The sequence below is a fragment of the Nerophis ophidion genome, linkage group LG04, assembly GCF_033978795.1.
Source record: "Nerophis ophidion isolate RoL-2023_Sa linkage group LG04, RoL_Noph_v1.0, whole genome shotgun sequence".
Classification (NCBI taxonomy): domain Eukaryota; kingdom Metazoa; phylum Chordata; class Actinopteri; order Syngnathiformes; family Syngnathidae; genus Nerophis; species Nerophis ophidion.
This window is the reverse complement of record NC_084614.1, coordinates 41,450,231-41,574,502: the sequence shown is the minus strand read 5'-3', so window position 1 is coordinate 41,574,502 and position 124,272 is coordinate 41,450,231. Positions and strand designations below refer to the sequence as shown.

Here is a 124,272-nt window from a genome sequence, read left to right as displayed (position 1 = left end):
ATCCAATATAAATTATTCAAACATATTTATTCATTATGTATAATCAATGTAGCTATTCATTTATATGTAATTGTGTAAATGTTATTGTTAATTAATTGTATTTATCTATTATTTAATAATACCATTTTTGTATGCGGGCCATTCCATTGAATCGATGCCAGGAAATAAAATGTATCAATGCTTGGTAAAATAAACTTTAAAATGCATGTCTATATCAAGCAACGTACCCTGCATATTTAATAAATACAATTATATCAGTTCCATATAGACTACCTTGAACACTACTAAAATGGCATTTGTTGCCTGTCCCATGCTTCCTTTTACATATATGTGTTACTTCTAAATGTATGTTCTTATACATATTTGTGTGTATATATATATGTATATATATATGTATGTATGTATATATATATGTATGTATGTATATATATGTGTATGTATATATATGTATGTATGTATATATATATGTATGTATATATATATGTATGTATATATGTATGTATGTATATATATATGTATGTATATATGTATGTATGTATATATATGTATGTATATATGTATGTATATATATGTATGTATGTATATATATGTATGTATGTATGTATGTATATATGTAAATGTATATCTATCTATATATGTATGTATATGTAAAAAAAAAAAACATGACATTACATCATTAGATCATCTGTAGACCACAGAAGTAAGGGATTAAAATTTCAGCACAGTCTTGTCATTTGTGTTATTTATAATGTTGAATAAATCACTTAACTGTGCTTTATCAACATTCCACTAACAAAAATATCATGTGGCATTTCATATATTTGCTAAAAACTTAATCCTGTTACTTTCAGTCTTGTTACTTAAAGGAGCCATATGTAATAATTTCTTGTCAAGTCATTAAATGGCCCTGATACGTCACAAGGCATTAATAAATCATGTTCTTTTTGAATACCTCTATAACAGCCAGATAATGCTAACTTCAAAATTTGATTTTCAGCCCTGAAATCTTGTTATTGTTTTAATTTCGATGTCTCGTCCTCTACCAATTAGAAAGTCTGTGAGTATGTCACATCCAGGTTGCTAGTTACGCACCGCCACCTTCATTTGGTTACTGCCACCGGTAAAGTTACTAGACATGTTAGACCCTAATGAATCTAAAAGGCGTCCAATTTCCTTTTTGATAGGTAGGTCAAGTGTTTACGTTTTCTTTTTGTTGTAATAAATGGAGATTGAAATTTTGTATATAAACTACATTGTTCAATCCAGTCTATGAGCTTGTCTTACAAAGTTAATATGTTCATGCAATGAATGCATAGTGTGACGTTGCTCAGCTCCTAGTGTAATCCTTGGCATGCTAGCCCGGTCAATGACACATCAACATATAGGCTAACGGGGGAAATATATGCCTGTATGTGGATGTGTATTTGAACTGACAGGGCAAACATCTTTTTGACAAATAAAACCTATTTTGTTTTTCCAATATGCTGATAAGCTGAGGAAATGGGTTTCAACATTAGCACGGCGGTCATCATGGCTATGTGAAACGTATGGGGACAGCCAAATCACATGATAAAATAGTTTCTCATTTATGTAGCCTATAACCATACCTTGGTAAAATGTCTCCTCTTCAGTTTTGGGCGTACAATAGGCTGCTAAGTAAGCTCTACTTATTTTCACCAGTTTAACCATTGCTAGCGTTGGTTGTAGATTGTTTTAGTCTTTGTTTTCTGATAGTACTGACAATAATCATATGATTGCCATTGATTATATTGTATGCAGGCATGACATACTTCTTCCTGAAAATACCCTAATTTCTGTGTAAAATGTGTTCGTTAGAGATTTGTTATTGACAAAACGCTTGTCTATTCAGCTATTATGATCTCTGCACCTCAACCCATAGTAAGTGGCAGTGGAATTTGAAGTTCCTTGGAGTAGCCCAGTCGCTCGAGCTGGATTCAGCTGCGTATGTGGCAACCTCAGTCAGGGAGAGAGGGAGGGGACTACAGAATTTTGACAATTATCGTACCATTTCTGGTCACAGTATTACATATGGCACCTTTTAAAGGACAGTCAGAGAGCAGTTGGAAGATGATCTGTAAACAATGGTCAATGCAGAATTTTGACCAAAGAACCACCATTACATGTTATGTAAATCTAAAAAACTATCATAACATGACCCCATAAATGAGCCATCGTCTGCTTCCGAACGACTTCAAAGGTTCGATAAAACTGTTTTGGGTAAATTTTCAGAGTTGAAAAATCCCAGAAATTCACACTTGTTTTGAGACCGTTATAACAAGCTAATGGCACCGATTCGGTGAAATGGCCTACTTACTTATTTGTAGATGTATTTATCCCACATTCACGGCCTCTGCATAAACAGTCTATCAGTAAATTGCTGAGGTATGGAAAATTGGGTAGGATTAAATCAGCTCTGCTCCTTCCAACTCCTTTTCGAAAAAATTGAGAAGGCTATAAATAGATTTTTTTGTAACTTGTACCACTAATGATAAAAGCGTATACTATTTAACACATGGCTGCCAATTTTTCTCTGTCGTTTTCAGCTAAACGACATCCATTCAACAAAAACAAGTCCGCGGCCAGAGTTCGAATATTTCAAGCTTTTGTGTTCCTTTAAAGGTGGATATGAACTTATGCACGTAACGCATTGTGATATGTCCTACAATAAACTGCACTCACACCACCCTTTTGGGTACGTTTCATGTATTTTCTACATGGACCAATCGGCTAAAGAGCACACGCCAGCTCGTTAAGCCGAAGACGTCACAGACTCATTTAGTGTTAGTTAGTCTTTGACCGGTCAACCCTGCTCCCATTGACCTTAATCCAGTGCAGTCGTCACTGACGTACAGAGCGATGTAGACTAACTCAACAAAACAATGCAACCCTGATCCATACATTTCACATCTACCGTAAAAGTGAATGAAAAATTGAATGGTGTATATATAAAGATGGACAGACATGAATATTTTAACCCATAAGAGCCCATGTCACCAACACTTTAAATGTCCTTAAATGCACTCTACACAGCATTGTGCTCGACTAAGCTCACTCTGCTAGCTTATTTCCAAAAACCTACTTTTTGCCATTAAAGATCACTTTAAAGCCAATTAACAACACTTTAATAGGGTGTCAAATTTTACACAATTCAACTTTTCTTCCAACATTTATCCAATAAATTCTTATAAAACAAGCTAGGAAAATATGTAATGGAAAGCAAAAATGCTAATAAGACAGTCGATACATTTTGCTGTTCAAATTATTTTGTACAGTGGCACCCGATTATGTTGACGCTCCGCAGACTGACTGAAACCAAAACGAGCAATCGCGTTCACATTTACGTGTGACTTTGTCCAGAGACGTAATAAGAGGGGCAATAATAAGGGATTTTTAAACCTCTCTTTACATGGTTTTCTTCCCTATGTGCATATTTTTTTATTAATATTCTTGCATTTTCAGATAGTTTAACAAAAGTGCTGTAATAATTTTATGTACTCTTTGACTACAATGAGAATAACGCTTTTGTACGTGTGCAAATACTTATTTTGGTAGCTAACAATATGAAATAATTATTAGAACCGTATTTTTTGGACTATAAGTTTAAGTGCGACTTATACTCAGTAGCGACTTATGTGTGAAATTATTACCACATTACCGTAAAATATCAAATAATATTATTTAGCTCATTCACGTAAGAGAAAAGACGTATAAGATTTCATGGGATTTAGCGATTAGGAGTGACAGATTGTTTGGTAAACGTATAGCATGTTATAGTTATTTGAATGACTCTTACCATAATATGTTACGTTAACATACCAGGCACCTTCTCAGTTAGTTATTTATGCGTCATATAACGTACACTTATTCAGCCTGTTGTTCACTATTCTTTATTTATTTTAAATTGCCTTTCAAATGTCTATTCTTGGTGTTGGGTTTTATCAAAGAAATTTCCCCCCAAAATGCGACTTATACTCCAGTGCGACTTACGTGTTTTTTTCTTTCTTTATTATGCATTTTCGGCAGGTGCGACTTATACTCCGAAAAATACGGTAATTATAGGAAGTCACTGTGTGCACATTTTAGCGCTGTGTAAACTACAGAGTAGTTATTTCACACTGCTTAATGATGGCGTCAATACTACCACACATAGCGACAATAAATGACTAATTTATTTAAAAAAAATTAACCCTTTACAGCTAAAATTTGATGTTGACAAAAAGCTGTCAAACCATGTACAGTGTTCCCTTGATTATAGCGGGAGTTACGTTCCAGACCTCCATGTGGTAGGTCAATTTATGCAAAGTAGAAGATGCTATGATCGATATTAATACTGTTTGCATTTTAGGCCTTCATAAACCCTTAAAACCCTCTTCTAAATCATTCCCACACTGTTAATCCCCTTTGCCACACCATTTCTACCACTTTTAAACCGACACGATTTTAACATAGACATTCTCTATGGAAGTCACCGGTAAAGGTCAATGACAGTTAGCTGATGATGAATGAATAATGGCCTTAATTTAACACCCTCTTTGCAGTCTTGCTATAAGACAGACTGACTGCTGTCGCCCTTGCGTGTCTTTTTTTCTCCTTTATGTAAGGAATTGAATATCGAACCATTAAACCTAATTTAGGCCAATGGCAGCCAAACTTGGGTGACATCGAAGGGAAACAAAAAACATTTTTTTCATTGAAATTTCACGAAAGCACGACGAAGCAACACTGCTAACGGAGGAGATTGATGCAACAGTTACTGAGCCAATCAGAATCCAACACAGTGCTATGGTTGGTCGCCATCAGCCTGTAGTGTGAGAATATACAGAACACAGTGCTGTGGTCGGTCTCCATCAGACAATAATGTGCCCTGTACGATTTCACGTCGATAAGATAGCTTGAGCTGTTGCCGTCAAATAATACAATACAAATATAAAAATACCTATTTACAATTTTATAATCAGCAATGCTCTGAGACCGTAGTAAGTCAACCACAGCGTGGTGAGGGAACACTGTATGTGACCTTTTTGATAAGAAAACCATGGTGGCCAAGGACTTGATGAGTTAGTCATCTTATGCTGTAAATGTTATTTGCTTTAACACAAAGTACAAAAATGTGTCATGTTCCACTTGGTATGTGGCATAGTTTAAATATACTTTTACTTGAAGCACAAATGGGTCTTGGTTCTTATGGGTTAAAAAAAAAAAAGAGTTAATGGTATAGTCAGGTCAACACAAGAAATTAATGATTTTCTTCACTATTAAAAATAACAGCGGATAAAAACAACCATCAGAGCAATACATTAAAAAATCAAAATATTATTATTATGGCTAGAGTAGTAGTAAAAAATATTTAACTAGATTCAGTCAGATCCAGGTCCAGTGGGTGAAAGCGTCTCAGCGAGGATGGCTGAGCTTTGTAGGGTGACTGGGAGATGAAGGGGGTGGTGCAGGGGCGAATAGGGTTGGAGGGGCGCCTCAGTGTGTGTTTTTGTGTGTCATTAAGGGTCTGGTCTGTGTGCGCGTCTGTGTGTGGGTTCGTGGTGAACGAGACAGTAAGTCTTTTCTTTTGGGTCCAGCCCCTTGCCCTGTTTGCGCCACTATTTCAAAATTGTCCAACCCACTTGCCTTTTCACAAAAACACAGACACAAACACTCACGCACGCACACACACACCCTCCGTTCAAAGTTCAAGATCCTTGGATATTTGAGTGGCGACGTCCCGAAAAGCTAGAGGTGCCCCCCAGAGTCGCGTGTAGCGCACACCGTTAGAAGTCCCGGAGGCGCCCGTGGAAAGGTGGCACACCTCCGCCTCGAAAGCCACGCAGCCCCCCGCCGCGCCATGGGTGCAGGACAGCAGAAAAGGGCCGGCGTGGTGTACCTGGCAGCCACATCTGAGCGCTGCCTCCCGCAGAGCAAGTACCACCTCCGCAGGGTCCCGTCGCCCACTTCCTCTCAGATCCCAGCCACGTCCGACGGCCCGGGACTCGGGCGCTTTTTGATACCCAGGTAGATGGCAACTGGGGAGGTAGACAAATGGAAACTGTTGAAAAATCTGGTTGCGACTGTGTTGTACGGTCACAAGACCTCCAGCTGTGGCATGCACTGACCTTGTGACCGCAAATCTCCTGATTCCCTCAGATTCATTTGTGACCCTGAAAGACAGAGACGATCTTAGCAGTATTCCAAAAAGCAGCAAGTTGTTTAGATTATATAACATACCAAACAAGCAACAACACCCACAACAAGCAGGATATACAGTATGCACAACAGTCACCTTCAAGCCTACCTCACTTCAATCTAAAGCATGCATTGATGGCTCTGTGTTGTACACCGTGCACATTGCAATTGCAATAGATAATACACATTTATTGTCTGTAAAGCCATTGACCACATGAAAACTCTCTGGCAACAGTGAACACAAGGTAGACCAGGGCTGTGCCTCAATTGTGGTCCAGCTAGCTTTTTATTGGCCTGTGGTACATTGGAAAAAAAAACGTAACTCATTTATACTGATATGTTTTTTGATAGTGCACTAATTTACTTCGTCTTCTAAAAACAAATGCCAAGCTGTCTGTTTTGTTCAAATGTATTCGTAATCAGCTGAAGAAGTAGGCCTATTGGGTCTTTTTAGCCCATTAGACTCCGGAGACAGCTGACAGGTATCGACAGGCCAAGCAGTGTGAGGCGTTGGTAGAGTTTGGAGAAGCCATGGAACAACTTCAGTAGACTTTCAAAAAGACTCAGCAACACCATCCGCCGTCTCAGGAGGGGGAAACCGAGCAATGTCAACAATGTGGAGATGGGAATAGTGTGCTGCTGACCTCGACTTGGGATGTTGTGGAGCGGTGGAAGAAATACTTTGAATACCTCCCACCTCTAGAGTGGGTTCTCCGAGGTGGTGAAAAAGCTTATTGGTGGCAGAGGCCCTGAGTAGATGAGAACCGCCTGGAATTTCTTAAGATTCTAGATACTGTTGGGCTATCATGGTTGACAACATCGAGTGAACATCGGGAGAGGTGCTTTTGGACTGGCAGACCAAGGTGTTGGTTTCCCTTTTTAAAAAGGGGGACCGGAAGATTGTGTTTCAACTATTAGGGATTACACTATTCAGCCTTCCTATCGACAGAAGTACTACAAAGGGGGGATCCGCGGGATACCTTGAGTTTAGGAGGAGCAGTGAGGTTTTTATCCCGGTTGTCGAACTGTAGACAAGCTCTATGTATACTCTCGGGTAAGGTCCTTGTGGGTGCATGGGGGTTTGCACAACCAGTCTACATGTGTTTTGTGGACTCAAAGGCATTTTGTCCCCTCTGATTTTCCCTGTATTGCCAGCGTCAGACCATTGCTAGCAGCAAGTTGGATCCGTTTCTAGTGACTTCGAGTGGACTTTGCCAGAGCTGCCTTTTGTCACAATGCTGTTCACAACTTTTATGGGCAGAATTTCTCGGCACAGTCAGGATATTGAGGGAATCCGGTTTGGTGGCTGCAGGATTGGGGCTCTGCAGATGATGTGGTCCTGCTTGCCTCATCGGGCCCTGATCCTCAGCTCTCACTGGATCGGTTCGCAGTCGAGTGTGACGAAATTAAAATCAGCACTTCCAAGTCCGAGTCCATGGTACTCACCCGGAAAAGGGATGCCTTCCCTTGGTTGGGGGTGAAACCCTGCCTCGGATGGAGTAGTTGAAGTAACTTGGAGTCTTGTTCATGAATGAGGGAAGATTTGATTGTCTATAGTGATCCTCTGTATTAGTCCATTATTTGGAATCTAGATCAGATCAGAGATATTAAACAGATGGCCAATAAAGAATTGCAAAGGATTTGGTGTGATGAGATATGGGTGGGGCCTTGGTCGACTCGGCTAAGCAACATGAAACTCGAATGACGGAATTCTGCTTAGTTTCTTTTAAACTCAAGATACTGGTGTTATAACAAATTTGCATTAATTTTCAGGATGCTTCCAGCTTTAATATTTATTATCATTAAGCTTGGTTTCCTTTTGTAGCCTTTTCTTTCCATTTGTTCTACTTTATTCTTAGAGATCGACCTTTCTGTTGTAGCCTTGAGTATTTTTTAAATTTATCTTGTACATTTTTGCACCACACAACTCTTGTCCGTGTCGGAGTCCAAAAACCAAGCCAAGGCCATCACAGGTTTTCTTTTTGCACAGCACTATGTTAAAGGGGAACTCCAGCTTTTTTGGAATTTTGCTTATCGTTTACAATCATTATGAAATACATGACAACGAATTGATTTTTTTTCTTCACTCTAACTATTAAATAAACGTTAAAAAGGGTCCCCTTGAAACGGAACCAACGGGTTTCCCAGATAAATAACCATTCAAATCTTGCCAACAATACTACATTTACATTTTGAGACATGAATATTGATCATGTATTAGTGATATTGTTATTGTAAGCATTAATGCAGACAAACTATTTTTAACGGCGACATGATCACTACCGTTTGTCCCTATGTTTACATCATCGAGTGGTCTGCTGTTTCCTCGCTTCCCTGCTCCTTGGAAGTTTATTGTAGTTCGTAAATCACCTGGAAAGTAGATGACTGAGGACATACTCCGACAAGTTGGTAAACTTTGACAGCTATTTAGGACCCGTAACTGGCGAGAACGACACCAAAAGAAGCTTGTTCCCCCCTGTCCCCTCTGTTTTTTGTTTTTTTTACAAAGATTGGGTTATTCTTCATCTAAATAGGAGTACACGATCATCCTAGCAGTAGACATCCTTATAACAGCAGACTTTGTACAATAAGTGATGTTTAGTTATGTTTGTTGACTCTCATGAAGTCTCCAGTGAGTAATAATTAGTGATGAAGAAAAAAAAGCAAACTTTGTGATGCCTTTTTTAAATTTATGCGCCACATATGCTTAATATGATACAAGTACCCAAAAATAAATGTTATTATAAATTTGTCCGTTACTATATTACTACATTACATTGTTTTATATACATCATGTATATAAAACCTTAATGGACACATTTGGATGTTTTCTAGGGGCATATAGGAAGAATTGAGTGGCTCCCCTAGGCTCTGTTCTAAGCGGACTTTTGATCGCATTTATTCAATATTTATATATCTATTGTCATGTCTTTCATAATGATTGTTATAGGCAAAATTCCCCAAAAAGTACAGTTTCACTTTAAGTGTTCAGTGATACCAGAGTAGACATGTACAAATTGATTGATAAAGGTGTGAAAACTCATATTGCCATCGTCTTGACAGTCAACAACAATACACAAAAGGAACCCAAAACATGCTTGAAACCAAAAGTGTGCAAAAAAGGACAGAAATAATATAATAAAATCATAAAGAGGAGCAAAAATTAGTAGACAGACGGATGAAAAGAAGTCAAGTATTCACAGACTGACGTAACTCCTGTGTGACCAAGCAGATGATGAAGCATCGCAGGCACACAAGAAATAAGACACACTGGAACTTACTAACGGTTTTTGATCCTTGGGGTAGAGTGCAACCCGACACTGATTTGTTTGAGCCCTGGCGCTTGGACGGGTCAAGGTTGACCCTGGTGCCATGACAGTAGGACAGCAGAATAAGATACAATGGAGAATAAAGAAAGGGAATATGGGGTAAGAGTGGTGGTTGGGCGTGGGGGCATGGGGGTGGGTGTCAGGAGATACAAGAGCAATAATTGAATTGCCGGAGAGCAAGTGGTGGAAGAGAGCGTAGCACAGGAGCTGAGTGGCAAGGATAAAGCTGAGGTTTGATTAGATTAGTCATATGTGATTATGACGACTGCGAGGAAGAGGGCAACAGACAATAATCCCAGGCCACAGACGCACTTACAATATGAATAAACATTCTAATAAGCATTGAGAACGCTTGAACTCAAGTTGAACAGAAGACCCTTTCACACTGTTGCATGGTATTATTACAAGTTACATTTGAAAAAACCCTCCAAATTCACTTTAAAAAACTGACAAATGTGTTATTTTTCCGTGAAAGATTCAGGAACTCGGAAATTGTTAACACAGAGGTCAAGTCTGGACTTGTCGGCAAAAATGGGTATACAACAAAATTATTATGAAAGTCACACGTAATTTAAATAAACAATAGGAAATATCACCATTTCTTAGTTATTCATTTTAATATATTTAATTGTTAGTGATTGTATTTATTTTAAAATGTATTAATTTCAAATTTGAAACACAGTAAACCCCTGTTTCATCCGTTTTATTGGTTCTGGGCCAGACCGTGGTAAAATAATTTCTGCGAAGTAGGAACTATCAAAATAGAAAAATCTAATCTTTTAATTGCTATAGTATAAAAAACACCCTTCTAAATCCAGTTTTTAACATTATGAGAGCACTCAAGACATAAAATAACAATCACACCTTTTATACCCAAAAAGTCGGGACTTGATGCTGCCTTTGGTTTAGCCAATCAGTGACCACAATACATGAACAGCGCACTCTGATTGGTTTGGGCTCATCTAATGGCCAATGCCACTGTAGTATTGATATTCTTAGTTCATTTATTTAATTTAACTTGAAAATGCTTAATTTAGGCCAAAAATACACAGAATATGCTTTTAAAAATTGTGATAGAGTGAAGCCGCAAATTACAAAGCTTGATGTGGCGATGGATGACTATATCTTCAAATAATAATTTTTTACTATTATTTCCTAATAATGATCTTTTATCTAATGTATGTATATTGTGTGTATGTCCAGACTTTAGGCACACCCTGTGTGTCAGACTATGTTTCTGTCAGTTTTTACTTCAGTTTTTTTTTATTTGATGTACTTTCTTTATTAATTGATTTGTATTTATTTATGTAATTACATACCTTTTATTTAATTAAAATGATAAAACCAATTTCTTTCGATTATAATTTATTTAAACCCCTTTTCCTTAATTCATCACTGCATAATCAAAGTAGTTCAACACAAAAGAAAATTCATTACTGTTCCAGAGAGCAGAGAATTAGATGAGAAAATAGACCTGGTTTCTCTTTGGTTAAAAATATTTAGCTTACTAAATTAGAACCAGATTTTTGTAGGTTTTGTGTTGCTTAACAGGAACACGTGACCTTCGTAAAACAGAACTTCACTGATTTTAAATATCTCGATGTAATATTTCCTGATGTGAAAATATATCAACACTAGACATTAAATACAGTATTGGTTTTTGGAAGATAAAATCATGTCAAACACGTCAAGAGTCTATGTCGTCATGATGTCACCACGCAAGCTACCTGCGAGTGAGTTTGGAGGTCAGCTTGGTGAAGAGGTTGGACGTCGCCCTGGTGCGAACATGGGGCAACGGGCTGGCATCATGGTGGGACAGGGTGGGTGAAGTGGGCGGCGCCGAGTAGATGGGAGGGCCACGGTCCCTCAGCTGCCCCCCGTGAAAGGTGCTGCGGATTGTGGAACCCCGGGTCAGGCGGCACCGGTCTGAAGAAGAGGAGGAAGATGCAGCTCCGGCCCCGGAAATGCTGAGTGTGGAGGGAGAGGCTGCAGGCAAGCGGTGGCTCAAAGAGCTGCGGTTAATTAAGAGAAAGCACAAATTGTGGGATTTAGCTGTGTTCGTACATGATTAATATGCTTATTTTTGTTATTAATCACCTGCGCTAACGCGAGGGCTGTCTTCAACTGAGGATTTTCACAGTTGAATCAGTGAATTATATTTCTATAGCACTTTTTTCTAGTGACTCAAAGCACTTTATATAGTGAAACCCAATATCTAAGTTACATTTAAACCAGTGTGGGTGGCACTGGGAGCAGGTGGGTAAAGTGTCCGTGGGGACACAACGGCAGTGACTAGGATGGCGGAAGCGGGCATTGAACCTGGAACCCTTAATTTGCTGGCACAGCATCTACCAACCGAGCTATACCGGTTGGTATAGCTCTGAATCAGATTTGTGTAATATTTTAATTTCCCCTTGGGGATTATTAAAATATTTCTGATTCGAATATTTTGTTTTTGATTAGTTATTATGTACTATTGACTTTGTTTTGATCGAACAATTGTGTGTAATAAAAGAAAAAAGAAACTAGTTTAAATTTTTTGTCTATATTGTTATACTGTCAATAGCACTAACCATATGTATGTATATATATTAGGGGTGTTGGAAGAAATCGATTCGAATAAGAATCGAATCGAATGCGATGTGCGATTCAGAATCAATTCTCATTTTTTTAAAAATCGATTTTTAAAGAAAAACATTTTTTTTTTTTTATCACTCCAACAAAACAATACACAGCAATACCATAACAATGCAATCCAATTCCAAAACCAAACCTGACCCAGCAACACTCAGAACTGCAATAAACAGAGCAATTGAGGAGACACAAACACGACACAAAACAAACCAAAAGTAGTGAAACAAAAATGAATATTATCAACAACAGTATCAATATTAGTTATAATTTCAGCATAGCAGTGATTAAAAATCCCTCATTGACATTATCATTAGACATTTATAAAAAATCAAAAAAAGAACAATAGTGTCACAGTGGCTTACACTTGCATCGCATCTCATAAGCTTGACTACACACTGTGTCCAATGTTTTCACAAAGATAAAATAAGTAATGTTTTTGATTTGTTTAATAGTTTAAAAAAACACATTGTTGCAATCAGTTGATAAAACATTGTCCTTTACAATTATAAAAGTTTTTAAAAAAAAATCAACAACTCTGCTAGCATGTCAGCAGACTGGGGTGGATCCTGCTGAAATCCTATGTATTGAATGAATACAGAATCGTTTTGAGTCGGAAAAATATCGTTTTTGAATCGAGAATCGAATCGAATCTAAAAAAATCGATATATTATCGAATCGTGATCTCAAGAATCGATATTGAATCGAATCGTGGGACAACCAAAGATTCACAGCCCTAATATATATATATATATATATATATATATATATATATATATATATATATATATATATATATATATATATATATGTATATGTATATATATACATATATATATATATATGTATATGTATATATATACATATATATATATATATATATATATATGTATATGTATATATATACATATATATATATATATATATATATATGTATATGTATATATATACATATATATATATATATATATATATATATATATATATATATATATGTATATGTATATATATACATATATATATATATATATATATATATATATATATATATATATGTATATATATACATATATATATATATATATATATATATATGTATATATATACATATATATATATATATATATATATATATATACATATATATATATATATATATATATATATATATATATATATATATATATATATATATATATATATATATATATATATATATATATATATATGGTTTCGTGCTGGTATATATAATAGTAATCCATCCATTTTCTACCGCTTGTCCCTTTTGGGGTCGCGAGAGATCGCTGGAGCCTATCTCAGCTGCATTCGGGCGGTAGGCGGGGTACACCCTGGACAAGTGGCCACCTCTTCGCAGGGCCAAATAATAGTAACATTTATGTTATATAATATATATTGAAATTTACAGTTCATACATGTGATCGATATTGGCCAATTTCATTCAGGGATGATCGGAATTCGCAGCATAAAACCCTGATGGGAACGTCTTTAACACTAACACAAACAACAGGATATTTTTAAATGTTTTATGATGTTTTCACAAATAAGCAAAACTTTGTGAACGTGTACGCCTGTGGAAAGAAACTTCTTAACAGATATTCAAGTTGAAAGGATTGATATTTGTATACTGGTTAAAAATAGCCCTATGAACATAGTACATGTTTTAACTTGTCTCTCAAACAAATCAGAATCGAGAATCAATAATTGTTGGGAACCAGAATTAAAAGGAGGAACCGGAATCGCCTAAATCCCCCCAAAATGCCCAGCCCCTACTTATTACACAGAAGCTGCTGTAACGTACATCCTAGTTACAGTTTGGATTACCACAGTTAGAAATGTTGAAATTTCCTAAACATGCTTGTAGTTAGCATGTGTATGGCATATCCAATTTTATTAACATCGAGCTAACACATTTTAATAAATGTAGCCTTACTCTCAAGCACCGTCTTGCTTTGTTGGCATGTAAAATTTTAACATTAGGCTAGGGGAGGAGATCTTGCCCCAAGTGGAGGAGTTCAAGTAACTCGGAGTCTTGTTGACGAATGAGGGAAGAGTGGATCGTGAAATCGACAGGCTGATCGGTTCGCCGTCTTTAGTAATGCGGACGCTGTATCGATCTGTTGTGGTGAAGAAGGAGCTGAGCCGGAAAGCAAAGTTCTCAATATACCGGTCGATCTACGTTCCCATCCTCACCTATGGTCATGAGCTTTTGGTCATGACTGAAAGGACAAGATCACGGGTACAAGCGGCCGAAATTAGTTTCCTCTGCCGGGTGGCGGTGCTTTCCCTTAGAGATAGGGTGAGAAGCTCTGTCATCCGGGAGGAGCTCAAAGTAAAGCCGCTGTTCCTCCACATCGAGAGGAGCCAGATGAGGTGGTTCGGGCATCTGGTCAGGATGCCACCCGAACGCCTCCCTAGGGAGGTGTTTCGGGCACGTCCGACCGGTAAGAGGCCACAGGGAAGACCCAGGACACGTTGGGGAGACTATCTCTACCGGCTGGCCTGGGAATGCCTCGGAATCCCCCGGAAGGAGCTCCACAAAGTGGCTGGGGAGAGGGAAGTCTGGGCTTCCCTGCTTAGGCTGCTGCTACCGCGACCCGACCTCGGATAAGCGGAGGTAGATGGATGGATGGATGGATGGACATTTTGACCTAGTCCGCTCGGAGATCCTGATTGCCTATTTCCCCCATAGATATAACTATGGTTTTCACGCCAAGTGCTTGAACCGATGTCTAATCTGCAACCGGACGTGAAGCCACGTGCAAGGAAGGTACAAAACTATGGTACCTTTTAGATTTTAGGTGAATCGGCACTCTATTGTACCAATGAAATTTAGTCAGTACCTATAAAGGTACCGAATTCGGTACCCATCCCTAATGACAGTGCAAACTAAGATTAAGATCGAAAGACCACCAACGAAGTGTTACCTGTTGTCTTTGCCATTCTGCAGGAGAGAGTGTCTGTCAGCACCTGTACGATCCGTGCAAACGTATGTATTCCGGCGGGTCATGGCGCTTCCAGGGATGTTGTTCTTTAAAGTGAGAAGCAAATACTCGGTCACACGTGTCAAGTATTGATACACATTGCACATTTTCTGTAGTGGACTTTATTTTATCCTATTATAGCATATGTTCCTAACGCGCAATACTCGGATATAATTTAGAGTAGTCAGTGTGTCGCTTGTACGAATTTTGTTATCTATTTGGGAATCTAATAAAATAAGATAACCATAAACTTATGAACTGTTTATACCCTTGCATGGGGGCACACACTTATCTTATCCTATGGTATAAAATTTGCTGTGTTTAATTAAAAAAGAAACAAAAAAAATACTTACGGTGGTGGCGGTCATGTCTTTGCGGCGGTCTGGGATCTCTGACTTGTTGGGGTTGTTGGCGCTGCTGACCATCGGGCTGGACGGAGGAAGGCTGTGGCTTCCCATCACGCTGCAACTAGCTTTACGCGAAGGCATTCGTCCCTCTCGCAGCTCCCTCTCACCTGTGCTCGTGGGGCTCCGTTTGGGGTGCATGACGGGCATGGAGGGGCCGCCTTTGTTGTGGAGGACAGCAGTGCACAGACATACAGGGATGCATATAAGGAGTATTCTGCATCAGCAGCCTACGGTTGCTTATAAAAGGAGTCCAGGAACCATGAAATAAAACAATGTTGTTATATTGATACATCTCAAAGTAACGAAAATTACTAGGGATTGACTTCTGATATGATAGTGGGGCCTTGACATTTGACCAATACTGATATTGATTCAATACAATATCCACAGGAATCAGAGATATTTGTTTTATTTTGTAGTGTTGAATGTTAGAAAGTCAATCAATCACAATCACAATTTATTCATATAGCTCTTAAAGACAACTGCCTCAAATGGTTTTATAAACCATAACATCTCAATGGCTTAATCAAGAGAAATTAGTCAAACAAAGAGCAATGTTAGGTATGAATAGCACTAACCTATTTATTATAAACAGTCTGGAACTCATTTGATCCCTAATTAAGTTGAAGAGGAGTGGTAATAAGTTTTTTTTGGCAACACTTCGTGGCCACAATAATTCATTTAGCATATAGTAAGTTGAATGATGCGAACACGTTTGTTAGCAGTGGTTCTCAACCTTTTTTCAGTGATGTGCCCCCTGTGAACATTTTTTTAATTCAAGTACCCCCTAATCAGAGCAAAGCATTTTTGGTTGAAAAAAAGAGATAAAGAAGTAAAATACAGCACTATGTCATCAGTTTCTGATTTATTAAAATGTATAACAGCGCAAAATATTGCTCATTTGTAGTGGTCTTTTTTGAACTACTTGGAAAAAAAGATATAAAAATAACTAAAAACTTGTTGAAAAATAAACAAGTGATTCAATTATAAGTAAAGATTTCTACACATAGAAGTTATCATCAACTTAAAGTGTCCTCTTTGGGGATTGTAATAGAGATCCATCTGGATTCATGAACTTAATTCTAAACATTTCTTCACAAAAAAAGAAATCTTTAATATCAATATTTATGGAACGTGTCCACAAAAAATTTAGCTGTCAACACTGAATATTGCATTGTTGCAATTCTTTTCACAGTTTATGAACTAACATTTATATTTTGTTGAAATATTATTCAATAGATTTATTTATAGAGGATTTTTGAATTGTTGCTATTTTTAGAATATTTTTGAAAAATGTCACGTACCCCCAGGGGTACGCGTACCCCCATTTGAGAACCACTGTGTTACTGGATACTTTGTGATAAGATTCTGCCTTGGAGGCTTTTTATGTACAAGTAATATGCAACTCTAAATATTTGATGCGTGTTTGTACTGAAACATGTTGTGTTTGAGGCTGCGATATCGTTCAATTTAGGACACTTATTTTATTTGTGTAGCTTGTGTGGAATTGTCTGCTTAGCTGTTGTGTAGTTGCTAGCTCTTACCATGTTTACATTTTCTAAACTACAAGAAAAGACCAACCTTGTGTGTTTATTGGATGCCATTTAGATGTTAACTGGCTGTCCAGCTGCAGGCCTGCTTGGATCAGAGTGCTTATATTTGTCACGGCTGGTTATAACAGGCGTTATTTTGCGTTTGTTGGTGTTAGTGTTTTAGTTCCTGTTTTGGAATATGCCAGTAATTGCCGTCCTGCGACTCGAAGATTTTATAATATAGATGTAAGCCGATATATTTTGATACTTGTTTTATTGATATATTAAGCCACCTCTAAAAATGTTGATAGTAAGGCTAGTTCGGGGGTCAGCAACTCGCGGCTCTCGAGCGCTGCACTAATGGCTCCCTACAGCATTTATAAAACAGGACTGAAAATGGAAAAAGATGGGGGGAAATATTTTTTGTTTTAGTATGTTTTTTGTTTGAGGACAGTGATGACACAAACTTTCCCGTTGTGAGAAATTCCTGTTTAATACGTTTGTGTGTATGCTTCACTGGTGAGAATATTTGGTTTTTTGTCCTACTAATTTCAGCGGCTCTTGAACTCACCATAGTGTGGACTGTGACGCAACAGTTTGTTTACATGTAAAATCTTCCACTCCTTCTTTGTCTCATTTTGTCCACCAAAAGTTTCATGTTGTGTGTGAATGCCCAAAAGTGCGCTTTGTTGATGTTATTGACTTGTTGGAGTGCTAATCAGGCATAATTGGTCAGGTATGTTTAGACTGCAAACTATTCAATGCTAACATGCTATTCAGGCTAGCTGTATGTACATATTGCATCATTATGCCTCATTTGTGGGTATATTTGAGCTCATTTAATTTCCTTTACTTATGTCCTATTTGTATTTAATTTATGTTTGCATGTCTCATGACACATTATCTGTAAGTAATATTGGCTGCATTTCAGATTGTTGTGTGCCATGTTGTTCCAGACCACAGCAAACATTACCTAGCTTGCCAAAGATTATAATAAATATATGAAAAGAAGACAGTTTCCTTAAACTAAGACACACACATCTATACTTTTGACCATTAAAAGCCAGACATTTCCAGAAGTTATCTCACCTTCTGAGTAGCCTCTGATTTACTAATGGTTTCTAAGGTTGTATAAATCCATCCATCCATCCTTTTTCTACCGCTTATTCCCTTTTGGGGTTGCGGGGGGCGCTGGCGCCTATCTCAGCTACAATCGGGCGGAAGGCAGGGTACACCCTGGACAAGTCGCCAACTCATCGCAGGGCCAACACAGATAGACAGACAACATTCACACTCACATTCAAACACTAGGGCCAATTTAGTGTTGCCAATAAACCTATCCCCAGGTGCATGTTTTTTGGAAGTGGGAGGAAGCCGGAGTACCCGGAGGGAACCCACGCATTCACGGGGAGAACATGCAAACTCCACACAGAAAGATCCCGAGCCTGGATTTGAACCCAGGACTGCAGGAACTTCGTATTGTGAGGCAGACGCACTAACCCCTCTGCCACCGTGAAGCCCAGTTGTATAAATGTGGAGAATAAATATTAAATTTCAACATTTCTGTATGTGGAGAATAAATATTAAATTTCAACATTTCTGTCTATGAAGATTTGCTTCACCCTGCGACACATTTTGATAGTAGGCTATTATAGCTAATATAGACACTTACATCATGTGTTGCCTTTATTATAACACTTATATACGGCTTTTAATTTTTTGCGGCTCCAGACGGATTTGTTTTTTGTATTTTTGTCTCTTTCAACGTTTTTGGTTGTTGACCCCAGGGCTAGTTAAATCTTTGGGAGGGGAATAGTTACAGAGGAACCAATTAATGCTGATGACCCTTGGACTGGATGATGGACATAATGTGATACTTTTATATTCTTATCTAACAGAGCTGCTGTAAAAATGTTGTGATATGTGTTGCACGTCTTGACCACAGTGACAGTAAAACTTTCTTCCAGTAGCTAAAAATCTATTAAAAAGAAAAAAATTGATACATTTTTGTGATAGAATTTAGGTTAATACTGCCATACCGGTTATTAAGTTTATTTTGGACTGAACAGAAAGTCCTTACTGAATTTGCAGGGTTTAATGCTGTGTAACTAACGAGCGGTTATGTCACTGTTGTCAACGATGATGATAAAGTAACAATACAACAACATATGCTGACATAAAATGACACATTTTTCATACAAAATAACGCCATTGGTCTCGAATTTGGTGTCGACAAATGTGGCCAACCATGTATGTTGACATGAACTTAAACAGGAATTTTTCATCAATCAACTCACATAGCCACATAGATTGGTTGTCAACATAAGTAGGTTCTATTGTATCATAAATCAGTGATTTTGTGTTTGGTAGACCATTTTGTCTCACAGGGATGCTATTAATTCAATTGTTGATGACTGAAGTGCTGATATCAACCTAACCCCCGGATTATAAATAATGGAAATAATTCAATGTATATACTCTGATTATTAACCTGTGTGATGACTGTAGTATGCTGATAGTATATATTTGCACCATGAATTGATTAACGTGGACCCCCACTTAAACAAGTTGAAAAACTTATTTGGGTGCTAACATTTAGTGGTCAATTGTACGAAATATGTACTAAACTGTGCAATCTACTAATAAAAGTTTCAATCAATCAATAAATCAATTAAAGCAATAAGCACAACAACAAAAAAGCAATAGTGTATGTGAACAGCGTTAGATTTGTACCTTGATTTTTGTTGGTATTCTGTTCCAAAATGTCCAAAATCATAATGTGCGGAAAAATAGCAATTTTTCCCCATAAGAAAATATGTAAATTCTATTTATCTATTCCGTGCACCAAAAATATGAACACCAAACACATTTATAGAGAACAATTATATTTTCACATGCAGAAAACAATGTGAAATACATATAAATGACACAATTTTGAAGAAAATTTTAGTTGAAAACCAAATCATTCAAAAAGTGGGCCGAGGAACCACTGGAACTGTAAGACCTTTAAAAGTCGGACGTTAAGAGTAGATACTCACAGAAGTCGCTATGTCGTCGCTGCCGGTGGTAAGTGGAGGCACTGCGCTGTGTCTTGCTATGTGAGGAGGAGGTGGAAGAGGATGAGGAGCCAGTTGTTGAAGAGTGTTTGTTGGTTCCGTTGGTAATAGGACTGGGTCTCACTCTTGCCAAGGACAGCGTACTGGCTGAACGGGCCTCGCTGCCCTCCTTAAATGATGTGAAATACATACATTTGAAAGAAAGGTCCTTGAACAACCAAAATCAAACCTTGAGATTTTAGTGTGGGATCTCATGATATTAATAAAAACAAAAATAGTTGGCAAGAAAACAATTTGGAAGGAAAACAGTTTACTTGTGTAATGCTTGGACACAACTTCTCAACCTACAGTAACAAAATAATGATAGTTCTTGGTTTCTTTGTAAGGTGGCATCAGCAAGGGATTAAATGTTTATTTCAGTCACTGTAACCTAACCAGCTAAACGGCTGTATGACCACCGGCGGCATCTGTGATGCAGACTGACTTGACTCGTGGAAAAGATGACAGCCTTGCCTTGCAGAACGACTTCATTTTATTTTTTGCAACCAACAAGATAGCAGTAACAACCCCTCTGCCAAGCTATGCACGCACACATTTAATCCATTACATTTACTTAACCCTTGAGTATACCTAATTTAAAACTATGTTGATCCTCCCAAGAGATGAAAAACGGACGCGCTACAAAAAGTGCTATACATATTTTTAAATTTTGTTGCTTTAAATTTTACAACTTTAGACCTATCATATACATAACGATTTAAGATAAGTACAGTATTTTTTTTTAAAAAACCCCCCCAAAAAAACAACTAACTTTTATAATTAATTCATAAGTGTTATAAATAAGTATTATAAATATATACATTTTTTTAACTTTAAGAGCTTCAAATCTTTCCGTAGCAGCAGACTTATCCATAGATATTATGTTTTAAAAATGTTTTATTTTTAATGTCTTTAATTCTTATCCTCTTCTTGTAAAACAAAAAAAACCCCAACATAAACATATTCTTATCACAGGAAAAACAACAAATATACAATATTTTCTGATGATTTGTTATAAAGTGGAGTATTTGACATTAGGTATCGGCTTGATGGCGCAGTGGTTAGCACTCTTGCCTCACCGCGAGAAGGTCTTGGGTTCAACTTGCAGGCTTGGGGGTTTTCTGTTTGGAGTTTGCATGTTCTCCCTGGAACTGGTACTACGGCTTCCTCCCACCTCCAAAGACATGCACTTGGGGATTGGCATCATTAAATTGTCCCTAGTGTGTGAATGTGAATGCTTGTCTGTCTATTTGTGTTGGTCCTGCGATGAGGTGGCAACTTGTCAACGGCAAAGACGTGATTTTTGCTCGTTTTAGAGATCTCTTCCAGTGGGCATTGTCACATGACTCTGTTTCACCAATCCAACATAAGAATCAGTGATGTTTGACTCCTTTTCACCAATCAAACAGAGCCTGGCAGTAACATGACCACACTTATACTGCACGCTGCAAATAGTGACATGAATTCCACTTCCAACTAAACATAACATGTTGTCACAAGTTGTAAATGTTTTTATTGTATTAGCTGACATTAGCCCTGTTATCTATAGATTTATATTATATAGATGTATATCATGATGCTTTAGTTATTCCTTTAATAAGTGTAACTAATAAAAATGTATTAAACAAACTTTAAATACACAGACATAGTTTCCACACAGTCGCTGTAATAGAGCTCACATGAGTGGTGAGCCGTTATTTGTGTCGTGGAAAACAGCACATATATTTTTATTAATGCACATATGTTAAAAAGTGAATTCATCAGAAATAAAACATAAAGGTTATGGTAGGAATAACATTCGTTGTTAATTTTAACGAGTTTTCCTAAAATACTCATTGAATATATAGAGTGTTTACTACTATTACTAGATTAATCAAACCAATTAATTAATAGATTACTCGATTATTCAAATAATCAATAGCTGCAGCCCTTGTTATGACCCACCCCTGCAGATGATCAGACCACCTGAAAAACTGATATGAATCATTCCCCAGTACCCTTTTAGTGGACATTTGTGGTTTGCATAACAGGGCTATTTTTTCCAAAATGGTAACTCTGACAGGAGAAAAGAAAATTGTCCACTGGAGAGGACATATATAGTATAAGAATAATTTTTGGGGTGTAAATGTATATAACTCACGTCGCCTTTGCGGCCCAGTAGTAAGTATGTGGCTGTGACTTCATTGTATTTCTGATTGAGCAGAGAGTCTTTGATTTCCTCAGGGGTGAAGCCCATGCCGACCATCACCTCTAAGGCACACAAACAGTACAAAGACATATAAATCATCTTGGGTGGAGACAACATTGATTATGTTCTGTCAGCAATACAATCCCCGGTACAGCCGCCATAGAAGCCACATTGACACTGGCCCGGTTGACTCACCGATGCGGGCGGCGTCGCTGTAGTCCTCAACGGGTTCTATATGGGGCTTTAGGTCCTCACCCTCATACCCTGAATTTATCCATTTGTCCTTCATGACTTGCTGTAAAGACGTAGAGTAGATTGGATTTGATTAGATAGAACGGAATTGATCCCTTAAGCGTTCTCTCAGGGTAGTTAATACTCAAGTAGCAGCACAGTGTAAAGGACAATAATAATTGAAGCTCAGCTAAAAAAAAGAAAGAAAATAATAATAAAGCAAAATACAGTGAGCTGTCACCTTATCGTGGTAGAGGAGTTTGAGTGTCCCAGTGATCCTAAGAGCTATGTTGTCCTTGGGGCTTCTATGCCCTCCCAAGACAAATAGATCCTAAGTGGGGGACCAGACAAAGAGCACCTCAAAGACTTCTATGAAAAAACACAAACAAGGAACCAGAATTCCCTTGCCCGGATAAGGGCCAGCAGTGCTCCCCTCTGGTACCAGGCCTTGAGGTGGAGCCGAATGACCAGGTCCCCCCTCTAATGGGCTCATCACTGATAGGAGGGGTTAGAGAGGTTGGGTGCAAATGTGAGCTGGGCGGCAGCCGTTGGCAGGGCCCTTGGCAGTCTGATCTGAAGCTTTCAAACTCACTTTGTGATGAGTTGGCTCTGATGGTGGAGGTGGATTCCGGTCAAATCTGGCAGACCCAAACGCATTGTGAGGGTTTGCTGTGAGTGTCTAGGACAGTCAGAGAGAGTTTCAATTCCCACCTCAATAAGAACTTCAAACATGTCACGAGGGAGGCGCAGGACATTGAGTCCGAGTGGACCGTGTTCCGTGCCTCTATTGTCAAGCCAGCCGATCGGAGCTGTGGTCACAAGGTGGTTGGTGCCTGTTGTGGCGGTAATCCCAGAACCTGCTAGTGTTCAATGCCATCAAGCTGAAGAAGGAGTCCTATAGGGTTATTTTAGCTCATGGTACTCCGAAGGCAGTGGAAAGGTATTGAGAGACGAAGCGGCGTGTGGCTTTGGCGGCCGTAGAGGCAAAAACCTGAACATGAGAGGAGTTTGGTAAAGCCATGGAAACCAACTTCCGGACGGCTTCGAAACGATTCTGGACCACCATCCACGTCAACAACACTGTCAACACCATGTATGGTGGGTATAATGTGCTGCTGACCTCAATTAGGGATGTTGGGGATCGGTGGGGGAAATACTTTGAGGACCTCCTCAATCCCACCTACACGTCTTCCTATGAAGAAGCAGTGCCTGGAGAATCTGTTGTGGGCTCTACCATTTCTGAGGCAGAAGTTGCCAAGGTATTTTAAGAGCTCCTCTGTGGTTTTGCCCCGAGGGGTGCATGAGATCGACCCGGAGTTCCTTTGGATGTTGTTGGGCTGTTTTGGTTAATGAAACATTGGGGGAAGTGCCTCTGGTTTTGCAGACCGGGGTGGTGGTTCCTCTCTTTATGAAGGGGAACCTGTGCATGTGCTTCAACTATCATGGGATCACAATCCTTAGCCCTACCGTTAAGGTTTATTCAGGTGTACTAAAGAAGAGGCTTTGCCGGCTAGTCAAACCATGGATTCAGGAGCAACAGTGTTGTTTTCTTCTTGGCCGTGGAACTGTAGACCACCTCTTTACTCTCGGCAGGGTCCTCGAAGTTGCATGGGAGTTTTCCAAACCGGTCTACATGTGCATTGTAGACTTGGAGAAGGCATTAGACTGTGTCCCCCGGGAATTCCTGTGGGGAGTGCTCAGAGAGTATGGGGTTCCTAACCACCTGATTGTGGCAGTCCGCTAAAAATATGATCAGTGTCAGAGCTTGGTCCGCTTTGTCGGCAGTAAGTCTGACCCCTTTCCAGGGACGGATGGACTTTGCCAAGGCTGCCCTTTTTCCACTGATTCCGCTTATAACTTTTGGACAGAATTTTTAGGCGCAGTGAGGGTGTTGCGGTGATTCGGTTAGACCCCGACTCAAACAAGTTTAAAAACTTATTCGGGTGTAACCATTTAGTGGTCAATTGTACGGAATATGTACTGAACTGTGCAATCTTCTAATGAGAGTTTCAATCAATCAATCAATCAGGTGGCTGCAGGAATCAAGAGTAAAGCCACTGCTCTTCCACATCGAGAGGGGCCAGATTAGTTGGTTCGGGCATCTGGTCAGGATGCCCCGCTGACGCCTCTTTGTGGAGGTGTTTAGGGCACGTCAGGCTGGTACGAGGCTACGGGGAAGACTCAGGAGACGCTGGGCAGACTATGTCTCCCAGCTGGCCTGTGAACGCCTTGGGATCCCCAGGGATGACCTCAACAAAGGGGCTGGGAAGAAGGAAGTCTGGCCTCCTCTGCTTATGCTGCTGCCCCCGCGACACAACCTCAGATAAGCGTCAGAAGACGGATGGATAGACAATGAAAAAAGACATTTAAAAATGTACACTTTGATAAACAGTATACACTCGGCAAGAATACTAAGTAGAATAATGTCAGCTTGGTTTGAATCATACTGTCTATTTGTGGTCTTCCTCACCTCTAGGGTGCAGCGTTTGGAGGGATTGAGCACCAGGAATCGGCGAAGGATGCCTTCACAGTCTGTGGACATGTAAAAGGGCACACGGTACTTTCCCCTCAGCACACGCTCCCTCAGCTCCTGTTGGCCAAGTTACAAATGCTGAACATTTTCAAGCTTCAGTGGGACATATACAAATGGACCTTTACATTGATTTTTTTTTTACCAGGTAATAACATTTATAAATGCACGATAAATTTTACTGTAAATAACAACAAAATATTAAGCAAAATCTCCGTAATGTTGATCTAAATGCACATTTATTTAAAAAAACATATAAACAATTAATATGAACTACCTTGAACAATGGACAAATTGCATCTTTTGGCTATCTCTGTTTTCTAATATTTGATTTTACCAAGAAATATAATATCTAAATTTTTTAGAAATGTTATATATTTTTCCATATTTGTTACCTACAGTTTTTAATAACAAAAACACAAACATTAGTTAAAATTCCTCTTCAGTCATGTTCTTGGGTTGTCACTCAGTCCTGTTACCCAAACACATTACCCCCTCAGAAAAATGTGCAATATTCCACAAGTCACATAGTCCACGGGATCATAGAAAGGCGAGTTACTTTTGGCCTTTCAATGATTTAGTTTCTCATTTAGTTTTCTGTATATTTGATGATATTTCAACTATGACAAGTGTGTGGGGCTGAATTATCATCACAGTCAGATTTCCTAAACTAATATATGATATATTTTGTTTTATTTATAATATAATTTTCTTGATCACTTAAAAGTGCTCAATATCAACATGCTATAAGCATAAATGTCATGTGGCTATATTTCATGTTTTTGCTAATTCTATGCTAAACACTCATTCCTGTTACTTTCAGTGCTGTTACTTATTTGAGTCATCTTTCAGTCCCCCCAGGAAATCACAATGTTATAATTCTGCCAATTCATGCAAATTCAACTAATACCTGCAAATTATGCACAGCCTCGCAACTATGCCCACATATTTTGGTAAATCAAGTGAATTTTCGCCGATCAAATTTGTTTCTGAGTGGTGCTCAAATGCACAGGTTAACTGTCTAACCAAAACGTAAGTGTTTCTTGTGTAGATGAAGCATGAACAACAACATGTAACAATATATCAACTCTTTACTGCTCAAAGGGCATAACTGTTGACCTCTCGCACAGCTCAGATCTGGTTCTTATTCCTGTGTAAAGCGCTAAGCCATGTAGTATGTAAACATTTGGCAATACACCGGCGTCGTGAATACCTAGTTTACATACAATCATATACTGTATTTATTTGGACTTTATTTAACAAGTGAAGGCAATTAAGAACATATTCTCATTTGTAAGGATGACCTAGCAGAGAGGCCGCATTTACATGTTTGAGATGTTGAAGTACAATGAAAGTCTGTCATCGTTTCTCAATTACCAACAAAAATTAGCGCAATATATATTTTTCAATGCAATATATTGTTTTCAAACACTCTTTACATGCGAGGGTGAATGTGTTGGTACATAAATTAATGTTAATGATGGACAAACACTTTTCAAATATAAAATAAACTTAATCATGTCTTAAAAATATTTGTACTAAGAAGCCTTGGGTTGGGTTTCTGTAATTATAATGAATTACTACTATTATTATTTATAAATTAAAACAGTACAGTACATTGACAACGAGCTCTGAGTATATGTTTTTACTGCCATCTAGTGTCTACTTTTATATCTTTGCAGTAAACGAGTAAAACATCCATACAGTATTTGTTTTTAATTTTTTGTTGAAATGGTATGCTTTTTTTAGGTTAAGCTTACAAAGAACACCTAAAACATTGATTAAAAAAATTCATAAAATCACAATTTCAATCAATGTTAATGAAAAAATTATGCCCCCCCCAAAAAAATTTTCAACTTTTTCCACACCTTTCTAATTTAGCTACCGCAAATTCAAGAATCACAAAAAAAGCCCATGTATCTGTCCTGGAGACGATGATCTTTGGTTTAGTCTTTATTCAATAGTGTGAGCGTATTATTAGATTTAGAGTTTAGAAAAACAAAATAAAATAATGACAATAAAATGTAAATAAATTAACAAATTAATAAAAAATATTAAAAATAAATAAAATAAATATGTATATATACATATACATATTATATATATGTATGGTTGCGCATTTGTGTGCGTGCGTTTATATATACATATATATGTATATATATATATATATATATATATATATATACATATACACTGTGTATATATATACACATATATATTATATTAAATATATATTATATATACATATATATGTATATATACATGTATATATGTATATATATATATATATATATATTATATATATGTATGGTTGCGCATTTGTGTGCGTGCATTTATATATACATATATATGTATGTATATATATATATATATATATATATACATATACACTGTGTATATATAAATATACACATATATATTATATTAAATATATATTATACATACATAAAAATGTATATATACATGTATATATATATATATATATATATATATATATATATATATATATATATATATATGCACAAAAACACACGCAACCATTCAGGAACATCAAAATAAAATACTGAGCAACAAAGTAAAAGGGCTGAGAAAAGGAGAGTTTTTCCACATTTTTTCCCCCCTATAGCGCTATGTGAATTATTGCCTGGGAAGATGAGGGCTTGAAGCCAAGAGTTTTAGGGATTATTTAAAGATTTGTTGCTGAAAACCTAAGACTAACAGCAAACTTTTTATTAGGAAGTTTTTACTGTGCATCTAGCAGAGGAGTGGATAGACATTGTGTCTGGTTGCTAGTGCAACCAAAACTGGTGACAACGCACCGTAAGGAACTCTCAGGCAGTATGGGGCCTGAATTGCAGCCTGAGGAAATCACCTTGATGTGTATAGCTGTTTTAAAGAAATGAGGGCTTTTCTGGTAAACTAACTGACATCCTTATTGGTTCATTGCTGTCTAATCATTCCACTCTCACTTCAATTGGCTGTTTTTCCAACTTAAAATGTGCGTTTATCTCTCATCATACCAGTAGCAGAAACGCGCATGTGTGAGTATATCAGTGTTTTTGCAAGTCTTATGCAAGTCTCAGGTCTTTAATCCCAAGTTTAAAGTCAAGTAAAGTTGAGTGAGGTCTCAATATTTTCGAATCGTTTCAAGTCATAGTCAATACAGCTGTGTTTATATGTGCAACATTTCTCCACTCTGATCTAAACCTTGGTTGATCGAAATTACAAATCCATTGTTTACATGGACACATTATTTGTGTTTTTTAATTCATATTTCTCTCTCACAGTTTGGTTAGAAGGTCGTATTTTTCTACTTTCCCCTCAACCCTAACCCTAATCAATTAGATTTTCGAATTATCTACGAGGTCTGAAGTGGCCCTAATGACAAATGGGGTTGCGTGAATGCACCCAAAGGTGCCCTGGCTCGGGTGTCAGACTCTTTGTGTACATTAGGGACCTTTTAGGGTACCGTGACTTCTTAGAGTAAGTCCTTTCCTGAGTGCATGGCATTTTTTCAGCAAAAAGAGATAGGCCTTAATTCCTTTGTAATATACTTTTGGGAAGAAAGTGCCCCTAAAAGGTTCCAGACCCATTTTATGAGTACCCCAACCAGTCTATCCCTAACTCTGTGTAGCACAAAAACCTACCACAAAAATAATGCATTACTCTTATCTTGTGTATTATATTTATCCATGAGAGCATTTAGTTGTAAACTGTGAGGTGTGTCTGTTAAAATAATGGTTGTTTTACAAATGATGACAGATGTGAACAAGAGCATGTACTGTCTGTGTTATGATGTGAGGTGTGGTTGCATTGTATAATAAGTATGTGTCAATAAAAGGGCATTTTATGATTTTTCTTAGTGTGATTACATGCTGTAGTATGATTTTATTGTTATAATTATATTGCATGATTTTTGACCCCCTTTAATTTAGGTAGCCAGGGATTGCAGATGGAAATTTGATATTTAGCTACAATCTGGTACAGAACATAAGTCTTTGAGCTTAATGTTTCTGTGCATTGTCCTTTCGAATAAAGACTAAACTAAAAACTAAAAGGGGGTAAACTTATAAAATCCTTACTGTAGTTACCGCTTTTGCTTTACACCCATAATTTTACACCTTGTCTATACAGATCGACCCACAGTCGCCCCTCCCCATCCACTTGCCTTTAGGTTTTGGCCATCAAAAGGGAGGGAGCCGCTGACCAGCGTGTACAGGATAACTCCGAGGCTCCACACATCCACCTCCGGTCCGTCATACTTCTTCCCCTGAAAAAGCTCGGGGGCAGCGTAGGGCGGTGAGCCACAGAACGTGTCCAGCTTGTTGCCCAGAGTGAACTCATTGCTGAAACCGAAATCGGCAATCTTGATATTGGCGTCGGCATCCAGCAGGAGGTTCTCCGCCTGTGTAAATTGATGCAGAGGAAGAGGAGTTAGGAGTGGGAGAGGAGAAAGGCTCGAGAATGTCAATGTTCAGGGAAAAACAAAGAGAATATAATAGGATGAGGGAGGGGAAAGTGGAATCAGATTAAGAGAGAAGACAGAACGGGAATTGTAATAGAGGAAAAAAAGCAAGCACGTTGAGCCATATGGAAAGGAGGAGGAGTTAGCTAAAACAGATACAGTGGAACCCGTTTAAGTCGACATTCCTTGAATAGCCGGAATCACCTCGACATAAGGGGTTGTTGACATTGCAGAAATGACTTATTCCTGGCACATTTACTTATGATTCTGACAACACATAAGAAGAATGGACAATGATTAAGAATTTGTTAACATACGACTGGTTTTGTGAAACACTGAACCATCATGTAGCACTAGAGAACAAAATTCCAACAAAACAGTCACAAGTTCCACTCTCACTGGGATGTGGACTGATAGGATGGTTGTATCTTTCGGTACTGGATATATGCTTCCCGTTTAGCTGGTAAATTTAGCATAATCCCCACTCCTCAGATGAGAGTTGGGGAAAATGCAAACATCTTCCTAGCATTGTCAGCGAGTTGAGAGTCAGTGTGCCCATTGATTAAGTTGCCCCTGATTTGTAGCGAGTAGCGTGTGCAATTCATTAGTTTCAAACTTTTCCAAACTCAAAGTTGATTTAGCAGCAGCAGCAATTCCAGTAGCGAGCATACCTCTTGGCTCTTAGTAATAGGCTGAAGCCCTGTTAGCAAGGCCTTGTATCACAATGCAAGAGTTCCTCTGTGTTAGCTTCTACAATAATAATTTCGCTATACCTTATAATTTGCAGGTCACAGCATGTAAATGTAAAGATGTCGTACATCACGATCAGGCTTTGTCAGAGATGTTTTGTAATGTTATTCTGTGATATTTGCACCTATATAAATACTACTACATCAGTTGATGAATAAGAGGACAGGTAGGGTGCGAGGGATTTTTCTGGCTGACTGATACATTGTGTAAATTCTTTTAGAAGATGTTTTGGTGGAGTCCTCAATTACAGAATGATTGGCAAGCTAAATATTACATTTTATTAATTACTAGAAAAGGTTAAAACATTTTCATGCAGCAATATGAAGGCCATTAACTTGTACAACTTGTAATGTACACAATATCAGAAGCATTTATTCAGGTACAAATATCACAGACTGCGATGAGGTGGCGACTTGTCCGGGGTGTACCCCGCCTTCCGCCGGTTGTAGCTAAGATAGGCGCCAGCGCCCCCCGCAACCCCTAAAGGGAATAAGCAGTAGAAAATGGATGGATGGAAATATCACAGATTACAGCTGGTATAGCAGACCCCCCTCACCACACCACCCCCCAAAAATTATCTGTCTAGGGTACACTTATTAATGGTGAAAAAATATACCTATCTGTGATTAATTGGAATTAATTTACTATTAACTATTAATTAACTATGAACAAAATGCGATTAATCGCGATTAAATATTTGAATTGTTTGACAGCCCTAATACATAATTTTTTACACACCTGCCCCAGAACACTTTTTTTTTTTTCTCTCAATGCGGCCCCCAAAATAATCACCCAGGTCTGCTCTGGTGTAATGATGATCCAACAGAATGTGATTTATGTTAAAATGTGTTACGATTTGTACATTGGATACTGTTTTTCAAGTGGAGGAACACACAAAAATATATAGATCTGCACATAGATGAGCTCTGACTTATTTGTGTACCTACAACATCCATCCATTTTCTACCGCTTATTCCCTTTTGGGGTCGCGAGGGGCGCTGGTGCCTATCTCAGCTGCATTCGGGCGGAAGGCGGCGTACACCTTGGACAAGTCGACACCTCATCACAGGGCCAACACAGATACACAGACAACATTCCCACTCACATTCACACACTAGGGCCAATTTAGTGTTGCCAATCAACCTATCCCCAGGTGCATGTCTTTGAAAGTGGGAGGAAGCCGGAGTACCCGGAGGGAACCCACGCATTCACGGGGAGAACATGCAAACTCCACACAGAAAGATCCCGAGCCTGGGATTGAACCCTGACTACTAAGGACCTTCGTATTGAGAGGCAGACGCACTAATTCCTCTGCCACCGTGCTGTACTTACAACATATTTTGTTTTAACGAGGTCATCCATTACAAAATGTCCTATTTTTCTTGTGTATATATAATTGCTCTTTAACCAAACAAAAATATGTTTTATCGGTAACTTGCTTAATCAAAATAATTTTTACTAGAATATCCGATTACTATAATATTCAATAGTTGCAGCCCTTCTAGAGATGTTTAATGCTGGCTTTTTAAACAATATAGTTCAGCTGTCTCTCAGCTAATTGTTATGCTTTAGGTTGTGAGCAAAGATTTACGTTACAGGCAGGGCTGCCTTATCCTAAGGGGGGGCCCCGGGGTTGAGGGGGATTCCACTTCAATGTATAGGTCACTTTTTTTCCATTATATTGGTACCGTATTTTTCGGACTATAAGTCACATTTTTTTTTCAAAGTTTGGCCGGGGGTGCGACTTATACTCAGGAGCGAATTATGTGTGAAATTATTAACACGTTACCATAATCAATCAAATAATATTATTTAGCTCATTCACGTAATAGACTAGACGTAAAAGATTTAATCGGATTTATAGATTAGGAGTGAAAGATTGTTTGGTAAACATATAGTATGTTCTATATATTATAGTTATTTGAATGACTCTTACCATAATATGTTACGTTAACATACCAGGCACTTTCTAAGTTGGTTATTTATGCATCATATAACGTACACTTATTCAGCCTGTTGTTCACTATTCTTTATTTATTTTAAACTGCCTTTCAAATGTCTATTCTTGGTGTTGGGTTTTATCAAATAAATTTCCCCCAAAAATGCGACTTATACTCCAGTGTGACTTATATATGTTTATTTCCTTCTTTATTATGCATTTTCGGCAGGTGCGGTTTATACTCCGGAGCGACTTATACTCCGAAAAATACGGTACTTTAAAATGGTCCTGTCTCTGAGGGGTTGAGCAAACATTAAATTGATTTAAATTCATATCGACAGGCGACACTTTTTTCTAATAACAAACCTTTAAGGTACAAGCCTGGAACTCATCAATTATCCCTGTATTTGATGAGTTGGTCTTCATAAACGGGTTCTATTTGGATAGGTTCCACTGTACATTCACACATGACTAATGCATGTGCTACATCCTAACTAATCTTTTAAAAACACATGCGAGGATTTGCCTGTTTTTGAGTTCTCCATACTGTATGATTAAGAAGCCATGCGGTTCTTTCCACACACACACACACACACACACACACACACACACACACACACACACACACACACACACACACACACACACACACACACACACACACACACACACACACACACACACACACACACACACAGAGATTAAGAGTAGTCTGAGATTATAATTTGAACTAGCCTTAATCTTCTCTTTCTGAAAGAAGCCCAAAACTTCTTCTTATCTTTCTTACCTTCAAATCTCTGTGGACAATATTCTTTGTGTGGCAATAGTGGACAGCGGAAACTATCTGTGAACACAAAGAGACAGAACAAGGCTAAATAATTCTATGTAAAAAAAAAAAAAAAAAAATGACAAAAAATATTAAGATTTCGTTTTAATACCTGTCGAAATTTGGCTCTGGCTTCAACCTCCTTCATTCTTCCATGCGAAACGAGGTAGTCAAACACTTCACCTGCGATTGTGAAAAACAGGACAGTTTTAAAAAGGCCATTCATTTGAGGGAGCCATTTTTCGAAGAAAAGAAATATGATAAATGTTTGTTGACAGAGAATTATGACTGGAATTACTGCATTTTCACGCAAACCAGAATACAACAAACATTTCCGAAGCGGCAATGGGGCTGATTACGAATACAGTTATTAAAAACCGATTAGGGACCCTAAGCATGTATTCGGGATGTAACAATATACAGGGGCAATTAAGCAGTATAGTGTATTGTTAACAGCACTAAGACAAAATATAGAAATTATTGTTTTAAATAGAAGAACATTCTAATTATCGTTTTATGAGACGTTAAGGGACCCTAGAAATCTTGTGGCCGCGGGTAGTTTCCATTTGGCCTGGAGGCCCCTGGGTCTGATCACCGTTTTACGTGAGTTGTTTTAGTGCTGCAAACGGCACTTGTGGCACGCGTGCAGTCTCTGAGATGCATAAAGAGAGCCATTACATATTTTTGCTGAAGAAAATTATAAAAAAAAAGGAACGCACAGTGACTTTGGATGAGTAATGTTAATCTGATTACTGGTTTGGAATCAGTAAAGTGTTAGATTACTTGTTAGTTGTTACTGAAACACATGGTAATATTAGAGAAACGCGTTGCTGGCATTGCTGATTATATGCTATTATTACTATTATTATGGAATGTGCTCAATGAGAATGAGAATGAGAATGATAATCAGCACCTCCAAGTCCGAGTCCTTGGTTCTCGCCCGGTAAAGGGTGGAGTGCCATCTCCGGGTTGGGGAGGAGACCCTGCCCCAAGTGGAGGAGTTCAAGTACCTAGGAGTCTTGTTCACGAGTGGGGGAAGAGTGGATCGTGAGACCGACAGGCGGATCGGTGCGGCGTCTTCAGTAATGCGGACGTTGTATCGATCCGTTGTGGTGAAGAAGGAGCTGAGCCGGAAGGCAAAGCTCTCAATTTACCGGTCGATCTACGTTCCCATCCTCACCTATGGTCATGAGCTTTGGGTCATGACTGAAAGGACAAAATCACGGGCCGAAATGAGTTTCCTCCGCCGGGTGGCAGGGCTCTCCCTTTAGAGATAGGGTGAGAAGCTCTGTCATCCGGGAGGAACTCCAAGTAAAGCCGCTGCTCCTCCACATAGAGAGGAGCCAGATGAGGTGGTTCGGGCATCTGGTTAGGATGCCACCTGAACGCCTCCCTAGGGAGGTGTTTAGGGCACGTCCAACCGGTAGGAGGCCACGGGGAAGACCCAGGACACGTTGGGAAGACTATGTCTCCTGGCTGGCCTGGGAACGCCTCGGGATCCCCCGAAAAGAGCTAGACGAAGTGGTTGGGGAGAGGGAAGTCTGGGCTTCCCTGCTTAGGCTGCTGCCCCCGCGACCCGACCTCGGATAAGCGGAAGATGATGGATGGATGGATGGATGGATGGATGGATGGGTGCTCAAAAATAACTTACACACAAGTTGAAATATTTTAACCAAGTTTACAAATATATATAAATAAATAAGTACGCAACAGACTTGGTAGAAAAAAAACATTTAATATTATTCTAGCTTCTTAAAACCACATTCCTGTCACTTGGTTTGGTTTGGTTTAAGTTTTTTTCGAACATGAATGCAGTTTGAACATGATACATCACAAGTTTTCTATTTCTCTTTCCAACATGCTCGAAAAGGAGTAAGAAGAAGCAGAGCATACTTAACCCTACCTCTTTTCCACTTCATTGCAGTTTCTTAAACATACATGTTCACTTTCTGTTTTCAACTTGTAGCACAGTTATCCATCCATCCATCCATTTTCTACTGCTTGTCCCTTTCGGGGTCGTGGGGGGGTCCTGAAGACTATCTATTTTTTGAAATACAACAGTTCTCTTAAGTCAGGTACGATTCACATAAAGAGATGAATTATATCTTATTCTTTTTCATTATACATTATAACATTTTGTGTTTAATCAACCTCTAAACTGCATCAAATTAGCACAGTGTTTGACTTCTTTGCCTAATCCATTCCAAAATTTTATTCCACAAACTGATATGCTAAAGGTCTTAAGTGTTGCATGTGCATACACATTTTTTAAATTACATTTTTCTCTGAGGTTATATTTCTCCTCTGTTGTTAAGAACTGCTGTACATTCTTGGGTAGAAGGTTATAGTTTGCTTTGTACATCATTTTAGCTGTTTGCAAATTCACTGTATTGTTAAATTTCAATATTTTTGATTTAATAAATAAAGGGTTTGGATTTTTTTTTGATTGCCAATATTGAGTAGTATTCTAACTGATCTTTTTGTCACATGGTTAGTAAATGTAGTGTACTTTTGTAGTTATTTCCCCATATTTCTACACAATAACTCAAATATGGTAACACTAGCGAGCAGTAGATAATATGGAGTGATTTTTGTTCTTGAACATATTTTGCTTTGTTCATTTTGGAAATTTTACTTGTCACCTTATATTTTTTATATCATATTTCCAGTTCATATTCAAATCTATTATTACACTTACAAATTTGATTTACCGTATTTTTTGGAGTATAAGTCCCTCCGGAGTATAAGTCGCACCTGCCGAAAATGCATAATAAAGAAGGAAAAAAACATAATTAAGTCGAACTGGAGTATAAGTAGCATTTTTGGGGGAAATTTATTTGATAAAACCCAACACCAAGAATAGACATTTTAAATGCAATTTAAAATAAATAAAAAATAGTGAACAACAGGCTGAATAAGTGTACGTTATATGACGCATATGTTACCGTAACATATTATGGTAAGAGTCATTCAAATAACTATAACATATAGAACATGCTATACGTTTACCAAACAATCTGTCACTCCTAATTGATAAATCCTATGAAATCGTATACGTCTAGTCCCTTACGTGAATGAGCTAAACAATATTATTTGATATTTTACGGTAATGTGTTGATATTTTCACACATAAATCGCTCCTGAGTATAAGTCGCAACCCTGGCCAAACTATGAAAAAAACTGCGACTTATAGTCCGAAAAATACGGTAATTTACTCTTTCAATGTCTGCTCTGTCTATTTATATGTGTGTTTGACTTTCTCTTCTGCTGTTACCAAATAGCATTACTAAAAATAACTGTGATTCAAAAATAGTCTGTTTTTGTCAAACCATCTTTTTAATTTGTTAATTTCTTCTGTTATTTGTATTAGCTTCTATGGGCTTTCCTCTGAACAAAAATTTGTCATGTCGTCGGCAAATACTACTAACTTTATACAAATGTCGTTTGTATAAAGATTGAACAATCTTTGTCCCGGTATTGATCTATGGTGTAGGAGGCTGCAAGATATCTCCAGTGCTGTTTACATATTTTCCCTTACTTTCACAAATTGTTTCCTGTTGGTTAAGTAACTTCTTTTCCAGTTCAAAACCAATCCTCTGATTCCATAATGTTCTAAGGCATTAATTAGGATAGTAATATTAATTTTTACAAATACTTTTGCTAGATCCATAAATACTGCTGCTGCAAACGGTTTATCATCTATTTAATTGTTCATTTCCTCTGTTATTTAGATTAAAGCCATTAATGTTGAAATGTTAGATCTGTATCCGTATTGGTTCTCTGCAAGTGCTCCACATCTATAAATTAATTTGTCCAATCTGTTGTTGAATAATTTTTCGATGATTTTAGAAAATTGTGGCAGTAAAGAAACAGATGTATAATTCATAAATAGTTTTTTGTCTCCAGTCTTATCATTTGAAACAACTTTTGCCATTTTATTTTGTTTGGGAATTTGCCTGTTTGAAATTATAAATTGCTAATATACGTTTGGGAATTTGCCTGTTTGAAATTATAAATTGCTAATATACGTTAAAGGCTGGGCTTCACGGTGGCAGAGGGGTTAGTGCGTCTGCCTCACAATACGAAGGTCCTGCAATCCTGGGTTCAAATCCAGGCTCGGGATCTTTCTGTGTGGAGTTTGCATGTTCTCCCCGTGAATGCGTGGGTTCCCTCCGGGTACTCCGGCTTCCTCCCACCTCCAAAGACATGCACCTGGGGATAGGCCCCTCCCACCTCCTAAGACATGCACCTGGGGATAGGTTGATTGGCATCACTAAATTGGCCCTAGTGTTTGAATGTGAGTGTGAATGTTGTCTGTCTATGTGTTGGCCCTGCGATGAGGTGGCGACTTGTCCAGGAGGTACCCCGCCTTCCGCCCGATTGTAGCTGAGATAGGCCCCAGCGCCCCCCACGACCCCAAAAGGGAATAAGCGGTAGAAAATGGATGGATGGATGGATGGACGTTAAAGGCTCTGAAATGTCTTAAACAATTTAATTATTTGAGTAATGTGAGTATTAAAATGTGTTTATCTTCTTCCGTTTTAGTTTTTAATGGTTTTATAGTGTTTTTTACAAATAAAAGCAGGTGTTGTTTGTAGTGGAAAAATACATTAATGTGTCTTGTTTTCATGTTAGCATCAAAGCCAACTAAGCAATTAGCATGCTAGCTGCCTCTCCAAGTGCGGTAATTATTTGGGATTTTACAATATTTCTAATTTTACACAGTTGTACCAATCACGTTGTATCATTATAACAGCAATCGTTATATCCTTGTCTTATCTTGTATCACCTCCAAAATGAGCTCACACGAAGACGTGACCGTGAAAGCGGGTATTGTTCGTACAGCAAAAGATAGTGAGGTTTATTTGGGTCTGGCGCGGCATTGAACGGAGACGGTTAAGTTACATTTCATCATACGTTTAACAGTCATCATCCAAACTTCGAAGGTGTTTATTTTTTGGGTTGGTTAGGAACAGGTTGATATAACAAAATGTCTATGAAATCATAGTACTGTAGTTGGACAACACATGGGAGGATAAAGATACACCTCTTGATGTCACAAGAAGACTGTACCATTTATGGCTAAGGCCTGTGCATATACCCAAGAGAGGAGTTCACAAATTACCCAGACCCCGGAAGGGTGATGCGGTAGAAAATAAAGGATGGATGGAATTTTAAAATCGCTTGTTATACGAGCGACCTATGGCAGCTGTAGCTAGTAAACGACTGTCAGGCTAGCAGATTTCCCTACACTTTACTACATTTCTTGAATAATTAGACAACAAACCTACTTTCAGAATTAACATTAGTCATGTTTAGAATGTTGTTTATTAGTAATGTGATGTTCGCTCATTAAAGCGTATTATGTGTAATAACAACATTACAACAATAATAACAGCCACCAAGCAGCTCGGGGTGATTACGTAGCGGTAAAACAAGTAGCGTCTCTTTTTTTTTTTCATTTTCACCACTTTTAGTCAAGGCCTACAATACATGCTGTCCTAGCCCAACCCCCGAGGAGCGCCGCAAACACACAGTATCTAAAATTCACCTCACCATGCAGTGTAATTATTATAAAATTTCACCAAAAAGTGTGGGTCGATAGATTAGAACGGTGGCAATCACATGGGACATTTTTCTGGAATTCTCTATTTTGAATGATCATCCAAACATTTAGCAGCATTTGTGGACATGATGGTTGAGGTGCTCACCTCCGCTAGCGTATTCCATGATAAGGTAAAGAGTTTTATCCGTCTCAATCACCTCGAACAGCTGCACTGTAGGCCAAAAAGAAGCACATTCAAATGAATAGGCAAATATAGATTATGGGCACATTACCAACAGTCTGTAGTATGAATGGACTGTTTGATTCTTACCTATGTTGGGGTGATTCAAGCCTTTCATTATACGTACCTCTCGAAAGAGCTGTGAACAAGAAACAAAATGTTAATAATGCTGATTTGATCCACAATACTTAATGCAACCATTGTTTGCAATTGTCAACACTGCCACAGGTGGTGGAACAGGGTAATACATCTGAGTACCGTTGCAGCTCATACAGATATTTTCTGGCGGCCCTCTAGGGGGCATACTTCTTCTTCATCTTTTAGTTTCATGGCAGGGCACTCAACGTTAAAGGTGCATTACTGGCACCCATACTTGCCAACCCTCTCGATTTTCCAGGGAGACTCCTGAATTTCAGTGCCCCTCCCGAAAATCTCCCGGGGCAACCATTCTCCCGAATTTCTCCCGATTTCCACCCGGACAACAATATTGAGGGCGTGCCTTAAAGGCACTGCCTTTAACGTCCTCTACAACCTATCGTCATGTCTGCTTTTCCTCCATATAAACAGCGTGTAAGCCCAATCACATAAAATGTGCGACTTCTAGGCACAAGTAGGTGAATGCAAGAAATACTTGATCAACTGCCATACAGATCACACTGAAGTTGGCCGTATAAATAACTTTAAAACTGGTACAAATATGCGCCACACTGTGAACCAACACCAAACAAGAATGACAAACACATTTCGGGAGAACATCCGCACTGTAACACAACATAAACACAACAGAACAAATACCCAGAACCCCTTGCAGCACTAACTCTTCTGATACACCCCAGCTATCACCAAACCCCGCCTACCACCCCCGCCTCAACCCCCATCTCTCGAATTCGGAAGTCTCAAGGTCGGCAAGTATGCTGGCACCTTTGGAGTGTGAACCAGACTTCCCTCCCTTTTCCCTCCCCCACATACATATACACAAACATATATATACCTCCCAATACTAAATTATATTCCATAAGCCGTCTCTTTTAGAAACTTCACTAAAATGCTTTTTTAGCTGCTTAGTACCACTTTGAGAGTAACTCCTTATGCTAATGTCTTCTAACGTCCTCTCCTAGTTTTCCCCCTTCTGTAATGTATTTCCAACAATGAATGATTGCATGTCTCACTGTCTCTACCTCATTGCAGCTGTCACATAATCCTATCGGGGGTTCACATATAAGGTGCAATGTCTTATTTAGTCTGGTTTGTCCTAATCAAATACGTGACATGATTCCTTGCTCTTTTTTATTCCCCCTTACAGTTCTTCCCGCTTCTACTGAATTATGTATTGCATGTAAGTGTCTTCCTGTTGTACTCATGTCCCAATGACCCCAGCCAAACAATGGTTAAAAAACACTGCATAACCGAATTTGACTTGAGGTACACATCCTGTTATCAACCAGTAAAGCTGATTAGAGTGCAGTAGAAAAATATCAACATTTAAAGGAAGAACAAGGAAAAATAAAACAGCTGAGTTGTTAGATTATGAATTGTGGTTAAACAAGAAAATCTCCTCATTTAAAAAAGGAACATCATTACACAGATAAAAAATGGTAAAATGGGTTAGACTTGTATAGCGCTTTTCTACCTTCAAGGTACACAAAGTGCTTCGGCACTCTTTCCAAATTCACCCATTCACATGCACATTCACACACTGATGGCAGGAGCTGCCATGCAAGGCCCTAACCACGACCCATCAGGAGCAAGGGTGAAGTGTCTTGCTCAAAGACACAACAGACGTGACGGGGTTGGTAGAAGGTGGGGATCGAACCAGGAACCCTCAGGTTGCTGGCACGGCCACTCTCCCAACCGCGCCACGCCGTCCCAGATGTAATGAATCGACAGCTAAACGGGGAGGGAAAAAAATTCTTCACTGTGTGTGATATTCCTGCTCCAGTACTATTTCTAATTTTCTTAGAATACACTAAATGATTAAAATAATGTTTCGTTCTTTTACATTCTTTTCACAGTTCTCCCCTTATCTTGTTTTCCCTCTCGTGTGCCCCTCCATTCTTCCTCCTTCATCGCTAGCCGTCTTCTCTTCCAGCAAAGGCCAACTTCACTGTTGCCATAGCAACCTGGGTATTAAGCTCATGATCTTTCTCAGCCTCAACCAGCTGTGCACAGAGTGAATCTTGGGACATGTAGTGCTGAAACATCACCCGCACTGTATTTCCAGGACACTATTGAGAACCAATACACTATGTGGCACTGTATGTACGAGGACGAACAGGAAAAGATGTGCATTATGCAATCCCTGGCTATAATTAAAATGGGACACATGTACAGTCTCTTCTGACATAAGTGGAGAACGATGTAACCTGCTCCTGCCATTTATAAGAAATCCTTCTCGTGATAATAGAGCTTGACTTAGCCATCTGTAGCTTTTGCTTACCCCTGTACAAAATATCAATCAATCAATCAATCAATGTTTACTTATATAGCCCTAAATCACTAGTGTCTCAAAGGGCTGCACAAACCACCACGACATCCTCGGTAGGCCCAGATAAGGGCAAGGAAAACTCACACCCAGTGGGACATCGGTGACAATAATGACCCAGTGGGACGTCGGTGACAATAATGACTATGAGAACCTTAGAGAGGAGGAAAGCAATGGATGTCGAGCGGGTCTAACATGATACTGTGAAAGTTCAATCCACAATGGATCCAACACAGTCGCGAGAGTCCAGTCCAAAGCGGATCCAAAACAGCAGCGAGAGTCCCGTTCACAGCGGAGCCAGCAGGAAACCATCCCAAGCGGAGGCGGATCAGCAGCGCAGAGATGTCCCCAGCCGATACACAGGCAAGCAGTACATGGCCACCGGATCGGACCGGACCCCCTCCACAGGGGAGAGTGGGACATAGAAGAAAAACAAAAGAAACAGCAGATCAACTGGTCTAAAAAGGGAGTCTATTTAAAGGCTAGAGTATACAAATGAGTTTTAAGGTGAGACTTAAATGCTTCTACTGAGGTGGCATCTCGAACTGTTACCGGGAGGGCATTCCAGAGTACTGGAGCCCGAACGGAAAACGCTCTATAGCCCGCAGACTTTTTTTGGGCTTTGGGAATCACTAATAAGCCGGAGTCCTTTGAACGCAGATTTCTTGCCGGGACATATGGTACAATACAATCGGCAAGATAGGATGGAGCTAGACCGTGTAGTATTTTATACGTAAGTAGTAAAACCTTAAAGTCACATCTTAAGTGCACAGGAAGCCAGTGCAGGTGAGCCAGTACAGGCGTAATGTGATCAAACTTTCTTGTTCTTGTCAAAAGTCTAGCAGCCGCATTTTGTACCAACTGTAATCTTTTAATGCTAGACATGGGGAGACCCGAAAATAATACGTTACAGTAGTCGAGGCGAGACGTAACAAACGCATGGATAATGATCTCAGCGTCTTTAGTGGACAGAATGGAGCGAATTTTTGCGATATTACGGAGATGAAAGAAGGCCGTTTTAGTAACGCTTTTAATGTGTGCCTCAAAGGAGAGAGTTGGGTCGAAGATAATACCCAGATTCTTTACCGTGTCGCCTTGTTTAATTGTTTGGTTGTCAAATGTTAGAGTTGTATTATTAAATAGAGTTCGGTGTCTAGCAGGACTGATAATCAGCATTTCCGTTTTTTTGGCGTTGAGTTGCAAAAAGTTAGCGGACATCCATTGTTTAATTTCATTAAGACACGCCTCCAGCTGACTACAATCCGGCATGTTGGTCAGCTTTAGGGGCATGTAAAGTTGGGTGTCATCAGCATAACAGTGAAAGCTAACACCGTATTTGCGTATGATGTCACCTAGCGGCAGCATGTAGATGCTGAAGAGTGCAGGGCCAAGGACCGAACCCTGAGGAACTCCACACGTTACCTTAACGTAGTCCGAGGTCACATTGTTATGGGAGACACACTGCATCCTATCAGTAAGATAAGAGTTAAACCAAGACAGGGCTAAGTCTGACATACCAATTCGTGTTTTGATACGTTCTAATAAAATATTATGATCGACGGTATCGAAAGCAGCGCTAAGATCGAGGAGCAGCAACATAGATGACTCATCAGAATCCATCGTTAGCAATAGATCATTAGTCATTTTTGCGAGGGCTGTCTCCGTGGAGTGATTTGCTCTGAAACCGGATTGAAAGGTTTCACATAGATTGTTAGACGCTAAGTGTTCATTTAACTGTTCCGCAACAATTTTTTCGAGGATTTTTGAAATAAAGGGAAGGTGAGACACCGGTCGGTAGTTTACCATGAGGTCAGGATCGAGGTTAGGTCTTTTAAGAAGAGGATGAATAACCGCTTTTTTGAATGCTAGGGGAACAGTGCCCGAGGAGAGTGATAAGTTTATAATATTTAGCACTGATGGATCTAATAATACAAAGAGCTCCTTGATCAGTTTCCCAGGAAGAGGGTCAAGTAAGCATGTTGTCTGTTTTATTCCATTTACACGTTGTAACAATTCCTCTAATGTTATTTCCTCAAAACGAGAGAAACTATTTTGGAGGGCAGTATCCGCCGTATATACCATCGTATCTGTGTTAATAGAACCCCGTTGTAGCTGGGACGCATTGTCTTTAATCTCCTTTCTAATGACTTCAATTTTCTTACTAAAGAATTGCATAAAGTCATCAGCTGAGTGGGTTGAGCTACTGGAAGGGGTCCCTTGTTGGGTTAGCGATGCTACCGTACTAAACAAAAATTTAGGATCGTTTTTATTACGGTGGATGAGATTTGAGTAATATTTAGCTTTAGCTGAGGTAAGCATGCGTTTATAAGTTATTAAACCATCACTCCATGCTTGATGGTGCACCTCAAGTTTAGTCGTGCGCCATTTGCGTTCCAGCTTTCTGCATAATAATTTCTGAGCTCTAGTTTCTTCTGTAAACCACGGGGTGCGCTTTTTTGGAGCCTTTTTTAACTTTAGCGGTGCTATGTTATCAATGGTTTCGCGCAGGGTCAATACCCCCCATCTTTCCTCTTAATGAATTACTGTTCCATTTAAAAACAAAAAAAACAAACAGCATGTAAAGAAAGACGCCTGCTACAGTAGAATGCCCCTCGGACAGGCTGACTGACAGTGACGTAAAATTGTCATCTGAAATCAAAACCCAAACAACCATTGCTTACACTTTTTTTAGTCGGTAATAAAGAATTGTTGAACAAATGACAAAGGAGAACATCTGCACTGTAAAACAACATAAACACAACAGAACAAATACACAGAATCCCATGTATCCTGAACTATTCCGGGCTGCATTATACACACCCGCTACAACCCAACCCCGCCCACCTCAACCGACGCACAGAGAGGGGGGGAGTGGTAGTGGGGGTGTATAATGTAGTCCAGAAGAGTTAGGGATCCATGGCATTCTGGGTATTTGTTCTGTTGTGTTTATGTTGTGTTACAGTGCGAATGTTCTCCCGAAATGTGTTTGTCATTCTTGTTTGGTGTGGGTTCACAGTGTGGCGCATATTAGTAAGAGTGTTAAAGTTGTTTATGTCAAAACTCTCAGTGTAACCTGTATGGCTGTTGAACAATCAATCATCAATCAATCAATGTTTATTTATATAGCCCTAAATCAAAAGTGTCTCAAAGGGCTGCACAAACCACAACGACATCCTTAGTAGAGCCCACATAAGGGCAAGGAAAAACTCACCCCAGTGGGACGTCGACAATGATGACTATGAGAAACCTTGGAGAGGACCGCATATGTATAAGTATGCCTTGCAGCTGCTGGCGTGTTTAGTCAGCAGCCGCACACTAGATGTGGCCGGCCAGCACTCAGATAGCATAGTATTAAAGCGGTCGAGAGGTTTAAGGCATTGCCATCACGGCACGCCCTCAATATTGTTGTCCGGGTGAAAATCTGAGAATGTTATCCTGTGGAGACTTCTGGGAGAGGCACTGAAATCCCGAAAACCTCCCGGAAAAATGGGGGGGTCGGCAAGTATGCAGCTGAGCCACATCAGAGTGATCCAACAGCCGCATGCGGCTCCGGAGCCGTGGGTTGCCGACCCCTGGCGTAGAGCGATCACTAAAGCACACCGCCAAGATGTGTGAATGGAAAAACACTATGTTTAATCACTTACTGAAACAAACTATAGTCCTCTCAAAGTTTTCCTTATTCATTTGCATGCAATTTGCAATGCTACATTTTTTCAACAGAAGTATTTTATTCAATACTGAATTATTACTTCCCAGAGGAAGCTCTTAATTTAGTTTTATAAAAATTATTCCATAAAAAGTGATTTTTATCTGGTCTAAAAAGAACAACAATATTCAAATTAGAATTTTGCTAAGATAATGATGCATTGATCAAATAAACCAAAAACTTGAGTTAAATTATCTCTGTAATTTGTATTCAATGGTTTCTTTAAAAAAGTAGGGGAAAAAATCTGAAAAAATCAGAAATGTACATTTTAGGCCATATTGCCCAGGCTTACAGTGAAACACAAAACATGCAAAACAGTAGGTTTTCTAACTATTGATTTATTTTTGTTAGAGATGTCAGATAATGGCTTTTTTTGGCCAATATCCGATATTCCGATTTTGTCCAACTCTTAATTAACGATTCCGATATCAACCGATAGCGATATATACAGTTGTGGAATTAACATATTTTGATGCCTAATTTTCTTGTGATGCCCTGCTTGATGCGTTAAACAATGTAACAAGGTTTTCCAAAATAAATCAACTCAAGTTATAGAAAAAAATGCCAACATGGCACTGCCATATTTATTATTGAAGTCACAAAGTGCATTGTTTTTATTAACATGCCTCAAAACAGCAGCTTGGAATTTGGGACATGCTCTCCCTGAGAGACCATGAGGAGGTTGAGGTGGGCGGGGTTATGTATAGCGGAGGGTGTATTTTGTAGTGTCCCTGAAGAGTTAGTGCTACAAGGGGTTCTGGGTGTTTGTTCCGTTGTGTTTATGTTGTGTTACGGTGTGGATGTTCTCCCAAAACCTGTTTGTCAAATCTTGTTTGGTGTGGGTTCACAGTGTGGCGCATATTTGTAACAGTGTTAAAGTTGTTTATACTGCCACCTTCAGTGGGACCTGTATGGATGTTGACCAAGTAAGCTTTGCATTTACTTATGTGTGTGAAAAACTGTAGATATTATGTTATTGGGCCAGCACGCAAAGGCAGTGTCTTTACGGTCAATTGACGCTCTGTACTCCTCCCTACGTCCGTGTACCACGGCGTACAGTGGCGTTTTAAAAAGTCATAAATTTTACTTTTTGAAACCGATATCACATTTCAAAGCATTTATCGGCCGATAATATTGGCAGTACGATATTATCGGGCATCTCTAATTTTTGTTATTTGAAAGAAAAAACTTGGTCAATTGATTTCAGTTGGTGTAAAACCCCTGATTTTCACAAGATGTGGAATGGCAGCAAAAAGTAGCTGCCACGGAACCACAAAAATATTTGCCGTCTGGCAATCCCCACCACCATTCAGTTGCGGCTTCGCCGTGCAGCATTATAGCGCAGGCTTTTATGAGGTCTCGTGAATTCGCGCATCATCACATGATAAATTTAACATTAAAGTAAACACAGCAGCACGTCTCGAGGTTTGCTGTCCATCAATAGCCACACGCGGGTGAGTCTGTGACGGCACTGACTCGACTCTAAAAACCTTCGACAAGTTGACTTCATGTCCGTCCCCGCCCATTAGGACGTTTCAAAGTGTAAAATACAATCTACCTTGAATCTCTATTTTGGAAGTAAACCGGATGATTAAAATTTTTGTGCATGATTTCCTGTCCAACACAAGAAGATTTCAGCTAAATTGAACGGATTTGTTGCGGCGACAGCCAAATATAGAAGCTCTGCGTATGTTTAGCGCAGGGATGTTGAACGTTGCATTGACTTGAATAAAAACGAAATAGTACGCCGCCGTGGCAATAACATTCTGCTGCCATTTTGCATTCTGTAGAAATTAAGGGTTAGTACTTTTTGAGCACATTCAACAATACAGCGTATTATGTTATATTGTATTTGTGTTAGGACCCCCTTGAAAACGAGATGCTGCATCTCAGGAGGATACCCTCAATAAATTGAATTGAAGTGAATAATGATAACCAGGGTAATTTTTGTTATAATAAACTTGATATGAAATTTTCACATTGTTACATCCCTAATACCAACACAGTATTTCAATAGAAGTATTACTTATAATAGTAGTATAATATCATTACAAACAATGGATCGATACTAACACCATTATTAAAGGCCTACTGAAACCCACTACTACCGACCACGCAGTCTGATAGTTTATATATCAATGATGAAATATTACCTTAGCAACACATGCCAATACAGTCGGTTTAGTTTACTAAATTGTAATTTTAAATTTTGTGCGGAAGTATCATGCTAAAATGTTGCGGTATGATGATGCGTGCACGTGACGTCATTTTGTTCAAGCACCGTTCACAGCTATAAGTCGTCTCTTTTCATCGCATAATTCCACAGTATTATGGACATCTGTGTTGCTGAATCTTTTGCAATTTGTTCAATGAATATTCGAGACGTCAAAGAAGAAATCTGTAGGTGGGAAGCGATGAATTGCGGCCGCCTTTAGTAACACAAACACAGCCGGTGTTTCATTGTTTACATTCCCGAAAGATGACGGTGAAACTTTACTATGAAAAAGAGCGGTCAAGCGAACACGTTTGGATTGGACCACACACACAAAGTACAGTGTACGAGGCGGCATGGCGTAGTGGTTAGAGCGGCCGGCCAGAAACCTGAAGATTGCAGGTAAGCTTCCCACCTATTGACATCTAAAAAATTGCTGCCGTTGTGTCCTTGGGCAGGACACTTCACCCTTTGCCCCCGGTGCCGCTCACACTGGTGATTGAATGATGAATGAATGATAGGTGGTGGTCGGAGGGGCCGTAGGCACAAACGCTTCCGTCAGTCTACCCCAGGGTAGCTGTGGCTACTGATGTAGCTTACCACCACCAGGTGTGAATGATAGTTGAGTCCCACTTCTCTTGAGTGTCGTGAAAAGCGCCATATAAATCTAAGTTTATATATATATATATATATATCTATATATATATATATATATATATATATATATATATATTATGCAGCGATCATTTCGAAAGATCGTGTTTGGAAGAGGGTCCCTTGCGAAGGGCAGAGATGGGCATTGCCACCACCCGTCGACTGGTGCTGAAGAAAGGTGCGGGGCCGACATTCAGGTTGTACAGGTACGACCATATAATCTCACTAAAACACTAGTAACACAATAAGCAGATAAGGGATTTTCCAAAATTATCCTAGTAAATTTGTCTAATAACATTTGAATCAATTTTGTTTTTCTAGTCCTTCACTCTCACTTTCCTCATCCAAGAATCTTTCATCCTCGCTCAAATTAATGGAGAAATCGTCGCTTTCTCGGTCCGAATCGCTCTCGCTGCTGGTGGCCATGATTGTAAACAATGTTCAAATGTGAAGATCTCCACAACCCGTGACGTCACACGCATATCGTCTGCTACTTCCGGTACAGGCAAGGCTTTTTTATTAGCAACCAAAAGTTGCGAGCTTTATCGTGGATGTTCTCTACTAAATCCTTTCAGCAAAAATATGGCAATATCGCGAAATGATCAAGTATAACACATAGAATGGACCTGCTATCCCTGCTAAATAAGAAAGTCTCATTTCAGTAGGCCTTTAATATAAAAAAATAAAATCCAACCTACCTAATATAATAAAAGGGAAATATTACATTTAAAATGGTATGTTAAAACAACTTACACAAATACAAATGTGACCTTTCATTCCTGATTGATTTCTTCTGTTGTCTATTCACTTTTTGCCCCAAGCAGAGAAGCTCATGCGGACCAAGTGGACCAAACACGAAAGTGACAGACTTACGGTTCAGCAAGTAAGACACTTTGGCCCATATGTGCATATAAGCAGCATGAAGGGCAAATATGGGTTGATTGGATGGTTTGTCTGAAAGCCTCATCTCTCTTGGAGCTTTTATTCACCACATGAGCACTTTACGGTTACCTGACTGATTCAGTCTCATGAAGCCACACATGGCCGAGCAGGGCAGCTTTTTTTTTTGACTGGATAATCTCATTTCTGTGCATGTGATCAGTTGGATGTCTCCAGATGGCAATACAGTGCACCCCGTTTGTGTAGACGCCCCTGACTGACATCTAAATAAGTGGTTGTCAACATAACAGAAACCGAAAATAGCTATTGTTTACTTGTGACGTTGGCCAGAGACATAAAGAAAATGAGTCATAAATCGGATTGCACGGTATATACGATACAAATGTTCTACATTTATTCTATGATAGAGATTTTTATACTATCGTAATGATAATGCATATTGATACAAGCAGACACTCGTGGCTAACATCCCTCCACAGTACAAAACCGCTTCCCCAAGGCAAATTAGGGTCCTTGCTAGCAAGATTGAAACTAATTAACCCTTGCCTCAGTGGCGGCAAAAAGAGTACATTTCTTATAAGTATCATTATCATCTACGGTGTGAAGTGAATGGCGCAGGCCAGTGGTCACCAAACTTTTCAAGCCCAAGATCCCCGGTCTCAGCCAAAAACCAAAGTAAGATCTACCGTTGTGTCAACTATTATGTATTTATATATATATATATATATATATATATATATATATATATATATATATATATATATATATATATAAATATATATATACAATGCACCAACTATGTTTGTGTGTACATAAATATATATATACTGTATATATAGACACAGTACTATACAATTCACAGGCTCAGATATAATGATTAAAAACAAGATAAAATGGAGACCCATACCAAACAGTAAGTTGCTGCATGACCTGAGCTCAGGATAAATCAAGAATAAAGTCACCATAAAAGTTAAAATGCATGGAAAAGTGCTGCAGTGCTAAAGTGCAAATGTGCTAAATTCTTACATATAAGTTAAAGTGCTGGTATTTTTGCATGTAGCCCTATCGCACAAGTAGTTAGTATTAAAATATGTTTACGCATAGAACATTTAAACAAAAAAAGCATATTTAAGTGTATCTATGCATGGAATTTGGCAAAAAAACAAGAGTACATAACTTTTACTATGTAAGTATGATTGTATTGACATATTTGAACATGGTAACAATTCTGATTTGTCCTGAGCCACAATTTCCAAATACCTTTCAAATTTGCAAACTGGAACATTCCTTGACAGAGTGGTTAAGTATTCCACAGTGTACTCCCTTGAAAATAAATCACATTTTGTCCATAAGAGGAACACCTAAGAGGTATCTCACAGTTCCCTACAGCAGTGGGTCTGGTTCTTATAATAGGAGACTCACTGTTTTTTTTTTGTCTGAAAAAATATTTTAGTTAGGTGGCACTAACCCATGTAAGACTCTAAATCAAACAGGACATTTTGAAGTATTGGAAATGTTTCCAAGTTAAGTTTATACTTTTGAAGGATATTACAATGGTGGTATGAAAATGGTTTCTTATCTAATATTTTTAATGCTCTTTGAGACATGAATTTAACAAGTTTCAGAAATGACAGTCCTGTGACCAGTTACTTATGCAGTAGTTCACATGTGAAACTATCATGGTATGTAAAAACATAAGAGCTGCACTTTTAGATAATGATGATCGAATTTGCTTAAAATTACTCGTTATATTTTAGCCTGTTCGATACTTTTTCAATGTGCCTCTTAAATTATAGGGAAGGGTCCAAATTAACCCCCAAGTACTGAAACACATTCATAAACTGTAATTCTTCCCGTCTGACAAAGACATTAGAACGAAAAATTGCTTCTAAATGTTGGAGAACATCATACATGCTGATTTCTTGGTATCTTATTACTTTATTCCTACTATATACATTTATGACTGCCCCTGTAACTGGGTGTTATTCCTTTCCTGCTTAAAATTGCCATTGCAACACACATTGCCACCTTATGCGCTAACTATATATCACAAAATATTCCTTGGCATTTAAATAACAATACAACCGTTTCAAAATGCTAAGGGCCTGATCTACTAAAGGTTTGCATGTATTAAAACATGTGCAAACTTGATAGCACTCAAGCTGATCTACTAAGCTTGTGCGCAGATGATTGTGTTTCTTAAATGAGGAAAATAAAGGGCGCAATTTATTTAGTGTCTGCCTTTGTGTACATGCACAATTAATGGTGATTATTAGAACACCCACAATACTGTGGAGGAGACGCAAATATAATCGATTACCACTGGCAATGTGTTTTAAAAAAACAAAACTGTTTTGCAGACACTGTTTTGAGTCTACCTGTATATTTAATGTCCTCACATGTCCAGGGACGTATTTCTTGAGTTGCTAAACATAATAAAAATGCAAAAAAGCACAAAAGATTTTGTGGTGATCAAAACATTTCGATGTTATCATTGTAGTATCGACTAGATAAGACTCTTGTACTTGATACCGTTACAACTAATATCTGTGTAGACCCACCATTTTTTTGACATTAAAGAGCGATAGCTAGCTGTTAGCAGTGAGCTATTGTATTTTCCTTCGGTGTGTAGTGAGGAATGTTTAGCTATTCCTCGTCCTGCAGGAATGATACTGATGAACTGATGAAGCCTAATCGGATGAGAGGCAAAACAGTCCAGTTGCAATCGATTGACTGCTGTTTAGATTACAATCACTTGGATGAATGAAAACCTTCATAAACATGATATTTGTAAGAATCTTTAGTTTATTTGTCCCCATGGTGGCAAGGATTATCTAAAACACAATGGAGTGACATTAGTCCCTTGCTAACAATGTTTTAAAGCAACACTTACAGAGCATATCTCCACCTCTATCGTTAAGTTTAAAGCTAAAATATGTCCATTCTTTCTTGTCTGTCTTCACATTGTTTCTGCTTGCAATTGCCTTGTGACATCAATCAATCAATCAATGTTTATTTATATAGCCCTAAATCACTAATATGCGCCATGGCTTGTGTGCCAGCATTGTCGCTGCGGCGCACATCATGTCGATGTATTTTTCAAAAGCAGTATAGTACCGTTTTTTTATCATTAATACCGCAGTACTTTATTAGTACCGTTATAGCTCACAACCCGTATGCAGACAATATCTGAGCAATCTAAGTCTATGAGCACGGACTGATGAAACCTACTCGGATGAGAGGCAAAACATCTTCCAACACAAACCAAACAGTCTAGTTGTGATCGATTGAAGGCCCTGAAATTCCAATGACCTGGATGAATGCGAACATTCATAGACAACCCTAATGCACATACACACATACTGGAAAAACACATGCAGTATGTACATAAATACACAAACACAAATACATTCATTCATATAAACATACACATATTTATTTGGGGCGGCATGGCGTAGTGGGTAGAGCGGCCGTGCCAGAATCCTGAGGGTTGCAGGTTCGCTTCCCACCTATTGACATCCAAAATCGCTGCCGTTGTGTCCTTGGGCAGGACACTTCACCCGTGCTGCTCACACTGGTGAATGAATGATTGGTGGTGGTCGGAGGGGCCGTAGGCGCAAACTGGCAGCCACGCTTCTGTCAGTCTACCCCAGGGCAGCTGTGGCTACATATGTAGCTTACCACCACCAGGTGTGAATGAATGATGGGTTCCCACTTCTCTGTGAGCGCTTTGAGTATTTAACAATAGAAAAGCGCGATATAAATCTAATCCATTATTATTATTATTATTATATACATAATTTATATGTGTATATAGATACACAGTATATACTGTATTTACATGCATGCACACATACAAATACATACACGTACACACCATATACATTTATATATGTACACACACTGAACAAAATATAAACACAACACTTGTTTTTGCTCCCATTTTGCATGAGTTGAACTCAAAGATCTAAAACTTATACTATATACACAAAAGACCTATTCGTCTCAAACATTGTTCACAGATCTGAAAAAAGTCTGTGTTAGAGAGCATTTTGTCTTTGCCAAGATAATCGATCACACCTAACAGGTGTAGCACATCAAGATGCTGATTAAACAGCATGATTATTGCAAAGGTGTGCCTTAGGCGGCCCACGATAAAAGGCCAATCTGAAATGTGCAGTTTGATCACACAGCACAATGCCACAGATGTTGCAAGTTTTGAGGGCGCATGCAGTTGGCATGTAGACAGCAGGAATGTCCACCAGCGCTTTTGCCAATTAACTAAATGTTCATTTCTCTACCATAAGCCGTCCCCAAAGGTGTTTCAGAGAATTTGGCAGTACATCTAACCGGCCTCACAACCACAGACAACGTGTAACTACATCAGCTCAGGACCTCCACATCCAGCAAGTGCACCTCCATGATTGTCTGAGACCAGCCACCCAGACAGCTGCTGCAACAATTGGTTTGTGTAACCAAATCATTTCTGCACAAACTGTGAGAAACCGTCTCAGGGAACCTCATCTGCTTGTTCGTCGTCCTCAGCGGGGTCTCGACCTGACTGCAGTTTGTTGTCGTAACTGACCTAAGAGGGCAAATGCTCAAATTCAATGCCGTCTGGCATGTTGGAGAGGTGTTCTCTTCACGGATGAATCCAGGTTTTCACTGTTTAAGGCAGATGGCAGACAGCGTGTGTGGTGTCGTGTAGGAGAGCGGTTTACTGATGTCAACATTGTGAATGGAATGGCCCATGGTGGGGGGGTCATGGTATGGGCAGACATATGTTATGGATAATTCATTTTATTGATAGCATTTGGAATGCACAGAGATACCGTGACGAGATCCTGAAGCCCGTAGTTGTGTGCCATTCACCTAAGACCATCATATGATGTTGCAGCATGACAATGCACGACCCCATGTTGCAAGGAGCTGTACAGAATTCCTGGAAGCTGAAAATATCCCAGTTCTTGAATGGCTAGCATACTCACCGGACATGTCACCCATTTAGCATGTTTGGGATGTTGTGGATCGACGTATACGACAGCATGTTCCGGTTCCTGCCAATATCCAGCAACTTTGCACAGCCATTGAAGAGGAGTGGACCAACATTCCACAGGCCACAATCAACAACCTGTTTAACTAAGTGCGGAGATGTGTTGCATTGCGTGAGGCAAATAGTGGTCACACCAGACTTGTTTTTCTGACCCTCACAGATTCCCAATAAAGAAAAACTGCACATTTCAGAGTTTTATTGTGTGCAGCCTGAGGCACACCTATGCAATAATCATGCTGAGGAATCATCATCTTGATATGCCACACCTGTGAGGTGGCATGGATTATCTTGGCAAAGAAGAAGTGCTCATTAACACAGATTTAGGAAAAATATTTGAGAGGAACAGGCCATTTGTGTATAGAGTAAACATTTTAGATCTTTGAGTTCAACTCATGAAAAATGGGAGCAAAAAAAAAAAAGTGTTGCATTTATATTTTTGTTCAGTACACACGGACGCACGCACGCACCCATACAGATAGACAAACAAAAAAACAGATCCAAAAGAGAGAGGAGTTGGGATGCACCGCCAGGGCCACCACATGGGGGTCAGGCAGCCTCCCCCAACCCCCTAGCAGCCGGGCCCCGCACAGCTGCAGCGCAGGAAGGCCAAAGCCAGACCCCGCCCCACGCCCCAGAGGAAGGAGGAAGCACAAGGAGATCCGGCACCAGAGGGGCATGGGCAGACCGTCGCCCGACAGCGACAAGTCCCCCAATCCCCCGGGCGCATACCACCACCCCCTGTGAGGGACAGCCCCCGCCGACCCTAAGGCAACCGCTTCCAGTCCCACCTTATAATTTTGATAAAGGTTTAGGGGCAGATATTTTGAAGAATTAAACAGTTGTGGGATTACTTTCACATGTTGTTTTGTTGAATACTGCACTGATTACAGATTTGATTTGTATGTATTCTAGGAATTTGTTAGGATTAATTGCATACTGTGTTATTAGGTCTTTAAAATAGGTAAAACAGTGTCCTTTGATATCTTCAAGATATCTAACTCCCTTATCATGTTGGAAAATTCAATGGTTTCTTGTTGAGCAGAAAATCAGGATTGTTCAAAATAGGCGTAGACTGGCAGTGAGTGAGCAGAAACCCAGTTATTTTCACAAATTCCCACCAAGCTGTTAAGAGAGTGTGAATATTATTATTTTCAAAGCAGTTGTGTTTTTAAAAAAAATCTTCTAATCTTCTAATAAAGGGCAAGTTTGAAATTGGGAACTCCTAGCTGAATGATTGTTCAACATCTAACCATAAAGTATCTAATTAGTTGGGATTGATATACTTTAAAATGTATTGTAGTTTATTTTGCAAGGAAGTAATGGGAAAAGCTCAGGAGTTCTGAACCCCCATATTCCTTGGATTTCTGTAACGTTTAAGGCTTATTCGGGCTGGTTTACTTTTTGAAAGAAACAGATTAATGTATGAATCAAGTGATTTAAACCAAATTTGAGAAGGTCTTGCATTCATTTCTAAAGTTAAAACTGTTCAAACACTCACCTTCTGTAGGCTGGTTGGATTCAACTGAGTTTTGTCGATGATTTTTATTGCAACCTGGAAAAAAATGAAACAGATGTTTGATTAGGACATAAGTAACATGATATAATAATCCCTCTGTCCCTGTGTGGAAACACCTGCTTGTATTGCCTGACTTTAGTTATTTCAGTCATTTGAAGGCTAGAAGCTTGTTTTACTGCATTTTTAAGTGTTATGGTCAGTTTTCTATAATTCAGTTTTAAGTTGAAACAACTATGAAAAGCATGAAACAAAACTATAATAAAATTAGAAATGTACAGGCATTTGTAATTATATATTATTTGGTACGGACCATTTGGTTTAGTATAAAGGATCTCTGATTTCTCACACAATACAAAGGAAGGCAATATGTTCACACTGCTGGTCATCCATCATCCATCCATCCATTTCCTACCGCTTATTCCCTTTCGGGGTCGCGGGGGGCGCTGGCGCCTATCTCAGCTACAATCGGGCGGAAGGCGGCGTACACCCTGGACAAGTCGCCACCTCATCGCAGGGCCAACACTGCTGGTCAACTGCTTGGATTTTACGGACGTCACGTTGGCCTCACTTTCCCGCGCATTAAATATGTTTTGTAGTCAAGCTAGCTCTGTTCTCAATGAGTACTCGGTGCCATTTAGCCTTTCTTGAAGACAAAATGCCCGATGCTTGTGTTGTTTTCGGCTGTATGATTCGTTTAAATCGTTAAAAGAACAAGCGTTTCTTCAGAGATCGTCTATAGCAGGGGTCACCAACCTTTTTAAAACCAAGAGCTACATCTTGGGTACTGATTAATGCGAAGGGCTACCAGTTTGATAAACACTTAAATAAATTGCCAGAAATAGCCAATTTGCTCAATTTACCTTTAATAAATATATCTATATATATATATATATATATATATATATAAATATATATATATATATATATATATATATATATATATATATATATATATATATAAAAATGTGTGTTTCTGTCTGTCATTCCGTCGTACATTTTTTTTCCTTTTACGGAAGGTTTTTTGTAGGGAATAAATTATGAAAAAAACACTTAATGGAACGGTTTAAGAGAGAAGAAAACACACAAAAAAAGAAAATTTAATTTTGAAACAGTTTATCTTCAATTTCGACTCTTTAAAATTCAAAATTCAACCGAAAAAAAATGAAGAGAAAAACTAGCTAATTCGAATCTTTTTGAAGAAATAAAAAATAGAATTTATGGAACGTCATTAGTAATTTTTCTTGATAAGATTAATTTTAGAATTTTGATGACATGTTTTAAATAGGATAAAATCCACTTTTGAAATAAGATTTAAATTTGATTCTACAGATTTTCTAGATTTGCCAGAATAATTTTTTTGAATTTTACTCATAATAAGTTTGAAGAAATATTTCACAAATATTCTTCGTCGAAAAAAACAGAAGCTAAAATGAAGAATTAAATTAAAATGTATTTGCTATTCTTTACAATAAATAAAAAAAAATACTTGAACATTGATTTAAATTGTCAGGAAAGAAGAGGAAGGAATTTAAAAGGTAAAAAGGTATATGTGTTAAAAAATTCTAAAATCATTTTTAAGGTTGTATTTTTTCTCTAAAATTGTCTTTCTGGAAGTTATAAGAAGCAAAGTAAAACAATAAATGAATTTAACTAAACAAGTGAAGACCAAGTCTTTAAAATATTTTCTCGGATTTTCAAATTCTATTTGAGTTTTGTCTCTCTTAGAATTAAAAATGTCGAGCAAAGCGAGACCAGCTTGCTAGTAATGAAATAAAATAAAAAAAATAGAGGCAGCTCACCGGTAAGTGCTGCTATTTGAGCTATTTTTAGAACAGGCCAGCGGGCTACTCATCTGGTCCTTAAGGGCTACCTGGTGCCCGCGGGCACCGCGTTGGTGACCCCTGCTCTAGAGGCTCTCAAAAAGGGCGGAGGACTGCAAGATTTTACGAAACAAGGATGAGAAAAGCATTCAGCTCCAAGTCTTAGAATGCAGGAAATTGCAGTTATCACTTTGTTAAAAGTTTGTTTGATATATGGTTAACATTTTTATTATTTCCCATTTAAGTATTATCTTGATATTTTTTGTATTTCTTAAACACACATGTCTGCTACAAGTGTTTCGAAAAGCACCAACTTGGCGAGTCTAAATAAAAGAAAGCAAATGTGATCCAAACCTAAAAGAGTTAAGCTTTTACTCAAGGCAGCAATCATAAATGAAGCTTTCAGCACATACACAATGTTGACATTTCTATTTATATTTTTGTAAAGATATGGAAAAACACGCCACTCATAAACGGCGCGTGGAACAGGAACAAAAATGGCAGTAGACGCAAAGTTAAATCATGAAATGCAACCTTACCTAAGCAAAAACGATCCATATTTATCCGGTAGAGTCTTGATACCAATTTCCTTGACCCAGTCATACACAAAGAAGTTGTAGACCTCCATGCTTTTCCATGTTTTCCTCTGTTTTGTTGCGTACAATGGCGCATGGAGCACAATAGTTCGATATGTCTGGGATTGCGACCTCTAATCCCTAATATCGCTTGACAAATCTTTTTTTTTTAAATATAGGGATGTATTCCATTGCAGAGTTTGATTTTTTTGCGCGTATCTGCGTTTTGCAGGAATATATAAGCCTCGTTTGTACTCGGATAATTTGCGAGCTGCTCGCTGTATACATCAGCCATCTTGGCTTGGTTGACCACCACTGATTTTCACTTCGGGGAAGAAGTCACATGACGGTATACAAGCAATTCAGATTTTTTTTTCCTGTATGTGACCTGTGTCTGTTTTTTCATGTTAACGTAAACAGAACAATTCCACATTTTTCCAGTTTGACCCAGGTCTCTTTCATATGTATATATATTATCTGATGCAATTTTCTGAACAATCAAGTCATGGTTATTCAAGATATACGTCATCTAACAGCGATAAATGTTCAAAACAGATGGCCGTAAAAAGAAATTGAACGTAGCCTTTGTGAAATATGTGTTGTAAACAGATTGTAGTACACCTTTTTTTTAAAACGATAGTGCTAAGGAGAAATCAGCACTTTAAAAAACACTTTTGTCGTTACAATCTGCTGTTTAGGAACACTTGGCCTTTCCGGTAAACTACACCGTCAAAGACAGGCGTTTAAGATAAAAGCAGTGTGCGGCCACTGTTAAGTGGAGATGGAAAATTGGGTTAGAAGTTGTAATAATTCATTCTGCACTTTAACCAATAACTCTTATTTCCAAACAATACAATAATTGTTCACACTTTTCAAACTGCGACTGTTGTACCAAATATAATCTTTGTAAACCACAGGTGTCAAAGTGCGTCCCGATTTTATTGGCCATTGGCGTTTTTTAAAACAGTTTTGACATTACTTCATTATGAATGAGATCTATTATTAAATATTACACTTGATATTACAAATCTAATATATGGATGTTTTGTTCAGAAAAAATTGCATGTATCAAAATACATGCAATTTTATTTGATTGCTTTTAGCATCGTTAATGTAGACAATGCATGAAGTTGTACACATATCTTTTAATTTTCCTGTGTGCTATATCTAGGTTTTTAGCGTTTTTACATTATTTATATTAGTTTTTATTTCATTTGAGAATGTTACATATTGGAGAATTACCTTCCATAAGTTTGCAGTAGTTATGAATACTAGGCTGTTAATATTACCTTTTTAACTTAATATTATTGTAAAGGCATGGTTAATAAACGCAAGTCGATGAACTCACAGAAAGTTGATACTTCTCATTTCCTGGAGAAAAAAGCTAACATACTGATCGATAGCTAGCAGCTAGCATCATTAATTATTAGCTAGCCGCTAGTGCCGCCAATTAGAGCTGGTGACTAGTGCCACTAATCACGAACTGGAAAATAGCGCCACTATTTGCTAGATGTATTAAGCCCAAACATGAATACAAGACACTGTAAACGTCATTCCCGATTACTTTTTTTAACACATTCAACAATACCGTGATAATAATAATAACCATATTTATTCTGGTCATATAATGTTCATAACATTACATCCTTAATAAATACTAAACACTCTGAAAGCTGTTCACACATAAGGTATGTAGTAGGATTATATTTTGAATATGTTCTCTTATTGTACCCACAATGAACTGTAAACCATACCAAACTGTGACAATGGCGTACCGTTATACCCCTAATGAAAGATGTTACATTGAGATAAGTAAAAATTCTGTTTATAAATATGTATATTTGTGCTTTTATGATAATCATATATTCCGAAAGATACATCGCTACTTTTTCTCAAGCTTTGAAAGCTGCTGTTCAGACAAAGGTGCGGCTAATCTATGGATTTTTCGCTAATGGCTTGATAATGGAATGGAATAAGCAAAGAAATAAAACAATGTACAAAAATTATCCAATTTAAAAACTGTTCAAAATGGAAGTGTTTACAAAGTACAAGGAAAAAAACTTATTTTAAAAGCGAATATCTTCTATCTCATAAAGGATGAATAATGATACCAATTACTTTTCTGTTTTGTTTGATAAGATGTTTTACTGCCGTGTTAAAGGCCCCGTTTGAAAACAATTAAGGTATGTAAATAAACATTTACAAAATCTTTCTATGTAACTACTGTATCTCATTTCACAACATACTGCGGCTCTGATGCGACTAATATATATTAAAATATATTTGTCTTCGAAAATTTTGTGGGTGATGCTTATAGTCCGGAAAATGCAGTAATTGTTACACTGACTGGAGAAAGGCTAAAGGGATTCATAATTACTTCTTGCAATACGGATTATAAAAAATGCGGACTCATGGACTTTCTTGTATCACATATTACCACTTACATGACTGCAAATAATATTTCTTCCTAAACTGTGTGTCTTACCTCTTTGCCTGTCAGGATGTGGCGTGCCAACTTGACCTTGGCAAAGTTTCCTTTGCCGATGGTCTTGAGTAAACGATAGTTGCCGATGTGCGGCTGCTCGTCAGAGCAGGAAGCGATTGAGTTCCTGCACCGGGCGCCGAGAGAACGACTGGACTGGCTCGTAGCTTTGTCTGCACGGCTGGCCCCCAGCAACACATGCTGCAAGAAAAATGAAAGAGTGGGCTTTGAAGAAAGACATGGGTCACACTTCGCCAATAACAATGTCACATAAAAGCAGCCAGTTGAACATGGACCTCCAGGGCCACCAACTCCTAAAGAGTCGTAATGATCCCTGTTATCCAGTAGTTGGTTTGGCCCATTGTTAATAAGCTGTAACCCAAATTGCAGAAATGTTTTAATTAACATTTTCAAATAGTTATATCAATTGAAGAGACAATGTAGTTTGAGTTTGAGATAGTATTACATAACACAGTGTCACAGCACAAAACTCGTTTAATGAACATTTCAGGAACATTCATCCATCCATCCATTTTCTAACGCTTGTCCCTCTCGGGGTCGCGGGGGTGCTGGAGCCTATCCCAGCTGCACTCGAGTGGAAGGCCGGGAACGCCCTGGACAAGTCGGCACCTCATCACAGAGCCAACAAAAGTAGACAACATTCACACTCACATTCACAAACTCGGGCCAATGTTTTGTAAAAACATTTTAACATGACGTCCTTATAAGGCTTTTTCATTCTGCTCCCGCTATTTAAAAAAAATATTAAAACATTTTTGGTTTGTATATGTATTTTTGCATTTGATCAACTGTATTGTTGATAATAGAGGTAAACTATTGGTATTGTTCATTATCAATAGCGCTTTTTCTATTGGTATTTGTTTTGCTCCAGTTGTAGTGTAAAAATGCTCATTGTCATTTCTATATTATTATTATTTATTTCACTAACTGTTTCTTTGCTATCACTTTTACGATCATATTTGTACATATCGTAGGTGCTGGTGTTCTATTGTTGTTGTTGTTTTTGTTGTTATTGTTGTGTTTGCTGTTGTTGTTTTTGTCTCTCTGTCTAATCTTTCTCTTATCCCCACAATTTCCCCCTCTGTCTTCCTTTTTTTACCCTTTCTATCCCCTCCTGCTACGGCCCGGCTGCACCAAATGATAATATAAATACATTTAATAAAGTCAAATTCAAAAAGGGCAACAAGAGAAGTATCCTACACTTCTCTTTTGTATAGTAAATCTGAACAGCCGATATGGGCATCTACATCAACTATATGATTTGCCTGAGAAGCTGGACAGTGTGCACGATGCATTATTCACAAGGAATCTGTGGATGCATCAAAGTGAAATCCTTAATTTGACAACACACACAGTAACATACAATAAAGATGGGAGAAAAGAAATGAAACTACTAAAAACTAAATTATGGCTGATAAAATAACATATATTGACATAGAAGCATTTCGATACAAAGCAGCAAAATATACAAAAAATTCGTCTGACAGCTGACTTTTGCAGTTCCTTTCTATCTCAGAGCCTTCACTTTGAAGAAGTACAGTAAAACTGAACTAAAGTGTGTCTATTACAACTTACATGAGATACAAAATGATTTATCCATTTGTTCAACATAAGCAAAATTTATTTAAACTAATGTGCTAGCTATATACTAATTTACATTGAAATCCCTATAAGTGTGATAGAGATTGTATATATATATATATATATATATATATATATATATATACATATACATATATATACAAGGTGGGGCAAAAAAGTATTTAGTCAGCCACCGATTGTGCATGTTCTCCCACTTAAAATGATGACAGAGGTCTGTAATTTTCAAAATAGGTACACTTCAACTGTGAGAGACAGAATGTGAAAAGAAAATCCAGGAATTCACATTGTAGGAATTTTAAAGAATTTATTTGTAAATTATGGTGGAGAATAGGTATTTGGTCACTTCAAACAAGGAAGATCTCTGGCTCTCACAGACCTGTAACTTCTTCTTTAAGAAGCGTTACCTGTATTAATGGAACCTGTTTGAACTCGCTATCTGTATAAAAGACACCTGTCCACAGCCTTAGACAGTCAGACTCCAAACTCCACTATGGCCAAGACCAAAGAGCTGTCGAAGGACACCCGAAAGACACCGGGAAAAGAATTGAAGACCAGCACCAGACTGGGAAGAGTGAATCTACAATAGGCAAGCAACTTGATATGAAAAAATCAACTGTGGGAGCAATCATCAGAAAATGGAAGTTATACAAGACCACTGATAATCTCCCTCGATCTGGGGCTCCACGCAAGATCTCATCCCGTGGGGTCAAAATGATCATGAGAACGGTGAGCAAAAATCCCAGAACCACATGGGGGGACCTGGTGAATGACCTGCATAGAGCTGGGACCAAAGTAACAAAGGTTACCATTAGTAACACACTACACCGACAGGGAATCAAATCCTGCAGTGCCAGACGTGTCCCCCTGCTTAAGCCAGTGAATATCCAGGCCTGTCTGAAGTTTGCCAGAGAGCACTTGGATTATACAGCAGAGGATTGGGAGAATGTCATGTGGTCAGATGAAACCAAAATATAACTTTTTGGTAAAAACTCAACTTGTCGTGTTTGGAAAAGAAGAATACTGAGTTCCATCCCAAGAACACCACACCTACTGTGAAGCATGGGGGTGGAAACATCATGCTTTGGGGCTGTTTTTCTGCTAAGGGGACAGGACGACTGATCCGCGTTAAGGAAAGAATGAATGGGGCCATGTATCGTGAGATTTTGAGCCAAAACCTCCTTCCATCAGTGAGAGCTTTGAAGATGAAACGTGGCTGAGTCTTCCAGTATGACAATGATCCCAAACACACCGCCCGGGCAACAAAGGAGTGGCTCCGTAAGAAGCATTTGAAAGTCCTGGAGTGGCCTAGCCAGTCTCCAGACCTCAACTACATAGAAAATCTGTGGAGGGAGTAGAAAGCCCGTGTTGCTCCGCGGCGACAGCCCCAAAACATCACTGCTCTCGAGAAGATCTGCATAGAGGAATGGGCCAAAATACCAACTACTGTGTGTGCAAACCTGGTAAAGACCTATAGTAATCGTTTGACCTCAGTTATTGCCAACAAAGGTTATATTACAAAGTGTTGAGTTGAATTTTTGCTATTGACCAAATAGTTATTTTCAACCATAATTTACAAATACATTATTTAAAATTCCTACAATGTAAATTCCTGGATTTTTTTTTTCACATTCTCTCTCTCACAGTTGAAGTGTACCTATGATGAAAATTACAGACCTCTGTCATCATTTTAAGTGGGAGAACTTGCACAATCGGTAGCTGACTAAATAATTTTTTGCCCCACTGTGTATATATATATATATATATATATATATATATATATCCATCCATCCATTTCTACCGCTTATTATATATATATAAATATACATATATATATACATATATATATATATCCATCCATCCATTTCTACCGCTTACTATATATATATATATATATATATATATATATATATATATATATATATATATATATATCTATATATAAATATACATATATATATATACATATATAAATATAAATATATATATATATATATATATATATATATATGGCCCGGCCATGGCACATTCCAATGCGCCCACATCTTTGCGTCCTGACAAGCGCACCACGGGCCACGCCCACCGGCGCTCTCCCCCCGCTGCGGGCGTACCTCCTCGCGCGTGCAGACAATCTGCAATCAGCGCACCTGTCCCAGATGATCGAGCTGCCTTCATAAGCAGGCACAACCTGCCTTGCCGCGCCGGAATGTAATCTTCTGTTGGCATACAGTAAGCCATCATCGGATGCTTGATGCAATCTTGCTCTCTTTCTGTTTTTCCCTCCGTGTTCCATTGTCGTGTTGTGTCGATCCTGCTGTAGACCTCCTTTCCGTGTTTGACGTTGCTGTGTATCTTGTCATTCTTCGTCGCCGTTCCCCCGCTTCCCGGAATGCCTCTTCAATTTCGACCTTCCACTTCGACCTAGATCCCTTGACGCCTCTCTCTCGCCCTGGATCATCTGCCTGCCCAAATGACTGTCTTCCTGCCTTGTCCCTCCTCTTGCCCACCACAACACTAAGTAACACACTACAGCTAATCACACACAGCCACACACCGCATACAATTTTAGATCTAGTTCACACTTCATATCCTTAGTTTATATTACTATTGTTTTATTATTATGTATATGGTGAACATATATAATAAAACTATAGAGCTGCATCGTACCCAGGTGTCTGTTGCCATCATCTCCCTCAGCAACCATCCATCCATCCATCCCATCCATTTCTGCCGCTTATTACCTTTGGGGTTGCGGGGAGCGCTGGTGCCTATGTCAGCTACAATCGAGCGGAAGGCAAATTTATATGTTGACAATATATCATCGTAGGTCTTTTTTCTGGACTAAAATGAACATGCGCAAGTAAGCCTCACCAGTCACCAGCCACAGTCACCATAGGAAAACAAAAATGGCTGCAGCCACTGGCAGAGCTGGCCCAAGGCATAAGCGAACTAAGGGGCTGCTTAGGGCCCCGTGGCCACTAGGGGTGTTTAGCTATTCCTTGTCCTGCAGAGATGATACTTATAAGAAAAATATTATTTGTCGCCATAAAAGGGAGGGTTAGTGATTTAGAAGTAGCTACAACACTGCGGGCTGCGGATGGACATTAGCCTCCAGCTAGCTAACCATGTTTTAAAGCACCCCTTGTACAGCCACGTTTCAATGTTTAAAGCTTCACATTTATTGTTAGTTTTTCAGCCAAAATACGTCCATGCTCCACAGTGTGAAGTGAAACTAAGTGAAGTAAAGTTGGGGCTTTGTGGCTTGGCTGGTAGAGGGGCCGTGCCAGCAACTTGAGGTTTGCAGGTTCAATCCTTGCTTCCGCCATCCTAGTCACTGCCGTTGTGTCCTTGGGCAAGATAATTCACCCACTTGCTACCAGTGCCACCCACACAGGTTTAAGATATAATTTAGACCATTGGTTTCACTATGTAAAGCGCTTTGAGTCACTAGAGAAAAGCGCTACATAAATACATTTTGCTTCACTTCAACGCCAAGTGCATGCGCCGCCATGGACCACAGAATAGGCCACCCGCCTGCACGGCCAGCACCACCATACCAAATCAAAACGGCCAAAAACTGCAACCGACAACCACATGCCGACAAAACCATGGAGCCAACTAGTGCCAGGCCCCTAACTAGCCCAAACGACAACATGAAAAGAAGAGATATTTATGCCACCTCCCACCAAGAAATGCCACTCCCCAATCCAAACCCATACAACCGAACCACAGTGCCCACACAATACAAAAATAATCGACAAGCCATTGATACAAACCCTACAGCGTCAAACTGAAATAGATGGACACGGACCCCAACCAACAGAAAGCGAACTCGCGTGACGTCACACTAACCGGAAGCGACCACCCAATACACAGCCATAAAAAAAAAAAATCTCTAAAATGTTACAAACCATTGCTTTTTGCTCTTGCCAAGAAGCCAGAACAACACCCATTGTCCCTTCCGCGCAACCACTCAACCCAGCCACCAAAAAAACAAACTAAAACCCGGCTAAAAGACCCTGACGCATGCCCAACCAACCCCCGAGTACACTAAAGAAAACTAAAACAAAAATTACCCCAGCCACAAAAGCTCCATCCAGCCATTCCACCCGATGCCCGGCCGCATATATCTGAGGGTCCCCCACCACCATTCCAAAAGAGACAGAAGCCACCCAACTTCTCCCTCGGCCGTAATATCCCTCGGGCACAAAACTCCGCCCACAGACAAAGCCTCACCCTCACACCATAAACGAGGCCCCGGCACGTGATTGGCAGGCCTCAGAAACCGACTCCCATAAACCCTACGACGGTAAAAAACGCACAAAGGCTTGCCCCTTTATTGGATACCGTATTTCCATGAATTGCCGCCGGGGCGCTAATTAATTTTAAACCTCTTCTCACTCCTGCGCTTACCAAAGGCCTGCAGTAAAAATTTGAGTGTCATGTAAGCTTGGACCTTAAATCCTACTGAATAGCTCTTAATATTCTTCCCTTAATGCGATTTCAAATTACCAGTATTGAAATCAGCCTCCTTCATTTTGAAAATGATGACAGGGGAAGTGTCACTCGTGACGTCAAAAGTTTGACCAGGCGGTAATACTAAGCATGCGCTAATTATTTTGGGAAGCGAGTTTGGCCCGGCAGTAATTCAAGGCAGGCGCATACTATATGCCCTGCGGCAATTCAAGGAAATACGGTATCTACAATGAATCATTTAAATCTGGCCGCCTCCCACAAACGCTAAATCAAGAGTAAATTTCTCTCCTCTTTAAAAAGACAAAGATCCCTCTTTGTGCACTTCATCATCCTATTATCCTGTTGAATGAGGATTATAAATTATCGTCTAAACTGCTACCTTTACGTTTTGATAGTATTCTCTCTTCTATTATTGATGCAGATCAAACCAGGCTTATTCGAAATAGGCTCGCCATTTTTAACTTTCGATGTCTTTTCCAGGCCTGCTTCCAACACTCAGTTATATAGATAAAATCGGAAAAGGCTTTTGACAGGGCGGAGTGGAACTATCTATTTTATGTCCTAAAGAGATTTACCTTCGGTAATAAATGTGTTTCATTGTTTAAGTTTCGGCCCCTGTGATGAGGTGGCGACTTGTCCAGGGTGTACCCCGCCTTCCGCCTGATTGTAACTGAGATAGGCACCAGCGCCCCCCGCGACCCCAAAGGGAATAAGCGGTAGGAATGGATGGATGGATGTGTAAGCTTCTCTAGTCGTCCCGTTGGCCTCGGTCAGGACAAATAATGTGAAATCCCAATACTTTTGCCTTAATCGTTCGATGGGGCAGGGCTGTCCTCTCAGCCCATTGCTTTTTGCTCTTGTCATTGAGCCTCTATCAATAGCGCTTTGCGCCTTACCACTTATTACAGGTATATTAGACACAATGTGCAAGTGAACATCTTTCTCTACGCATATAACCTCCGTCTAAATGTCTAGGACATCTCTTTCTCTGTCCCGTCCCGGCTGCCTTAAATACTCTCCAAGCCGTTGGACGTGTGTGGCTACAAATTGAACTCGGGAAAGAGTGAACTATTTCCTATAAATTATTTTGCTTAGAAATATCCTCAGCGCAATTTTCCTTTCAAAATTGCTTTGCAAAGTTTCACATACCTGGGCGTGCAGATCACACGTACGCTTGCAGAGCATTATCAAGCCAACTTTGTCCCACTGTTGTCCAGAATCCAGGGATATTTTGATTGCTGGTCTTTACTTAATTTATTTACAGTGGCTTGTGTCGACTCAGTTAAAATGAATGTACTTCCGCGATTTTCCTATCTGTTTCAGCGTACACCACTTGTTCTGCCTCAGTCCTTCTTTCGTAAAATAAATAGTCAGATTTTAGACTTCATTTGGAATAAAAAAGACTCACAGGTTATGTAAACAAAATTTGCAATGACCCAAAACGTCAGAAGGAGTGGCACTAACAAACTTTATGTCTTACTACTGGGCGACCAACATTAGAATTCTTAAATATTGGCTGCATTATGAATCATTTGATCTCCCTCTGATATGGTTATTTATGGAGGCTCACTCAAGTAAACCACTACCTCTTAAAGGGGAACATTATCACCAGACCTACAGTATGTAAGCGTCAATATATACCTTGATGGTGCAGAAAAAAGACCATATATTTTTTTAACCGATTTCCGAACTCTAAATGGGTGAATTTTGGCGAATTAAACGCCTTTCTGTTTATGGCTCTATTGGCGATGACGTCAGAACGTGACGTCACCGAGGTAATACAGCCGCCATTTACATTTTCAACACATTGCAAACACCGGATCTCAGCTCTGTTATTTTCCGTTTTTTCGACTATTTTTTTGGAACCTTGGAGACATCATGCCTCGTCGGTGTGTTGTCGGAGGGTGTAACATCACTAACAGGGAGGGATTCAAGTTGCACCACTGGCCCGAAGATGCGAAAGTGGCAAGAAATCTGCCGCCAGACCCCCATTGAATGTGCTGGAGTGTCTCCACATTTTACCGGCGATGACAGACATGGCACAGAGATGTATGGATAACCTGCAGATGCATTTGCAACGATAAAGTCAACGAAATCACAAAGGTGAGTTTTGTTGATGTTGTTGACTTATGTGCTAATCAGACATATTTGGTTGCGGCGTGACTGCCAGCTAATCGATGCTAACATGCTACGCTAATCGATGCTAACATGCTATTTACCGGCGGTGCTAAAGCAGACATGGCACAGAGATGTATGGATAACCTGCAGATGCATTTGCAACTATATTATGTTTCCTTCCACCCACATTTAATGCGGGAAAAACACTTACCAATCGAAGGATTTACGTTGCTCCAGTGTCACAAGATGCGAAAGTCCTGATCGTTTGGTCCGCACATTTTACCGGCGATGCTAACGCAGCTATTCGGCCATGTTACGGCTAATAATAGCATCAATAGCTATTCGCTCAATAGCTTCAGTTTCTTCTTTAATACTTTCATACTCCAACCCATCCATTTCCATTTTCTACCGCTTATTCCCCAACCATTCGTTTCAAAACATGCGTAATCTGTTCAATCGCTTAAGCCGCTGAAATCCGAGTCTATATCTTGCTGTGCTATTCGACATTGTTTGTTTACATTGGCAGCACTGTGTGACGTCACAGGAAAATGAACAGTGGCTTCGAGAGAGAGAAAATAAGGCACTTTAAAGCTTTTTTTAGGGATATTCCGGGACCGGTAAAATTTTGAAAAAAAATTCAAAAAATACAAAAAGCCACTGGGAACTGATTTTTATTGTTTTTAACCCTTTTGAAAATGTGATAATGTTTCCCTTTAAGGCTGTCATTCACTCTCCCATTCACTCTTCTACTTCTGCTTTTACAAAAGATCCAATCGTTGAAACCTCATTTAGGATTTGGGTTCAGTTTGAGGGCTAATTTGGTTTCCATATTATTTTCAGTCTGGCACCCATCACTGCTAATCATGCTTTCTTTCCCTCTCTTATAGGTAGTTATTGCTTTTTTAAGATGGTCAAGTCTGGGGATCAACAACAATAAATATTTATATATTGGCAACACTTTTGCCTCTTTTCAGCAACTTTGTAATACATTTCTCGCTCCGTTAGCAATACTTGTTTGGATATCCACAGATTTGCAGTTTTGTTCGCAATGCTTTCCCTTGGTTTCTAGAATTACTGACTGAAACAGTTTTAGATATGATTTTGATACCACATCCAATTTAAAAACAATCAATTACACCTACTTATAAGCAAATTCTTCTTTTAGGCCCTTAGGCTCTGACTTGAATAAAGTCACTTGGGGAGGGGGATTTGGGTATGAGTCTGTCTGGGGGTAGCTGGACAGAGATCTTAAGTAGAGTTCATATGTATTGTATTTGTGCCAGACAGAGCCTTATTCAATGCAAGCTGATACATCGTACTTATTATACCAAGGTCTGATTAGCAAATATATATGATGGTATATCTGTGTTATGTGATCGGTGTCAACAGGCTCCTGCTAATTTAATACATATGTTTTGGCACTGCCCATCTCTGAAGAACTATCGGACAAAAAATGTTAACACTTTGTCTGTGGTCACTGACAAAATGATTGGACCGAATCCTCTAAGTGGACTATTTGGATTCGCACCCCAATCATCTACCCTTAACAAATCCAAAAGGAATCGTGTAGTATTCACTACTCTGTTGGCTAAAAGACTCATTGTGTTAAATTGGAAGGCAACAGCACCTCCTTGCCACACCCGCTGGATTAAAGATGTTCTTTATTTTCTAAAACCGGAGAGGATTATGCTGACATTGATCGGCTGTCCCGCAAAGTTTCAAGAACTGTGGGGTGCCTTTCTGGGATATGAAGAAGAAACTGATTTCCAAAATAACCCTTATTGAAAGAAAATTGAAATGTGGGTGGTTAATTAGCTTTTTGTGTGCTTACTGGTTGCTGTATATTTCTAAGGCCAATCAGAAATGCAGCTACCCGTGGTTTTATGTGAATATCTGTAAGTGATTTATTTGTACTTTATTCTTATCTTTATCATTATTTTCATTTTTATTTATGTATTTGTATTTGTACTTTTGGGGGTGGGGGCATTTGATGTACTTTTGACAATACTTGTCAATTGTATTTGTCTAAAGAAATTAAGGGATGTACCAGCAGGGGACAAGTCAGGCGTCCTCATCCCCCTGTAAAGCATCCCCGCAGGTTGATCTTTCAAAGTCCTATAGGTGTGTGTGCTGTGAGTACAAAGAGCCAAGTACCCACAGCCCTCAGCCCATGCAGGAGGAATGCAAGAAAAAAAAAACCTTCAGAAAAAAAAGCACAATATTATCTTTGCATTTTTGTACTAAATGTGGGCTTGTGCCCCCCTGTTGAGAATAAGGATGCAACAAACCGTCGACATTGTCAACAAAAATCAACAATACAATTTGTTGTGGACAAATATATGTCGACAATATATCATGGCTCTTGTTTTTTCCGGAAAGAAATGCACATGCTTGAGTCAGCGTGACCGGTGACCCGCCAGAATAGGAAAACAAAAGTACCTGCAGCCACCGGTAACAACACCGTGGGTAAAAATATGTAAAGTATGAAAACATTTCACTGTAATCAAGGCTTAATTTTCATAGCAGTACGTCTGTGATGCGGGAGCATTTAAAGCGTAGGCCAATCAGACATCTAAGGAATGCTGTCTGAGAGTCTTTGTTAGCAAGCTAACTATCAACAGACAAAGTTGTGTAAAAAAAGTTTTATAACACATCATCATCATCCTCACATATACTCTTTTTTTTTTTTTGAGGAAGCAAGATGCTAGTATGACTGCATTTTCTTTACGTACAAAGAATGTAACAACTCAAAGCTAAACAACAAAACCGAAGGAGCTCGTTTATGACCACAAGTGATGTACAAGAAAAGCTGACACAACTCTGGCCAGTGCAAAATATGTGAAAGAAAAAGAAAAAAAAACACCATAGAGCCGCCGCTTGCCGCAGAAGCTAACAACACCATTGGCTTCACTTCGTTGCCGAGCAACCACGAGTACGACAAGAAGCCGTCAACCGTTATCAGAGGTGGAACCAGACTTAAAATAATTAGTAAGAACTCTACAAAACCATACAAATAGGACACAGCAATGTCGACAATCTCCAGGAAAAGATGATTAATGGTATGCAAAAAGATGTTGCAGACATCCAAGAACAGATTATCAAAGAATATCGTAATGACGTGATGGGATTTAGAAGGTTCAGAGAAAAACAATAAGATTATCTGCAAAGACAATAAAGCTTTAAAACAGGAGGTGGAGAAGCTGAAAGAGGAGAATGCAACATTGCGCCAACAGTCGAAGGACAAACAGAAAGACGACACCCATTGGGACAACAGCAGTGTTGTGGAGAACATAAAATGGAGATAGAAATATGGCAGCAACAGTTGCAACTAAATAACACTAATTTGAAGAACTTCAGGGAGGAAATGGCTACATTAAGACAACAACTGAATGTCGGACAACAACAAGATATTACCAATCTTGGGAATATCAGTGTTTTGGAAAACATCAAAGGGGAATGAATCCGTTTACACAACAGAATGACATCGTCATTGCCGGGCTACGCATCAATCCTTGTTCCAATGGAAGAGCAGTTGACAAGACACAGTTGAGGAGAACCAGATGACATGGACGCTGCTTCAACAAAGCAACAAGTGGTGAATTTTCTCCAATCAAAGGGAATTGAGGTCAATATTAACACCATTGAAATGTGCATTTCACTGAATTGAAGAAGCAACAACACCACGCCAGTCATCATCATTAAGCTCGCAACAGGAAATCCAAAACGGCATTGCTGACACAGGGAAAAAAGATGAAGGGCGCAAATGTATACATTAAAGAGCACCTCACTAAACGCAAGGCTGAAATTGCCAAGAAGGCATGCGATTTGAGGAAATGGGGGAAAATTCAAGGAACTTGAAGTGCCAACTGCAAAATTTACATAAAGCTGAATAGAGGTCCACAGGCGAGAGTACTAGTCGTCAACGACATCATGGATCTGGACGAATATCAGAACTCCCAGTAACAACAACAAAGACAATGGAGTCTGACGGAAAACCAATATTGACATTCAACTGCAAAATTATAATTATTGAACAGGTAGATCTTTACTCAGGTGCACATTTATCTACACATATAGACATTTATAGATCAACACAAATGATTGGTGAACAGGAATATATGGAACTGAAAACCTTCAGCAGCATAGATCACAATAGTCCTGAATTAGATACGGATATAGATCCAGATATATATTTTTTCTTTCATAACAGGAATTATTGTTTTTATTATACAGATGAACGATATAACGTAAACATTAAAATCGACAACACACTGTCAATTGTTCATTTAAACAGCAGAAGAACTACAACAACCATCCATTTTCTTTCGATTATCTGAGGTCGGGTCGAGGGGGCAGCAACCTAAGCAAGGAACCCAAGACTTCCCTCTCCCCAGCCATTTCATCCAGCTCCTTGGGGGATCCCAGGGCGTCCCCAGGCCAGTTGGGAGAAGTAGTCTTCCCAATGTGCCATAGTTCTTCCCCGTGGCCTCCTCCCGGTCGGACGTGCCCTAAACACCTCCCCAGGGAAGCGTCCGGGTGGCATCCTGACCAGATGCCCGAACCACCTCATCTGGCTCCTCTCGATGTGGAGGAGCAGCGGCTTTACTTTGAGCTCCTTCCAGATGACAGAGCTTTTCATCCTATCTCTAAGGAAGAGCCCCGCCACCCGACAAACGAAACAATTTTCGGCCGTTTGTACCCGTGATCTTGTAATTTTGGTCATAACCTAAATCTCATGACCATAGGTGATGATGGGAACGTAGATCGACTGTTAAATTGAGAGCTTTGCCCTCCGGCTCAGCTCCTTCTTCACAAAACGACAACAACGTGAAGCATTTTTTGGAACAATTCAACAAACCATTCAAAGTTATCGCTATTATTGAAAATGGTGCTAAGAAGGATTATACTAAATATTTCTCAGATAGAAATGAGAAACATGACAATATGAACAAAGTAGTTGAAAGCTTCAATAAGTACTTTGTAAACCAATCTGAGGAACAAGATTCCAGATACCGGGTCAGTTGAGGACTTGAATGACAGACGGAAATATCCACTCAATGTTCCTCGAAGGTGTGATAAAAGAGGAAATATTCAATATTGTGACAAAAATTTAAATCCAAGACCTCAACTACCGGTACTTGTACTGAGATTGATATGGAAGTGATTAAAAGTTTATTGAAGAAATTTTAAAACCTTTAACATAGAGCTGAGCGATATATCGATATACTTGATATATTGCGGGTTTGTCTCTGTGCGATATAGAAAATGACTTTTATCGTGATATTCAAGTCCATGTTCTCACACAGTTGCTTTTAGCTGCGGGCATTACACTACAGGCTCTTCTCAATCTTTTCCTGTCTCTCCTTCTCATGGACAAGCCCACCTTCTTACATATGTCATATACTGTCGTGTCATACGCCCTCGCATGAGAGGTATCAGCATGGGTAACATTAGCTGTGATGCTAGCGGAGTGGTGCGAGCGGTAATACGAGAGAAAGAAGGTGCCAATCTGGTAACAAATGAAGGAATAATTATTTCCCAAGAAAAACAGCACGGGGTCCATTGTCTGGCGGTGGTTGGGCTTCAAACGGGAATATATCGAACAAGTATGCAGCAGAAGCGTTGTTACAAAAAGTAGCACCAACTGCTAATTTGAAGCATCATTTTAAAAGTCCCCGCTAGAGAATGAAGAGTGCTTGGAACTGCATGTCAATATCTCCGTTCGGTGCCATACATACCCACAAAATGCCAAAGCAACCATTTCCAGAGCGTGTGAAAAAAATTGTCAACAACATAATTTAATAATGTCTGTAGGCGTAGTAACCTACCACATAGCAAAGGACATACACTATTTGATTTCCTATTATGCAGCTCTTTATTCAACACTTATTGAAATATCTTGTGTGACATCATGCACAAAAGTGCACTTTATTTGTTTTAAACTATTGTAGTTGCGTTCTGTACAAAAAGTGCACGTTTTTAGTGTTGTTTTGATATGTCATGTTAGTGACATCATGCACAAAAGTGCACTCATAGCTTGTTTTAAAATGCCTATGACAATCTTGCACGTTCTGTTTTGAAATGACATGAATGTTTGTGCCACTGCTTAATAACTGTGTCATAAATACACTTTTGGTAAATTGATGTAATTGTAGTTTCCCTCTCTGCAGGAAAGTTTAAAATGAGCATATATTAATGCAGTATGAAGAACAATGTTTTAAATTAGACACATAGAATCATCTTACTGCTGTGATTATATGTATCAAGTGTTCATTCAAGGCTAAGGCAAAATATCGAGATATATATCGTGTATCGTGATATGGCTTAAAAATATCAAGATATTAATAAAAGGCCCAGCCCTACTTTAACATATCAGTCACCTACCATTTCAAGAAGGCAATATTCCAATATAAAAACAAAATAGGCAAAGTCGTACCAATTTATAAGACTGGAGACAATCCCCAGTTTACAAACTACAGCCCTGTTTCTCTACTTCTACAATCTTCAAAAATTCTTGAAAACTGTTTAACAACAGATTGGACAAATTTATTTAAAACCAATGCTAACAGGAAAAAAAAAAAAAAAGCAACAACGGCTAGCTGACGACGAGGAGTGATACGAAACGGGAATATGAGTGCGGCAGCACGAGAGGAAATTGTAAATAAAAAAGGAAACGTCACGTCACCAGTTTGGCAGTATTTTGTCACGGATGTTCAGACGCAAGTTTATTCCGATGTTTACAATATTCTGTAAGACATGTTTGTTTCTGTTTGCTTAATGTGACTGTTATTTAGTTGCATATATTGTTACCAATATGGCTTTAAAGCCTGAGTTGTACACTACTAATTTCTTAATTACAATACTTTGCACATTTTGTTGGATTAAGCATTTATTTAATGTCATTATTTGCACATCGACCAGTATTTTAATTTATTTGACTGTTTTTCGTAATGCTGACCTTGTTCTAAAGGTTAAAGGTTATATTTAAAATAAAAGTATTTAAATTCAGCCTTTTTTCTCCTGGTCTTTATTTAGAATAGTTTTTTTGTTTTTTTATCAATAATTATCGATATCGACTGATATGAAACACTTATATCGTGATACATTTTTTAGTTATGTCGCCCAGCCATACCTGTTACCATACTGACGAGCTAACCTGTCCAAGTTATAACCCTGTTGTCAATAAACACACGTGGAGACGGTGCTTCAGATACTGCATTAATACTGAAAGCTAAATTGTGCACTGTCCACTGCAGCATGTGAATGGAATTAAAAGAATAAAATCTGAGCCAACCAGCTATTAAAATGTTGTCCAGGTTAAGGTTTTAGCCATTAAAGGCCCTTCATTTCAAGATTTCAACTGTGATCGGGCACAATTAATAAATATATTTCAGTGAATAACTAATTATTCACACCACCACAAATAGATGCCTGACCTGTGGGAAACACTGTAATGATTGTGAATAATAGGCAAGATTGCATAAAAAGTGCTAATGCCCTTTAATATTTGTGAAGACCAAGTGCTGCAAGATGTGATTCATGTCGCGAACTAACATCGTACAAAATAGAGTTAGTTTGTACAAAAAAGAGGTCAGTACTGTCAACCAAAAAGGTAAACAAGCTTGTTTGTGTAACAGGAGTTTCTAATTAGATGACGCCCAGCAGAAAAGACAGACAGTGACCTTCGAGCCCTCAGAAGGCACTGTATCAAAAACCGACATCAATCTCTAAAGGATATCACCACATGGGCTCAAGATCACTTCAGAAAACCACTGTCACTAAATACGGTTTGTCGCTACATCTGTAAGTGTAAGTTAAAGCTCTACTAAACAAAACGAAAGCCATTTATCAACAACATCCAGAAACGCCACCGGCTTCTCTGGGCCCGAGATCATCTAAGATGGACTGATGCAAAGTGGAAAAGTGTTCTGTGGTCTGACGAGTCCACATTTCAAATTGCTTTTTGGAAAAATTCGACATTGTGTCATCCGGACCAAAGAGGAAGCGAACCATCCAGACTGTTATCGACGCAAATTTCAAAAGCCAGCATGTGTGATGGTATGGGGTGCATTAGTGCCCAAGGCATGGGTGACTTACACATCTGTGAAGGCACCATTAATGCTGGAATGTACATACAGGTTTTGGAACAACATATGCTGGCATCTAAGCGCCATCTTTTTCATAGACACCCTTGCTTATTTCAGCAAGACAATGCCAAGCCACATTCAGCACATGTTACAACAGCGTGGCTTTGTTAAAGAAGAGTGCGGGTACTTTCCTGGCCCGCCTGCAGTCCAGACCTGTCTGCCATCGAAAATGTGTGGCGCATCATGAAGCGTAAAATACGACAGCGGAGACCCCGGACTGTTGAACGACTGAAGCTCTACATAAGACAAGAATTGGAAAGTATTCCACTTTCAAAGCTTCAACAATTAGTTTCCTCAGTTCCCAAACGTTTATTGAGGGTTGTTAAAAGAAAAGGTGATATAACAAAGTGGTGAACATGCCATGAAATTCTAAGTTAATTATTATTTGCAAAAAAAATAAAGTTTATGAGTTTGATCATCAAATATCTGTTCTTTGTAGTTTGTAGTGCATTCAATTGAATATGTGTTGAAAAGGATTTGCAAATCATTGTATTCTGTTTATATTTACATCCAACACAATTTCCCAACTCATATGGAAAGGGGGTTTGTGTATATATATATATATATATATATATATATATATATATATATATATATATATATATATATATATATATATATATATATATATATATATATAAAAATATATATATATATATATGTATATATATATATATATATATATATATATATATAAATATATATATATATATATATATGTATATATATATATATATACACACATACATATATACATATATATATATATATATATATATATATATATATATATATATATATATATATACACACATACATATATACATACATATATATATATGTCTTGATTGGATTATCCAGAGAATAGTGCTCGATACCATATTTTTTCCCACACCTACATACATATATATATATATATATATATGTATATATATATATATATATATATATATATATAATATATATATATATATATATATACACATACATATATATATATATATATATATACACACACACATACATATATACATATATATACACATACATATATATCTACTGTACATACATATATATACACATATATATACTGTATATATATATACACACATATATATATATACTGTACATACATATATACATATACATATATATACTCTAATGCCTGAGAAACAGCGATTGTTGAAGGATTGCAAATAACGTGTATGCTGTGGTGCAATTGCGTATACGTTACGTACATTGTGTAAGTTGTTTAAGTTAGTGAGCTAATGTAGAGATCCATGCTGGTGTCCGTGTCTCCTCTAATCAACACCCATAAAGAGATAAGAACCCTTTCAAATATATTACACTATATCCATACATTATATTACTTTAATGTGTTTTCCCGTAAAAACAAAAAAAACAACCTAATTTTTAAGGTGTGGCGGCTTTTCTATCTTGGCAGGACGCCACAATCAAGTATATGTAGGGGAAATCCTGAGCAGTTTTTCATTATTTATAAAGCACAAAAAGGGAAATACACGTGTGCTTTTGTCATACATTGGGAACATTTCTAAAAATGTGCAGTTTTCTTTTTTAAACAATCAGTAAGACCAAGAAGAACAGGGGAGGGGGTTGTGAATTACACACGTAAAGCCTAGTTGTGTGTTACAGTCAGACTCTGGTAAACAAAAGCTAAAACCAGGAGGCAAAGGAACCAGGATGTTAGGGAGATAAGTGCTTGAGGTGGACAGAGACTAACAAATAAAAGGAGGTTATATTGTAAAAAACGGAGCCGGTTTTAGGCCCTGAGGCATCACACTTCCACTCGCCCAGCATGCTATCTACACGTTCACACACATACAAGCATGCACACTCACATCTACAAACACAGCCGCCTTTAATGCAAACCCTCAGACAGTCCTTCCTTCGTGCATTGTCATTCCTGTTCTATAGAGCCTATTTTGGAATCATCTCCCTCTGATCACACAGTGGCAAATCCAAAGCAGAATGGGGACTTTTTACAGAGTTGGAGGCCTGAGCACTTGTATATACAAGCCTCACCTGTGTCGGGTGGGGCAACAACATTTACGCTGCTGCTTATCTGCCATCATCACGTCATCGGGGAGAGATGAAGGCAGATTATACTAAGGGAAAGACTGAATCGGAATTTATAATCAATCGTGCACCTTGTAAACACACACACATGCACAGGGATATAATGTCTTAACCAATCCTGTATGCTAAAAGCTTTGCTCACAAACAGATAGGGGCCAGTAGGACATTATGAATGATCGATAATGCGCATTAAATTATATCGATAGATAGATTTTCTATACTATATGTTTTGTACATTGCAACTCATTTTATGCATGATTTTAATCTTATGTTGGTGTATGAAAATTATGGAAAGTCAGGAAAAGTTTCCCTATCTTAAAAGTAACATTACTCACTAATAATAATGAACGGCGGATTTAAGTATTTTTTTAAAATCACAGTACATAAGACAAAAAAACTGCAAAAAGTCAGGTGTGTCCCAAATACAGCTGTGGGCCTAGTGCGGCCCGCCAGGGTCTTCAATTTGAGTCGGTACAAGTTAAAATAACAATCTGGCTGGGCAGGGTGTTTTTCATAAGAACGTCCAATCAGCATAAAAAATGAAAATCACACCCATTTAAATCCATTGCAAGACATGAAGGGAAAAATGCGAAACACTCCACAGTTATCCATGTTTGACTTCAAGCTGCATGATATTTCTGATTGATTATAAAGCTTGAAAGAGGTCGTCACAGAAGTAAACAAGGAAGGAGTTGAACTTTCACATACTCTTAATATTCATATACATACAGTGGGGCAAAAAAGTATTTAGTCAGCCACCGATTGTGCAAGTTCTCCCACTTAAAATGATGACAGAGGTCTGTAATTTTCATCATAGGTACACTTCAACTGTGAGAGACAGAATGTGAAAAAATATCCAGGAATTCACATTGTAGGAATTTTAAAGAATTTATTTGTAAATTATGGTGGAAAATAAGTATTTGGTCAACCATTCAAAGCTCTCACTGATGGAAGGAGGTTTTGGCTCAAAATCTCAAGATACATGGCCCCATTCATTCTTTCCTTAACACGGATCAATCGTCCTGTCCCCTTAGTAGAAAAACAGCCCCAAAACATGATGTGTCCACTTTCCACCCCCATGCTTCACAGTATGTATGGTGTTCGTGGGATGCAACTCAGTATTCTTCTTCCTCCAAACACGATTAGTTGAGTTTGTACCAAAATGGATACATGGATGATACAGCATAGGATTGGGAGAATGTCATGTGGTCAGATGAAACCAAAATAGAACTTGTAGAGCTTCAGTCGTTCAACAGTCCGGGATCTACGCTGTCGTATTTTATGCTTCATAATGCGCCAAACATTTTCGATGGGAGACAGGTCTGAACTACAGGAAGGCCAGTCTAGTACCAAAACTCTTTTACTACGAATTCCACGCTGTTGTAACACGTGGCTTAGCATTGTATTGCTGAAATAAGCAGGGGCGTCCATGACAACATTTGGAGCAACAAAGGTTGCTGCAAAACTTGTATGTACCTTTCAGCATTAATGGTGCCTTGACAGATGTGTAAGTTACCCATGCCTTGGCCACTAATACACCCTCATACCATCACAGATGCTGGCTTTTCAACTTTGCGCCTAGAACAATCCGGATGTTCTCTTCCTCTTTGGTCCGAGGACACCGACGTCCACAATTTCCAAAAACAATTTGAAATTTGGACTCGTCAGACCACAGAACACTTTTCCACTTTGCATCAGTCCATCTTAGATGATCTCGGGCCCAGAGAAGCCGGCGGCGTTTCTGGATGTTGTTGATGAATGGCTTTTGCTTGGCATAGTAGAGCTTTAACTTTCACTTACAGATGCAGCGACAAACTGTATTTAGTGACAGTGGTTTTCTGAAGTGTTCCTGAGCACATGTGGTGATATCCTTTAGAGATTGATGTCGGTTTTTGATACAGTGCCATCTGAGGGATCGAAATTCAGGGCAATTCAATGTTGGTTTCCGGCCATGCCGCTTACGTGGAGTGATTTCTCCAGATTCTCTGAACCTTTTAATGATATTATGGACCGTATATGTTGAAGTCCCTAAATTTTTTGCCAATTGCTCTTTGAGAAAATGTTGTTCTTAAACTGTTTGACTATTTGCTCACGCAGTTGTGGACAAAGGGGTGTACCTCGCCCCATCCTTTCTTGTGAAAGACTGAGCATTTTTTGGGAAGCTGTTTTTATACCCAATCATCGCACCCACCTTTTCCCAATTAGCCTGCACACATGATGAATGTTCCAAATAACTGTTTGATTAGCATTCCTCAACTTTATTAGTATTTATTGCCACCTTTCCGAACTTTTTTGTCATGTGTTGCTGGCATCAAATTCTAAAGTTAATGATTATTTGAAAAAAATAAAAAATGTTAATCAGTTTGAACATCAAATATGTTGTCTTTATATTCATATTCAATTGAATATGGGTTGAAAAGGATTTGCAAATCATTGTATTCCGTTTATATTTACATCTAACACAATTTCCCAACTCATATGGAAACGGGGTTTGTACATATGTATACATTATGGATATATATGTACTGTATGTGTATATATACGTGTGTGTGTGTGTGCGCGCGCGCGCGCGTGTGTGTGTGTGTGTGTGTGTGTGTGTGTGTGTTTGTGTGTGTGTATATACATACAAACATATATACACACACAGTCTGTATGTCAATGCTGCACCACAGCAGCATGCGGATAAAAAGAAAAGTTTTTTTTTTTTTTTTTTGTCCTGTCCAGCTTCTCAGGCAAATCATATAGTTGATGTAGATGCCCATATCGGCTGTTCAGATTTACTTTACAAAAGAGAAGTGTATGATCCTTTTCTTGTTGCTTTATCTGTATTTGCATCTATTAAATGTATTTATATTATCATTTGGTGCAGCAGGGCTGGAGCAGGAGGGGATAAAAAGAGTAAAAAAGGAAGACAGAGGGGGAAATTGTGGGGATAAAAGGGGGATAAGACAAAGAGACAAAAACAACAACAGCAAACACAACAATAACAACAAAAACAACAACAACAACAACAATAGAACAACACCAGCACATACGATATGTACATATATGATTGTAAAAGTGATAGCAAAGAAGCAGTTAGCGAAATAAATAATAATACAGAAATGACCATGAGTGTTATTACACTACAAACGGAGAAATACAAATACCAATAGAAATAGCGCTAGTGATAATGAACAATACCAATAGTTTACCTTTATTATCAACAATACAGTTGTTCAAATGAAACAATACATAAATATAATGATAACTAGAGAAACAAAAGAATGCAGAAAAATGGAGGGGAAGAAAGAGAAGCAACCTATACTGTTATAGCAACAATAGGTTCAGCTTTGTCAGTGTGCCATGTGTTGCTCAGTTTACCCTAGGGCAACAACATGAATATATGTTTGATGAAACGTGATTATGTGCATGAGTGTATGTATGTATATGTACTTGTATATGTACAGTATGTGTACATGTATGTTTGTACAGTGAATGTGCGTGTGAATGTACGAACGTTGAGTATGTAGGTATGTACTGTAGTTGTGTATGTATGTGGGAGCGTAGGTACCTATGTATGTATCTATGTATGCATGTATGTATGTATGTATGTATGTATGTATGTATGTATGTATGTATGTATGTATGAATAACGGTGTGTATGTGAGTACAAACCCCATATCCATATGAGTTGGGAAATTGTGTTGGATGTAAATACAAACGGAATATAATGATTTGCAAATCATTTTCAACCCATATTCAGTTAAATATGCTACAAAGACAACATATTTGAGGTTCAAACTGATAAACATTTTTTTTTTACACCTGAGATCATCTAAGATGGACTGATGCAAAGTGGAAAAGTGTTCTGTGGTCTGACGAGTCCACATTTCAAGTTGTTTTTGGAAATATTTGACATTGTGTCATCTGGACCAAAAGGAAAGCGATCCATCCAGACTGTTATTGACACAAAGTTCAAAAGCCAGCATCTGTGATGGTATGGGGGTGCATTAGTGCCCAAGACATGGGTAACTTACACATCTGTGAAGGCCCCATTAATGCTGAAAGGTACATACAGGTTTTGGAACAACATATGCTGGCATCGAAGCGCCATCTTTTTCATGGACGCCCCTGCTTATTTCAGCAAGACAATGCCAAGCCACATTCAGCACATGTTTCAACAGCTTGGCTTCATTAAAAAAAGAGTGTGGGTACTTTCCTGGCCCGCCTGCAGTCCAGAACTGTCCCCCATAGAAAATGTGTGGCGCATTATGAAGCGTAAAATACGACAGCGGAGACCCCTGACTGTTGAACGAATGAAGCTCTACATAAAACAAGAATGGGAAAGAATTCTACTTTCAAAGCTTCAACAATTAGTTTCCTCAGTTCTTAAACGTTTATTGAGTGTTGTTAAAAGAAAATGTGATGTAACAAAGTGGTGAACATGCCCTTTCTCAACTACTTTGGCACGTGTTTCAGCCATGAAATTCTAAGTTAACTATTATTTGAAACAAAAAAATAAAGTGTATGAGTTTGAACATCAAATATATTTTCTTTATAGTGCATTTAACTGAATAAGGGGTTAAAAAGGATTTGCAAATCATTGTTTTCTATTTATATTTTCATCTAACACAATTTCCCAACTCATACTGTATGGAAACGGGGTTTGTGTTTGTATGTGTATTTGTATGTGCAATATGTTTGACTTCCAGTGTGTGGGAGCCACAGTATGGCCCCAGCCACACAGAGAGCCCAACCCACAAACAGCAGGTGTGGCGCCCAGGGTACCAGGGGCCACCGGCCCAACGCAGCCAAGCCGGCCAACAACAGGAACCCCAGAGCCCGGCCCACCGTGCGGTATTTTTCAAAGGCAGTATTGTTTTTAATTCATTAGTACCACTGTACTTTATTAGTACTGGTATACTGTAGCACCCTAATATATATGTATATATATGTGTGTGTGTATATATATATATATATATATATATATATATATATGTATATATATATATATATATATATATATATATATATATATACACACATATATATACAGTATATAAACACATATATACACATATATGTATATATATATATATATATACATATATATACAAACCCTGTTTCCAAAAGAGTTAGGAAATTGTGTTAGATGTAAATATAAACGGAATACAATGATTTGCAAATCCTTTTCAACCCATATTCAGTTGAAAATGCTACAAAGACATCATATTTGATGTTCAAACTGAAAAACATTTTTTTTTTTGCAAATAATCATTAACTTTAGAATTTTAATGCCAGCAACACGTGACAAAGAAGTTGGGAAGGTGGCAATAAATACTAATAAAGTTGAGGAATGCTCATCCAACACTTATTTGGAACATCCCACAGGTGTGCAGGCTAATTGGGAACAGGTGGGTGCCATGATTGGGTATAAAATCAGCTTCCATGAAATGCTAAGTAATTCACAAACAAGGATGGAGTAAGGGTCACCAATTTGTAAGCAAATTGTCGAACAGTTTTAGAACAACATTTCTCCACGAGCTATTGCAAGGAATTTAGGGATTTTACCATCTACAGTCCGTAAAATCATCAAAAGGTTCAGAAAATCTGGAGAAATCACTGCACGTAAACGATGATATTACGGACCTTTGATCCCTCAGGCGGTACTGCATCAAAAACCGACATCAATGTGTAAAGGATATCACCAAATGGGCTCAGGAACACTTTATAAAACCACTGTCAGTAACTACAGTTGGTTGCTACGTCTGTAAGTGCAAGTTAAAACTCTACTATGCAAAGCGAAAGTCATTTATCAACAACACCAAGGAACGCCGCCGGCTTCGCTGGGCCCGAGCTCACCTAAGATGGACTGATGCAAAGTGGAAAAATTTTCTGTGGTCTGACGAGTCCACATTTCAAATTATATTTGGAAACTGTGGAGGTGGTGTCCTCCGGAACAAAGAGGAAAATAACCATCCGGATTGTTATAGGCGCAAAGATCAAATACCAGCATCTGTGATGGTATGGGGGTGCATTAGTGCCGAAGGCATGGGTAACTTACACATCTGTGACGGCACCATTAATGCTGAATGGTCCATACAGGTTTTGGAGCAACATATGTTGTCATCCAAGTAATGTTATCATGGACGCCCCTGCTTATTTTAGCAAAACAACACCAAGCCACGTGTTACAACAGCGTGGCTTCATAGTAAAAGAGTGCAGGTACTTTCCTGGCCCGTCTGCAGTCCAGACATGTCTCCCATCGAAAATGTGTGGCGCATTATGAAGCCTAAAATACGACTACAAGACCCCAGATTGTTGAACAACTTAAGCTGTACATCAAGCAAGAATGGTAAATAATTCCTCTTTCAAAGCTTCAACAATTAGTTTCCTCAGTTCCCAAACGTTTATTGAGTGTTGTTGAAACAAAATTATTTTTCCGATTCAAAACGATTCTGTATTCATTCAATACATAGAATTTCAGCAGAATCTACCCTAGTCTGCTGACATGCTAGCAGAGTAGTAGATTTTTTTTAAAAGCTTTTATATTTGTAAAGTACAATGTTTTATCAACTGATTGCAATAATGTAAATTTATTTTAACTATCAAACGAACCAAAAATATGACTTATTTTATTTTTGTGAAAACATTGGACACAGTGTGTTGTCAAGCTTATGAGATGCGATGCAAGTGTAAGCCACTATTGTTCTTTTTTTTCATTTTTATAAATGTCTACTGATAATGTCAATGAGGGATTTTTAATCACTGCGATGCTGAAATTATAACTAATATTGATACTGTTGTTGATAATATTAATTTCTGTTTCCCTACTTTTGGTTTGTTCTGTGTCGTGTTTGTGTCTCCTCTCAATTGCTCTGTTTATTGCAGTTCTGAGTGTTGCTGGGTCAGGTTTGGTTTTGGAAATGGATTGCATTGTTATAGTATTGCTGTGTATTGGTTTGTTGGATTGATAAAAAAATAAAAAACAAATTAAAAAATCAATTAAAAAAAATGAGATTCAATTCTGAATCGCACAGCGTAAGAATCGTGATTCGTATTCGAATCGATTTTTCCCACACCCCTTATATATATATATATATATATATATATATATATATATATATATATATATATATATATATATATATATATATATATATAGGTGTGGGAAAAATCACAAGACTACTTCATCTCTACAGAACTGTTTCATGGGGGGTTCCCTCAATCATCAGGAAATCTCCTGATGATTGAGGCACCCCCTCATGAAACAGTTCTGTAGAGATGAAGTAGTCTTGTGATTTTTCCCACACCTATATATCGCGCTCTACCACGGTATCGAGCACTATTCTTTGGATAATAGAATCAAGACATCATGTCTCTTATCTGAATATTATGAGGATTTGGCCATGAATCTAGAAGTTCTTCATCTATGACAGTCAATGTATGGATATTGAGACAAAACACACACAACTGAAGACAGTGTCTGCAGGGAGACTTTTCCTTGTTAATCATTTGTGTGCAACTTGATTAATTCTTAACGGAAATATATAAAAAGATAGATACTTTATAGATTTAGGTTTATAGCAAAATTCCGTTCAATATTAGACAAACATTGAACAGGGAAACAGAACAGGAACGCTGACATAGCAGCCAAGTTACGGACAATATGGACATCCTATCAGTCGTCATCGAAGTAATAGCAGACATTGTACAGTAAACTATTGTTTTATTTTGTTCGTAGTTTGTATTTCTTGTTTAGCACTTAGCAATACTGCAACATGATGCTTAGTGTTTCACTAAAGCTGGATCTGTTTAGCAGAGCTTTTAAAATTAGTAGATCATCCTCCTTATATTCAGCATCAAAAATATACGTTTCTGGATCATAATTTTTCCAAAGTAATCGTTGGCTCTCACAAATTCTGCATGATGTGCATTGTTGTTGGTTGGGTAGGGATCTGCAGTCCCTACCTCTACGCGACGCGATCACGTGACTAGCTAGCTCATTATCTCTAATCTACGTGAGATTGGTACTATTTCGATCATATCTACAAAACCCAAAACCAATGAAGTTGGCACAATTTTTTAAGCTTTTCAGGTAGAATTATTTCCCATTCTTGCTTGATGTACAACTTAAGTTGTTCAACAGTCCGGGGTCTCCGTTGACGTATTTTTACGCACCATAATGCACCACACATTTTCAAAGGGAGACAGGTGTGGACTACAGGCAGGCCAGTCTAATACCCGCACACTTTTACTACGAAGCCACGCTCTTGTAACACTTACAGAATGTGGCTCTGCATTGTCTTGCTGGAATAAGCATGAAAAAGACGTTGCTTGGATGGCAACATATGTTACTCCAAAACCTGTATGTACCTTTCAGCATTAATGGTGCCTTCACAGATGTGTAAGTTACCCATGCCTTAGGCACTGATACACCCTTATACCATCATAGATGCTGGCTTTGGAACTCTGCGCCTTTACCAGTCCGGATGGTTCTTTTCCTCTTTGGTCCAGAGGATACGGCGTCCACAGTTTCCAAAAACAATTTGAAATGTGGACTCGTCAGACCACGGAACACTTTTACACTTTGCATCAGTCCATCTGAGATGAGCTCGAGCCCAGCAAAGTCGACAGCGTTTCTGGGTGTTGTTGATAAATGGCTTTCGCTTTTCTTAGTAGTTTTAACTTGCACTTACAGATGTAGCGACGAACTGTAGTTACTGACAGTAGTTTTCTAAAGTGTTCCTGAGCCCATGTGGTGATATCCTTTACACACTTATGTTGGTTTTTCATGCAGTACCACCTGAGGGATCGCCGGTCACCGGCATTCAATGTTGGTTTTCGGCCTTGCCGTTTACGTGTAGTGATTTCTCCAGAGTCTCTGAACCTTTTGATGATATTACGAACCGTAGATAGTGAAATCCCTAAATTCTGTCCAATAGGTCGTTGAGAGATGTTGTTCTTAAACTGTTCAACAATTTGCTCAGGTATTTGTTCACAAAGTGGTGACCCTCGCCCCATCCTTGTTTGTGAATGACTGAGCATTAAATGGACGCTGCTTTTATACCCAACCATGGCACCCACCTGTTCCCAATTAGCCTGTTCACCAGTGGAATATTCCAATTAAAAGTTTGATGAGCATTCCTCAACTTTCTCAGTATTTTTTTGCCACTGGTGCCAGCTTTTTTAAAACATATTGCAGATATCAAATTCCAAATGAGCTAATATTGACGAAAAATAACAAAATAATATTGACAAAAAATAACCAGTTTGGACGTTAAGTATCTTGTCTTTGCAGTCTATTCAATTGAACATAAGTTGAAAAGGATTTGCAAATCATTGTATTCTGTTTTTATTTACAATATACACAACCTGCCAACTTCACTGATTTTGGGTTTTGTATTTACTTGCAACCGGTGTCATGCATCAGATATACATGATAAAAGCTTCAATGTAGAGGCAACTTGTGTTGACACTCTACTGGTACTTTAAGCAAAGCAAAGATTATTTTTAGTTTTTAATTCTTGTGGTTTGAATTTTCTTAAAATTGTTTTTTCAAAATAATATTTCAAAATAATATAAAATCGTGTGAAACAGGTCAAACTAAATAACACATTTCAACAAAAATGATGCATGCTTCAATAGCCATATTTCTAGACCGCCATGACTTGGGGTTGTAAATAGGGAGCCTGGGAAGCTATGCTGACAGAAATGGAGTGCTTCTGCTGCAGTGAGTGGGACACAATGTTATTACCAATGGAAAAGATTATTGCATCTGACGAGGATGACACTGTTCAAGGAAACAGAATCACAATGAGCGACAAACTGCTTGTTCTAAAACACCCTACAGTGGTAAAAACTTTTTCCACCAACCCAAAATCAACTGGAACAAAATGTCCCCGACCAGCTAGACCACCAGTGGTTCTCAACCCTTTTTTCAGTGATGTACCCCCTGTGAACATTTTTTTAATTCAAGTACCCCCTAATCAGAGCAAAGCATTTTTGGTTGAAAAAAAAGAGATAAAGAAGTACAATACAGCACTATTTCATCAGTTTCTGATTTAATAAATTGTGTAACAGTGCAAAATATTGCTCATTTGTAGTGGTCTTTCTTGAACTATTTGGGAAAAAAGATATAAAAATATCTAAAAACTTGTTGAAATATAAACAAGTGATTCAATTATAAATAAAGATTTCTACACATAGAAGTAATCATTAAATTAAAGTGCTCTCTTTGTGGATTGTAATAGAGATCCATCTGGATTCATCAACTTAATTCTAAACATTTCTTCACAAAAAAAAGAAATCTTTAACATCAATATTTATGGAACATGTCCACAAAAAAATCTAGCTGTCAACATTGAATACTGCATAGTTGCATTTCTTTTCACAGCTTGTGAACTTACGTTCATATTTTGTTGAAGTATTATTCAATTAATATATTTATAAAGGATTTTTGAATTGTTGCTTTTTTTAAAATATTTTTTAAAAATCTTACGTACTACTTGGCATACCTTTAAGTACCCCCAGGAGTACGCGTACCTCCCTTTGAGAACCACTGAGCTAGACCAAACAGACAACTGTCCATTGAGTGAATAACTATAATATTGATCTTGATACATGCTGTACAAGATGCTTGTTAGTACAACTACAACTACAAACACTGTCAAACTAGCTGTGTACAAACAACACAAGAAATGTGGGCTGTTCATGTTTTTCAATCAGTATAGATTGATGTCCTATCGCATTGTGTTGTGCATTACAAAGTCGTAAGCAAATCAGGTGCTGACGCAGAAGCCAGCTTTCCTCTTGCTGATGCACCAATGTGAGACTGCCAATGTCTCTGTTAGCAAGGCGATGTGTTACTAAGCTAGAAAAACAGTTCCTCAGAGTTACAATAACAATATCACTACAGCGCGGTAACAACGCAGGTTACAAAACGTAAATTAAGTATAACAGCCCTTAAAGGACATTTGTGATTAAGGCCTATATATGTAAACTTTGATTGATTGCATTACTAGCCACCAAGAAATAGCCTAGTGTTAGAAATTTGAATGCATAAAAACTCATAAAAATGTGTTCTGGTTTTCCATAGGGATTGTGAGCGATAGGCAAAATTGCAACAACAAAAAAATGCGCCGTGCCCCTTAATGGGGGTTATATTATGATATTTTTCTACATTTAAAACATTTCCTTGTGGTATCAATCAGTGTTTCGTAACGTTAGTGCCAGGGCACTTTGTTGGGCGGCGATCGCCACTTTGTGGTCCGTATATAGTTGTAATACACTTTTCAACCATTCGTGGGAGTAATGACAATATCAAAGAAAAAGAAGTCTGGAGCTGAAGTTAAGATGAGCAAAAAAATTACGAGTTAAGTGGTAAAGATGTATTTTCACATGCACTTTCATTTTATTGACTGTGTAGTTTGAAAACATATTCATTAATATTTGTGTTTATTTATTTGAGCTCAACATCTATGTCCATTTATTTTTCATGAGTCTCTTCCTATGCAGTACATTTGGTTAGTACTTATTTTCTAATCAGCCTGACTTAAGCCTAAAGTTAAAGTTAAAGTTAAGGTTAAAGTACCAATGATTGTCACACACACACTAGGTGTGGCAAAATTTGTCCTCTGCATTCGACACTAAGGTTTATGTCTTGAATAAATACATTTACAAAAAAATAAAAGGAAAGGTTGAGAACCCCTGGTTTACATAACATGTAATGGTGGTTCTTTGGTCAAAATTTTCCATAGATTATGTTTTACAGACCATCTTCAAGCCTTGTGCCGTTTTGTGGTAGTCATTACATTCTCCACTTGTACGAGCCGAGAGGATAGAGAAAAAGAAGGGACTTATTGACGTCGGACTGCAATGGCGGACTCACGCAAAGCTCTTTGGGTAAACCTTTACCATATATGGAGATATCCGATGACATTACTCATGGCAAAAACATCACAAATGGGACAAATTCCAAACGGCTTGTTTGGACGAAGTATGAAGGACGGCAAGATTGTTTTGTAAATATCTCTGCAATGCCTCCATGGTTTGATTTCACATTTCGGGTACTTGTGCACATCCTAAATACAGAAAAACAGGTAACAATAGGTAATAAAGGTTGGTTTTGAATAACAGGTTCCCTTCAAGCCAGGCAATGTTTAGTTTTAGTTTTAGGTGCCTGTGGTTTGAATGTTCGTAAAATTGGTTTTCAAAATTAGATTTATCATCATATCTTAAAATAATATAGTATAGGAGTAGGGGTGTAACGGTACATGTATTTGTAATGAACCGTTTCGGTACGGGGGTTTCGGTTCTGTACGGGGGTGTACCGAACGAGTTTCTAAGCTAAAGTCTTAACAAGCTGCTTTGCGTCTTCTGCCTCTGTCCAAGCACCCAGCATTGTCCCACACACACAACTATCTGATTGGTTACATACAAAGTGATAACAGCCAATCAGCAGTGCGTATTCAGAGCGATAACAGCCAATCAGCAGTGCATATTCAGAGCGCATGTAGTAAATGCTTCAGCGTCGAGCAGATAGGTGTGTTTAGCCAGTGAGCATACGGCGGCGTACTCTCCCCAAATTATAAAAAACACCTACCAGTCAACTACTACTAACATCACTATGAGCCCGTTGACCTTCTAGAAACTTAAACTGCAGCTCAGCTCGCTCACAGTCCTGGCTTGAGGTGAAGGCTAATAAGCTTTTAGCGTAACGTCAGCTCATTTTGCTGTGTGTGTGTGTGTGTGTGTGTGTGTGTGTGTGTGTGCGTGCGTGTGTGTGTGTGTGTGTGTGTGTGTGCGTGCGTGCGTGTGTGCGTGCGTGTGTTAGGGGCAGCAAAGCCCTGTCTGTCTGTTATTTCACTTGAACTCCAAGGTGTTCAGGGATGAATAGTCTCTCCTATTGCCATTTTACTATTTTTTCAGCTATAGTTACATGAATCATTAGTAGTATAGCAGCCTAGTTTTGAATGGCAGGGTCCCTGCTATCACATGTTGACAAAAATATAACATTTACATATTAAAAATCAACTACAGGCTTCCCAAATGCTGTAATAAGTTAAGCATGATGAATTGACTTGAAACTGTCAATGTTGCACTTTTTATATGTAGAAGAAAGGTTTTGTCATTTTATTTAATCTGAGCAACAATTTGAGGCAGTTTAATGTGGATTAACGTGGGCAGAATCATTATAGTGTTCCCAATGTTAAAAGGATAAAGCCATTGTTTAGATATTTGGTAAATAAATGACCCAAAAATTTATATTTTGTTGTTTTCTTACTGTACCGAAAATGAACCGAACCGTGACCTCTAAACCGAGGTATGTACCGAAACGAAATTTTTGTGTACTGTTACACCCCTAAATAGAGTAAAAAGTATCGCTATATACAAAATAAAGAATAGCAAATTTGCCTATAGATATAATTTATTTGTATATAATTTACTTACTTTATTTTGTGTGAGTGTGACTAATGTTTGACAAAGATAACTTAATTTAATAATTTTGTCACAAATGATCAACCGTATGGGTCGATCATATACAGGCGAGCGTCATCGTTTCTGGTGGAAATCACTTTCGTGTGACACCAAGTGGCGCTTCATTTATATGGCTCACGATTCATTACCATGAACTCTCATTGGCATAAAAAGTGACACTAACACCAAGCAATGGTCTAGAATAAAAAGTGGCACTAACATATTTTTAAAAAATAGAGAGATTAATGAACAAATGAATCTGAGGGAGCCATTCGGGGAGCCGCTCTTTTTTTAAGTGAGCCGAGTTATAGGTCAGTGGTTCTCAACCTTTTTTCAGTGATGTACCCCCTGTGAACATATTTTTAATTCAAGTACCCCCTAATCAGAGCAAAGCATTTTTGGTTGGAAAAAAGAGATAAAGAAGTAAAATACAGCACTATGTCATCAGTTTCTGATTTATTAAATTGTATAACAGTGCAAAATATTGCTCATTTGTAGTGGTCTTTTTTTAACTATTTGGAAAAAAAGATATAAAAATAACTAAAAATGTGTTGAAAAATAAACAAGTGATTCAATTATAAATAAAGATTTCTACACATAGAAGAAATCATCAACTTAAAGTGTCCTCTTTGGGGATTGTAATAGAGAGCCATCTGGATTCATGAACTTAATTCTAAACATTTCTTCACAAAAATGAAATCTTTAACATCAATATTTATGGAACATGTCCACAAAAAAATCTAGCTGTCAACACTGAATATTGCAATGTTGCATTTCTTTTCACAGTTTATGAACTTACATTCACATTTTTTTAAGTATTATTCAATAAATATATTTATAAAGGATTTTTGAACTGTGGCTATTTTTACAATATTTGAAAAAAAATCTCACATACCCCTTGGCATACCTTCAAGTGCCCCCAGGGGTACGCGTACCCCCATTTGAGAAACACTGTTATAGGTCATGAGACAAGAAATGATAGATAGATAGATAGATAGATAGATAGATAGATAGATAGATAGATAGATAGATAGATAGATAGATAGATAGATAGATTAGATAGATAGATAGATAGATAGATAGATAGATAGATAGATAGATAGATAGATAGATAGATAGATAGATAGATAGATAGATATTCATATGCATGAATGTATGGCGCTGTCTGACACCCACTGGCTGTGGGGTTGGGCGCGAAGCAGAATGCGCAGCAATGGCCTGCACTCATCATTTCATGCAGTAATCCCCCCCACCCTGATTCAGAGTACGAACACGCCACATATTCTACATACGTTTGTTTTTTTGGCCTGTGCACTTGTCCCACACCCATCCGATTAGAGCAGAAGGCACACATGCACACAGAGGAAGAAGCAGCAGCAAATAAAAGGGGGAGGGGGAGGGGGGTGATTAGGACATCACACATGTGCATCCAGCCTTCTAAATAAGACGTGACGGTTGCTTTTAAGACTTTCTTTCTGCGCATATAAACCTTTTTTTTTTGTATGCACACACGCCATCTCCTGCACGGACTCTCAAGGTTAGCCGGTTTTGTGCATGCACGCCAAAAAAAAAAAAAATGCCCAGCAGATATAATATGATGACATGCAGGCTGCAGCCGCACTTACGTGGTCTCCAGTGCTCCTGTCGTTACCAGACGGTAATGCAGATCGAGAGGACATGTTGGCGTTCTTCCCTGAGTGACAATCGCGGTGGCCGAGCAACGTTTTCTCACGTTTGAGATCCACCGGCCCCGAATCAATCCGCCTCTTCTCCGGCCGGCCGAGCCGCGGTGGGGAGCAGACCTCCGCCTGTCATGGCAGCGATGGATGCACGGAGGAGGAGGAGGAGGAGGGGGAGGAGGGGGGAAAGGAGGGGGCTTGTCCTCAAAGCAGCTGCATCTTCCATCCACCGTGCACTTTGCACACAGAAACAAAACAAAAAAAAGATAGGAATATAACGACTAGAGAAGATGATGCAAATCGTACGCTAACATGCAGAAATGTTTGGCCGGAGCTCAGCGTCTCTCTGGCGACTGTCCGCCCCCTGCCTCATTTCACCGCACTGAACAAACACGGTGTCATCTCGGACAGAAAAAAAAAAATATTGTTTTACGTTTGTTTTTGGTCGCCACTTAATCGACGCCCATGCAAGCAGCTGACGAGGAACGCAGCCCAGAGAAAGAAAAGAAGAAAAAAAAGGCCCAAATGGAGAGAAATCTGGATTCTCCTGTCGCTGTGTTGCGCAGCACCGTTAAGTCACCGATGACAGCCACAAGCTGAACATCCGGTTGGGTATTTAGACTTAAAAGCCTATTAAGTCGACCACATCCGCCCCTCCGTCAACGGTAACCTTGAAGTTGAACATCTCGACAGGGAACACAATTGTTCCATTGTTACTGGACAGTTTTGTAGTAATTGCCATTAGAATAGAATATAATAGAATAGAAAGTACTTTATTGATCCCTGGGGGGAATTCAGCACCACAGTTCACTCACAATAAACAATAATAATAATAAATAATATATGACATATATATAATATATGAATAGTATAAATATAGTCTACATATATTCTACATTTAAGTACAGTCTGATGGCTGTCGGTATGAAAGATCCCTGTGTCGTTCCGTGTTGCATTTTGGGAGTCTGAGCCTTCCACTGAACGTGCTCATTCTCTCCGCAAGGTCCGAGTGTAGTGGGTGGGAGGTGTTGTCCATAATGACTAGGAGTTTTGCTAGACTTCTCCTCTCTGACACCACCGCCAGAGAGTCCAGCTCCACTCCCACCATGTTACTGGCCTTCCCTAACAAACTTGTCTGTTTGTGTCCCTCACTTTCAGCCCGCTGCCCCAGCAAACCACAGCGTACAAGAAAGCGCCCGCCACCACCGACTCGTAGAACATCTTCAACATCTTTGTATAGACGTTGAAGGATCCTAGCCTCCTGAGGAAGTCTGCCCCTTCTTGTAGAGGGCCTCAGCGTGTTTTGACCCATTCAGCTTGTTGTCCATGTGTACTCCGAGGTATTTATGATCCTCAACCATGTCCACATCCACCCCCCTGATGGAAACAGGGGTCGCTAAAGAAGCTTTTAAATGACTTTTATTGTTCAAAATTGTTGAATGATTTTGTGACTTTCCTTTAATTTCATCAAAATAAAACACGTTACAGTTTTTAGGCAAAAGAAAGGTCAACAAATATTTGAGTAACACAGTTGTTCTCAATCTTTTTTCAGTGATTTACCCCCTTTGAACATTTTTTTAATTCAAGTACCCCCCAATCAAAGCATTTTTGGTTGAAAAATAGAGAAAAAGAAGTACAATTCAGCACTATATCATCATCCTTCCATCCATTTTCTACCGCGTATTCCCTTTTTGGGGTTGCGGGGGGCGCTGGCGCCTATATCAGCTACAATCGGGTGGAAGGCGGGATACACCCTGGACAAGTCGCCATCTCATCACAGGGCCAACACAGATAGACAGATAACATTCACACTCACATTCCCACACTAGGGCCAAATTAGTGTTTCCAATCAACCTATCCCCAGGTGCATGTCTTTGGAAGTGGGAGGAAGCCGGAGTACCCGGAGGGAACCCACGCAGTCACGGGGAAGACACGCAAGGACCTTCGTATTGTGAGGCAGGCGCACTAACCCCTCTGCCACCGTGAAGCCCACTATATCATCAGTTTCTGATTCATTAAATTGTACAACAGTGCAAAATATTGCTAATTCGTCGTAGTCTTTCTTGAAGGATTTGGAAAAAAAGATATACAAATAACTAAAAACTTTTTGAAAAATAAATAAGTGTATCAATTATAAATCAATATATCAATCAATCAATGTTTACTTATATAGCCCTAAATCACTAGTGTCTCAAAGGGCTGCACAAACCACCACGACATCCTCGGTAGGAAAACTCACACCCAGTGGGACATTGGTGACAATAATGACCCAGTGGGACGTCGGTGACAATGATGACTATGAGAACCTTAGAGAGGAGGAGAGCAATGGATGTCGAGCGGATCTAACATGATACTGTGATAGTTCAATCCACAATGGATACAACACAGTCGCGAGAGTCCAGTCCAAAGAGGATCCAAGACACAGCAGCGAGAGTCCCGTTCACAGCGGAGCCAGCAGGAAACCATCCCAAGCGTAGGCGGACCAGCACATAAAAGTAATCATCAACTTAAAGTGCCCTCTTTGGGGATTGTAATAGAGATCCATCTGGATTCATGAACTTAATTCTAAAGATTTCTTCACGATAAAAGAAATCTTTGACATCAATATTTATGGAACATGTCCACAAAAAATCTAGCTGTCAACACTGAATATTGCATTGTTGCAATTCTTTTCACAGTTTATGAACTTACATTCATATTTTGTTGAAGTATTATTCAATAAAAATATTTATCAAGGATTTTTGAATTGTTGCTATTTTTAGAATATTAAAAAAAAATCTCACGTACCCCTTGGCGTACCTTCAAGTACCCCCAGGGGTACGCGTACCCCCATTTGAGAACCACTGGAGTAACCCATCCATCCATCCATCCATCCATTTTCTACCGCTTGTCTCTTTCGGGGTCGCGAGGGGGTGCTGGAGCCTATTTCAGCTGCATTTGGGCCGAAGGTGGAGTACACCCAGGACAAGTCGCCATCTCATCGCAGGGCCAACACAGATAGACAGACAACATTCACACCCACATTCACACATTAGGGCCAATTTAGTAACATTTAGCAATAGTGAACAATGCTAAGAAGGACAGCTCCAGACCTGAGAAACTAATCAGGCGGAAGGCTCTACGATCGGAATAAAACTGGACTCACTGGTGACGGTGGCAGAGAAGAGGACTGTGGAAAAACTATACTGAGCATCATGGATGATGCCAGTCACCCTCTCCGTAGCGTTATCAGTAGCCAGAGGAGCCTATTCAGTGCTAGACTGCTTCATACCAAGTGAAGGATTAGTAGACTAAAAAACTCCTTTGTCCCACACGCCATCAGACTGTACAACTCCTCTCTGGGGGGATGGGATAAAAGCAATAGTAATACTGAAATAAACTGCAACAAAAAAATAGTGCAATTAACAGTACAATAAACAGCAATACAAGTGCAATGCATTTTAAAAGTGCAATATACACATCTTTCTTATAATCGACAGTATTACAGTCTTTTTAATTTTTTTTCGTTTTCATAACATGGTCACTACTGCCTAGTTTCTTTTGTTATAAGGGACAAGCGGTAGAAAATGGATGGGTGGATATTCTTATTTTCACTGTTTTACTTGTATTCTTATTGTTACTTTTTTATTGTTATTCTTATTGTTAAATTTTCTGTTTAATTGCCATCAATACCTCCATTGTTTACTTTTTAAAATTCCATCTCAATTCTGTACACTGCTGCTGGAATTTTAATTTTCCTGAGGTAACCCTCCTGAAGGTATCAATAAATTACTATCTATCTATCTATCTATCTATCTATCTATCTATCTATCTATCTATCTATCTATCTATCTATCTATCTATCTATCTATCTATCTATCTATCTATCTATCTATCTATCTATCTATCTATCTATCCATCCATCCATCCATCCATCCATCCATCCATCCATCCATCTATCTATCTATCTATCTATCTATCTATCTATCTATCTATCTATCTATCTATCTATCTATCTATCTATCCATCCATCCATCCATCCATCCATCCATCCATCCATCCATCCATCCATCCATCCATCCATCCATCCATCTATCTATCTATCTATCTATCTATCTATCTATCTATCTATCTATCTATCTATCTATCTATCTATCTATCTATCTATCTATCTATCTATCTATCTATCTATCTATTTATCCATCTATCTATCTATTTATCTATCTATCTATCTATCTATCTATCTATCTATCTATCTTTCTATCTATCTATCTATCTATCTATCTATCTATCTATCTATCTATCTATCTATCTATCTATCTATCTATCTTTCTATCTATCTATCTATCTATCTATCTATCTATCTATCTATCTATCTATCTATCTATCTATCTATCTATCTATCTATCTATCTATCTATCTATCTATCTATCTATCTATCTATCTATCTATCTATCTATCTATCTATCTATCTATCTATCTATCTATCTATCTATCCATCTATCTGTCTATCTATCTATTTATCTATCTATCTATCTATCTATCTATCTATCTATCTATCTATCTATCTATCTATCTATCTATCTATCTATCTATCTATCTATCTATCTATCTATCCATCTATCTATCTATCTATCTATCTATCTATCTATCTATCTATCTATCTATCTATCTATCTATCTATACATTTATCTATCTATCTATCCATCCATCTATCTATCTAAAAAGGGCCACCCCTCGAATTTTATTTGCTCTCCCATTAAAAAAATGTTTTCACACTTTTGTTTAATATTATATATTTTTTAATTTTTTTAACCAAACTTGATTTTAATTTGATGCATGTTTTGTACTTAAACAGATGAATTGGAAATAAGTGATTCATATATTTGGTGTGCAAAATAACCCATTTAACACAATCAAAACACGTTGACAAATGCATAACACAATGGATCTTAACACAAAAAAAAAATAAACACATCTTTGGGCCAACCAACTGTTTATATGAGTACATATTGTGGCGACCGACCCCAAATTGATTTTCTTGCTAGCATTAAGGCTAACAACTGTGTTGAACGAGTTGACTTTCCCTTCACACTTGTTGCGTTGTTATAAAGTCATTGTGTAAAAGCCAAGAAGATAAACAATGAGTACCGAAATGTTTACATTTTGACATGACAATGAGGTGGCGACTTGTCCAGTGTGTACCCCGCCTGCTGCCCGAATGGAGCTGAGCTAGGCTCCATCACCCCCCGCAACCCCGAAAGGACAAGCGGTAGAAAATGGATGGCTTGAAACACAAAAAAGCTCCATAGAGCTGCGTGGCTGACATTTCTTTAATGTTTCCCTGTTGTTTCTCATACCAAGATGGCGCCGTGGAGTTGTTGAGTTTTTGTTTATTTCTTACTTGATTAAAGAGATCACAGAAGTCTGCCTAGTCAAAATCCTTGTGTGTTAAACATACTTGGTCAATGAAGTTGATTCTGAGCTCTGATTCCAATTCAGTAAACTTCCATACCACAAATTGAAAGACAGTGCTCTCTTGTGGCGAGATATAACAAGTGTGACAACTTACTCCATTCTCCTTTACACAAAGATGTATTTGCTGTTTAGTGGTTTGCAAATCCATCCATCCATCCATCCATCCATCCATCCATGTTCTATTGCTTGTCCCTTTCAGGATCCCTGGGGTGCTGGAGCCTATCTCAGCTGAGTTCAGGCGGAAGGCAGGGGGGACCATGGACAAGTCAACAACTCATCGCAGGGCCAACACAGATAGACAGACAACATTCACACTCACATTCACAAACTAGGGCCAATTTAGTGTTGCTAATCAACCTATAATTGGCAAGCCTATGATGCCCAGGTGCATTTTTTTTTGGGAGGTGGGAGGAAGCAAACATGCAAACTACACACAGAATGATCTCGAACCCGGGATTAAACTCAAAACCTTTGTATTGTGCGGCACATGCACAAACCCTATTTCCACCGTGCTGCTTGGTTTGCAAATCCATCCATCCAACCATTTTCTTCCGCTCATCCGAGGTCAGGTTGCGGGGGAAGCAGCCTAAGCAGAGAAGCCCAGACTTCCCTCTCCCCAGCCACTTCTTCCAGCTCCTCCCGGGGGAACCCGAGACGTTCCCAGGCCAGCCAGGAGACATAGATAGATGGATAGATAGATAGATAGATAGATAGATAGATAGATAGATAGATAGATAGATAGATAGATAGATAGATAGATAGATGTATAGATAGATAGATAGATAGATAGATAGATAGATAGATAGATAGATAGATAGATAGATAGATAGATAGATAGATAGATAGATAGATGGATAGATAGATAGATACACAGATAGATAGATAGATAGATAGATAGATAGATAGATAGTCTTCCCAACGTGTCCTGGGTCTTCACCGTGGCCTCCTGCCGGTCGGACGTGCCCCAAACATTTCCCTATGGAGCCGTTCGGGTGGCATCCTTACCAGATGCCCGAACCACCTCATCTGGCTCCTCTGGATGTGGAGGAGCAGCGGTTTTACTTTGAGCTCCTCCCGGATGGCAGAGCTTCTCACCCTATCTCTAAGGGAGAGCCCCGCCACCCGGCGGTGGAAACTCATTTCGGCCGCTTGTACCCGTGATCCTGTCCCTTTCGGTCATGACCCAAAGCTCATAACCATAGGTGAGGATGGGAACGTAGATCGACCAGTAAATTGAGAGCTTTGCCTTCCGGCTCAGCTCCTTCTTCAGCACAACGGATCAATACAGCGTCCGCATTACTGAAGACGCCGTACCGATCTGCCTGTATAACTCTCGATCCACTTTCCCCCTACTTGTGAGCAAGACTCCTAGGTACTTGAACTCTTCCATTTTTGGCAAGATATCCTCCCCAACCTGGAGATGGCACTCTACCCTTTCCCCGGCAAGAACCATGGACTATGGTTTACATAACCATGTCTTGCAAATCAAGAAGTTTATTTACCTGTGGTGCAACAGGTCTGTTTTCTTAGAATTTCTATATACATAGTAAACCATTTAAGGTATCAATTCGTCTTTATAAATTCCCACCTACAACACTAAGCCTTCTGGGTAAAGTAGTGTAGAAAGATCTCATATTTAAATATTTAACTTATATTTATCCAGGGTAAGACAATTGAGAACATATTTTCATTTGCAATGCTGACCTAGCAAAGAGGCACCATTTAGATGTTCGAGATGTTGAAGCGTGATGATAATCTCTCATAGTCTTTCATTTACCCCCAAATATTACCACTAAAGATCGTGCGCAACAGTTCACAAATGCTCTTAACGTGTTGGAGTAAATGTGTTGGAACATGCATAAATGGTAATTGTGGCAAGAAACTCTTCATGCGTAAAACATACATGGAGAATGTCTGCAACTTGTGGACAACAGAGCAGACAGCACAGAATAAGGAAGCAAGTGGTGTTTTTTTTCTGTAACTGTAATTATTATTACTATTATTAGTTATGGGCTTCACGGTGGCAGAGGGGTTAGTGCGTCTGCCTCACAATACGAAGGTCCTGAGTAGTCAGGGTTCAATCCCGGGCTTGTGATCTTTCTGTGTGGAGTTTGCATGTCCTCCCCATGAATGCGTGGGTTCCCTCCGGGTACTCCGGCTTCCTCCCACCTCCAAAGACATGCACCTGGGGATAGGTTGATTGGCAACACTAAATTGGCCCTAGTGTGTGAATGTGAGTGTGAATGTTGTCTGTCTGTCTGTGTTGGTCCTGCGATGAGGTGGCGACTTGTCCAGGGTGTACACCACCTTCCGCCCGATTGTAGCTGAGAAAGGCACCAGCGCCCCCCGCGACCCCAAAGGGAATAAGCTGTAGAAAATGGATGGATATTATTAGTTAAAATAATTGAAATAGTAGTCATTTGACAATGATCCATGAGTGTGTGTTTTACTGCCATCCAGTGTCTAACATATCACGGGTAAAACGTCAATACAGTATTTGTTTTCCAATTTTTGTTGAAAGCCTGAACTTTTTGAGGTTACAAGGAACACTTAAAATATAAATTCAAATAAGTTAATTGAGGCTATTGAGAGAACAAAAATGTGTACACTTGTTCAGTAGAGCTTGTATTCTTGTAGTACAACATTGATTTGGTCAATGTGGTAAAACTGCTTGCTGGAATTTCATTTATCACTGTACTTTATGAAATGTCCTTGAAAAATGAAGCCAATTTAGCCTCCGACAAAAACAGAAGTTAGAAACGTTTGTGCCATTTGTTTACAACTGAATGGAGTGCTTACGCGGGGGATTACAATTATTTTGGAGTGGTAGTAGTCGATCCACAGTGATCGTTCTTCCACACAATACCTAAAAGCTAACAAGGGAAATCCCACTTCAACGACTGTCGTTGGCTTTGACAGTAGGATTGCTTGTTTGCATCAAAACAGTTGTTTTTCTCACTACCATAGGGCGAAACCGTCCTTGCCCAGGGACACCATCCTGGTTTTGGAGTATATATATTTTGGGTTTTGGCACCAACCACTTGACTAGATCTGACCAATCTGAAGTCTCTTAGCATAAACTGATGAAGCCTACTCGGAAGAGAGGCAAAACGTCTTGTAAAACAAAACAAACAGTCCAGTTGCAATTGATTGAACGTCCTGAGATGACAATGACCTGCATGAATGAGAACATTCAGGCAAAGATACTCAACTTCATTTTATTGCATAACGTTCCCCTCCACTTGCTAGTGAAAATAGCCTGGCTAAAACAATTCATTTCAAAATGTTGCTTTATGCCCAGCTCCTAAAGATGCTTGCTGTATTCTGAAGGTTTCGAGGCTGTCTCTTGGCAACTCCGAAGCATCTTTTTGAACCACTCCTTTGCCATGATACGGCACCAATTTTGGGGTCATAAGTGTGTGTTCAAATTTGTTAATAAATGTTAAATATTTAAAAATGTATCAATTTTTTTAATTTATTTAACATTTAACACAGAGGGCAGGGGTTAGTGCATGTGCCTCACAATACGAAGGTCCTGAGTTCAATCCCGGGCTTGGGATCTTTCTGTGTGGAGTTTGCATGTTCTCCCCGTGACTGCGTGGGTTTCCTCCGAGTACTCCGGCTTCCTCCCACCTCCAAAGACATGCACCTGGGGATAGGTTGATTGGCAACACTAAATTGGCCCTAGTGTGTGAATGTGAGTGTGAATGTTGTCTGTCTATCTGTGTTGGCCCTATGATGAAGTGGCGAATTGTCCAGGGTGTACTTCGCCAACCCCCCGAATGCAGCTGAGATAGGCTCCAGCGCCCCCAGTGACCCCGAAAGGGAGAAAATAGATGGATGGATTTAACAATGAATTTTGCTGTCCAGTCTTTGTATCTTGTTTACTTACAATTTTAAGTCTCATTTCAAAGTACTGTAGTACCCCAACTTCCAAGTTTAATTGGTCCTGTGACTGAGCTTTTAATTTAAAAGCCTTGTATCTTAAATCAACATTTCCGACTGAAATGTATTGAAATCATATAATCGGTGCTCGGCATCCCCAAAACAGCACACTTTTAACATGTTACATGCCTTTTAAAAATAAAAACACACTTTTAGATAAGAAAAATTGGATAAAACAATATAAAAGAATGTAATACAAACAGTAATTTTATGAACTAATGCAATAATAACCTACAGCATTTACCTTGGAGAGCAGACTTTTACGGTATCTACTTAAAGTTGCTTTTCCGTCAAGCACACCATCAGCAGCTTGTCCAGATTCCCGGGCGTGGCACCGCTGCTGCCCACTGCTCCCCACTGCTCACCTCACTTCCCAGGGGGTGATCAAGTGGATGGTTAAAATACAGAGGACACATTTCACCACACCTAGTGTGTGAGTGACAATCATTGGTACTTTAACTTCAACTTAATTATTTCATGGATAAATGTTCAAAGGTATATTGATCTCTTGCTATTAGCTAATGCTTGTGAGCAAGACAGGATGTAGGGTTCCCTGCGACATTTGCTTTGCCAACTAGCAGCGGGGAGGCTGATAACCAACATTTTTGCCCGCAACCTAAAGCATAACAATCCCAAATGGTTTGAATGAGAGTCAGTTGTAGTTTTTGCTTGTATGTGCCCAATTGTCCTGTATTGTTAAATTGCTAACAAATAAGTAAAAAATAATGAATATAAATCTTTTTTGTCAGCCCAGAAATATTTATGATCTTCTAATGACCTTTAAACATGTTTAACCAAAAAACCTAAACTTTATTTCTTGTTTGTGTGTGTGACAATCATTGGTACTTTAACTTTTAACCTTGGTATCGGATAGATGCCAAAATTTGCAGTGTTGCCCAACCCTAATGAATGAGATGTCATTCATAATTTTATTGTTTTTGGGGAATACATTTTTGGATTACAAAGGGTTATATTCATTAATTTAAAATGCACCTTTTCTCACTGTTGATTTGATAACATATGTTGCTACTTGCAGCATATAAGGATGATGACGTCCCACTGGGTCATTATTGTCACCGATGTCCCACTGGGTGTGAGTTTTCCTTGCCCTTATGTGGGCCTACCGAGGATGTCGTAGTGGTTTGTGCAGCCCTTTGAGACACTAGTGATTTAGGGCTATATAAGTAAACATTGATTGATTGATTGATGATGACTAATGTAAAGCCATATAGCCTCAATAGGTTGTGCCTGGAGAACGTCAAAATGATGTAATGTTTATAAAAAACACTAGATGTCAGCAAAGTTGAAATTATCATTATCAGTATGCCGCTCTTTTGCAAGATATCGAACCAAATAGGTTTTAAGGAATCCCCTGTAATTTTATAAGTATTATGGTCGATGTACTGTAACAAAGAGAGACGGATTATAAAAAAAAAATAATAACGTTAGAAACATGTGTTTGATTAAATAGTATTTGATTGAGTTAAATAGGAATGTATTTGTTTCCAATGCAAAACGTGACACTGGGGTGGGTGATACTGCACATGTTGGTATCAAACCATGGCCTCTATTGCCGATACTGATACTTATTACTTGACATTTTTTCAAGATCATTGATGATTTTAGAATTTTACCTTTAGAATGTTGATCATCATCCCCAATTTTTTTTTGCCCCCCAAAACAGTCAAGATAATTATTTGCCAGCAATTTAATAATACAGTAGAACAATACAAGACAATATCAAACATGTTTGCCTTTCATTATCTACTAATTGAGGGAGCAAAATAAGACAAGAAAAGCAGACACTATATTGACCATTCCATGAGTTGATAAACAATATAGCAAATTATGAATATCCATCCATCCATTAATCTTCTTCTGCTTATCCGAAGTCGGGTCGTGGGGGCAGCAGCCTAAGCAGAAAAGCTCAGACTTTCTCCTCCCCAGCTACTTCGTCACGCTCTTCCCAAGGGATCCCAAGGCGTTCTCAGGCCAGCTGGGAGACATAGTCTCTCCAACATGTCCTGTGTCTTCCCCGTGGTCTTCTACTGATTGAACACGCACTAAAAACCTCCCCAGGGAGGCGTCAAAGGGGCAGTCTGACCAGTTGCCTGAAGCACCTCATCTGGCTCCTTTCGATAGGGAGGAGCAGTGACTTTACTCTGAGGTCCTCCCAAATGACAGAGCTGCTCGCTCTATTGCTGAACCCCGCCACCTTTATCCATCCAGCCATTTTCTACCGCTTGTCCCGTTTGGGGTCACGGGGGGTCGCTGGAGCCTATCTCAGCTGCATTCGGTCAGAAGGCGATGTACACCCTGGACAAGTCGCCACCGCATCGCAGGGCCAACACAGATAGACAGACAACATTCACACTCACATTCACACACTAGGGCCAATTTAGTGTTGCCAATCAACCTAATGGAGGAAATTAATTTTGGCCGTTTGTACCATGATCTTGTCTTTTCGATCATAACCCAGAACTCATGACTTTAGGTAAGGATTGGAAAGTAGATCGACTGGTAAATTGAGAGCTTTGCCTTCCGGCTCAGCTCCTTTTTCACCACGACGGACTGATCCACACAGTTTCGCCTGTCAATCTCACGATACACTCTTCCCTCACTTGTGAACAAGACCCCAAGCTACTTGAAGATTCTGTCCCCTACAAAGAGACGGTACTCCAACAATTTACGGGGAAAAACCATTTACTTGGTCTTGGAAGTGCTGATTTTCATCCCATTCGCTTCACATCTAGCTGCGAACCGATCTAATGAGAGCATGTGGTGATATCCTTTACCCACTGGTGTCGGTTTTTGATGCAATACCACCAAAGGGATCGAAAGTCAAGGGCATTGCCGCTTACGTGCAGTGATTTCTCCAGATTCTCTGAACCTTTTTGATGATATTACGGACCGTAGATGGAGAAATCCCTAAATTCCTCGCAATAGCTTGTTGAGAAATGTTGTTCTTAAACTGTTTGACGATTTGCCCACTTTGTCCACAAAGTGGTAACCCTCGCCCCATCCTTGTTTGTGAATGACTGAGCATTTCATAGAAGCTGCTTTTATACCCAATCATGGCACCCACCTGTTCCCAATTAGCCTGTTCACCTGTGGGATGTTCCAAATAAGTGTTTGATGAGCAAGCATTCCTCAACTTTCTCAGTCTTTTTCGCCACTTGTGCCTGCTTTTTTGATACATGTTGCAGGCATCAAATTCCAAAGGAATTAATTTTTGCAATTCGAACGTTAAAGGCCTACTGAAACCCACTACTACCGACCACGCAGTCAGATAGTTTATATATCAATGATGAAATATTAACATTGCAACCCATGCCAATACGGCCGGTTTCGCTTACTAAATTGCAATTCAAAATTTCCCGCGAAATGTCCTGTTGAAAACGTCGCGGAATGATGTTGACGCGTGCTTGTGACGTTATTGGTTGTAGCGGACATTTTATCCCAGCACCACTCACGGCTAAAAGTCGTCCGATTTAATCGCATAATTACACAGTATTCTGGACATCTGTGTTGCTGAATCTTTAGCAATTTGTTCAATAATAATGGATACTACAAAGAAGAATGCATTTGGTGGAAAGCGGTGTATTTCGTCCGGCTGTAGCAATACAAACACAGCCGGTGTTTATTTGTTTGTTGTAAAGCTTTAATATGGAACATGGCGGTCAAGCGAACATGTTTCTCTACCACATATCATCCGGCAGATTTTGGTGAGAAAATTGTGGTAATAAGTTGGCTCTTACCGTAAACATGAGCGGAGCTTGTGTCGTTCTTCCTGCAGCAGCTGTCAAAGAGGCAGCTGCGACTTTCTTGGCTCCTCCATGGCTTCACTCAGAGACACTGGCGGTCACCACACCCCTCCGACTTTCAGGTATGACTTTATAATCTCACTGAAACACTAGTAACACAATAATCAGATAAGGGATTTACCAGAATTATCCTAGTAAATGTGTCTTATAACATCTGAATTTAACCTGCCTTCGTTTTTTTTTTTTTTTTTTTTTTAAATCTAGTCCTTTACTCTCACTTTCTTCATCCTCGCTCCAAATTATGGGGAAATTGTCGCTTTCTCGGTCAGAATCGCTCGCGCTGCTGGTGTCTATGATTGTAAACAATGTGCAGATGTGAGGAGACCTCACACCGTGACGTCATGCGCACATCGCCTGCTACTTCCGGTACAGGCAAGGCTTTTTTATTAGCGACCAAAAGTTGCGAACTTTATCGTGGATGTTCTCTACTAAATCTTTTCATTAAAAATATGGCAATATCACAAAATTATCAAATATGACACATAGAATGGACCTGCAATCCCAGTTTAAATAAGAAAATCTAATTTCAGTAGGCCTTTAATTATCTTGTCTTGACAGTCTATGCAATTGAATATAGGTTAAAAAAGATTAGCAAATCATTGTATTCTGATTTTATTTACGATTTACACAACGTGCCAACTTCACTGGTTTTGGGTTTTGGATAAACAGAGGCTATTTCATCCCTACAAGTCTGTTTCATTGGTTTCCCTGACGGTTCAATAAACTCCCCTGAAGAGCAGGCAAACCTGTGAAACAGACCTCTAGGGATGAAATATTCTGCGTGTGTTTTTTCCTGACCTATTATATTCCGCTCTACTCCGATATTGAGCACTGTTTAAGGGATAAACCACAGCTACCTCGGCTATATATATATATATATATATATATATATGTATACATATATATACATATGTGTGTATATATATATATATATATATATATAGACATACATTTATACATACATATATATAATATATATATAAATGTATACACATATATGTACAAAGCCTGTTTCCATATGAGTTGGGAAATTGTGTTAGATGTAAATATAAACGGAATACAATGATTTGCAAATCCTTTTCAACCCATATTCAATTGAATGCACTACAAAATCAAGATATTTGATGTTCAAACTCATAAACTTCATTTTTTTTTGCAAATAATAATTAGCTTAGAATCTCATGGCTGCAACACAAGCCAAAGTAGTTGGGAAAGGGCATGTTCACCACTTTGTTACATCACATTTTCTTTTAACAACACTCAATAAATGTATGTGAACTGAGGAAACTAATTGTTGAAGCTTTAAAAGTGGAATTCTTTCCCATTCTTGTTTTATGTAGAGCTTCATTCGTTCAACAGTCTGGGGTCTCCGCTGTCGTATTTTACGCTTCATAATGTGCCACACATTTTCGATGAGAGACAGGTCTGGACTGCAGGCGGGCCAGGAAAGTACCCGCACTCTTTTTTTACGAAGCCACGCTGTTGTAACACTTGTCTTGCTGAAATAAACAGCGGCGTCCATGATAACGTTGCTTGGATGACAACATATGTTGCTCCAAAACCTGTATGGACCTTTCAGCATTATTGGTGCCCTCACAGATGTGTAAGTTACCGATGCCTTGGGCACTAATACACCCCCATACCATCACAGATGCTGGCTTTTGAACTTTGCACCTATAACAATCCGAATGGTTATTTTCGTCTTTGTTCTGGAGGACACCACATCCTCTGTTTACAAATATAATTTGAAATGTGGACTCGTCGGACCACAGGACACGTTTCCACTTTGCATCAGTCCATCTTAGGTGAGCTCGGGCCCAGCCAAGGCGGCGGCGTTTCAGGATATTGTTGATCAATGGGTTTGGCTTTGCATGGTAGAGTTTTAACTTGCACTTACAGATGTAGTGACCAACTGTAGTTACTGACCGTGGTTTTATGAAGTGTTCCTGAGCCCTTGTGGCGATATCCTTTACACACTGGTGTCAGTTTTTGATGCAGTACCGCTTGAGGGATCAAAAGTCCATAATATCATCGCTTACGTGCAGTGATTTCTCCAGATTCTCTGAACTTTTTGTTGATTTTACGGACCATAGATGGTAAAATCCCTAAATTCCTTGCAATAGCTCGTTGAGAAATATTGTTCTAAAACTGTTGGACAATTTGCTTACAAATTGGTGACCCTCACCCCATCCTTGTTTGTGAATTACTTAGCATTTCATGGAAGCTGCTTTTATACCCAATCATGGCACCCACCTGTGGGATGTTCCATATAGGTGTTTGATGAGTATTCCTGAACTTTATCAGTATTTATTGCCACCTTTCCCAACTTCTCTGTCACGTGTTGCTGGCATCAAATTCTAAAGTTAATGATTATTTGCAAAAAAAAAAAATGTTTATCAGTTTGAACATCAAATATGTTGTCTTTGTAGCATATTCAACTAAATATAGTTTGAAAATGATTTGCAAATAATTTTATTCCGTTTATATTTACATCTGACAACATTTCCCAACGTGCGATGAGGTGGCGACTTGTGCAGGGTGTACCTCGCCTTCCGCCGGATTGTAGCTGAGATAGGCGCCAGCGCTCCCCGCGACTCCAAAAGGGAATACGTGGTAGAAAATGGATGGATGGAAAATTTCCCAACTCATATGGAAAAGGGTTTCGTACAAAGCTAAGGCTAACAAGAACATTCCATACACCCACAACACAGCTCATCTGCTTGTGTTGTTGTGAACGATGTAATATCAATGTACAAACAGGACAGAAGACACAACTTTTTTTCTAAAGAGCCTTTGGCCATCTCCTTAGTCGTCGAGCTCAAAACAGCAGCAGACTTCTCCCCTTCATAATAAAGTTGTCTGCCCAACATCCAGTCTCACTGGAGTAACAAAAAAAGGTTTAAAAAAAAGTATGCGTAGGAGCCTAGTCTGGGATTGCCTTTTTTTTTTTACTCATACTACCCCCCACATCCACCTTTTTCCTCCTTTTATACGGGGCGCCCCCTAGTGGCAACTCATTCGTGTTCTTGTTTTGACACCCCGTATAATGTATGTTTGCTCTTGAACGGGTATGTGCTGAAAATTTAATTTTATTGTATATGTGCTATGACAATTATGAGCGATCTTATCTTATCCTGTCCTATCGTACGATATAGCCTATCAATTCAAAACATTAATTTTATTTTGACAATTACTGCGACCCCAAAAGGGACAGGCGGTAGTAAATGTAAGGATGGATGAATTGTACTGGTGCATATTGTTAGATCTTGTCACACAATAACTATTAAAATAGATAGTAAATAAATCAGAAGTTACTCGACTGTTAGTCAGTACTTAAGTAGTTTTTTCACTGAATACTTACATAGACTGACCATACATCCTCTTTTCCCCGGACAAGTCCTCGTCTACGGGGCTGTCCGGGCCAGGTTTCTTAAATGCCTCAAATGTACAGCGTATTGAGTCAGGGTTGCGTGTATTTTCAAGGTACGTCCAGGGTTAAGAGGGAGCTGAAAAAACAAAACAAATTGTGAAGGTGTGCGCACACAGCAGAATAGGTGAGGGAGTCACAGAGAGAGCGAGAAAGAAATTGGTTGGTAATCAAGGCATATTTGTTCAACAGCCGTACACGTTACACTGAGGGTGGCCGCATAAACAACTTTAACACTGTTACAAATATGCGCCACACTGTGAACCCACAGCAAACAAGAATGACAAACACATTTTGGGAGAACACCTGCACCATAACACAACATAAACACAGAAGAGCAAATACCCAGAATCCTTTGTAGCACTAACTCCTCCGGGAGGCTACAATTAGTGATGTGCAATGAACTTAACACCAGGTGAGGCATAGATACATTTGGAGTTGTTGTTTTTCTTCTTTTTAACTTAAATTAATATGTGCAGCTCTAATCATTGTGTATTTAGGGTGCACATTAGAGAAACAGGAAAAAGAAGGGAGTTATTTGCTTCCATAAAAAGGATAAGTGGGTCCAAAATGTATTTGATAAAGTTGTTTTTAAATACCTGTTGGTCCCATTTGCTTTTAACAAAATAAATCAAGTATTGTGAGTATATATTAGCTTTTTGTATTTGTATCTGAAGCAGCAATAGCTATCTTCCATGAAAACGTAGTTTGTATGATCACATTAATTTTGTCTTGAAGTCCAGATTAGAAAACTATTTAATCTTGGATACAGTATATAATCCTCTATATTGTCAGACACAATCATTTCATTTAATTTCATTCCAAGCAATAAAAGAATATTTTTGCATCTAACAAAAAACACCCACACACGGTGGCTTACTCTAATAAAAATGCCATGTTTGTTATAAATACATTTTTTTAAAAAGAAAGAAAAAAAAGGCTGGCTTCCGTTGGCGAGACATGTGTCTACTGCAGAGGCATTGAACTGCAAGTTGACAATATATCGCCTCCTACCTTGAGGCAGAGGTACTTGCTGCCTCATGGGCTGCCTTTTCCCCGCGGCAGCCAGCATGCACGAGCTCAATACATTCGCGTGTAGCCGTGGAGGCACCACCTGTGTCTTGCCTCATTTCTCGTCTTCCCTGTTATTTTGTTCAGGAAACACAGATTTTCCGCGACTTTAAACCATGAAAATTATCAAACTATACGGGAACCACACCACAATCACATAGAACGCATAGACCAAAAGAGAAATACTCATACTTATTTTATTTTTTTTACTTAGTTTTTGTAGATCTCATGGTTAAGCCACCTGGTGGCAAGGTGAGGCACTGTCTCACTCGCCTCCCTTGACAGCACGCCACTGGCTACAATATATACCCCGCTACCTCCTCACCACCCACCCAACCCCCCAGCTGAACCCCGATTAAGTCACATCAAATATTCCACTTCGAAAAATAATTTTGGTGGAAGATTTTACATATTTTGTGTGTTTGCCATAAAAAACAGTTTTGTTTGACAAAAAAGGGCGGAAAACAAACAAACAAAAAAAACAACATAAAAAAACTAAAACATTTTAAAATGAGAAATAGATATAAAGTTGATATAGAGATTTAAGCATTAAATATAAAATGTATGTTTGCCCTGGCACACCATTATCATCATTTCATGACCGAAGCAAACCCCTTTTGACACTTTTATACTGAAATGATACATCTCCAACTTATTAAATAAAAACATAGAAAAAACTACCAGCAGCCGTAAAGTTTAGATCCATGAAGGACAGAAGAAAGTGAATGAATGTTTATAACTGAATACATTTACATATGCATACAAATTTGTCTTCTTTTTTTTATTTTAATGATTTAAGTAACGTTTATGATAACTTTTATCCTAAACACAACATAGAATGTGATATATAGCAGGGTAATAATGCATACGTTTATCATTTGTTTTCAAAACGCTTACAAAAAAGTGGGACCCCAAAAATGTACTGTGGGACCCCATCTTTATGACTTGATGGGGTCCATCGGACCCCATTTTGAAAGTTCCTAGCGCCAACACTACTGTCAATAGAGGAGAAAAAATGCTTTATTTAAATAAATTAATTATTTATAAAGTGGGTTCAAGTATCATTGGCAAATTTTTACCTGGTTCCGACCTTGGCGTGCTGCCTGCCTTGGCATGCATATATGTGTCCTCTTTTGGGGATTTCACAATATGGTCAGCCTAATTTACACCACATTTTACTTTCACTTCAGTCATATTACTCTAAAGCAGTTATTCTCAAATAGTGCAAAGGGTCCCACATGTGCGTGGGGGGCTGGGCTATGTGATGGCAAGGGGGTTGCGTGTGACCATGCAACATGCTTCAAAGACTGCTTTGAAATGCTGCGCACTACAAAACGTGCTGATTGTAGACATTAATCCGACCTCCTCATTTTCACAAAAAATAAAAGAATGTTTTATTATTTTTTTTATACATATATTATGCTCCTAGGTCAGTGGTTCTCAACCTTTTTTCAGTGATGTACCCCCTGTGAACATTTTTTTTAATTCAAGTACCTCCTAATCAGAGAAAAACATTTTTGGTTGAAAAAAAGAGATAAAGAAGTAAAATACAGCACTATGTCATCAGTTTATGATTTATTAAATTGTATAACAGTGCAAAATATTGCTCATTTGTAGTGGTCTTTCTTGAACTATTTGGGAAAAAATATATAAAAATAACTAAAAACTTGTTGAAAAATAAACAAGTGATTCAATTATAAATAAATATTTCTACACATAGAAGTAATCATCAACTTAAAATGGGGTATTGTAATAGAGAGCCATCTAGATTCATAAACTAAATTCTAAACATTTCTTCACAAAAAAAGAAATCTTTAACATCAATATTTATGGAACATGTCCACAAAAAAATCAAGCTGTCAACACTGAATATTGCATTGTTGTATTTTATTTCCACAGTTTATGAACTTAAATTCATATTTTGTTGAAGTATTATTCAATAAATATATTTATAAAGGATTTTTGAATTGTTGCTATTTTTTAGAATATTTAAAAAAAAATCTCACGTACCCCTTGGCATACCTTCAAGTACCCCCAGGGGTACGCGTACCCCCATCTGAGAACCACTGTCCTAGGTTAATGTTGCTGATCAATTTTAATGCATTCAATTCATTTTTTCAGTATCAAATGGTTAAAGTCGGTCCAAAAATAATCATAGGGTTCTTTTTTTTAAAATTTCAGGCACTTTAAATCTTTTCTGTTACAGTCTACAAAACAAAGTTGATAACGTTATTATCTGTGGTAAAGAGGATATATTTTTCTATTATTGTTTCTTCAATGTTAATAAGAAAGCGAAGTATATTTATATAGCGCTTTTCTCTAGAGACTCAAAGTGATTTACATAGTGAAACCCATTATTTACATCTTTAAGCTACATTTAAACCAGTGTGGGTGGCACTTGGAGCGGGTTGGTAAAGTGTTTTTCCCAAGGACACAACGGCAATGATGGTGGAAGCGGGGATTGAACCTGGTACCCTCAAGTTGTTGGCACGACCACTCAACCAACCAAGCAACACCGCCCAAAGGTTACAATAGGCCCTTTTCGACCGCAGAAACTTTTTCAGGAACGTCCCCAAATAAAGTTCCCCTTGTGTTTCCGCCAAAAATATCAGGGTATATAATTAGTTCTTATAGGAACTTTTCGGCGTTCCTCCTAGCTAGGTGGGACTTTTCCAATCGACCAGGACCCTTTTCAGGGGAGGGCTCTTCTGTCGAACGCTGATTGGTGTAACGCAGTTGAGGGCGTTTCTAAAGCTTCTCTTTCAAACCTACAACCGCCATTGGAATATGCGCGGCAACTTGTGTATTTGTATTACAACAAACTTGACAACGGAGAGAAAGAAGAACAAAAGGAGCTTTTGAAATGCAGGAACTTTTATGGGGCATCTTTGTGCTGAAAAACGCTGATCACTGGAACTATTCTGGAGTTTTTTTACACAGCCGTATACTTAAACCAGACCTGGGCAAATTAAGGCCTGAGGGCCACATGCGGCCCGTTAAGATTTTCAATCTGGCCCGCCGGACATTCCTAAATACTTTTTTTTTAGATATTTAAGATGGAAAGTGTAGCTGCCATTATGATGTGCACTCATGTTTTCTGATGACCGTAAGTCTTCAACTATAACAAGTCTTTCAATGGTTGGAATATGCGCTTGTGGATGATATACCAGTTACTATCTATATTAATCTAATTAGTTAGTATGGTAATCTAATTAGTTACTACGGTAATCTACGTCACAGCAGCTCAGACGAGGCACCAAGCAGTGTGGGTGGAAAGCGTTTCCAAAGACGCAGAAGGAGATTTTCACAACAAAGTTGTAAAGCTTAGTGATATATCAGGTAGTAGGTGGGTTTATTTTGTACCTTTCGCGTTCATATTTCATTGTTTGTTGCATTTTTTTTGCGTTTCACGCGATTGTAAAATTTGTCGATCGAAAGGAGGTATGACATTCATATTTTGTCCATATTCAGTGTTTTATCATTGTTAGAAAAAGTAAAAACTCTATTTCGTTTTTTAAGGCGCTCTGTCAAAACATTTTTAGCATTTAATCAGACATTATTGTGAGGTTTTGTATCAATGTTCCTAAAAATAGATATTCCGGCCCACAGACACATTTTTTTCTTTAAATGTGGTCCCCGAGTCAAAATAATTGCCCAGGCCTGCTTTAAACTATATACAGTTTTTTTGTTTATTATTTTTACAAACTTAATTTCCTTATGATAAGCTACAAGAAGTGGACAGACTCTTTGAAACGTATTTACGGAGGAGTAAAAAGCCAGACTCAAAGCTTACTACTCTGTCTTTGTTGGCCAAATGTAGGGAAAAAAGATGTAGTACACAAGTGGAACAAAGATAAATAACACCAAATATTAACTTTTTACTTTATTACATTGTGTAAAAGTAGTCAGTGATGCTCCATTTGTGTAGTTATTGGCGTCAACCCGAGTGAACAGAAGGCTAATGCTAACAAGCTAACGCTAAAGCCGATATATGTGTGTTGTCGACGTGAGATAAACTCTGACATTTGTTATTTATATATTGTTATTTACAGCCGAAATAAAAGAGATTGCTTGACCCTCATGAATTCATCATTTACTGAGACGACAACTTTCTGACAGTTGCACATTGCACAAAAGCCTGACTTTTTCTTAACAATTCGATACACTTTGTAAATATTCTTGTTTTGGCTATCATTGCTTTGTATTTCATTTACTTACTTTTTAGTTAAATAACTCTGACCAAATATTGTTTATTTATTTACATAGTATCAATGTGGAAATATACTAAACCACTCCTTCATACGTCATCAGCCTGATTTCTACAAAGTACCCAGATCCGTGCCATGCGGTGGAAATACAAACTACACACTTTTACAGGAACCCAATCATTTAGAAACCAGAGGTTCCAGGAACCTCTGGAAAATGACCTATTGTTATACAGAGATGTACTTACAACAGTTTTATAGACAAATTATACTATTTACAGTCGCGGTGGAGAGTGGTGTAGTGGTGGTATGGATGGGGGGGAATATGTTTTCTCCTTCCTGGGAGCAGCGTAATACAAAATAATTGAGAAGCACTGCTCTAAAGTAACAGTACTCTTACTTCAGTATAATTTTTGTCTACTGTACCCCAACCTTGATTCATGCCTGTGAAAAAACTACGATTTCTAGTGCAGTGCTCTTCCTTATTAAACCTTTAGATGCCAGCACTGAGCTTACTAATGACTTGTTTTAGTGCTGCGGGTGTCCCTTAATGGCTCTCCTTATACAGAACTGCCATTCAAAACGTGTTGTGTAAGCATGAGCTAAAGGTCGTGCAGATTGCACTGACAAGTCTGAAAAAAGATGAGTAAAGGGTCACAGGGACTGATTGTTAAACGGGGAGCAGGTCTGCAGTGCGCCGTCAGCAGGAGGGCAGAGAGGATGTGGTGATTAGACTGCAACCTAAATGCTTTCCTGATGAAAGATGGATAGCAGTTCAGGGAGGGGTGACAGATTTTGTGTTGCATTTATAATAATTATGTTTGCTGCAAGTAGTGTAATCACCCCAAGCCAATGAGGCTGAAGATTTATGGGGGTGAATAAAAATATGTGAATAATTGTGTTTCTCCAATTAATAAATCCTTAAACTCTAGGCTTGACAGGATAGCTCAAAAAGACATCCAAAATAAACATGTTTCATTTGCATAATACCTCTAGGGGTGGGTGATACTGGGACGTTTGGTATTGAGCCGATACCAAGTAAATACAGGTGTTATGAGAGTAGAGTATGTGTGTGTGTGTGGCAGCGGGCGAGAGATGCCAGTAAGTGAGTGGGCGAGCGAAGAGAGAGAGCGGTCGCTGAGGGCGGGGGAGTGGCTAGTGTTTGGGTGTGTGGGATGTTGACGGTGAAGTGAGACCAAAATAAAGAAGCCACGAGTTTGCAACTAAAAACTGGACTCGTCATTATCCTCATAGAGTCCGGAACTGTGAAGACCCACTGCCGGGTAAAGTAAAGGGTGTTGCCCCGAGAATAATCGGCCCTGGAGAAGTATCTCCCCTGCGCTCCTTGACTACGGTCTAGGCGCCGGAAGCAGGAAAGGTGCAACATTGGCGACCACGAAGGGACCCATCTCACGTAAATGGAACGGCAGTGGTGAGCAAAGGACTATTAAATAAACTGCAGAGAAGAATAAGCCGAGAAGCTAATTGATTGCCTGCGTAAACTAGCCAAGATGGCGGATGCTAGAAGTCGAAGCTCGCATTCAAAATCCAACCCGTTCGTGACGATGAACGACCGTGATGTGGAAGGGAAAACAGATTATGTGAGCGAAGAAAATGCAAGTTGTTATGGCATTTCTAGCCTGTCATATTGTGCAGAGGAACCTGCTGGAGTGAAGAATGCAGCGGCCGAGGTGCCACGTGAGCTCATTCGACCCAAGTTCTCAAGCACAAACCCTTTCATTAAGTCCGGGGAGGACAGTGGCTGTCATCAACACGACATGGCTGACATTAAAAGTAACTCACGTTTTCACAAACACCAACCAGACAACTTTATTACATCACCTGCTGATTTTGCAACGCCACATTCAAATCCCTTTTCCTGGGCGCACCAGGAGAGTTATATCCACAGCACTCCCCAGACATGTGGCCCCCCAGCCCCCACTTGCTTGTCCCCGCACACAACACGCCATTCTCCACCTAAAGACATCAATTATGGACATTTACCAAAGCCGGGGCACAGTCAGAGTGTCAAACTAATGGGCTCTCTTTGCAAAAGTGAGCAGCCAAGATCACTAGGAGCCAAGCCATTTTTTGCTCTACATCCGCCTTCCTCAGAGAGTGAGGACGACTATGATCCAAGGGAGAGAGTCCCCACCTTGAGACCCGGCCAGTATGATGGCACCACACCCTGGAAGGAGTTCCTGCACCGGTTTGAGAGTTGTGCTGAAGCTAACTACTGGTCCGAAAAGACAATGGCTGTTCAGCTGAAGTTCTGCCTGGTGGGTGCAGCTGGGGCCATCATCCACAGAAACCCCAGATCAGCCCAGTGGGGCTACTGCCGCCTGGTGGAGGAGATGGAAACTGCATATGGTCCCTCTTCACAGCATGCAGCTGCTGTGGCTATTGAATTAAGGCGACGTACCCGCAAACGGGGTGAAGCTCTTCATGTTTTGAGAGATGATATCTATGAGGGGGTGTCAGTAGCCTATAGCAACAGGACTGATGCTGAGCAGGATGCTATCGGAGTTGAAGTGTTCATTAATGCTTTGGGGGATGTGGACACTGTACAGAAGCTCTTGGAGCAGCACCCCCAGACACTAGCCCAAGCATTTGACATTGCCCGTCGTTATGAAACCACAAAGCGAGCAGCATCATATGTGGCTGGCCTCATGCACCCTGGAGCCCGTGACATAGCTGAACGCAGACCCCGTGCTGCCCTAATAAGAGAGGGCACGGAAGAGGAGGAATTAGAGCCTGCGACAGCCCCCCCATCAGCTAGCTTTAAACATGAGTCCCCCAGCTACAGTCACACACAATATAAAGGGAGGAGCTATAAAGACACTAAATGGGATGAGGTGCGGTGTCACAACTGTTCAGGATTGGGTCACATGAAAAGAAATTGCCCCTCACCAAGAAAAACAGCCAGAGCTCAAGTTTCGGCCATGTTCCCGCAAAGCCCAAAGTCTACTATACTTCACCTTAAAGCACAATGTCATGAAATGAGCATTCACATGGTTGTGTATGGGCTAGAAGTGTGTGCTGTTTTGGACAGTGGAGCATGGAAAAGTGTTTTTCCACTGCATCATTATGACGCTATTCATCTGGATGTCCGTCCTCCACTTCAGTTATCTGCCGTGTAGACCCTGATCGGTGTTGGGCTTGGCGATATATCTGTGCTCGGTGAAGCTCACATACCTGTCCTGATCAACAACCGTCAGGTGAGCATCTGCTTCCTGGTTGCTGATATAGCTGGGGACGAGGCCCTCCTGGGTCACCCATTCCTGACCCAAGCTCAGGCCCGTCTCGACTTTGGAAATCATCGGATCGTACTTTTCGGGGAAGAGGTACCTTATTTTGACTCCACAAATAAACCAAAGGCCCACGCAGTGAGAGTGGCCCGGACTGTGGTGCTGGAGGCTGGGCAGGAGTATGTGGTAAAAGGTAATATCCACGTTAAGGCTTCCATTAAAGGAGAATTAATGCTGAGCCCCACTAAAGGCTTCGTTGAAAAGCACAGACTATTAGTGGCCCGAATCCTAGTGGACGTTCACCCCCATAAAACCATGCCCCTTCGCAACTTCAATCCCGGCAGCAGTGCCGTAACTATCAGAAAGGGGGCCATGGTGGGGTTCCTCCAACCAGCCAAGGTTCTTCAGCCTGCAAACGCTGTGAACTACAAACAGCCTGAACAGGCTGCCAACAACCCTCCCTATGTTCCCCAGCACCTACAAGATCTCTATGCCGAGAGTGCTACTGAACTTAACAAAGAGTAGCAACTGCAACTAGCGCAGCTGCTGTGTACTTATAGCAACGTGTTCTCCACCGGATCCTCTGACCTCGGCAGGACCACCCTGGTTCAACATGACATTGTAACGTTGCCAGGCGTCCCAGTCAAACATCCACCACGCCGAATGGCATCAGAGAAGCAACAGGACGCTGACCAACAGATACAACAGAGCCTGGAGGCAGGATTAGCGCGCCGCAGCAACAGCAGCTGGGCTTCGCCCATAGTGATGGTACGTAAAAAAGATGGAACGTACCGTCTGTGTATAGACTATAGAGCACTTAATGACTGCACGATTAAGGACGCATATCCTCTTCCCCGCATACAGGACACGCTGGACACCCTCTCTGCTGCAAAGTGGTTCAGCACACTGGACCTTTCAACCGGCTACTGGCAAGTTGAACTGACCCCGAGAGCACGCAAAGCAGCAGCCTTCTGTACCAAAAATGGACTGTTTGAATGGAATGTCATGCCATTTGGACTGTGCAATGCTCCAGCGACGTTTCAGCGCTTGATGGACCGTGTGCTGGCTGGCATGCAATGGGAGACCTGCCTTGTATATCTGGATGACGTCATTGTTCTGGGGAACAATGTGCCACAGATGTTGCAGCGGCTGGGGCAGGTTTTCAGTCGCCTTCAGCAGGCTAAATTGAAACTAAAACCGTCAAAATGCTGCCTCTTCCGCCGCCAAGTGGCCTACCTGGGTCACGTTGTCTCAGAGAACGGTGTGGCTACTGACCCAGGCAAAGCCCGGAAGGTGCAGGAGTGGCCAACACCATCGTCGCTCAAAGACGTCCGCCGTTTTGTTGGCCTCGTGTCTTTCTATCGGAGGTTTATTAAAAACTTTGCCTGTATTGCAGAACCTCTCCATGCCCTGACCAAGAAACATGTCCAGTTTCATTGGTCTGAGGAATGCCAGTTGGCATTTGATGATCTCAAAAGTCGGCTAATAACAGCGCCGATCCTAGGGTATCCGCTTGACAAGGGCGACATGACGCCAGCGACGTTGGCATCGGCGCTGTCCTCTCGCAAGTTCAACAAGGTGTGGAACGTGTGCTCGCCTATGGGAGCCGTAAGCTGTCCAAAACTGAACAAAATTACTGCACTACCCGGAGGGAACTGCTAGCCGTGGTGGATTTCACATCCCACTTCCGCCAGTATCTCCTGGGGAGGCGTTTTACTGTTCGCACCGACCACAGTAGCCTCCGATGGCTCACACGAATGAAGGAACCTGAGGGGCAACTCGCCATGTGGCTCGAAAGGCTCGGCGAGTACAACTTTGAGATCGTCCATCGCCCTGGCCAGCTTCACGGCAATGCAGACAGCCTCTCCCGGAGACCGTGCCGTCAGTCCTGCCCTTGTAAGCTCCAGAACCCTTCTATTCCTCAGTTGAGCGTCAGTCACAAGGCTGTGCAGTGCGATTCGTACTCTGATATCAACCAGGCGATGCTGAGTCCAGTGGGGGTAGACAAGGCCCTGTCTGCTGACTGGGATAACTTAAAGCCCCCAGAGAAAATATTCCTGACCATGACAAAAGAAAATAAACTGTTTGGCGGTTGGTCCCTGGAGGAGCTGCGACTAGCCCAGGAAGGTGATGCAGATATCGCACCTATCAGGACTTGGCTGACAACCAGTGAAGAACGTCCTGCATGGGTGACAGTCTCACCATGCAGCCCAGCCACAAAAACGTATTGGAGCCAGTGGAAACGCCTCTATGTCAAAGATGGTATGCTAGTGAGACGGTTCTACTGCCTGGAGGACACCCAATTCTATCCACAAGATGTGCTGCCCCGCGTTTTCTGTGCCGACATCATGAGACAGATGCATGACGGACAGGTTGGTGGACACTTCGGGGTTGAGCGCACTGTAGCACGGCTGCAGACTCGGTACTTCTGGTACAGAATGCGAGAGGATGTCGCTCTGTGGTGTAATACATGCACCAGCTGCGCATCAAAAGCTAGGCCACGGAAGACACCACAAGCCCCCATGGGTACCGTTCGAGTCGGAGCCCCTATGGAACGCATTGCTTTGGATGTTATGGGACCGTTGAATGAAACTGAGCGCAAAAACAGATATGTATTAGTGATTCAGGACTATTTTACAAAATGGGTCGAAGCTATTCCAATTCCTAATGAACAAGCCGTACCTGTGGCTGAAGTGCTTGCCTCTGACTGGGTGTGTCGCTATGGAGCCCCACAGACACTGCACAGTGATCAGGGTAGAAACTTCGAGTCGGAGGTGTTCCAAGAAATGTGCGCGCTTTTTGGAATCGACAAAACACACACAACTCCTTTTCGTCCTCAATCTGACGGACAAGTTGAAAGGTTCAACGCTACTCTACAAAAGATCCTGGCCACGACAGCCGAGCGTTGCCACTGGGACTGGGATTTAATGATTCCCTACGCTGTCATGGCCTACAGGGCAGCAAAGCACAGTTCAACTGGTTTCACTCCAAACTACATGATGTTTGGCCGTGAATTGAGTGAGCCAGTGGACCTAGTATCCGGCCTGCCACCGGACCCTGAACCAGCTCCCTCGGGGCCGGTTTTTGTCCAAGACCTTCGAGAGCGACTGGAGCTGGCACACCAAATCACCAGAGATGCTCTCGGAGAATCTGTAAAACGTGCAAAGAGACAATATGACAAGAACTGTTACCGCACACATTATAACATTGGTGATGCTGTGTGGTACCTCATCAAAGGAACAAGGCCATCCAGGAACAAAGTGAGGAAGTTCCTCCCGTCTTACGAAGGGCCATTCTTCGTGTTGGGTCAGTTGGACGACCTGGTCTATCAAATTCAGAAAGGGCCAAGAACGAAGGTAAAGGTGGTTCACCACGATCAGCTAAAGCCTTATCGCTGCCGTGACCCACTGGACAACACCTGGGTCCTGGAACAAGCGCCGAAATGGATACCAATGGAGGTGTCACCCCCAGACGATATCGATCTTGCTGACTCTTTACTGGGTCTGCCTCAGCTGTTTTCTAGAGCCGAAGCTGATGACAGCTGCAGCTACCCAACATCGGATCCAGCCGTGGGTATTTCCGTGGCTTCTCACCCTTCCACCACTCAGCTTGGCTCTCCCGTTCCGGTGGACTTAGAGGACAATGGGGGTGGTGTAGCAGTACCACATCCTCAGAGCCCTCGTTCTCAAAGGCCCCACCGTAGGCGTAGATCACCAGCAAAGTTTGGTGAATGGGTAGCTCACTGAGTGCCGATTTCATGCAACTAAAAAAAAAAAAAGGGGGGTTTTTTTATATCTAGTTTTTTTTACTGTATAACATGTTCAAGCTAATATTATTTTTCTATACATAAATAAAAAAAAAAGGGCAAACTTGAAATGGTTGGTGTATTTTTCTGTGAATATTGGGAGTTATAACAGGGGACTCAGTTACTGTTACACTTAAAAATGCTAATTGCTTCTCCTCCCAAATTGTAGCCAAGTATTGGACATACACATGTTTTTTTTTAGGGCTGTTTCGCTCAACTGTAATGCGTGCACTGAACACACGGGCTGTTGAATTGTTGCAATTGCACTACTACATTATTGCACCCCCTTTTAAGTTGACTCGTACTAGTCATGCTGCATCCTTTCATTTGTATTGAATGTATATGGGACTGTATGTTGGTATGGAAATGTTAATGTTTATGACTGTGCTGGAGTGAAATTGTTTTAATTGTCATCCAGAGTGGGGGTAGTGTTATGAGAGTAGAGTATGTGTGTGTGTGTGGCAGCGGGCGAGAGACGCCAGTAAGTGAGTGGGCGAACGAAGAGAGAGAGAGCGGTCGCTGAGGGCGGGGAGTGGCTAGTGTTTGGGTGTGTGGGATGTTGACGGTGAAGTGAGACCAAAATAAAGAAGCCACGAGTTTGCAACTAAAAACTGGACTCGTCATTATCCTCATAGAGTCCGGAACTGTGAAGACCCACTGCCGGGTAAAGTAAAGGGTGTTGCCCCGAGAATAATGGGCCCTGGAGAAGTATCTCCCCTGCGCTCCTTGACTACGGTCTAGGCGCCGGAAGAAGGAAAGGTGCAACACAGGGCTAGTATCGCCGGTACTAGCCCTGACTGTCATGATTGTCATGACAGCTTTGGACTTTGTTTTCTAATGTTCTTGTATTGATTGATTGAAACTTTTATTAGTAGATTGCACAGTTCAGTACATATTCCGTAAAATTGACAACTAAATGGTAACACCCAAATAAGTTTTTCAACTTGTTTAAGTCGGGTTCCACGTTAATCAATTTATGGCACAAATATATACTATCAGCATAATACAGTCATCACACAAGTTAATCATCATTGTATATACATTGAATTATTTACATTAGTTACAATCCGGGGGGTGGGATGAGGAGCTTTGGTTGATATCAGTACTTCAGTCATCAACAATTGCATCAACAGAGAAATGGACATTGAAACAGTGTAAGTCTTACTTAGTAGGATATGTACAGCGAACAGAGAACATGGTGAGTTCAGATAGCATAAGAACAAGTATATACATTAGAAATACTTTTAATTATCTACATTAGGTTATTTACAATCCGGGGAGATGAGATGTGAATGGAGGAGGGTATAAGTAAAGGGTTGAAGTTGCCAGGAGGTGTTGTTTTAGAGCGGTTTTGAAGGAATATAGAGATGCACTTACTTTTACACC

At 39.4% G+C, this 124,272-nt stretch overlaps 1 protein-coding gene across 2 annotated transcripts; it reads right to left on the bottom strand.

Moving 5' to 3' along the window:
- Positions 1 to 4,948: 4,948 nt before the first annotated feature.
- mark4a (MAP/microtubule affinity-regulating kinase 4a) lies at positions 4,949 to 94,481 on the bottom strand. Of its 2 annotated transcripts, XM_061898078.1 has the most exons (18): positions 93,851 to 94,481; positions 60,310 to 60,507; positions 55,412 to 55,465; positions 38,997 to 39,045; positions 38,832 to 38,897; positions 33,233 to 33,303; positions 33,082 to 33,138; positions 29,309 to 29,545; positions 25,081 to 25,200; positions 22,575 to 22,674; positions 22,332 to 22,441; positions 20,135 to 20,321; positions 15,511 to 15,722; positions 15,101 to 15,204; positions 11,252 to 11,536; positions 9,477 to 9,559; positions 6,126 to 6,170; positions 5,828 to 6,035 (listed from the first exon to the last, which is right to left on the bottom strand). In XM_061898078.1, the coding sequence occupies exons 1-18, from the start codon at positions 93,902 to 93,904 to the stop codon at positions 5,971 to 5,973; spliced, it is 2,097 nt and encodes a 698-aa protein (XP_061754062.1). In that variant the 5' UTR covers positions 93,905 to 94,481; the 3' UTR covers positions 5,828 to 5,970. The 2 variants fall into 2 exon arrangements, with proteins under 2 accessions (XP_061754060.1, XP_061754062.1); XM_061898076.1 differs by lacking the exon at positions 9,477 to 9,559 and having other exon boundaries at positions 4,949 to 6,035.
- Between the last annotated feature and the right edge of the window lie 29,791 nt (positions 94,482 to 124,272).

Excerpts from the sequence above, each read along its gene's own strand:
- mark4a (XM_061898076.1), bottom strand. The coding sequence starts at position 93,904 with ATGTCCTCTCGATCTGCATTACCGTCTGGTAACGACAGGAGCACTGGA. Across the intron at positions 55,466-60,309 it reads ACATCCTGACAGGCAAAGAG|GTTGCAATAAAAATCATCGA; the intron begins GTAAGACACACA and ends ATTTTTTTCCAG. Across the intron at positions 39,046-55,411 it reads ATCCAACCAGCCTACAGAAG|CTCTTTCGAGAGGTACGTAT; the intron begins GTGAGTGTTTGA and ends TCTTGTTCACAG.